Raw genomic sequence first — 144,179 nt, 5'->3', positions numbered from 1 at the left:
CAGCTGCCAACCAGATTCATTCCTCCCAACCAGGTTGTACCCTCTATCTGTCTTCACCCAACCTCACCACTCTGCCCCCGCCACACCTTTTATCTGCAGTTCCATTTACTCCCACCCCCAGTCCTGAAGAAGGGGGATGATTTTTCCACCTCGTGATGCTGCCTGGCTTGTCGTGTTCTTCCAGCCTCCTGCTTGTCTTTAAAGAGTTACAGATATCCCAAACCCTTCTGAGGGAGAAACCTTTCCTTAAATTCCTTCTAAACCTCCTGCTCCTTACCTTAAAACTGTGTCCCTTGATTATTGACTGCTCTACTGAGAAAAAAAGTTTCTCCCTATCTACCCTGTCTATACCCCTCAGAGCTTTGAGCACCTTGATAAGATTGTCCATCAGCCTCTCAGTGCTAAGGATAACAACCCCAGCTTATCCATTCCCTCTTCATAGCTCCAGCCTATGCAACATCCTGGTGAATCTCCAACTGTGGCCTCACTAACTTTATATGGAGCTCCATCAAAACCTTCTTGATCTTGTATTCAATCCCTTGACAAAGGTCATGGTTGGTCTTATGAAGCTTGTGCCCTAGTACAAGATCAATACAAACAGTTGGAAACAAGACCTTTGGCAATTTCATCTTTCGTTAAATACTCTTCTAATTATTTACAGGATGAGGTTTAACGCAGAACCGTGAGTGTGTTGTCAAATGATTTTTTTACATCACTGATGATGTAGGTTGAGTATTCACATTTTTAACATGAACCTTTTACACTACATTTATCTCCATTGATGCTGTGTGGACATTTACAGAACTTTCTGCTTTTATCTCACTCTGTTTCAACTATGTATTTATTTCCAAGCTAATATTCATTTCCAACTGGTCATTAGGATGTGCATTAGAGCACGCAAAGCAATTTCCCTGCAGATTCTGTCTCTCTCTTGTGACATATGTTGGAAGGCATCCAATAAGGGACCGTGAAATCAGGAATCTTCATCTGTTATGTGTTCATAACTGGGATTCTTCAGTCTTACTATAAACTTCTTTTTTAAGCAGCTGTAGAAATAATCCTTGATGATCCTGTGCTGTAACAAGTCTCAAATTGAACAAGCATCAAGGTCTACCCAATGATGAGCCTTGACTTCATTCATTTGACATTAGTCATTCTAAGCTGTTTGTAAATAAAGGCAATTTAGGTTTCAGGTTTCTGCACCCTAACAGTTAATCCAGGGAATCGAAAGGTTAGATGAAGGTACTGCAAATGGTGGATGGGGTGTTTTGGTTGTGGTCAGAGTGGTGCTGGAAAAGCACAGCAGGTCATGCAGCATCCGAGGAGCAGGAAAATCGACTTTCATCAGGTTTTGGTTGTGGTCTTTTTACATTTGGCTAGAAGTTATTCCCATCTTTTATTGCCCAGAGGGTAGTTAAAGTCAACCGCAGTGTTGGTTCACCAGGGTTCTATAGATAGCACCTTCCAAACCCATGTAGAAGGACAAAATGCATGGGAGCAATGTCACCAGAAGTGGCACTCCAAACCACTCACCATCCTGACTCGGAAAATATATTGCCATTCCTTCACTGTCACTGGGTTAAAACCTTGGAGCTCCCTCCCTAATGGCTTTGTAAGTTTGTCTACCCCAACTGCAGTGGTTCAAGAAGGCAGCTCACTACCACCTTCTCCTGGGCAAGTACAGATGGGCAGCGAATGAACGATTGAAAAAATATTTACAGCAGCTGAGCTTCCCACTATGCATCACAAAGTGTCACATTTCCACTTCCATTAGCTCACTAAATTTTGTTCCCGTCTTCACTCAGCTGCCACTGAAATTCATTCCATGCTTTGTTATCAAGAATCTTAACCATTCTAATCTGTCCCTTGAAAATCTCCAAATCCAACCCAACATATACTTCAGGTCAGGGAGAAAGTGAGGGCTGCAGATGCTGGAGAGTCAGTCAAAAAGTGTGGTGCTGGAAATGCACAGCAGGTCAGGCAGCATCCGAGGAACAGGAGAGTCAATGTTTCTGGCATAAGCCCTTGATCAGGATTAATGATTAAGGGCCTATGCCTGAAACATCAACTTTCTTGTTCCTCGGATGCTACCTGACTTGCTGTGCTTTTCCGGTACCACAGTTTTCGACATATATTTGAGTTCACCCAAGTCTCTGCAGCCCATTTCCTTATTCACATTACATCCTGTTTACCCATTACTCGTCTGCCCCTGGTTAAGCAGCAGCTCAAGTTTAAAATCCTTACCCATGATTTTCAAATCCCTCTATGGGATTTTCCACTCACTATATCCATTGTCTACAGCTGTACAACCCTTGAGATACCTGGAATAATCTTATCATCCTCTTGTACATTCTCAAATGTAATCACTTCATCATGAACACTCTTTGACTTGCCTATCCATATTGTGACTGACACCATGCCTATCTGGTACACTGCTGGCCTAGCATCCTACCCTCGACTACTTGGCATCCTACTTAAATGGTGTTGTATCCCCCAGCACGCTATCCTCTTTGCATCCTACCCATCTCGCACTCTATACCTTGGCACCTATCCCTTACATCCCTGGCTGTTACTCTCCCGAAATCTCAACCTAACATTCACCTCAGGAACTTACCTCTTGACAGCAGCTATCAAAGTGGTTGTCTATGATTCTGGATCTTAACATTCAGAATATGGAAGCTTACTGCTGTGAAAAAGGGGGTGTGATTTGTCTTTCACAAATAGTTTTAAATGAGAGGTAACTGTTAGACTGGAAGTACGGCTCTGCATTTTTGAAGGAGCCTGGATTGGAATCTCCTGTCAGAAATGTGAAACTCTTTCATAGAGTAAAAAAGAGTGAATGATCAATCTATGTGAAATTACTACTCCTCGGAAATCTGGCACAATGTCTATGTATACTTAGCATATGATTTACACTGTTGCTTCTCTCTTCCAAGTCTGTTTCAAAAGAATAAACACAAGTGATTTCTTCAAACCCTTTGGAGATGGCTGAGGATTTGTGTTCTTCAAGTTTGCATTTGCACGGTTTGAATCATTGGTTAACTCATCAGGGAATGTCAGCTCCTTGGTTGTTTTCTTCCCGGATATCTGGATAACTAGTCCATCACTGTAATGGTTATTTTCTCATTGATACTAATGTTCCATCTGATTCTCTTCTCTGGAGTAGAAAGTATCTATTTTTTGAAGCTTGTCTAATTTCCAGCAGGTTTCTCATTGTTGCGAGTCAAGTACCTGGCAGTCCAGGATGTGAAAGGCTCTACTTCTTCAATGAAATTCATCTCTTCCTCTTCATAACAACATATCTACTTTCCTTGAACATATCTGTTGTAGCATTATATTTCATTAACTTTAATTGGAACTTATTTTTACAATTTTGGTCGTGTTCAACAATGTTACTAGTAGCTTATTGTATTTTTCTATTTTAAACTGAAACCCTGAGGCGAAGATAGAAAACGTTTTGCATGCCCATGTATCTTCTAGTGCTTCTTTATCGATCACAGCATACTCTTGTTTAGTTTCTGTCAATGAGCTGAATACAGAGTAAATGTAGTCTTCATTCCCATCCTTTTGGATTTGGATTATCACTGACCCTAGTCCAGTTGATGATGCAGCAGCCACTACAATAGTTGATAGGTCCAGATCATAATGAGCTCGAATTTCAAATGCAACAAGCATTTCTTTATTTTTCAAAGGAGTTATGGTGAGTTTTATTCCATGCAATGCTTCATTTTGTCAGAAGAGTTGTTAGAAATGTTTGTTTATTTGTATGAGGAGTAATTAGAATTTGCACACTCTGTTGACCTCTGCAGTTTCCTAGATTTTCTGGGTGATGGGAACTCTTGGTAGTCTGTGTCCTCTCTGTGTCTGCTGTAATGACTCTTCCATGAATAATGTGTCCCAAGCACTTGATAGTGACTTTGAGAACCCACATTCCTCACTTAAAATTAACCCTGCTTCCTGCAAAGTTTTCAATACTGTTCAACCCTGTTATCATATTCAGTTCTGGTTGAACCCATGTGTTAGAATGTCATTCATATGCACATATTGCCTTTTAGTTCCTCTAGGATGTTTGTCACTGCTCTTTAGAATATTTCAGAGGCTGAATTACTACTGTAAAGTAATATGTTAAAGTATATCATCCAAAGGGTGTGATGAACATCATTGAGCATTTAGGTTCTTCATTCCACGGAGCTGCTTGAAACCATCATTCGTATTGAGTTTGGTGAAAACACACTGTTTGCTAGCTTTGCTGAACTTTCATCAATTGATTGGATTTCTCACTCTATAGATTACTTTCAACATGTAAGGTCCACACAGATTTTTAGTGATCCATTCATTTCTAGAAATATTACCATCCCAGAATGCCAGTTTGTTGACTTAGTCACTGATGATTAATTTTTCAGTGCAACACTGTCACAATGTCATATTGTAAACTTTTCAAAAGTGGGCGTGGAACATTTTCAGATCCGATTAGACACGTTGGCTTGTCATCTCCTCTCTATGTTGGTAAAATGACTTTAGCTTCTTCAGATCACTGAAACACCAAAGGAATTCAGTTCCTAACCCATCTTTTCCCCATGTTGTCAACTCTATCAACATTAAAAAGAAGTACTAGATCTGTGCATGCTTTTCTGCTCAGTAAAGAACATTTTTGATTCTGAATCACATGCAAAGTCTTGAAAATTGTTCTACCTTGATACTAGAAGCTTGCAGTTAACTGGCCCTTTGTTTCTCATTGATTACCTCCTGGTCCCTTAGGTCAAATTGAATGTCTGGACTGTTACTTGATTCAGCCATTCTATAGCATAGGAGGACTGATTCACTTGCCCCAATATCAAATTTAAAATGTGCTTGATGTCATTTATTTCTGGGTCAGCACTCGAATACATCCCATTACATTGTCTTATTTTTAATAAGAATGTGGTTTCACTACTGTTTGGCTTTTAATCTCTTGGATACGGTTCTTTCTTATGGGCCTACTGTTATCAAGGTAAAATCTTTTTACTATGACAGATTGTTTTAAAATGTGGATGTTTTGATATGGTACTCCATATATTTGGCAGGACTGATACAGTCTTTCCTGGTCACAGAGAGAAGACTGCAGAATGGTACCTGCAACTACTTCTTTGTGCCTCCTAGGCTTAACTTTGATTGCTTTCACTTTTGTGTCTGATATACTATCTCCAGTGATTTTTGCTTATCTAGCTAATTGCACTGCTTTTGTTACAGTTATATCTTTCCTGGACTGTAAGAAACCCAATCGGATTATTTCCAAAACTCTAACTGTAATCCCATCCCTAATCAGGTCATTTTTAATGTTCCAGTTTCAAAGTTATCTACTAAAATAAATCTAATAAATAAATCCACAATCTTTTCTGGCTCTTGTTTCTGTTTATTAAATTTTGCTCTTTTTCTCTATATTTCATCAAACTCTGAACTAATGCATCAAAACTCCAATAAGCTCGGTGTAATTGGTTGTTTTGTCATCTCGTGCCTGTTTTGCTACAATGTCATCTGCAATCTCACAGAGCAGGATATTGACCTAATCCTTATTTAATTTTCCCGCCAAACCCTAAAATGTACCTGTACCGAGAGAATCATTCTGGCCAATTCCGCCATTTCTCAGATTATCATCGGCATTCCACTTGCTGAAGAGATTCTGGTAGCTGCATGGTTTGTTCCATTACTTAACTTCATTAGGGCTTGCTCCCATCACTGTTTCCTCAGAAGTGTTATCTTCTGCTTCTCTGACATGTGGCTGTTCATTTTGAGATTTTCAAACTGCGCTCGCTTCTGCGCTTGCTCCTGAGGTTTCTCCACTGCTCTGTCTTACTGACAATAAGACTATAAGATAAAGGAGCAGAATTAGGCCATTTAGACCATCGGCTCTGCTCTGCCATTCAACCAAGGCTGAAATGTTTCCCAACTCCATTCTCCTGCCTTCTCCCTGTAACCCTTGATCCCCTTATTAATCAAGAACCTGTCTATTTCAGCCTTAACTATATGCAATGACTTGATCTGCACAGCCCATTGTGGCAAGGAGATCCATAGAATCACCCTTTGGCTGAAGAAATTCCCCCTCACCTCCATTCTAAAGGGTCATCCCTTCTCTCTGAGTCTGTGCCCTCAGATTCTAGTCTTTCCTATGAATGGAAACATCTTCCCCATGGTCACTCTATCCAGGCCTCTCAGTATTCAGCAAGTTGCAATGAGATCCTCCCTCATCTTTCTAAACTTTATTGAGGACTGACTCAGACTCCTTAACTGCTTCTCATATGTCAAGCCTTTTGTTCCCAGGACCATTCTTATAAACTACCTCTGACCCCCTCCAATGCCCACATTTTCTTTCTTAGATGTGATCTGACCACAGCCTTATACAGCTTCACCAAGAGAATCCTAAACTAGGACTCCGAGGAGCAGGAGAATCAACGTCCCTGATGAAGGGCTTATGCCCGGGACATCAATTCTCCTGCTCCTCGGATGCTGCCCGACCTGCTGTGCTTTTCCAGCACCACACTTTCGACTCTATCTTATCTATTCCTTTCATAATTCTATATGTTTCTATAATATCCCTTCTCATCCTTCTAAATTCTAGTGAGTACAATCCCAGGCGGCTCAACCTCTCCTCACTGGGTAACCCCCTCATCTCCGGAATCAACCTGGTGAACCTCCTCTGCACCGCCTCCATAGCCAGTATATCTGTCCTCAAGCAGGGGGAGACCAGAACTGCGCACAACACTCCAGGTGTGGCCTCACCAACACCTTGTACAATTACAGCAGAAAATCCCTGCTCTTAAATTCAATCCCTCTAGCAATGAAAGCTAATATTCTGTTTGCTTTCCTGATAAATCAACTTTTAACGACTCATGTATGAGCACACCTAAGTCCCTCTGCACAACAGCATGTTGCAATCTTTCACCATTTAAATAATGCTCTGACCTACCATTTTTACTTCCAAACTGGATAACCTCACATTTACCAACATTATACTGCCGGATCCTGACCCACTCACTTAACCTATCAAAATCTCTCTGCAGACCCTCCACATCCTCTGCACCATTTGCTTTTCCATGCAATGTAGTGTCATCAACAAACTTAGATACATTACACTCAGTATCCTCTTCCAAATCATTGATATAAATCATGAACAGTTGTGGGACCAACACTGACCCCTGCAGCACCTTGCTCAACACTGATCTCCAACCAGAGAAACACCTATTTATCCTAACTCTCTGCTTTCTATTGGTCGGATTTCTAGTCCTCTATCCATGCTAGTACATTCTCCACAACTCCATGCATTCCTATCTTATATATGCCTCTATTCATCCTACCAAAGTGTATAACCTCACACTTTCCCACATTGAAATCCGTTTGCCACTTCTTTGCCCACTGTCCTAACCTAAGTCCTTCTGCAGCCTCTGCTGTCTCATTGCAACCATCTATTATTGCTGGATTAGTCTTGGAGAAGTAAATGTGCATTGAACCTTTCACTAAAGTCTTACCAGACCACAGGGCTGCTCTCTCATTCAACACAGGGAGAGAGAGGACTGGTGGTGGATTAACCTGAGGGTCACCATGCCTCAGGTAAGGGAAGAGGTCGAATAAGAGAGTTCTTCATGGAACTGCTGCCAGTGAGGAATTGAAACTACACTGTTGGCAACACTCCGCATTCAAATCAACCACCTAGCTAACTGAACTAAATACACTATAATACTTAAGACAGGTTGCTGGAGTCAAAGATATTTTCAAATAAGTGTTTATTTCTGTTCAAATAACAATGCGCACTTAGACTAATATGAGGTCTATTCTGATGCTTGTCACTTCAGAGTTTCTCTATTATCATGTGTCAGGTTCATAACTCCTTAAAGTGGAGTCGCAGGTAAATAGGATAGTGAAGAAGACATTTGGTATGCTTTCCTTTATTGGTTAGAGCATTAAGTATAGGGGTTGGGAGGTCATGTTGTGGCTGTACAGGACGTTGGTTAGGCCACTTTTGGAATATTCTTTGCAATTCAGGTCTCTCTCCTATCGGAAGGATGTTGTGAAATTTGAAAGGGTTCAGAAAAGATTTACAAGGATGCTGCCAGAGTTGGAGGGTTTGAGCTATCGGGAGTGGCTGAATAGGTTGAGGCTATTTTCCCTGGAGCATCAGAGGCTGAAGGGTCATTTTATAGAGGTTTATAATTCATGAGGGGCATGAATATGGTAAATAGACTAGATCTTTCCCCTGGAGTGGGGGAGTTCAGAACTAGTGGGCATAGGTTTTGGGTGAGAGGGGAAGAATTTAAAAGGGACCTAAGGGATAACTTTTCACTCAGAGGTGGTACGTGTATGGAATGCGCTGCCAGAGGAAGTGATAGAGGCTAATACAATTGCACTATATAAAAGGCATCTGAATGGGTATATGAATAGGAAGGATTTAGAGGGATATGGGCCAAGTGCTGGTAAAGGAGACTAGATTAGTTAAGGATATCTGGTTGGCATGGACGAGTTGGACCTGTTGCTGTGCTGTCCATCTTTATGACTCTATGACTGTATGTGATCTATTGCATCACTGCTGGTGTAGCTTCCTATTTATATATTTAAGTGTTAACCCTTTACACTACACTACTCGGCAGCATGGTGGCACAGTGGTTAGCACTGCTGTCTCACAGCACCAGAGACCCAGGTTCAATTCCCGCCTCAGGCGACTGACTGTGTGGAATTTGTGCATTCTCCCCGTGTCTGCGTGGGTTTCCTCCGGGTGCTCTGGTTTCCTCCCACAGTCCAAAAATGTGCAGGTTAGGTGAATTGGCCATGCTAAATTGCCTGTAGTGTTAGGTGAAGGGGTAAACATAGGGTGAATGGGTCTGGGGGGGTTGCGCTTCGGCAGGTCAGTGCGGACTTGTTGGGCCGAAGGGCCTGTTTCCACACTGTAAAGTAACCTAGTCTACAATGGGCAAGAACATTCAGGACAGAAGGGGGACTGAACAAAAAAAAATTGAAAACAATACTGCATCTGAGCCAGAGGTGCAATTCTGTTCCTCTCAGCCTCAAGAAAAATATTTGATCAAAAATGGAATTTTCAGTGGTGGACTTCAGCAACGCTTTTAAGATTTTTACTGAACAGAATTAGCCAGCCTGCTGTAAAGTCCTGAAATTAGTCCCAGACTTATTTGCAAAGGCTCCACAGCCGTGCCGATACTCTACCTGACCATTTTTCTATCATTGTGGTGAGGGATGTACTCTATGTAAGTAATGAGTATGTGTACTCCATCCTCCATATTAATTCTCTGGCATTTAATTTATGCCTGAAAAATAGCCATCAAAACTTGAAACTGTCGAATTCTATGAAGATCTTCAAATTACAGTTTCTGGCATGAAGTAAAGACCTAGGAAGTTACTGAATATTTTCATCAGATGTTCACTCTCGCTCAAGACTTTTACAGATGAGAAATTTCATTCAGCATATGTTAATTCATTAAGTCAGATCTAAGTTGACACCTCCTTGTATTTATTAAACAACTCCTTTTGCCCCATTGTTCTGCCAAAGCTTTGCTGTAGAATTGCACCATTTCCACATTTACATTTATATCTCTGATGTGATTTTTAAGTAGTGTTATATTTGTCAATGGCGTCTAAATGATTGAACTTTCTAAGCCTACCTTTGGGACTTCATTGATGCAAAACTGGTGTAAACTTCTGTACGATTTGAAAATTACTGTGCAGCCTTTAAAAGGACAAGTTAACATGTATCCTACTGCAGCAAACTGGGGAGCAAGCGAACAATAGCGAGTGAGTAATCATGTCCTCTACGAATGTCTTGTTTACACTTTGACAGAATTATGATGGTTCAAGTACAATCTCAACCCAAAGGACAACAATGAATGGTACCAAACTAGAGAAGAACACACAGCTTAGCTCATTCAGTCCTTCAAATGGAGTCATGACAAGCTTACTCCTGGTAGTGGGAGCCACACAGGATTAGTGTCAATGGTGTCTGGGAAGGGATAAAACAGTCACAGCATAATCTGTAATTGTCAGAATTCCAGACAGCATGAGCAGGCAAAGTTACACCGTGAATATCTCAGCCTTCTGGCCTTTTTTCACCTTGGACACCAAGGGCATTCATCACCCTCTTGAAGTAACACTTCAATGAATCTTTCACAGTGTGCACTGGTTAACAAAAGGTCCAACATGACATTTTCTACTATGGTTCCTCTAACAATAAATCCTTACACACACACACACACACACACACCCAGTAAAATCATTTATTCTGCTTTGACAGCCTCACATCCTATTCTATATCTCTTATTTCACTTCTCCCTTGCTAATTGATGCATGCTCCTCAATTGTTAGCTAACGCCTTGCAGAACAAGTCAGTACACATAACCTGCCAAGACACCCCTACCTTTAAACCACTCACCCAGATAACAGACTGAGCACGTAGATATCATCTGGACATTTCTCTGAAACACCACACAGACATAATCTTCTCTCCATTACTTAAGAAGACAACAACTTTGATTCCTACCTTTTTTTGTAGATCTACCACAGAGCCATTCAACACAGGAGGAGGAGGAGGAGGAGGAGGAGGAGGATTATGGCAAGACAGAAGAAGATGTTGGAATTTAATTCGTCAAGCATTGTAGCTGTATTATAATATCATCTCTCAGACTAGAGACTTGGCCCAGATTGTAACTGACATTAGTGATGTAAGTACTCCCCTTTGCTCTCTCCAATTTGCATGCAGCATGAAGCACAATAATCACAAAGAATAATCAGCTCCACAGTGCAATCTAGTGAAAGGAGACAAGTCTACTCATGTTTTTCCACACAGTGAGGGACATACTTGGCTGCACTGTTGTCGGGAGCTGCCAGGCATGAATGGAAAAGAGGAAATTGTGCTGGCTCGTCAGCCTGGGCTAACTCAGTAGAGATTTATTTCCTGGCGGGATTTGTTGATGTGTTATATTTATGTATGTGGATGGTGGGAGTGAATGAATTTCTGTGGAGATTGATTTATCTGACAGCGGAGTCATCAACACCCAGAAATACATCACTTTCCCAAGGTATACATTCTGAACACTATTTTTCCCAAGGTTCCCTTGGCTGTTCCACCAAGGTCAAGGCAGGCAATAGAGAGAATCTCCATACAATTTTTAATCATTCTGTTTTACATCTCAGAGTGTCAGAATCGAATCCTATTGAATTCAACGTCTGATCTATTTAAATCCCCTCTGTAGGACTCATCATAATTTGCATGAATTGGGAATTTGACTCATGGAGATTATAAAAATGCAAATTTCATACTGGTATTTGAGCATACACTTGTGAGGCAGGATTTAACGCACAGTGTTCTCACAGCATAACACAAGCTTTCCAACGCCACTCAATCTTACTAAAGAGCACTTAGTGTTGATGCTAGATGAAAAACAGTGGAGAACAACTCATTCCCAGAAGTTTAACATCATTTACAAACATGTTAAAGTTTAAAAATGTATGAGCATACATCACTTGCAAATAACACAGAGACAACATCACACTAATACGCAGGTAGACTTGCTCACTCGCTCACATGTTTTAATTTATAAAGGATATGGCCTTTTATAGGTTCAAATCAGTCAAGTGGAAATTGGAAACATCTTTTGGCCCACATCTGTTTTCGTTGGAACATGTGCTTCCTCTTTGATTAAAGCACATAGACCAAATAATACCTTATTATAAAATATTACACAAAAGGAAGAAAGTGCAGCTTCTACAGGAAACCATTGAGTGGTTTATCATGTTACAAATTTATATGTGCTGGATCTGTTACTGCTTTAAAAATAATAATAATTTTTATTATTATTACTCTGCCTCCAAATCTGGGTGAGCACAGAGCTCAGGTTTGAAGAAATTTCTTGGGTCGATCTGGATGTAATTCTGCAGCAGTGACTCATCGCGCTGTTTTTCTTATTCTTGGCAGGAGTTTTCATGTGAACAGAAGTGTTTGCATTTTATCTCCACATTCTTTGGCTTCTTTAATGTCTGTGTGGCTATTCCTGCCAACTGTTCAGTGGTCCACAACATGGAGTTCCATACCTTTCAGACTGTGCATAGATGGAAAGAAAAGGACTTTGGTAAGTACTTTTGATGTTTATTTTAGTCACTGACGCTGAAAGGGCTTTGAAACCTCAAGCTATGGTTTTCAGTAGCTGGGAATTGAATGTTCCACAGGTTCTTCCAATTTCTTAACACTAAGCATGAGTATGATTTGAAATGCAAATAGTGTCACTTTTACATTACATGTCAGGGGAAAAGACTGAGACATTATTCATGCTCATTTGATTATGCCTCAGCATATATTTTAGTGTCAATTTCTGCATGTGTAAATGCATGTTGAGTTAAAGTTGAATATTTAATACTTCTTCCATATTTGACTTCTGACCATGAACATTGAATAAGGAAAAAATGTAAATGAATGCCCGACATAGCAGCGGAGGCAAATAGTGAGAGCAAGATACATAGGAAAGGAATTGATTTGTTTAGTAGCTCAGCTAGATGGAATAGTGTTATAAATAAGGCACATCTCTCATATGATATGCATTTGAAACGTATGTTTATTATAACAGTGTCAGCTTTTACACTTTGTATACAGTAATTTGAGGAGTATCTAAATATTGAGTTACTACTGCAATGCAATGTCGGCAGCATCAAATAAATTAAATATAGGGGTGGAATCTTCTGAGGCCCCACATCACTGGCAAAGTCTCACATGCCAGCAAGTGACTTATTAGAATATTGCGGGCAGCACAGTTTTACAGGCAGCCATTTGCTGTGTGTGAAGTGTCATTGACAGCACAATAAGTTTGAAATTTTCACCCAAAATTGTCTATTACAGGCAGTTTTGATCTTACCTATTTTCTCTGCCACCCCCTTCCCTGAAGGAACGAACTGTTTTCTCAAGTACACTCAGTCATGTTCTGGTTAAACTTCAAGAGAGCTCATATAGTCATTATTTATCTTTGAGCCTTGACAGTGAATGATAGTAGGCTTTTTTGGTCATGAAACTCTCAGAACTGAGCTAGATCCTACCTCAGGCAATGTCACCACAGATGTGCTTCACATGGAGATTGTCACATATGACTGGAAATCCAGAAGAGTAATGGCTTCCCAACTCAGGGATGCAGTGGCTAGTTCAGAATCTTTACTGTTGCCTGGGTTGACTTTGCTTGGTTCAGTACAGAGCAGGAATAAGACTGGATTCTTGCAGCTCAGGTTCTTAATTTACTGGATTCATTCACAAAATAATCGAGGGTTCAATTATAGTTGACACGGTTGTTTGAAGTAAAGTACTTTTAATCTGATGTAAATGCACATATGGGAACCCCAGGACTCATTTAAACAATTAAATCTAGTCAGTGGAATCACCCCCATGCAGCGTATCCCACGCAGCACTTCCGCTCAGCTGCCGTGACTGCACATACTTATGATCACATACTGCACGGGTTAACCACATCAGCCAACATGTCAGAATCCCAATAATCTGAACGCAATTCTGCCAATTTAAAAATTATAATTAAGATTTATTTTGGCATAATATGCCAGGTCACTAATATATGTCTTGAACATTTGTGGGAAAATGTTCATGTGGTGTATCAAAAATAGTCAGTACTTTCCTTAAACATTACTAGGCAGCTAGTTTCCCAACTGGCTTTGCTGCATTCCCTTTATTGGACATCCACATGTCAGTAATGTCGCCAGCAGATCTAACGTTCTGCTGTGTCCTACACACAGTACACAAGCCGGTACAACCTGGAAACACATCTAGTGTGGAATAGTGTTTTCTTCAGCTTTCTGATACTATCCATGTGTTAATGAAAGTGATAGCTGTGGGTGTCAATGTCTGCCTCTCAAGATTGATGTTCCTTACTACCTCCTTGTGTTGGAGTCAGAAGATGGCCAGCAATTTCAATTACTACACAAATCTAGTACAGTGACTGCATGTATCCGTATTACTAGGGATACATCTGCACTTATTTCAGTGAATGATAGGGATTGGTACGAATCAATAAAGCATAGGATTCTAATATTAACCTTTGCACCCTACCATTCCTCAGTCAAGTCCAGTAGCACTCACCTCATCACTTGGACAAGCATGGCACCAACCACCTTTGCCTCCAATGGTCTGGTAGCACTACCACACCACCCTACTACGCACACAGCAACACCTTGGAATATGAGGGAAGATCTGTAGCACACAACTTTCATGAAACAAGTTGCATTATGCAAGAATGGACAATATTGAGGAGCCTTGCACAGGTAAACGATTAAGGTTTATTCAATTTCTAAGTTTCAAGACAGAATAACAGCTGGTGGTGTGGTTGATAAAATATATTAAAATGACAAAGTATAAAATTGAATACAATAATTAAATTATAACACATTAAGGATGGTTAGACAGGTGATGTGTTACTGGATACCACTTTTGTCCAGATGAAACAAGCCTGAAATATATAGAGAGGTCTTGATGGAGTAGATGTGGAGGGTGTGTTTCCTAGAAAATCTGGTTAAAATCCTAGGTTTGCAGACTTAAAACAGAGCTTAGGTGAAATGAGTCTTTGGAACTCTCTTTCTGAAAAGGTGGTAGAAGCAGTGCCCTTGAATATTTTTAAGGCAAAGTTAAGTTTTTTTTGAGCAAGGGGATGTGTGGTCATCCTATATGGGTGGGAATATGGAGTTGAGGTTACAATCAGATGATCTTACTAAATAATGGAGCAGGCTTGAGACACTGAATGGCCTACTCTTGTTATTAACTTGTATGTACAGACGTATCATGACTGTATCCTCTCTGACTGATCCTCACAGCACACTAGTTCTAGGACCCAGGCTCGTGCTAAGCCTACTGGTATACATGGACACCTTACCTCACTAGCATACATTTCTTGCCATTAACACACAGACTAGGATTGATTTGCCGTTTAGCCTTACTTTTATGTGTTCTTGTGAGAGAAAGGCACAAAACTTGTCTATCACCCAGAGTGTTGTCTTTTTCCATCATGTTTATGCTCCACAAGGATTGGTTCTGGGTTGCCTTTGGTTCGTCATTTATATAAATGATTTGGATGAGAATAAGGAAGGCAAGGTTAGTAAGTTTGCAGATGACACCAAAATTGGTGGCATAGTAGACAGTGAAGAAGGTTTTCTAAGACTACAAAGGTATCTTGATCAAATGGATCAATGGGCTGAAAAATAGCAGATGGAGTTAAATCTGGATAAATGCAAGGTATTGCATTTTGGTACAACAAACATGGATCAGAATTATACAATTAATGCTCGGGCCTTGCGTGGTGATGTAGAACAGAAAGACCTAGGAGTGCAGGTACATAATTTCTTGAAGTTTATGTCACATATAGACAGAATGGTTAAAAGGCTGTTTGGCACACTTGCCTTCATTGCTCAGTCCTTCGAGTATAGGAGTTGGGAAGTCATGCTGAGGTTGTACAGAACATTGGTGAGGTCTCTTCTGGAATACTGTGTCCAGCTGTGGTCACCCAGTTATAAAAAGGATATTATTAAGCTGGGGAGTATTCAGAAGAGATTTACCAGGACGTTACCAGTATGGAAAGTTTGAGTTATAAAAAAGGCTGGAATAGGCTTGGACTTTTTATTACTGGAGCGTAGGAGGTTGAGAGGTGACCTGATAGAAGTTTATAAAATAATGAGAGGTACAGCTAGAGTTAATAGTAATTGTCTTTTCTCAAGGATGGGGGACTTCAAGACTAGGAGTCATATTTTTGAGATAAGAAGAGAGAGATTTAATAAAGACATGAGGAGCAAGTTTTTTATATCGAGGGTGATTCGCGTGAGGAATGAACTTCCTGAGGAAGTGGTGGATGTGGGAACAATTACAATGTTTAAAAGAATTTAGATAAATACATGAATAGGAAAGGTTTGGAGGGATAAGGGCCAGGAGCAGGCAGGTGGAACTAGTTTAGTTTAGCATTATATTTGGCACAGACTGATCAGACCAAAGGGTCTGTTTCTGTGCTATATGACTTTTTGACTGTAAATGTTTGAATAAGTCTGGACCTCAAGCATGAGGTCGTTTAATAAAATGGCCGTTAGTTTTTCAAAAGCTGTTTGGCATTTTTCAGTCCATACTATCCTTGCTTTTTACTGTAGTAGATATCACAATGATATAGGTATTGTGTTAGAGCGTGGGAGGAACTTACAGTAGAAGTCACACACTATCGAGAACCTCACAATTTCCTCTATTGTTATGGGAATAAGGTAATGTTCTATCGCTCCAACCTTCGTAGTTCTGGACAGTATTTAGCCTTGAACTACTCCATGATAAAGATGGGTCAACTTTTGGGTAACTACCAATAAAATTCTCTTTATTACCTCCATGGGGTCTTCTAGATTCCTGAAAAAGGTTTCGCATAGCCAGACCAGAGGGTCTTCTGTTGGCAATGCCACTCAAACCTCTGCTGGCTGAGCTTGTCTCGCTATAGACCATGTGACAACACAGTCAGCGAAAATGCCAGGTACTTTCTCCTGTAGCTGTTCTGTTTCACTGACCTCAATGAACTTCTCAGAAACCACTGGCAATGCTTTCATCCTGCCAGGTCATTGTCAAGAAACAGATCAACCTCAGGCACAGTAGAGACAACTCCTACAGTCACTGGTCCCAACACAAGGTTGCACTCTTGAAGCAGCTAGTAAAGGGAATGGCCATGCATCCTACTTCAATCTCTTTTACCAGCGCTTGAATTAATCAAGCATGACGGCAAATACGCTTGCCAACTTTTATAGATGCGTCATCGAGAGCATTCTGTCTGGATGTATCACTACCTGGTATGGCAACTGTATCATTCAAGATTGAAGATGGTTAGAGAGAGTAGTGAGCTCAGCCCGGACAATCACAAAGGCCAACCTCCCATCTATAGAAACCATCTACCAAGACCGCTGTCAAGGAAAGGCCGCCAGCATTCTCAAAGATCTAACCCACACTGGCAAAGCTTTTCTACAACATCTACCATTGGGGAGAGGTACAGAAGCCTGAACACAAGCACCAGCCAGTTTTGAAACTACCCTACTGTTGTTCGCCCACACCTGTGTTTTTGCTTTTGCCAATGTTTGCCACTTATTTATTATCTATGCTACTTAACTATGTGATCTGCCAATATTGCTTGCAAGACAAAGCTTTTCACTGTGTCTCTGTACACGTGACAATAAATTCAATTCAATTCAATTCAGTGCATTGTATACCATTTTCTTCCATCTTTTCATGTAGGAGTTCATATTCATAAATACTAATCTCAGTTTGAAACTTGGATTATTAAAATGTGGAGTTTGGCCAACAGTTTATGAATTTAGTAACTGAGATAGATTTGAATTTGACATTGAGTCAAAGAAGGATGGACTCTAGATTCTGTTGGATTGAGCCAAGATGCTCATTGTTCTAATCTGACTCACCTTGTACTTGTCATTGTATGAAACAGAACCTTTGTTCCAACTTATCTGTGCTGACCAGATATCCCAATCTGACCTAGTCCCATTTGCCAGCATTTGGCCCATATCCTTCTAAACCCTTCCTATTCATATATCCATCCAGATGCCTTTCAAATGTTGCAATTATACCCTCCTCCCCCTCTTCCTCTGGCAGGTCATTCCATACATGCACAACCCTCAATTGAAAAACTTACCTTTCAGTTCTTTTTTATATCTTTCCCCTCTCGTCTTAAACTTATGCCCCCTAGGTTTGGACTCATCCACCTTAAGAAAAAGACTGTGGCTATTCACCCAACCATGCCTCTCATGATTTCATAAACCTCCATAAGGTCTCCCCTCATATTCCGATGCTCCAGGAAAAGAGGTCCCAGCCTATTCAGCTCCTCCCTATAACTCAAACCCTCCAGTCCTGTCTTGATATGGCTACAGTTTGCAAGATGCTTTTATTTAAATCCTGGCAGAATCTGAGCAAAGTTTATCTTGCACTTGAAATAGGGCTCAGATTTGGTTGGTGTTCACTCTAAAGCTTATTCGTTTAGAAACTCATCAGGTGCTGATACTGATGTTGGTGTTTATGCTGGGACTACAATCATTTGTGCCCTCCCTGATCAAAGCCAGAGCTTTGGAATTAATGCAAGGACATCTCATTTGCATGGTTCCAGTGGGAAGAGTATTCTTTCGGTCCAGGAAAATAGGTGACTGCTTACCCATGGGAGAGTTGTCCAGGTTCCCATCTGACCTTAGCCACCATTCTTTCTGGGTCACCAAGTGATTAAATAATCCAGAAAGCAGCTGCCCTCTCCAATGCTCCAGGTACCTTGACCAGGTCTGGCTCCAATCAATAGGATACACACTGCTGTTGTGGAAGTCATTACATCTCATCAGCTTGCCACTGCAACATTGGATCCCAAGTAAGACTCAGTGGAAGGACCTTCTGGCCTAGGAAGTCTTGACCCTTACAGGGAAATGTGGAAATTAGCTGAAGCAGTGGAGCTGAGTGTCTGCTGCTGAAAAAGCACAGCAGGTCAGGCAGCATCCAAAAAGCAGGAGAATCAACATTTCAGGATAAGCCTTTCATCAGGTATGAGGCTTGTGGGCCAGGGAGCTGAGAGATAAATGGGACGGGGGTGGGGTTGGGGGGGAAGGTAGCTGAGAAAGCGATAGGTAACCCCACCCATGTCCCATTTATCTCTCAGTCCCCCGGCCCACAAGCCTCATTCCTGATGAAAGGCTTATGCCCGAAACATCGATTCTCCTGCTCCACGGATGCTGCCTGACCTGCTGTGCTTTTCCAACACCGCACTCTCAATTCTGATCTCCAGCATCTGCAGTCCTCACTTTTTCCTCCCTGAAACAATAGAGCTATGACACGACCCAGGTCTGCTCAATCTACAGGGACTCCCATATTTTGCATAGACCAGGACAGTCCCTTCAGTGTAACCAAATAGCCAAACTGTTGGTGCTTCAGTATTGAAAGATTATTGAGCTTCAATACAGAGTATTGAAAGTGAGCAATGAACATAAGGTGCATCAGAAAGTTCATACTCAACCCTTTTTGCGAAACTCACCATTCGTTGGATTCATTTTGACAGGGTGCAGTATGTTAATTGAGGATTTTCTTCTTCCTTCACAAAAATGATTTGGAGATGCCAGTGTTGGACTGGGGTGTACAAAGTTAAAAATCACACAGCACCAGGTTATAGGCACCAGATGAAGGAGCAGCGCTTCAAAAGCTTGTGCTTCCAAATAAACCTGTTGCACTACAACCTGATGTTGTGTGATTTTTAATTTTGTACACAAAAAATAATAGTGACATTTGCATGTATGTGTGACATTAAATAAGTAATGAATAAGGTGAATTAAGTAATCATTCATAAATCAGAGCAAGGGATTATTGCATGTGTTAAGCATTCAATGTATTCAGTAACTTTCATAGTTTCTGTTTGTTCAACATAGCTGGGGTTAAAGTCCTCATTGCTGCACTTGTGTAATCACATGGGATTTTTGTTTATTCAGCAGGACAAGGGTTAAAAGACTAATCACAGTACATCATGCTCACTGTGTGCTGTAATTCAGCAGGACAGAGGTATCCTGCTGTAACACTGGGGGGTGTTAACCATGTGACATTCCTGATATAGAAATTAAATCAATGAGAAGAGGCAGGAATTGTGTTCAATTTTATAATTTTAAATTGATTCCTCTTGTAAAAGGAAGTACACTAAAAAAAGGTACATGCCCTTTTATTTGTGTCTAAAACTTTTGATTAAGGAATTTTAAAACTATAGGACTTGAAGTCTTTAAATCTCCTCTATTTTTAGTTAGCCCAAAATGCTTCCCAGCAACATCTGTTTTGAGGTTATTGAAATTTTCATGTTAGAGGTGTGTGGTCAGTGAACTTGAATTACTGGCTTCCACCTTTCTCCTGGGATCCTTGACAATCACAGTGACATTGCTGAGAAGAATAACATCACACAGACGTCCCTACTGGCGGCACGGTGGCTCACTGCTGCCTCACAATACCAGGGACCCAAGTTTGATTCCAGGTGACTGTGCAAACTCCACACAGACATTCTCCCTGTGACTACGTGGGCTTCCTGCAGGTGCTCTGGTTCCCTCCCAAAGTGCAAAGATGTGCAGGTTAGGTGAATTGACAGTTGCCCATAGTGTTCAGGGATGTGTTGGGTTAGACGCATTAGTCAGGGGTAAATGTAGCGTAATAGGGTAGGGGAAGGGGTTTGGGAGGGTTACTCTTCAGAGGGTTGGCGTGGATCTTTTGGGCCTAATGGCCTTTTTCAACACAGTAGGGATTCTATGATTCTATGGAAAGGGGAATTTGAAAGAAATTTTCCAGGTTGTGTTTTTGAGGGCAAATTTGATTACATGAAAGAAGACCCCAAATCATGCTACTTATTTGTTTAAAAAATGGCATGCTGTATTAAACCCGCAATGTTTATTGGCAATTCACCTGATGGGCTGGACCATCCATCATGCTTCTGATATGGTTCGAAGACAGTTGACACCTCTTAAAGAGAACTGTTGTGGTGCAGAAGTGGCCTCACTCAACGTTATGTTTGAAGAAACAATCTTAGAGATTAGCATTATGCATAATCTCGAGGGTAGGTCAGAGAATTATGTACATGTAGCTTCACCCAGCAGATGAGCACACCAGTGAGAGATTGTTACCCCATCCATCAGTTTGAGCACTCCTTTCCTCCACCACTAATGGGAAGTCACAGCATTGTTGAGCATATACAAGATGCATTTCAGTAAATCACCAATGCTGCTTTGGCAAGATATTGAAAACCCACGATTTCAGTGACATAGGAAAAGAAGCACAGCCTTCACCCGACCTCCTGAAAGCTCCCATCCAAGACACTTCGCTTCCTGACTTTGTTGTTCTTTCACTCTACTGTGACAAAACTCTGGAACCTCCTCCCTAGAACAACTAAGGATGTATTTCCCTTTTGTAGACTGCAATGGTTCAAGAAGATTGTTCAAAACAATACCCTCAGGGGAAATGAAGGATGGGCATTAAAGACAGACCTTGTCAGTAATGCTAATATCTCATGAATCAATAATAAAGAAGTAGGATAGTGCAGATTTGTGCAGAGAGCTCTGGAATCATATCTCTGATAGAGATAAATGTGAAAACTGACAGCAATCTACAGAAACCAACAAAGTGATCTGGACTGCCTGCTAGTGAACTTGTACACAACCTCAGTGAGGTCCAGTTCCAAATGAGTAACGTCTTTATGAAGACATTGAGACCATGCAGCTAAACATGGAATGCTTGGTGATGTTTGTGAAGCTTCAGGGCAACAGAATTTCTGTTAACAGGTCTAACTTTGGTTGCAACTGTGTTCTTGGTTATGGGGGTCTGGATTACAAAGGTGGAGCAAGTGTGTGAGCAGAGGGTTTCGAGAGCCTTTCAGTTCATCTGCATTCTGTTCTTCCACAGAACATGGACAGCTCCCTGAGAGTGAATGTCATATCTTCTCCTGGGCTGACAACATACCAATCTTTCAGCCAGTTGGACACTCAGTTCCGGCCAAAGACAAGTTCAAATATCCGTAGATGAAACGTCAATGGCCGGGTTCCTGTTTTGTTACAAACAAAAACAGAAATTGCTGGAAAAGCTCCACAGGTCTGGCAGCACCTGTGGAGAGAAATCATAGTTAACTTTCGGGTTCAGTGACCCCTCCTCAAAACCCCTTATTGTCGTTCATCTTGGCTATCCCAAGTGTCTTCAGTGGAAAATTAGTGGCTATCCATCTCCCAATATATTAGCAATGAAGAACCACCTGGGTGGAACACAAAAATAAATGAACAAACATTTGGAGAAGATATCAAGAGAAAAGCGGTCACAAAGGATGATGGTTATGGTTGTTGGAGGTTAGTTATTTCAGTACTAAGATTGAATGACAAAAATATAGTTGTATTGGAGGCTGATCAGAAGAGGATTAGTAAGATTGATATCTTCAATGCACAGGTTGTCTTATCAGGAAAGTTTGGACAGGCTGGGCATGATCCTAGAAAAGTGAGAGGTGACTTGAATGTATGAGATCCCCTATTGTCCTGACAAGTTGGATGTGAAAAGGATGTTTCCTGACATGGGGGAAGTCCACAATTATTTTAAAATTAGAGGACCTCTCTTTAGGACAGATAGGGACAATACATTTTCTTTCAGAGTGTTTTGCATCTTTGCAAATCTCTGCCTCAGAAGCCGGTGGAGGCACGGTCATAATTTCAGTTACATCACACTGTAAACGTTTGCTATAAATTCTGTGTCCTACGATCTTATACTCTACAACCACCTGATGAAGGAGCGGTGCTCCGAAAGCTAGTGGAGGACAGATTCTTGTTAGGCAAGATAATCAAAGATTATTGGGGCAAGACATAAACTGATCAGCCATGGTCTTATTGAATGGTGGAGCGGCCTCAAGGACTAAATTGTTTCCTTCTGCTCCTACATTGGATGTTGGCCCATTGATGTGGAGGTGTCATTTAACCAGAAGCCAAGTTGAACCAGACATTTAAATACTGTGGCTACAAGAGCAGATCAGATACTGGGAATTCACCTTCTGTCTTCTCAAAGTCTGTCAACCATCTACAAGTCACAGAATCACGGAATCACAGAATTGCTATAGCACAGAACAAAGCCATTCAGCATTCTGTGCCTGCTTCGGTTCAACTACCCAGAGCCAATCTCCTGCCCTTTCTCCATATCCATGTTCACTATTTCTATCCTAATAATCATCCACTACCCTCTTGAATGCCTTAACTGAACCTACCTCATTCACTGGCAATGCATTCCATACCCTGACTACCCACTGTGTGATAAAGTTTTTGCCTGCATCACCCTTGTTACATTTGGTCATGACTTTAAATCAGGAACATGATGGAAAATTCTCCACTCAACACCACTCAAGAAGTTCAACATCATTCCAACACAAAGCAGCCCACTTGAAAACCATTGGAATATACAAAGTTAAAAATCACACAACACCAGATTATAGTCCAACAGTGTTTTTTGGATGCATTAGCTTTTGGAGTGCCACTCCCTCATCAAGTGGTTGTGGAGTATAAGATCGCAGGAAACTGAATTTATAGCAAACGTTTACAGTGTGATGTAACTGAAATTATATATTGAAAAAGACCTGGATTGTTTATTAAGTCTCTCATCTTTTAGAACGGGCATGTTGGTTTCAGTTCTTTCGTAAGTAAATTCCAGAACTTTCTTGACGTTACATTCTCACGTGAACTTTAACAATAGGAATGAGAATGTAACATTAAGAAAGTTCTGGAATTTACATATGAAAGAATTGAAACCAGCATGCCCATTCTAAAAACCGAGAGACTTAACAAATGAACCAGGTCTTTTTCAATATATAATTTCCGTTACTTCACACTGTAAACTTCTGCTACACTGGGTGGTTCACATAGGGAATGAACTTCCTGAGGAAGTGGTGGATATGAGCATAATTACAATATATAAAAGAAATTTGGATAAGTACATGAATAGGAAAGTTTGGAGGGATATGGACCAGGAGCAGGCAGGTGGGACTAGTTTAATTTGGCATTATATTCGGCATGGACTGGTAGGACTGAAAGGTATGTTTCCATGCTGTATGACTTTGACTTTGTCCTACGATCTTATACTCCACAACCACCTGATAAAGGATGTGCACCCTAGTCCAACACCGGCACCTCCAAATCATGACTGAAATATAACATCACCTGCTGGTTCTCCTTTAATCCATACACCATCCCAGACTGGAAATATATTTCTGTTGCTGGGTCAAAATCCTAGTATGTAACTACATAACCTGGACTAAGAAGGCAGCTCACCAGCTTTTAAAGGCACTAAGGATTTGGCAATGAATGTTAACTTAACTAGTTTTTTTTTTGCTGCTCCTTTAACAAGTTTATGCTGTCCTTGGTTTCTTTTTCAGAGAGGTCATAAACAAGAGTTGCCCAGAGGTCTAAGTTTGAAAGTTTTAAGGTCAGTTTGATTGTAGCTAACAGATACTGCCTCAAGAAGAGACTTTCAAGTTTAAAAAAAAACTTGTATGATGAAAGGGCAGTGGCCAGTTCTCCCAGCTCAGCTTTACTCTGGTTTGGTTTGGTTTGGTTTTAGCAGTCTGGCTGTTCAGTGAAAGCAGTCAGTCGTTGTGAAGCTGCTAGACCCAAAGAAGCAGATCCATGGTGATCCTCTCTCTCTGACATCTCTCCTGTAAGAACCTGAGTTGGATTTTTCCTTTTTATGCAAAAGGACCTTTATGGGGATTGTTGCAAGTATTTGAAGCAACATCATTAAGTTGTGATGATCTGTTGGGTTTTCAGATAAGTTCGGTTATTCTATATTCTGCTCTCTTTTGTTTGTGGTTTTTTTTTCACTAATCTTGCAAATGAATTCTGGTTTGTTTAAAACTAAGTGGTTGGGCCAGCTCCATCGCTCCTAGAATATCCACTATATGCCTGCTTAAAACAACTGGCAAAGTTAGGGTCCGGGCTACATTCTTGAAATGTTCTGAGGGCATCTGGCCTGGTCTGTAACACCAGGGACATCTTCTTTAATAGCTTTTTAAAAACATTTCTGATCAATTGGTTCTCCACAAGTCAGCTCAGTAACAATGTTGTCTAACATCTCCAGAGTATTAGTCCAGGCCTCTCAATTACTACTCCAGTAATAGAACTACTCAGTTACTGTTAGCTTTCCTTCTTACTCAAGGTGAAATGTTAGCACTGAATCAAAATGAAATTTGATCATAATGAAGACAATGTAAAGCAAAGCCAAGGGATCTATTGATCAAAGGGAAACTAGACAAGTTTATGAGAGTAAAGGGAATAATTGCTTATAATGGTAGGGTTAGATGACAAAAGATGGGAGCTGTTGTGAGTGGAGCACAAATATTGGTTTGAGTTGGTTCAGTCTGATGGCCTAGCCTATGTCTAATAGGCAGCAGATCCAATGTGATCTATTTAATAAAAAAAATGAATCAGTGAATTTAGCATTCTTTTCGTACATTACACAGAAGAAAGCATTTTGTCAGAGGTGCATTTAGCTGTACAGATCATCACAGGAAATGCTGCAGAAACCTCAGACTATGATTCAGAATTTATTATGGATTCTCTGTTCGGCATGTAGCAGCACTTTATGTATCTTCTGTTCTCAGGCCTAACTTTCAAGAGAAAGCAAATCATTGTTAATCAACAGGCTGTAGGGGACAATCAAGCCTCAGTCTGTTAAACAGTGCACTGTTCATTCATATATTAAGTAAATAACAACTTACTGGACATTTGACTACTCAGAATTTTCTCAAAGGTTGTGACATTGGGATCACATGTGGGTCTTGTTTCTGTATGAAGGGGCAGTGGGATCACAGCAGGAATCTTCCTGAAGTTGACTTCTTAACAGGAAGCTGATGGTGTAATGGTAATGTCAGGGACTAATAATCCAGAATCCAAAATAATGCTTGGAGGACATGAGTTCAATCCCCACCACGGCAAACAATGAAGTTTGAATTTAATTAAAAGAATTTTGAATTAAAAGCAAGTCTGATGATGACTATGTAACCACTGTCAATTGTTGTAAAATCCATCTGGTTCAATAATATTCTTAGGGGTGGAAATCTGCCATTTTTACCTGGTCTGGCCTACAATGCAACTCCAGATCCACAGCAATATGATAGACTCTTAAATGCTCTCTGGATTATTAGGGATAGGCAATAAATGCTGGCTGAGCCAGCGACACCCGATTCCCATGAACAAGTACAAATTTTTATAAATGCCTGCTATCTAACTAATGAAAACAATTTGGCTCTCCACACTCCTGGCCCAATCAGAATCCCAGTCCTTCCACTGTGGGATTGGGTGGGAAGGCACTCCACCAACAGAAAATGGCAGGGCAATTTCCCTTCTGCAGATTGTGCCAGGGCAGTGTTCCAGCCTGCCTCAGTGACATTTTACCTTCACCCCCACCCCTCACACCTCCTCCTGATCTGTCACCAGTGGGCTAGTAGTCTCTCACTGCTGAAGTCAGTAATGCAAGGAGAATTCATAATATATCATGTGATACCTTCCAGTTGGCAATATGTAGAGTGAGGATTCTCTGGTACAATCCTTGCGATGCTGTCTTTGTGAGAATGTAAAACCTGTTGAAAGGAATAACAAGTAATCCTGAAATAGGTTAGAAACAGTTAAGATAGTAAAACAGCTTTCAAACGAACTGTTGGTCAACTATTCAAACGAAAATAAATTAACATTATATTATCATCACTTGAAGCTTTAACTGATACCCTGAGCTAGTTGATAACAGATGGCAAATTTTATGTGGACATGGTCAGTAAAATCCACTGGAGTGCGTGGAATAATGGGCTAGTGTAACAACTTAACTCTTTGAATGCTCCCAGATCCTTTTCAGCATCAGGATCCATACTGCTTCCTCTCTGCAATTTTACATGCTTAAAGATGATTTGATCAGAACCTATCTTGGTGTTCACAGATTCGGAAAGAAACCTTTAAAAAATTATAACATTAGTTGTGGAACTCATTCTGATCAAAGCCCTTGAGAGGATAGGTCTGATGCCTTAAAACTTCCTCCTGTTATTGTAGAATTGAAGAAACATGGATGATACAACACAGAAGACTATTCAGCCTGACACCTCAACTCTTTAAAGAAAATATTAAATGGATTAGGAGGCTCCAGGTGGGGCACTATGACAAAAAGAAACAAAAGAGTTATTGGAAATTTTTCAAACTTAAATTAAAACATTATTCTGGGGAGACAGTGCACTGCACTCCCTAGAAGGCTCATTGGTCATAAAAGAACCTATCACCTCCATGCTGGCTCTTCAGGAAAACAACTCAATTAATTGGACTAAAAAATCTGAGCAGATGGAGTGTAGGAAAATGGGGGGGAAGAACAGAAAAAAACATAATATTACTTCAATGCAGAGATTGTAGAATGCAGTCGTACAAAAGCATTCTGTGTCTCCTTCTACATGAATCACAAAGAAATAGTCAACATTCAGATACAACAAGGGTTTAGGAAGTCAAATGGAATGTCTTTATTCCAATGAGCAAGGCTTGTTCCAACTGTACTCCTGGAGCATTGTATATAATTTTGGTCTCCTTACTTCAAGAGGGATATAATTAAGCAGTTCAGATGAGGTTCACTAGGTTGATTTGCCCGAAACGCCGATTTTCCTGCTCCTCGGATGCTGCCTGACCTGCTGTGCTTTTCCAGCACCACTCAGATCTAAACTCTGGTTTCCAGCATCTGCGGTCCTCACTTTTGCCTGACTGATTGCTGGGATGAAGGGGTTTGAATTTTATATACAGGAAGATTGGGCCTGTACTGATCGGAGTTTAGAAGAATAAGAGATGATCTTTTTGAAATGTATGAGATTCGGAAGGAGTTTGACAAGATTGATGCAGGGAAGATGTTTCCTTTCCAAGGAGACATAGTTTTAAAATTAGGAATCTTTCAATTAAAACAGAGATTAAGAATTTCTTCAATATAATACCTCCCTTGTTTGTAATTCTCATTCCCTGGTGAGCTGGGTCATTGAATATATTCAAGGTTGAGCTGGAGAGATTATTGATTGACAGCGAGTTAACAACTTTGGGGCAGGCAGAGAAATGAAGTGAAGACACAATCAGATCAACCAAGATTTAAGGAGTCACAAAGCAAGTTCAAGGAGCTGAATGTCCCACTGTTGCTCCTATTTCTCATGCTATTTTGTTTGAATTCCATGGTGTCACTCTCAACACACCACTAAGTTTTTCCCCTTGTGGTATTTATCTAATTTCCTTGGTTCTGTCAAATTTGCTTCCACCACCTTTTTATTCCAAATTACAACAACTTGCTGCATAAAACTTATTTTTTTAATGTTCCCTGGAATTAGAATGTAAAAGATAGAATTCAACAAGACTGTGGCTAATCTGATTGTGATCTTACCTTTTTTTCTGCCTGAACCCTATAATCCTTCACTCCTTTGTCAATCAAAAATCTGTCTATCCCAGCTTTGAAGTATTCAATGACAGTATCTAACATTCTTTCCTATCATCCTAAACCCAGATCCTCTGGTTACCAACCCTTTTGCAACCAGAAACCTTTTCTACTTATTTACTCAAATTGTATAAAACTTTGAGCACTTCACTCACTGCTCCATGTATTAATCTTCTCTGCTTTAAGGACTATAACTCAACATGACTCCAAATGACAGATGTTCACCATCTCTGGTACCACTATAGTAAATCTCCTTCACAACCTTTCTAAGATTTTGATATCTTTCCTAAAGTGTGGTGTCCAAAAGTGAATTGGATTTAGCCAAAGTCAATTAATGTTTTCCAGTGGTTTTGCAAAATTTTGATGCTCTTGCGTTCTCATGATGATCATGCATGTTGTGCCTATTAGCAGGTTCTTGCCTTATTATAGCCTTCCCATGTCTTTCTCTATCCTGTGGCAACCTTTTCATTTGCCATTAATTTCCTTACATTGTCAATTAATCCACCATGGATACTCTCTCCCCTCTCCTTCCTTTCTTGCCTTGAATTCTTCCTTCTATCACATCACTTACAATGTTATTTCTTCCTAAAATGTGCTCTATCCAGGTTCTCTCTCTGTTCCTATCACATTCAACAAATTTCTCTGCTCATTCACTCTCCATACATTTAATTTTTTTTTTGCCTCTCTGTCCAACGGACCCTTTCTATTTTCCTGTAAACTCACACTTGAAAGTGACTTAGCAATTTGTTCTCATTTTTTTGCAGAGCTCGAGTTTCATATCCATACAGAACAATACTCCAAATCAAGGCCTTTATAAGTCACTTCCTGAATAGCTTATTCACGTCTATCTAGCAACCGTCACTTCTTACCAAATTTGGGCGTATATTCTATGCATCTATTAATGAAGCAAAGAGTCCCACGTACAATTTTAATGGCCTTCTCAATTTATGTTGCCACTATTAAACATTTATATACTTAAATCTGCATCTATGTCATTATGTAGTACATTTCAGAATTTCCTGTCATGTTATCTATAAACATTGTATACCCAAGTCCAGATCATTAATATAGATCAAAGAGAACAGTAGTTCTAATATCAGCTTCTAGATAACATGATTGAAAACTTCCCTTCAGTCTATAAAACAACCATTCATGGGGTGGCACGACAGCTCAGTGGTTAGCACTGCTGCCTCATTGCACCAGGGACTCGAGTTTGATTCCTGCTTTGGGTGACTGTCTGTGTAGAGTTTGCATTTTCTCCATGTCTGTGGGTTTCCTCTGGGTGCTCCTGTTTCCTCCCACAATCCAAAGATGTGCAGGTCAGGTGAATTGCCCATAGTGTTAGATACATTGGTGTAGGGTAATGGGTGTGGGTGGGTTACTCTTCAGAGGGTCGGTGTGGACTTGTTTGGCCAAATGTTCCCTGGAATTAGAATGTAAGAGTTAGAAATAAGACTGTGGCTAATCTGATTTTGATCTTAACTTTTCTGCCTGAACCCTATAATCCTTCACTCCTTTGTCAATTGAAAATCTGTCTATCTCTAATTTAATCTAACCTCTACGCTTTGCTTTCTGTTCCTTGGCCAATTTTGCATCCACACTGGCATTGACCCTTTAATTCTCTATGCTTTAATTTCACTAAAGTTTATTATGTGGCATTTGTCAAATGTCTTTTGAAAATCTATATGCATATCAGTCTCTACCAACCCACTCCATTAGTTCATCAGCAAGTTCAGTCAACTTATTTAAACATGATTTGCCTTCAAAAAATCTGTGCTGATTTTTAGTTTTCAGTCCATTCATTTCCAAAACCCAACTACTTTCACTGCAGATTATTATCCCTGAAAGATTCCTCACCGTCAACGGGCTGACCAATTCATGAAAGATATTAAAAGAAAGGAAACAAGATTACATTCCTAAAATGGGAAGTCAATATTGTTTAAATGGAGTCACTAAGATGAAAATAAACATGAAATCAGGGAACGAAAGTTAGTTGAAGGGAAGTGGAATGTCACATGACAGAGGTAGGGGACCGCAGATCCAGATGAGGGAGATCTTCAGATCTGTACAGTCCGAAATATTCCACACAAGACTTAAGGCAGGCGTAAATCAATGAAAAGATTTGAATCTATTTATAGACATGCAAGTAGCCATTAGGTTTGCTTAGCTGCTTAAGTGTCTAAAATGAGGTTGCTGATGAATTAGACTTTACAGCACACTGAACGATTAGTGATAAAATGTTTTGAAAGTTGAATTATAAGAAAAAAACTGAAGAAAATGAAAATCCTTGTCTATATAGGTCATCAAAAGATAGACATTGTCTGTTTATGCTGGCAATATAAGACTTAAATGACAGTTCAAGCCGCCCACACTGGGTGGGGTTCCTCTGGCTGACTCATAAGTATTATCATCGATAAGAATTCCCCACACAGCAGGTGAAAGTTACATAGCCTGCTGAACTTCACAGCTCAGTAAGCCAGTTCAAGAGCAAGGTGGGAGTTTGCAGACTCTGCTGTGATTCTGTCTCAGAGAAACTATTTATTGACAGCAATTAATTCTCCACTTCCATTATCCCACCCCCTTTCCTTCTTGTCCCTTATCCTCTGGCTACACTGCACCAGGGTGGAGTTCTGATTTTTTTAAGAAGCCATGAATGATCTGAGAAGGCTTATTATTTCCAGCCACTAACCATGTCCCTGCCCTAAAAAGGAGGAAGGAGGAGTTTCAGGGGGCTGTCCTTTATAAAACAAAGTCATTTTTTTCTTCAGAAGAAAGTTGAATGCAATTGACCACCAGATGGGATGTTGTAGCAATGAAGTAATGATGTTGAAATATGTTCCTGTTGAACATGAGTCGTCTGAAGGGAAGACCGGCTTGATTGTGAGTAACAATTCAAAACTCTCTTAAAGTCTTCCTACATGTAAGTCCTTTCACTTTAATCTTTCTCATTTTGAGACACGCATGTACAGCTCAGGCTTACTGTGTCTATGAGTAAGTTACTTCTGAAAAATGTTCAGTTAAAAGCAGACTGCTGCTGTCTATAATGTTTGCCTTTGACTCGTTTTGAAGGGGTGTGGGTTTCTGTACAAATAAAATTGCACTTGTTGCTAAATTTAGTTCACAATAGTCCTTTATCCTGGCAAATCTTTTGATCAAAAATTCTTTGTCATGACGTATTTATTATAAGAAATAGCATTGAATGGTCCATTTTGGCACGACAGTGAGACAGATTCTGAAGGCAGCAGTTCATTTGTGCCAAATGAGATGTGTACGTGGCTGATGGGGTAGCTTTAGTATATGTGAAGCAACTACCTTTGTCTTTTCAAACATGGCTGGAGTGAACTGCAAAATTTACAGGAGGGAAATGAGCCTGAAAATATATCTGCCCGCAACAAAGTTTTACCTTTCCTTAATGTCTCCTTTATTTAACTCTTTCCTTGACTAGTCCTGTCTGCATAGACACCTTTATTGCATTGTTGAATTTTCACGTTATTAATCAGTAATCCGCAGAAGCTACCACTAAATTCTGTTTCTCTTTATTGAAAAAGTATCAACATTGTCTTGTTAAAACTTCATATTCTGGTCCACATCATTAATTCACCAGCTGAATGATTACATTTTCATTTTCAAAAAGTTAAGGAAGACAGAAAGCATAGGTTTGTGGTACATTTAAAGGTAAAATTTGCTAAGATTGGCTGGAATTAGAATGACTTCCAGTTCGAGATGATCAAAAAACCAAACACTAGTCATCGTCACTGCTCTAGTTAAATGGAGTAAACTCTTTTTTCAGGTTTAAATGCTTGCAAATTGTATTTTCCTGAGCTTACGAAGTCTACCTAATTAAATTATTTTGACTGCAGTGAAATTGATGAGATTTTGCCGTTAGCATTTAAGGTATTGAAGGAACATCAATTTATTGTGCAATAATGATAAAAGAAATGGTGTCCTTACTCCAACCAGTGTGGTTTTCCTGGAGAAGTTATCAATGACTGAACTCTGAGTGCAATGAAACCAACTCTACCAATGCACTTTTAGAAGCCTTCTGATTGATTTTTGAAAACTTTGTTCTGCTTTGATGATGGTTTTTCCCTCTTTTGTTGGAACTTACAACCTAATATTACTATTATAAATTTATGACCACGGTGAAGAAATTAGTTCTGGAAGAGAGGATTGGATTGATATTCAGTTTCAGCAAGGACTGTAATAAAACAGGATGATATAATGAGATGTTTATTGTAACAAGGTTCTCACTGTAATTTGATTATTTCTATTTTATTTCCACTTAAAAGAAAAACGAGTGAGCGCATGAGACAAGAAGATAGACAGTATGGGAGAAAGAAATAAGCACATTATAAAACTTGAGAAAAGAAAGACAGGAATTCTGACACAAAATGCACTGAAGAAAATCTTGAGGAAAATAATAAAATATTCTCTGAATTTACTTATAATGGGGGTTAAAAGTATCTTTTCCTTCAAAGAGCTTCTTGTTGGCCAAATCCTACAACCTTTCACCCATGATTAGAACATTCTGAGTTGAGCTGCATTTTTGCATGGTCATTTTCTTGTGATTCAAGTTCAGGATAGGAAAAGATTATTGATATAACACCTTGTATCTTCAAGTTTTGCTTTGACTTTTGGAGCTCCATAACTTGTATCTGTAATTATTGATCCCTTTCCTCTCAACATCACTGCTACTTACTGATATAATATTATTAATACGAAAGCTGTCTTTTGGTCCTAAAATCTCAGTGTTTTTTAAATTAAAAATTAAAAATTAAATAAATAGTTCATTTATTTTTAGATAGGCACAGGTTTAAGGCATTCTCATCAAGTATATTCAGTAAAATCAGATGGGCCTGGAGGGGACGTACTCCACCCTCAGGAGAAACTGGTATTTGGACGTTTTTAAAAACATGTCTATCGTGAGTCTCCACTTACTATAGACTTGTATATATGTGTACTGACAGGTTTATGTGAGAGAAGAGCTATGTTCAGTCTGTTGACCTCCAGAAAGGTACAGATTCCAATGTTTAGTAAGTCATTTATTCTTTCTGTAATTATATGAGTGAATTGGCATCTGCGCGCTGTTCCACGTGTACAAAGTTAGACGTACGCAGAACATAATAGTATCGTTACAATAGATATGACTACATAGGGGCCTAGCTGAGTGGAGGTGTATTTTGATAATGTAGTGCCTGTGTCGACCAAATATATTCACTTATGAACTTTATACAATCAAGAGATAAAGGGAGACACAGAGTAATTCCTGAAAAAAAATACACATGCCGTTGTTCATTGTGACCAGTACCAGATGCAATGAAGTAGCTATTAAATAATGTATTTAGATTGTTGCCATTACGTAGACTTCTTTGGGAATGGGGTTCAACCTGGGAGCTTTGACATTATGTTTTCAGAAACTTATTATTAATGCAGATCAGCTTATGGGTCCTGTTCCTCTCTAGTACAGCTAGTTGTTATAAATAATTAACGCTGTTTTGGTGCTACATTTTATACATCAATATTAGGGGTTTCCTGGAGAACAATTGTGTCCTTTTTAAATTATGCAATATGGTTTTGCTTGTACACTCTGCATTTTCCAATGTACTGTCCTTTGGTGGAGGAAAGTAGATTCTCTGCTTCTGATTTCTCCTTAAAAAAAATTCAAAGGGGTTACAAACAAATGGGATTCCAAATATGCTGTCTTGCTAAAGGAACAACTCATTTAAACATATCACAGACAGCCCAATAAACTCATTGCCCTTCTCAAACAAACAAATTCAAATTAATCGCCCTGAAGCGTTTGAGTGTGTCATTAAATCCTTCAAAAATTGATATGGATGTCAGACAATTATCTTCTTTTGTTAATTTCCAAGGTACAACACCCTAAAGTAGATCAGGGAATTATGAAAAGTGCTTTCTTTGCTGTTTATACTTTGAATACCTGATTGACATTGACATTGACATTGAAGAAATGTTACTACCGCATGTGACAATGTTAATCCTAAGAAAGGCCTTCATTCATGGATTTGAAAATATATTTCTGTTCCTTCCAATGCTTGATGACTGAAAAAGCCAGTGTTCCATCTTGTTTTAGTTATTTTTAACTGAATCCTTGCTGGGCCTTTGTTGAATCATATGAAAACAAACCAAAGGCCTGGTGAAATGTGGCATTTGTGTGCTAACTCGCTGTGCCACAGCGTGGCACAATCAGCAGATTTCCCCACCCCTGTATAATGAGTTCCAAATTCAGCACAGTCCACAAAAGATGGGAAAATTTTAATGATTTCAGATGCCTCTCAAAAGCAGTCCAACATCACTATTTGCATATTAGGAATGGGTGTGTTCCCACTCCAAAACAGCAAAGAGCATATGACATGCCTGGAAGCGATGATAGATAAAGGAAATTCTTTGAAAGATTAAACCTGCAGAGGACATGAATTTTCATCACTTTTAATATAACAATGCCTATTTATTCACTAGTCGTTAGGACTTTGTCTAAACCAATTAAGTAAAACTCCAGTCTGAATGAGCCTATAGGGATCACTGGTTGGTGACTTCTGAATGTATGTAATTAGCCTTAACTCAGTAAATAGATTATAGCAAAAGGGAAACGCAGCTGTAATTGTTCCAGTAAAGGAAGCAGACACCCATACCCCACAGGGTTGTAAAATGGCTCCTGTGGAGGAGGTATAGAAGAAGGCGGAATTTAGAGTAAACATGATAGAACTATGAATTTTCAGTGACCAGCCTCCATCTGCAACAAGTTTATACCATTTAAATTCTACGCGTCAGAGCTCCAAAAGGCCACACGATCATGAGGGAAATTATAAGCACAACGATAATGATCCCTGGAGCCACACAACTCACATGTCTAAGTTTCAGATTATTGCAGAAATATGATTACTCCCAAAATGGTAGAAACAAAATCTTACTCCACATCCATGCTTCCGTGACTTATTAACATTTAGCTATTGCAAATCTGAGCTCAGAAATGTTTATCGAGTCCTTACTTGTTTCTAACTTGGTAGTGATATGACCCTCCAGTAATACTTGCCTTTTTAGCACATTGTCAAACGCGTGTTAGATTGGGAGAAACTGTTCCTCTCATGAAAGCAACAGGAACCAAGGGGGCATTGATTTAAAGTGATCTGCAAAAGAAGCAAATGTGAAGTGAGCAAAAATCTTTTCATTCAGCAAGTAGTTAGGGTACAGAATGCATTTCCATGGATGTGTGATGGTAACATGTTCAACTGAATCATTCAAGAGGATATTGGATAATGTTTTGAACAAAATAATATGCAAAGGTGTGTAGAAAAGGCAGAGGATTAACACCAGGTACTGATGTTCATTTAATGAACAAGTACAGACTGAATAGCCTTCTTCTGTGATTCTGTTTAACATAGTTCAAATCCAGCATTGTTCAAAATGTCAAATATAATGTAAAATGCCCTCTTGAAGCCTCACACTCTGGGATAATCCACACTCACAATCTCCATTCACTATTCAATACCTGGAATACTATATGTGTACTCAGTATTGATGTGTGCTCACAGTTCATTTGACTTTGTGAGATAGTTTAAGTTGAGGCATAGCTAATTGACATCCTGCGATACATCCCTCATAATTTATTTTCTCTGGTGAAGTATTTTAAACAAACTGAAATCCAAATTAAGAAAAAGAAACGTAAGTTACAATGCTGAATGGACATTGCTGGTTGGTTGAATGTTTGTAGCAGCTCCACGTTAAGGTACAGAAAGAACCACTCCCTGGTTTAAAAACTGAAGCAATATCAGCATTGACATCAATTTTGTACCAACTTTGAAGGCCAGGGAATGATTTCAGCCAGGATTATTCTGGGTGGATATGGCAGCAAAAAGAGAATACAATCAACATTGCTCCGTAGATCAACAACAAGTGTTCACACCATCACTGAAATAGCATTAACAATCCCAATTTATCTGCAAAATGAGGATACACCTTCCAATTTATATCCACTGTATGGATAGTATGCTGAAGAAAGACTTCTTTTGTCGATTTATGGCTCAATTTAGAAAGTCGTGATGCATCTTACTTACAGATTTATTTTAATTATATATTTTAGATAAATTTTAATGGTCTTCAACTTAAACTTCCAATTTGAGATATTGAAGGGAAAATTTTAACTGCTGATTTGTTGGTAACGCTTGCAGCAACGGGGCGCAACAGGCTTCCATTGCTGAACCTCAATTCAGTGCTATTGGAATCATAGAATTGTTCGAGTCCAGAAGAAGACCATTCAGCCCATTGGTTCTGATTTGGCTATCTGTAAGGAAAACCCAGCTAGTCTCACTTCCAAACCTTTTTCCCATAGTCCTGCAAATCTTTTCCCTTCAGATAATTATTCAATTTTCTTTAAAAGCTATGCTTAAATCTTCCATCGTCACAATCTCAAACAGGGCTTTCCGGATCCTCACCCCTCACTGTGTAAAACTGTTTTGTTCATGTCGCTTTTGATTTATATGCCATTCACTTTATATCAATGGCGTTTGAATCTTGACTCTTCAGATTTTCCTCATCTACTCTGTCAAGTCCCTTCGATTCTGTACGATTTGCAAGGCTTTCACTGGTTCCAACAGAACTGCACCAGAAAAGCCACACAGTCATGATCCAAACCTCGATTCCCTAAAGGAAACCTGCAACACATACACGGCACAGTATTCTTTGATATTTAGGTGAGATTCAATTTTATCAATATTATATAGATAAGAACAGTTACATTTAGCAAATTCAACTATTCTGATTTCTGAAATGCTTGCAAAAAGCCAACAAAATATACCAATTAAAGAAAATAGTTTTTGAGATGGATATGGTTACAGATCAATCATATAATGTAATATAAGGAAACACTAAACACTATGAAAATATTGTCACATTTTTGAATGAGCAGAATGTGATTTATACCAAACTGCATGCAATTCTCTATAAAAATGTCAAATAATATAATAACTTTGAAATTGAAGTTGCAGAAAATTTATTTTGTTTATGAGTTCCAGTTGTCAGTACTTGTGTCTCTGGTATTTCTAAAATGTCTTTTTCCATTATAATTTTAGTTGTATTATTTTAATGGATGCCATTTTTTAACCTTGTGTGTTTATATTGTCTTAATGGATATCGGACTGAATTTAATGTAACTTCATATAAATGGATCCCAGCTTCAAGCCTGCCATGTAACCTCCCTGAACTGGGTGTCAACACATTTTAAAAAGCAATAATAATTCTTATTATAAAAGCTGAATATTTTTCATTGCACTGTTTAGAATTAGAGATTCGGAATTAAACAGTTGTTTCTTCATTGATTCTGTAAGGGCCTGTTCTGTGCTGTATTGTTCTATGTTCTATGTTCTATTAGAATTCCACCAATTATTATTTTTGCAAGTTGTTGTCCTATTTTCCAAGCAAGTTAGGGGCGGAAAGGTTTGCTTCTGATGTGTCCCAGTAGTCTTTTCTATTCAACCGGTCATTTTCGAGTCCTGTCTGAGACAGATAACTCCACATATCTCATAGCACCTTTGTGCTGACCCTTGTACACTTATTGAATGTAAGAGGTACAAGGGAAAAGTTTGTTGTCAGGCATTATACAATTCTTCTCTGTTTTGTTACCAGCTCCTATATTATGTAAATTATAGATGCACTTTAAATGTGCATATTAGTAATATGATTAAAACAACAGTTGGGAAAACCTACTATTTGAAGTACTTCACCGACATGGAGTTGTTCCGAGTGCGTTGCTAATTGGAGTTTTTCCTGGCATTAGATCAGAGAAGGTTTTCATTAGCAAATTACTAAAATAATCGTGTTTTTTAAAATTTGTTTCTGACCTTGAAGCTTTCAAATGTGCTTAATTCATATTGCGCTAACCTGTCTGGTACATACATAGGCAACATGTACATTTTAGAAAGTGATCCAGTGAAACCAAGTGTTCCTTTCACAAGGTAAGAAGAAAGGCAACTTTTAAAAAAATTATTAACCACTCCAAAGTGCTAGATGACAAATATCACATTTAGACTAGGGAGAACAGAACATACTAGGAAGCTGTTGAAAACTCAGTCCTGCCCGGAATGTCTTAACATACATGTCTAATGCATATTTAGTATGAGGGAATCATTCTCGTTCGTATGGTAGCAGCTGTGCAGCTTGTGAAGATATTGGCATACTATTCCATTGAGGTGTACTAGCTGTGAGTGTTCTTTTAGCTGAAAGCACTGAATTGTGGAAGCATCCCATATTTGTTTTCCATGAGATGCATTAATTATGCAAACGTCGGACAAAAAGTATGAATAAAGCAATAAAACTAAATAACTGAGTAGACCATTCAGCAAAAATAATGCACACAATAATGAGGCTGAGTGCTGACCAAAGTGGTAACACATTTGAAGGGACATGCAGAATTAGAAGCCATTTCATTTTTCTGCTTAATCCAGGGCCCAAAAAGTAGCAAAATCAGCTCCATGCAAATACTTTTAGGTAGAAATAAAATACAATGCTTCTAATCAGGAAATGTGTTTAATTAGTGACATAACTTCACATGTAAAAACTATTCTGGCAGAAATAAACAATGTTTAGGAGTAAGAGTAATGCTGAATACTTCTCTGGAATATCTTAACATACTTATTGGTGACTATTTTATATTTATGGCTTCCATTTCTGATCTCACAAGATGGAAGTATCTTCTGTGCATCTACATTATAAAAATGCTTGTAAAAGCTTACTCTAAAATCATAATTCTTAAGAATGAACATGTCAAATAGACAAGTTTATGCATGGGTCATCAGAGACAGTGTCAGGCAGGTCAGTAGGCAGGCAAGAATCAAACTTCATACATTCCCTTAGCCGTACAGTAGAGTGGAGCTGGAGAACTAAATGGTCATGATAACAATGTTCTTTGTATGAATGTTTTAACCAGTAGCAAATTACCAGAGCAAAAATAATGGCAAAAAAAAAACAAGCTGCACAGACAATAATACATGTAAAAAACCCCTTAAACTGAAGGGGTTCAAAAATCAGACACTTTTGTTTTCAAAAATTACCCCTCATTCTTTTTAAATCTTTTCTCCTCTTACCTTAAGAATATGTCCCCTAGTTTCGAACTCCCCCACCTTAAGAATAAGCCCTTTGCTATTCGCCTTATCTATGCCCCTCATGATTTTATAAACCTCTTTAAGATTACCCCTCAACTATCTATGCTCTGGTGTAAGAAGTCCCAGCATACCCAGTGTATTTTTATAACTCAAACTCTCCATTCCTGGCAACAAGCTGCTAAATCTTTTCTGAACACTCTTCAATTTAATAATATGCTTGAACAATATCCTTCCTATCGCAGGGCAACCAGAACTGCACATGGTACTCCAGAAGAGGCCTCACCAACGTTCTGTACAACCTCAACATGACTTCTCAACTCCTATACTCAAAGATTAGAGTAATGAAGGCAAGCGTGTTAAGTGCTTTCTTAACCTGTGACACAAATTTCAAAGAATTGTCTCTGAACCCCTAGGTCTCTCTGTTCTACAACACTACCAAGCATTTAGAGTTTAGAATTTATTGTCATGTGTATTTTTACAATAAAAATACAGTGAAAAGTGTCCTACCATTAATTGTATCAGTCCTGCTCATGTTTGTTTTCCAAAATGCAATAACTCGTATTTATCCAAATTTAACCCCATTGCCCATTGACCCAAATGTTCAAGATCCTTTTGTAAAATAGGTAACCGTTTTTCACTATCCACTTTTGATATTTGAAGCTGAGAAAAAATGGAAAAATCTGGGAGGTGGTCTTTATTGTCTCTGTAGGCAAAACCAGGCACTAGAATTCTAAACATTTTGGTGTCATCTGCAAATTTACTGACCATGCCTCCTATATTCTCATCCAAAGCATTTATATAAACGACAGACAAAAGTACCGATTTTTTTTGGAACACCACTAGTCACAGGCCTCCAGTCCGAAAAGCAACTCTCCTTCGCCACCCTCTGTTTCCTACAGTAAAGCCAATTTTGTATCCAATTGGCAAGCTTACCCTGAAATCTATGTGATCTAACTTTACTAATCAGTCTACCATGTGGAACCTTATCAAAGGCTTTACTAAAGTCCAAGTAAACAACATCTATCACTCTTTCCTCGTCGAAGACCTCCTTTTTGGTCACTTCCTCAAAAAGCTCAAGTTTGTGAGACATAATTTTCCTTGCATGAAACCTTTCTGACTATCCCTAATCATTCCTTGCCTTCTCCAAATTCATGAGGAGAAAGTGAGGACTGCAGATGCTGGAGATCAGAGCTGAAAATGTATTGCTGGAAAAGCGCAGCAGGTCAGGCAGCATCCAAGGAGCAGGAGAATCAACGTTTCGGGCACGAGCCCTTCTTCAGGAATCAGAATCAAGAAGGGCTGATGCCCGAAACGTCGATTCTCCTGCTCCTTGGATGCTGCCTGACCTGCTGCGCTTTTCCAGCAACACATTTTCAGCTCTCCAAATGCATGTAAATCCTATTTTTCAGAATCACCTTCAACAACTTACACACCATCAGTGTTAGACTCACAAGTACCTGTCGTTCATTAAAAAGAGGTAAAAACAGCACAAAACAAGAAAAATCAAAGAAATAGCTGTTCCATTTCAAGATCACATAAATTATCTAAGTTCACAAGATTTGTGAGATGGCTATAGTGACTCATTTAAGGACATTGGTTAGGTTACTCTATCAATGGTGTCTGAAAATTTTATGGGGAATCTCAGAAATTCTTAGTGAATAACAAAGGACCTTGCTTTGCTACATTAATGAGGGAAGTACCTGAAACATGCTCTCTGCCTGTTCATTTTGACGAGTTTAGGAAATAGAGGTATATTGAATGAAAGAATGAATAGGTAGGGGTTAAGTGTTGTTTTTTTTAGAATTCTAGTGCCTGGTTTTGCCTACAGAGACAATAAAGACCACCTCCCGGATTTTTCCATTCTTTTCTCAGCTTCAAACACAAACTCTGCTCTGAGCAAAATTATCGTCTATAATTAATCAGTGGTTTAAAGATCACGACAGAAAGGAGGAGCATTAGGCGCAATTACAAGGCAAATATTCTATCAATTAGCTTTGGTGCAGCTATCATGATTTGTAAATATCATCTGAACTCACACAATATTATTACCTTTGAAAATATATCCTGATAATCAATTTTAATATGTTTACTTTTGTATTTTTGAACTGTGGATATTTCTGCTTTTGTTCTAGCAGTGATCCATCTATGCATATATCCAAAATCAGCGTACTCCTAAATTCTTGTGTTTAAATAAGGGGATTAATTATCTGCATATGTTTGCTTTAAATTTCATAGAAACAGTTACTGCTGATATAGTCAGCCAATAAATATTGTGCATTTATTTATTGACATTGAGTCTATAGGTTAGCTATCTGTTTACATTCTTGCCTCCCCGTTCCATCGCGCATGGATTGCCACACCTGTGAAAACATTCTGGGAATTAAATTCAACTCCAACTGAGAAATAAATCATATAGACATGGACCAACTGCCTGTTGTATGCCCAGATGTTCCTTCCATTGATTCAAAAGGAATCAATGATATATTCTATAAGTGTATGACTAGCAACTGACTAGCAACGTGGTTTGCCTCAATTGTCTCAGTTGATGATTTGCTTGTCTCAATTGACAATGAATTTTGTCCCTAAAGTAGATAGAGGAACATTATCACTTATTACAAAATAAAGAGGAACCTAAGTTTCAAACATCGCTTCACGATGATGATGAATGTTAATAAATATTTTTGAATTAATTGAAAAGGATGTGTAATTTTTTTTATGTAAGAGGCTTATAAGACAACTCTTTTTTAACATTTCAAAAGAAATATATTTCTTAAACAAAATTTTCATTTTAAGTTAGTTATTGGTTGCCTGGGTCAAACCGTGAGGAATGTTAATATAAAATAGTTCGGTATGGCAGCATTTTATTGTTCAAATACTGGAATTTGTGAGTATTAATTCAGCAACTATGTTAAGTAGAAATTATTTTGTCTTTAAATGAGTGAAGTTTCATGGATTGGTTATAAATTTCACTGATAATAGTACCTAAATGAGGTATGACAATACAACACATTTGTTAGAAATTATTTTCATCCCAATTTTAGTGGACTAGTTAATTCAAGTAAAATGAAGAAATGGGCTGTATTTCAATCGTGTAACAGTGGCAGGTTTAAAAGAAGTCTGGTGACCATTTTGTGCTCCCAAGTATTGTGTCATTGGGTATCCATTATGGCCAATTACAAAATGTCTGGACTTTTCCAGAAGGCAGAGTCGAGAGTGTGGTGCGGGAAAAGCATAGCAGGTCAAGCAGCATCAGAGGAGCAGGAGGACACACTCTCAACTGTAATCTCCAGCATTTGCAGACCTCACTTTCACTTTTTCCAGAAGGTATACAGACCCTGCTGAGGCAGACTGAAGGAGGCAATTTCCCTGTGACAACTCAGGGGGAATCATTGAGGCCTCCTTTCACATCCCCTTCCTTGACATTGGTAGGTACCAGAAAGCCATATTGCAGTTGGCCACCATCTGGTGAATGGATTCCACCTGATGATGTTAACTTCTCTTGATGTGGCAGCCTTGATTACACTTCAATTTTCAACTTTTCAACTTTCTAAAGTCTTCAGACCTTGCTGTCTCCTCCTTCAGTGACAACACACACCTTTCCCAGTGGGGCTACCACACACCTAAATCTTCCATTGGCGAGCCCACCATCCTTAATTCTACAGGGCTCCCAAAGTGTGCTTCTTCACTGGCTTTCAACTCAAAATCTTCTTAGAGGGTCCCAACACAGAAACTCCTGGTTGTCGCCAAAATTCTGCGTGCCATTGGGTTGGAGGCTCTGGAGCTAAAATCCAACTCAATGTTTCTGTTCATATAGTGTAATGAGGAATTCCAGCCAAACACATCAACTATTCAGTAGTCCAATGAAGAGTGCAGGATGGCATGTCAGGGACCAGGCACATTTTGTAAAATGAGGTATCAACCTAGTGAAAGCTACACCACAGGACTACTTGCATGACAAATAGGAGAAACAACATGCAATAGCTGGGCCTAAACAATCCAACATCCATGGACCAGATCTAAGATTTGCAGTCCTGCCAACCCAGTCATGAATAGCAGTGGACAGTTAAACAACTAACAGGGGCTGGAGGTTCCACAAATATTCCCACACTCATCAGTCAGATAGCCAAGCATGTCAAGGATGAAGTATTTGCATCCATTTTCGGTCAGATGTGGTGAATAGATGATCCATTTTGACCTTATCCTGAGGCACCAAATCAGTTCACTCCATGTGTTATCAAAAAAGACACTGAAAACTGCAAAAGCTGTGGACCCTGACATTCTGGCAATAGCACTGATGGAATACTCCCCACTTGCCTGGATGAGTGCAGCTCATCAACTGCTTGTTTGAATTGAATTGAATTAGCTTTATTGTCACATGTACTCAAATGAGTACAGTGAAAAACTTATGTATCCATCTATGGTGCCACCTAAGGTGCAAGGTACCTGAATACAGATTCTTCAGTATAAGTTCTTAGGGAAAACAAAATTTGAAAAGTAAAGAAATAAAATGTCCAACATTACAGATCATAGGAATAAATTAGAAAATAGTGAAATAAAAAGTTCAGAACAACAGTCCTTTCAACCTAGATTACACTGGCACCTAGCCTCTAGTCCGCATTACTCACCATATCTAACATTCACTCCCTTCACCACTGACAGTACTGCATAGCATCTATCAGAAGTATTATAATGACTCACCAAAGTTCCATAGATGACACCTTCCAAATTCTCAACCTCTACCATTTATAAAGGCACAGGCAGCAGATACATGCGAACATCACAATTAGGAAGTTCCTTGCCAAGCCACACATCATCCTGACTATGAACTCTATTGCCATTCCTAAACTGTCACTGGATTAATATCATGTAATGCCCTTCCTAACAGCACTGTGTGTCACTATATCCCAAGGACGACAGCAGTTAAACAAGCCAACTCAACACCACCTTCTCCAGGATAATTATAAACAGGCAATAAATGCCGTCCTAGCCAACAACACCTAATTCCCATGAACAAATAAAAAAAAATCATCTGGTAGTATCCCACAGTGTAATTTAGAGTTTTTGGAGAATGTTCAGTTGATTTTTGATGAGCGTCACTTACTTTTGGCCATCATTGCTGTGATTTTTTTTAAGGCTACTGATGATTTATGTCATTTCTTGCACTTTGTTACAATATTTTTGATGGCACTTATTGTTTTGTCATATGTTTCATTTGCTTCTGGTGATTTGCTGCTTTACATTTGTGAGTCAAAGCTTTTTAAAAAGAAAATTTGCATGAAATCCATTTTAAGGAGGGGATAACCCTCTTTATCTGATTAGAATTGCAGATAAAGATGTGCTTCATTAGAAGGGTACCTATGGATGAAGATTCCTAACAGTGAGACTCCTTCTTGTAAAGAAATTCCTTTTTTTAAAATTCTCCCTTTAAAAGGATTCATGATGCCAGAACTCTGTATTTAATATGCCCACTGAGAGATTTATAGACATTTGGCCAGAAACAACCCCCTATAAATACAACTTCACAGCACATTAGTGATTCCATATCCACAATAACAGCTGAAATGAAGAGGGCCTGAAAAGGGGCAAAGCAGATTTTAAAAGAGCAGGATCTTTGTGGGAAAGCTGGATTGCATTAAAGTAGAAACTGTTTGATCAGAGTGTGCGATAGTTTTTGAACACAACCTCTGTGTCTGCCATATCACTATCAAACAGTATGTTACTCTTAATCCCAGACTTTTGATGATAAAAATGAATTCTCTGACTCACTGAAGCATATCAACCATCTCCCAATAAACAGGAAAGCTTGTATATTTCAGAAAATACTGACAAGACAATATTTCAAATATTAACATTTCCCTTTTCTGGCACTGGCCCTTTTCAATAATGTTTTATTTACTGTTGAAATCATGCTTTAAATGTTTTTTTACTTTGTGAGATCCTGATCCTATTGACAGCCCTCATTTATTAACATTGCACCAATTAATGAGCTTGACTTATTTTAGCAGAGAAAGAGGCTTCATTAGTCATTATTTCAAAAGGAGAGATGAGAAAGGTATTTCCTCTCTCCTGTCCATTGTTTTGGGTCTCTTGAGACTTAGTCACAAGCTATCTGATTTCCAAATCACTGCCAATGGTGCATTGATCTTCCTGTTCAGAGATGCCTGATGTCTGACTATTTTTGTTCTTAGTTTCAGGGTGTGGCTTCCACTGGCAAGGATGGCATGTATTGCTCACCCCTAGTTGCCTTTGTTTGAAACAACTGAGTAGGTTAGGCAAGTTCAGAGTTAAATTCATTAATATGGGATGGGGGCTATATATAGACTTGACTAGATAAGGATAGCAGGACTGTTTCCTTTTTGAGATTTGGGGTAGCACTACAATTCTGATTTTTGTGTTACTTTTCCTTCTGAGATTTTTAAAAACTGAATTTAAGTTCTTAAAGCGCCCGGATTGAAATACTTGTGTCATCAAATCCACACTTCTGGATTGCTATACGAGCAACATTAACAGTACATTGGTATACTGCAGTTATTTACATTGGACAACATATATTTTACTGATAAGGGAAACATGTAGGTCGCATTAATACAAAGTCGGTAACATCATTTTTGTCTGACTGGTGGCAAAACTAGGCAAAGAACTGTTCAGTCTATGTTCTCATAGCCGACATTTTGCGTCTCTGGAAACTATATTTAATTCAGAATTTCTGTGACATCAAATGTATTCACCAAGGCATTGATGAATGAAAAACCAAACAAAGAATCTGACAGCTGTACACAACTAGCTTCCTGTGATTTGTCAACAATGTGTAAATTCAAAGAAATTTCTTTTAACAAAGCTTAACAATATATTTATTGAGTTATTTCAAGTTTCTGAAAATTAATATCCCCAAAATTGTTGATTAACTGAAGAAATAGGTAAAAGGGGTGAGGTTGAGAAAGTTGCACCTTCCCGGTAACCTCAGCTGGTACAGGAATTGAAACATGCTGTTGGTGTCACTCTGCATAGCAAACCAGTTATCCAGCTAGCAGAACTAACCAACACCTAACAAAAGCAATATTCTCCTCCTGAATCCAGGTAATGGGTTTCAACAAATGGCTTAGTTTCATTTTGGTACCTCATGCTTTGGCATAGATTGTCGCCATGGTGGATATCCCAACAACAAATGGTCCTGGTTAAGTTGGCATGTGATGACATCCATACTGAAAAAGTGATGATTGAGACATTGCAATGTTACGTGCATCAAGTGAGCATCTATCAGATGCATATAACTAACAGTCAGCAAGATACTAACAAGAGGAAAATACAGCAGATACTGGAAATCTGAAATAAAACCAAACATGCTGGAAATGCTCCCAAGGACTAGCATCATCACTGATGAGAGAAACAGGGTTAACTATTATGGTTGTTGATTTTTTTTATCAGCATGCTAACACATTTCTCTTTCCATTGATACAGCCTGACCTGATAAGTATTTTCAGTCATTACTGTTTTCATTTCATGTGACTTATAAATAAAGTCATTCAAAAGACCAAAATCAGTCACCATCAAATTTGTATGCATAGGGTCACATCTTCTAGCCCTGAAAAAAACCCACCCTGTACACTCTGTTGGCCCGCAAACTGTACATCCATCCCATGTGCGACTTTACATTGTACTTTTTTGACTTTTTGTACTGGGGATTGGTTTGCAAGTCATAAACCTGTGTGAGGGCTGTGAGTGCAAGGTGATTCAATTTGTTCACCTCAGCTTTCCTAAATAGCACCCTGTTCCAAACAATATTTAAAGTTCAGCCCTCTGCTTCCTCACCCATTATCATACAACCCCTTTGTCACCTCATGCCAACTCTCTCACCCCAATATATTCTCCATGTTCCTTCAGAAAGCCATGCCATCCATTCTACCTCTATGGTCTCATGTATCCTGCATAGCCATCCACACAGTATCTACAGACCTCAGATTCCATGTAATATCAGTAAAAATATTTTACATTCCTTAGGGAAGAAATAAACTTCTCACCATCTAATAAAACCGCCCATATCAATCATTCTACTGGAAAAATGCATTGTGGTATGTGAAACATTTTGCAATAGTTGTAATCCTGTTAGCTTGTGAAAACAAACCAGAAACCATATTAAAGCACAATCTGTTAATACAGCTTCTTGAAACTGTCATTCATTCTCCAAACATTGGATCACCTACTGTGCTCAAACCCATTAGAACTTAAAGTTCAGTCAAGCATTGATAATGACCACAGCTGTCCAAACAACAGGCTTCTCTCTGAGAAGGAAGGAACATCAGGTGTTCTTTCCAATTTGAAAGCCAAATGTCTGTCAATAACATAGAGAACAGATAATTAGGGTTTTCTTTCATATGTATATTTTTAACTTGCAAAACTAGTTTTGCTTTCAGCCAGAGCCATTTAAATCACTGAAGGCAGCACAGGTTGATAGGATATTTTTTAATATTTTCCACTGCATTTATCCTTTGGAAAAGCATATTAATAGGATCTTCAAGTATACAAAGCTGGTCAATGTAATGGTCAGCATAACACCTGATAGGAACAGGAAGATATGAAGGTGTTTCCAATATGTCTCAAATTCCATGGCAGGTGTTTCATTTCCTTTCCAAGTCTAGGATGCTCTTAATGGGCTTCCAACCTCTTACACCACCAGATGAAAATTGTACGCAGGAGGAAATCCAGTTCTCGTTGCTCATTTTAAATGGAGAACTTGACCTCAGCAGACTTGGGTGTGCATTTTGTGTACTTGGCATTCCTGACACTTGAAAAGGCCAGAGGAAAATGGTGCAGGTTTGGGAGTGCAGAGAAAGTCAGATTTATTATAAAAATAACTGAATGTGGCCATTATTGCAGTAGCATGAATTTCTAACCCCTGATAAAACCTCTTTTATAATCTCATGTAGATAGGATGAATGAAGGGTATGTGGCACTGACAATGAGGAAAGGCTGAAGAGGTGAAACATCTTCTCAAAATGAGACCAGCTCTCTAATCACTAGGATCATTTTTGCCAAAGCTTTGAGTTATACATTGTTTACTTCGAAAATCACTTTGTCCCACATTGACAGCATTAATACCTATTCTAATGTGGAAAGTGAGCTGACAGCACCTTATTATACACAATGAGGGGTGTTGTCTCCTTCATGGTCTGGTGAGAATTATGGTATGCATTGTGACAAAATAGGATGAGAATTAAAAGAAAATCAGAGGGTGGAAACTTCCTATTCTCTTAACAACTTGGGCTATGTCATTGCTAAGAGAAGACTGAAAGTGGTAGTTTTTCTTCTGGTGCTCATCTGAACTGGCACACAAGAAACTGACTAAAGGAAAAAGACACCATTTTGTAATGTGGAAAGAGGGTGCTGATTAGCTGGGCCATAATTGGCCTGGAGATGCAGTAAGAACTGATAACCATTTATCATAACTCTCAGACCAAGCCAGAGACTCTGGTTAGGGCATTGCCATCTGGATGCAGCAAAGTTTGAGCGTCTCCATGACAACTTTTATGAGAACATGTGCAACAATCTCCATGCTAATTATGGTCTAGTCAAACAGAACCCTCTTCTCATTCTGCATAAAATCGTGTTTGTTTCTATTTCAAGCCTATTTCTTGTGTGCCAGCTCTGATGAGTGTAAGATGAAAATCTTCAACTTCTAGTCTTCTTTTAGCAATGTTTAAGTTCTGTGCTACCACACATTAATGTTGAGATTTGGGCTAGGGTGAAAAATTTGGAAACATCAGGTGAGATGTCAAATGAGGACTTTCTCAATGTGAAGAATAAAAGCTGCATTTTCATAGCAAGATTCTCCATAGTAAGAAGACTACTTGTATGGAATATTACTCATTATCACCTAATTAATATGCAGTTTCCCATCCTAGGGATTCCTGTCCTGAAGGTCAGAGCGGGTACCTGGTCAGTCCAGCATGCCACCTTCTCTTCTCCACCTTTATCTTGGACATCTGGCTCTAACATTTCAGGGTAGACCCCAGGGGCAGTGGTCACATGCACCCCATGTCCATGAGCATTGCCGTCGAACACATACAAGTCCCAACACATCATTATGGCACATCTCAGAATCACTTTAGTACACATCTGCACTTCAACGTTGGACCACACCAGCAGGTCTCATTGCAATGACGTTGCAAGGATACTTTGTGAACTGGGATAGGCATTCAGCTCATGGATTAAACTAGGCTGCATCTCAGGGCTGTTTTCCCACCTCTTAGCACTTACTGGATATCTGACTATGTGGATGCTCACAGTGCCTTGCTTTGCCCTGCTTTGCCTTTTGGCAATTTGCTCCCTTAGCCACACCTTAAAGACACCCTTTAGCACAGAGACAAATCCAGGCAGCTTGTCTTTTCTCAGCAGTCATCACTCAATGGGGTAGATGTATTGCTTTTTGCCATATCAATGTTACACGTGCACTATGTGCCAGCTATGTACATTCCAAAGATACTGCATGTGTTTCAACAAGGCAGTCATGTCTTCATGTCTAAGGGGAGTAGTCCTCAGTGAAGTCCAGGTAGACACCATATATGCAGGATCTCCCAGCATGGTTAGTAAAGGGCAGCCTCCAATATTGGTCCAGGGGAGTGGATACAGTCAGTTGACCACATGAAGTGGTTAAGGTCAGGGAATCTGTACCTGTACAGGCTGGGGAATGAGCTGCAGTGAGCCCTGTGAGCCCAGTGCAACAAGTCTGAGGAGTTCTACAAAGATAGTTGGGGAGCCACATAGATAACAAAACTTCATCCACAGAACCCCTATTAGAAAACCACCAGGCTGACACTGTCTTGCCAGCTCAGGCACCACGTCAGCCGTACAACAGTCTACTTTGGAGCTGACAGACACCTACAATTTGCATGTTTCTGCCAGGTTTCTTTGTGGACAGGGACAACTATGCATCTCATGCATTTACACAGGATGCTTTAGCTCAAACATTAATACACTCATCTTATGGGGCTGCGCTTTCATTCCTAGTGCTCATGAATTTCATGTTGATTTGCAGGCCGCCAGGCTTTGTGAGATGTATGGAGAGTGACAAAGTTGGAGTGAGTGCTAGCCTTTGTGTGTTAAGTGGCAGAGAGGAGATAATGATACTTATCCATTCAGTGCGCAGAAGATCATTTACTTCTTGCTGCACTGCTGGGCTTTCCGTTTCACTCAAGTTATAGCACTGACATGTACTGCAGTCACTACTCAGTACAGGCTGCATCTATTTGCATTGTCTCCTTTAGTGGCAGACGGAGAAAACAGCTGTCCTTCTTACCACTGCCCCAACAAGTAGCAGCTGCACATCTCTGTCCTGGAGATGGGGAGGTTAGCTTGTTCTTCCTCCGAGACATTTTCAGGATTGAGCACCACAGTTTTGAGGATTTGCATTTGCAGTGTCCGAAGTGAGCTTTAAATAACAGAGAAGCGAGACGATCTTGCCAGTGTCGAACAATTCTGCCTTGCTCATTCCATGATTCCCTGAGAACTATATGGGGATATCTACAGAAAAGGGACTGCTGTGATTCACGAAGTCAGCTCACCACCACCAGCTCAAAGGCAACTGGTGGTGGGCAATAAATGCTGGCCCAGCAAACAGTGCCCAAATCTCATGAACGAATGAAAGAAAAGAAAACACACAGTTGCATAACTGATAAGGTCAAAATCACATGAGAAATCTCATCCATGGTTTTGCTGTATAGGATGTCTTTCACTCACCACTACACGTTAACAGCACGTGGGAAAATTCAGCTCGAGAAATTTGCTTGGATTAATTTGGTAAAAAGGCTTTTGTTTCGTGATTCCATTTACAGGGCAAATGTTGAGGGAATGCTTCCCCTTGTGAGGTAATCAAGGAACTAGGAACTGAGGACAAGTTTTTCTCTCAGAATGTCATTAACCTTTGGAATTCTTTACCCAAGAAGCAGGGGAGGCTGAATCATTGAATACATTCAAGACAGAACCATGGTTTATAGGAGAGTCAAGTGTTAGTGGGAACTGGTAGGGGAATGGGAGTGAGACATCAGGTTAACCATGATCTTATTGATTGGTGGAGCAGGCTTGAGAGGCTGAATGGCCTACCTTGCTCTTTTTCTTACAGATTGCCAAAGGAGTGTAAAACTTTGTTTAAATTAGCACAAAATCTAAAACAAAAATCCATGCATTTGCGTTTCAATCCAATTTTGAACTATAATTCTTAAAATATAATTTCACTTTGTTGAAATATGTATTTTGAGTTAAGCCTAACTATCACCAAATTGCTCCTACCTCTGCTGTTGTATGCTTCGCCACTACCTCATCACCATTGCTACTGAAACTGCCATCTGCACTTCTGCTATCTTCAGATTCAACTGCTATTACACTTTTCTGTCTAATTTCCCAAGCCACAGACAACACAAATGTCAATTCATCCAAAGTTTCATTTGAGTATGATACCCAATGCCAATCCCACCTGCCTGTTGACCTTGATGTAAATGATTTCAGAACCAGATGGGTTTGTGATAACAACCAACAGTGGTTACATTACACAATTAGGCCAGCTCATTATTCCAGATTTTTATTCAGTTCAAATTTCATTCTCTGGCTGAGAGGGATTTGAACCCATGTGCCCAGAGCAGTACAGTGAAATCATCACTATACCACTGCCACCCTGCTCTCCTCTGAAATGTTTTCATCTTGATGCATATGCGCCCAACTTTAAAAATCTCCTCAAAACCCATTTCTTTTACCACTTCTTGAAGCACCTCACCTAATCCGTTTCTTAAATACTCATTGACATTCATTTCTCTCTGCTCTCAAATAAAGTTGGAAATATTATCACATTAAAGGCAATATTAAAATGAAAATTGTTGTCATAATTGGGTACTATTAAACAAATGACTCTGATCATCATTCAGAAACTGAAACACTTGTATCAGAATGAGATTTATCTTACTTTGCTTATGATCTGAATCTCATTGATTCTACATTTTAACTTACATGCAGTAACCTTTATCCTGCTGGATAAATAAAAAGCTGAGGCTTCTAAGCACACAGAATGCTGACTGATGCTTAATCCCGTCCCTAGCAAATAAACAGGAAACCTAGTCATTATACAACAAACACAGTGAATGGTATATAAAGTTTGACTCTACTGAATGGTTAAGACCTGGAATTAGTTAAGTAAAAGATATGTAGCTGACCCTTTACTCTTTCCCTTACTTAATAAGGAGGAACATAGTTTGCAGAATAAATACAGTGACTCATGTTTAACTTTTACCCTTCAGAATAAATGGGGACTTTCTAGAGTTAGTATAAGTAATGCTGTAAATTGTGCATTCATACAGACCTAGTAATGCAGGAAGTTCATATAATATCACAATAAAGGTGTTAAGACATGAATTATCTTATATCGAGGTGTATCCAATAATATTGTAAATATATTAGTTAAAGGAGCAAGAAATATTTAAAAGGGCCAAAATACTATGCGTTATAAATTGATTTTATTGCCAATTAAATTAGAAATGAGAGACACACAGCACTTTGTGCTTGCAGGAAGAAGGATAAAGTTGGTTTTCAGTCAACACAGATTTCCATTTCAAATTTGTTCCAGAGAAAATCTAAACTTGAAACTATGAAGAGTAAATGCGTCTATTTTATTCCTCTGGCTGTTAATAAAACAAAAAACAAATTAGTTGAAAAATCCATAATGATGTGAAGAGAGTATTTGAGAAAAGTCCAGTCTGAAGTGAACAAAGTGTATGAGGGAAATAAGTAATGAAAATAAGATGTGAAGATGTGAAGATGTCTTTGAGAACTGCAAAACTATTGGGTCTGGTTTTCAGTTATGTACTGTGCCTTTATTTTTCTGTACCATGTATTGAGTGGATCAAAAATTTCTTTTTAAATCTTGGTACCAACACTCCACCTGAGGCCTGCCTGAGGTAACTTTTGGGTAGGCTTCAATCTAGACAGTGAAATGGCCTTTCCTGAAACTGATAGGAGTCCCAATAAGCTATATCCAAAAATGGGAGATGACAGAGAATAATTGCTATTTTTCACTAAAATATAGCAAAATATATGCAGGAATTACATCTTGTGTCATGTTTTGATTTTCATAGTGAGCTCAGTTTCCATCTTAGAAAGAAGGCCCACAGTTGATGGAAATGTTTTACTCTACTGTGTTCTGCACCTTTTTCCTTATTTATAATCATTGGAAATTTGAGACCTATATATCTTTCCAGGTGAATTGGCTTCAGTCTCTTGCTGAAGCAGCCTATGTTTTTATTGAGCTGAATCATATTGCTTTGTGTCTACTTAGATAATACTAAAGGATGTGATCATTGTATCCATTTACATTTTGTCCAGGTATTCATGTGTTTTGCACAGCTTTGTTCAATTTCACTGAAGCCAGTTGGTCATTTAATTATTTTCCTTCATAAGGTCTGTCTGTTCTCTGGAAATATCAGCATTTGTTGTCCATAACTAATTATCTTTAAGATGTAATAGTGAGGCACATTCCTAAATACAGTATGGCCATCATTGGAGAAGTGAATGAACTCTGTGCTGGGCAAGAAATGCAGAACAAACACCATATTACTACCGGAGGAATAAAATTCTAAATCTGCCATATCTCACATAACTGTAACAGTTAATGCAATGAACTAGTCATATCAAAGATTATTCCAACAGTAAACCAGTGTGCTCAGTTTCCTATAGCAACTATTAACAGAGGAACCATTTGAACTGATACAGACAGGCTGTATTCATGGCAACTTTGTTTTATTGCATTCTGCAACTTACATCGAACCTCCTGAACTTCTACCACTGCTTGTGTAAGTGAGAGGGACAGGGCAGTGCTAAAAGCTTTTCAGTTATAATTTCAATTAAATTCTCCTGACATGGGCAAGAATTAGATGAATACATCTTTGAAGGTTATAGAGTTGAAGAACATTATGAAAATAGGGAGGAACGAGGCCAATGGAACGGTTTTGAAAACAGCAGTGAGAATGTTAAAATTGAGGCATTACTTATTTGGGACGCAGTGTAGAAAAGCAAGCACAGGGGTAATAGGAGAACCATGTTTTATGCAAGTTAGGATATAGGAATAGCGTCTTGGGTGATATCAAGTTAACAGATAGTACAGTGTGAAATTAGCCAACAGCATGTTATGATAGTCAGATGTCGATCAAATAAAGGTGCAAGTAGGCGTTTTCAGCAGTAAAAGAGCTGAGGCTGGAGTGCAGATGCAGTGATCTGACAGCAGTGAAGTTAGATGGTCTTAGGTGTATGGTTGAAAGCTCATCTCAGCATCAAAAATGACACTAAAGATACAGATAGTCTGGTTCAGCCCTAGCCTGTTACCAGGGATAAAGATGGTGTCAAGGAATCAGAGTTCATGGCAGGGACTGAAAGCAATGATTTCAGTATTCCCAGTATTTAATAAGAAGCCATTTCTGCTGCTCCAGTACTAGCTATCATATAAGCAGTGTGCCAATTGAGAGACAGTGAGGAGTTAGGGGAGGTGCCATTGGAGCAAAGTACATGAGTTGATGTAGATGTGGAAACTGATGTGATGTTTTTGGATATCACCATGGGATTGCATCCGGATGAAAACAAGTAAAGACTCATAAGGATTGATTCTTGGCAGACACCAGAGGTAGAAAGGCAATAATTGTTTCAAGATATCTTCAGATTGTTATCCAAGCAGCAGGTGACATGTTGATATTAAAATCAGTCCAGGGTAGACTGTTGATGCTACTGGGACTATAGTGCCATTGACTGCAACCACAAAACAGCAATGTTTGATTTAATTCATTCTCAATTTATGAAAATCCACTTCATTTGCACCCATCACTAAATATTTGTGCCTATGAATAATTAATAAGTTTCTGGGGAGAGCCTTTCTGTCCATTGCATAAAGGAATCATCGATTCCCTACTGCTTCCAGGAAAAATAAGAAGGCAAATTGAATGATTGGCTCCTCAAAATATGGGGTTGCTCTCTCAAAACATGGCCCATGACATTGCTACAAAATGTTCATGTTTCCCAACAAAAAAGCATGCAGTGCAAAACTCTAGGGAAACAAGAGCATCATTGAGCAAACAACTGATGTACTCAAACAATGCTTGAGCTGTTTGCATCACTGTGGGAACGTTCTACAATAAAGTCCTGAAAAGATTGGCTGAATGCTCGGGTGGTGTGTTACATACTGTACAATATAACCATTAGAAAGGCGAACAAGTGTTGTTTCCCAGATCCTACGTGTTATAGTTCTGACAAGTGGTTACAACAGACGTGCTAACACGTTCTTGCTCTTGACAGATTCTATTTGGATATGCTGTTATGTTACTTTCATTCCTCTGCAGCACCATTATAGCAGAAACCATTAACTTCATATATTGACAGTGATATGTTGTGAATTGGTTGAAAATAATAGTATAGGTATTGTGGAAATGTGCTTCTGGGCTTGTCTCTTGTACAATTTTCTTCGTATCTGTGGTATTCTTGCTCATGTTCAACTTCATGATGCCCAGTGAATGTTCTGAGTGCCAGCCAGTTGTTAAGTGGCTGTAAATGGGAGATGTACATCGAGACCCCGTGGCATCCCCATTGGCTCATTCTCTGAAGGAACTGCCTGGGAACTTGAATTTTCCACTGGGATTTCCACTATACCTCAACCCTACAAAAGTCTCCATAACGATTAGAGAATTGAGATGGTTCAGATGAAATGAAGTGAAATATTTACATAGGAAAGGTTACACTATTAAATATATTGTCAAACTCCTAAGTAACTATTAAACAGACCCCACACTTAGCTTACTCACATCTTCCAGATTCCTTACACACCTCAGATTCTGACCTGACAATCCTTGGGGAGCCAATAACTACAGCCCTCCTGCCAGTACCAACTCCAATCGACACCAGAACTCCTCCCTCTTCCTTCCCCTCGCCCCCTACCCAGACCCAACTCAACACCCTGTGCCCCCTCACCAGCCCTGTGCTGCTGTCACTTCTTCCCTGCTGCCCGGCTACCAGACCTGACCACTCATTCCCTTCTGCCTGATGGACTGGAGTTGATCTGGATCCCCTCTCCCTCTGCACCCAATCCCCACAGCCAAACCTGAAACACAGCACCCCCCCTACCCCCAGACCTGACATCTACTTTGCCCACCTCCCAATTTCTCCAGCCCACCCCAACTTTATAGAAACACTTACCTGACTCTTGCACCCCTTCCCTAAGTGACACCCTACCCACTTGGCACCCTACTCACCAGGCAACTACATCCCAGACCCATCTGGCACCTAACCCTCCCAACACACTATCAGACGCTTACTTTATGTACAGATGGTTTGCCCACAGCTCTCAAAATAGCTGTCTGGACCTTGAAATGTCAGAATGCAGCAGCAGAATGCAATGAAAAGATGGCGTGGTTTGCCTCCTTCTGATAGCTCGACGCCACGAAAGGACTGGAAGAATAGAAGTACAGCTCTGGATTTCTGAATGAGCACTGAACAGAATCTCATCTCAGAAATACAGAACTGCCTTCTTTCATAAAATAAGGCACAGGTGGCGATCTGCATGAGGTTGCAAATGACCTTGTGAATCAGTGCATCATTTCATTCAGTGTGTAGCAGACCCAAGTGCTGTCTGTCACGAGCAATCGGACCCATTTATCCATTGCTTTTTTTTCCTGTTAGTGTCTCACACTGTAGACAAGGGAAGGTCAGTGATCCAAGAAGCAATACTGGTTTAGCATTTCTGACCTTCAGTCCGAGAATAGTCAGATCAGAAATGATTCTATGGTTGATAGTGTGGTGCTGGAAAAGCACAGCAGGTCAGACAGCATCCGAGGAGCGGGAGAATCAATGTTTCAGGCATAAGCCCTTCATCATGATTCCATGATTCTATGGACCCACTCTTCTGTTTGCTCACCACTGCAGAATTTTGTATTTGCCACTTTATTTTATTCTTTCAGGGGAGGTGGGTGTTGCTGGCAAGTCCAAGATTTGTTTTCCATCCCCTTGAACTGAATGGCTTACTGGGCCATTTCAACAGACAGTTAAGAGTCAACCACATTATTGTCAATCTGGAGTAAGAACAGGCCAAGCCAGATATCCCTCGCAAAAGAATATTAGTTTTTACAAGAACTTATGCAAGTTTCATTACTGACTTTAGCTTTCAATTCCAATGTTTTTGTCATTAATCAATTTTAAATTCTATCATGTGCCGTCATGTCCCTAGCATTGATATGTGGATTACTAGTCCCATTACACCACTGTCTCCCCCAGGAAGGTTCCAGATATAAGGGCAAACAATGTGCTAATCTGTTTCATTGAGGGAAGCCATTTGTAGTGTGAACATTGGAGCCCTATAACACACATAGGGCCCTAATTGTGATTTTGAGGTATACACAGGAGAAAAATGAAAAATAAAACAACGCAAAGAACAAGTTTTTAATTTAACATTTAGAGGCTAGGGAACACTTAGGTGCTCTTTCAGGCCTCATAGAACAACATGACCCTTTACTGACTGTCCAGTTCGAACTGGGCTTGGACTGTCAGCTGGCTCCGGTTTGATGCTGGACACTTCGAGCAAGCCCCTAATCCATCTTCCATCAAACACGCACCATCACCAATCGCCCAGAACAGTCTGTCTGCCTCAGGGGAACAGTTCGGTACATGTGGAGCTTGTCAGCTGCATGCAATTGAGACCCAGACCTTGAAACAGCTTGAAGTAACTTGCTTACAGAAGCTTGACCGAGTGAATTCATTCCCAGCTACACTTGTGAGTCATTATAATCAGTCATCAATTGAACTCAAATACAGCAGTCCAGGTTTTCCTTTTTTTCATTCTACTATACTGGTCCACAAGCATATTTATTACTTGTGTACATTGCCAGTATTACACTGGATCAATCAGTATGAAGTAAAAGGACATACTCAAAATCTCACCTGACCTGTGTAACATGGCGCCATGTGTCTATGGCATTGTTCATGAAAAGCATGCAACATATGCCCTTACCAATTCTAAATAGCCAATATGAATGAATTGTCAGCAGTTGGCATGTATTGATAGACTCTGAGTACATTTCTAACAATGCCTTTCTGGAGATAACACTTTGGTGTGTAAAATCAAACAGGCAACAGGAGGTCTGAGTTCTCCACTTTTTATCTTTGATTTTACTTGACATGGTACCTCAGACTTGAGCAGAACTTTTTATTTAGTAAAATCAGATTCCAAATTGTGTTTCACCATCTTGGGCTCAGCTCAGTATGCAGCATAGCACCAATCTACATAAAATCAGCATCCTACTTATGTGGGCATTTTTTTCATTCATTAATGGAACATGGGAATCATCGGCTGACCCAGCATTTACTTCACACGGTTAATTGTCCTCAAGAAGGGATGGTGAGCTGCCTTCATGAACTACTGCAAGTGTTGGAGGTGTAAGGATACCCACAGTGCTGTTAGCAAGGGAGTTTGAAGATCTTCATGCCATGACAGTGAAGAAATGGTGATACAAATCAGGATGGTGTGTGCCTTAAAGGGGAAACATGCAGGTGATAGTGTTGCCAATTCTCTGCTGTCCTCATCCTTCCAGAGGTCACAGGTTTGGAAGGTGCTGTCAGAGGATCTTGCATGAATTTCTGCTGAACATTTTGAAATTGATACACAATGTTGCTTCTGTGTGTCAGCAGCAGAGGGAGTGAATATTGAAAATGATCATTGGGTTTGGCAATCATACAGGCTGTTTTGTCTGAAATGGTGTAGACCTTCTTGAGTATTGTTGGAATTGCATCCATCCTGGCATGTGAGGACTATTCCATCATTCCTTGTAGATAGTGGCCAGGCACTGGGAAGCAGAAAGCAAGTTACACACTGCAACATTTCTAGCATCTGACCTGATCTTTTAACCATAAGGGTTTATATAATTGGCTGGCACATAGATGGTGCAAATTCTACTTGCCACTTATCCCAAGACTGAATGAAGGGCTTTTGCCCGAAACGTCGATTTCGCTGCTCGTTGGATGCTGCCTGAACTGCTGTGCTCTTCCAGCACCACTTATCCAGTATATGAATGTTGTCCAAGTCTTGCTCCAAATGGACACAGACATCTTCAGTATCTGAGGAGTGGTGAACTTGCCACTTATCATCCCAAGACTGGATGTTGTTCAAGTCTTGCTCCAAATGGACACAGACATCTTCAGTATCTGAGGAGTGGTGAATGGAACAGATAAAGATATTTGGGACTAGGATACTCCCCTGATGACCTCTTGCAGACATATCCTGAGCTGGGATGATTGGCCTCCAACAACCATAAACCTAACACAACCAGCAGAGACTTTTCCCCATGATTCCCATTGACTCCAGTTTTCCCAGAGATCCTTGAAGCCACACTCAGTTAATATTGCTTTAATTCAGAGCAGTCGCCTCATTTCTGGAATTCAGCTCTTTTGTCCATGTTTGGACTAAGGTTATAATGTGATCAGGAGCTTAGTGAACCTAAACTCATGTCAGTGAGCAGTTTATTGCTGGGAACTTTCTGTTAGACAGCACTGTTTCTGATCGCTTCCACCACTTTGCTGATTATGGAGAGTAATTGCTGATTGGTGGCATTTGGCCAGCTTGGATTTGTCCTTTTTTGTGGACAGGATGTACTCTGTCAATTTTCCACATTGCTGGGTGGATACCAGTATTATAGCTGCACTGGCATGTGTTGGCAAGGGGCATGGCTAGTTCTGGAGCAGTTGCCTACAGTACTATTGTTGGAATGTTGTCAAGGCACATAGATTTTGCAGTGTCCAGTATCTTCAGTTGTTTCTTGACATCACGTGGAGTTATGTTTCTGAAAAAGGGTATTTGTTGGAGTCAGAAGGACTTGATATTGCAGTAGTAACATTTTCTTGAGATTTCCTTCACAAATCAGTTGGTTTGGCTAGTGGCCTTCTACTAACATACTTGGTTTCACAGTTTTTCACTTCAGTTCTCCTGCTTGTTATTACAGATTGTTTCAGGTGAAACTTCCTTTTTAATAGCTCCCATAACTCAGTTGACTGGATGGCTGGTCTTTGCACTACAGAGTAAGGCTACCAGTGTGGGTTCAATCCCTGCACTGGCTGACAATGAAGGTCTCTCCTTTTTGACCTCTCCCCTCACCTGAGACATGATGACCCTCAGGTTAAACCACCTCCAGCACCTCTGCCTCATAAGAGAATAGGATAATTGAAACTTTATCTTTAGACGTGTTTCCTCAATGTGTAAAATTTGAAATATTTATCTTTGTGTTTAAACCCTGTAATGGTCATGCTTCTCCCTGTATTTATTGCCTTCCCCAGTACAACACTCACTTTTACCTATCATAGAACTTTCCATTCAACTAGCATCCTATGTCTCTTGTTTATTTTTTTCCCTGTTATTGGTAACCAGGAAGTCGGTCCCTAATCCTATAACTCTCTGTTGACCTTTGCCCTTTAAAGTTTTGCTCAAAATTTACCATTTTGATTTACATTTTGAGCATTCATTCTAATATCTCCTTGCGTGGCTTGGCATCCATTTACCCCCCTCACATTTCTGTGAACTACCTTGTGACATTTTCTGCATGAAAGGATATATAAAAATGCAAGTTAATGTCATCAACTCTTGGCCTACCATACTGTAGCAGAGTAGGTTGAAAGGCGTATGCAACATTATTTTGCTCTTTTATATAGCGTCATTGCATCCTGAAGTGGAGACTGAAATGCTCCATCTATAAAAACCCACATCATTGCACACAGGGAAACAGAGTACAAGCAATAACAATTTGCACTTTTACAGCACCTTCATATAAAGAAATGTCACAGACATTTTACAAGGGACACTGAGCTGGACGAATTTAAGTAGGGGCGATTCCACATCAAGCTTTTATTTTCTTTTCAAAATCATCAAAGTGATGGGGGGGGGGGGGCAAATAACTTTTTCTATAAATGTCATGGTTGGTCTGAGAGGCAAGAAAATAAATGACCCAAGAGGCAAGAAAATAAATTACACTCTTAACTTTTCACTTTTGCTCATAGGTAACTAAATACAAAATGGTGCCTTTAGATAAAAATAGTGATTTTACTGGAAGTGAAGCTTCACTGCAGTTTCGGCTACACTGAATTTCCAAAATTGGGGCTGTTGTGAAGTGTCAAGAATCTACCCAACAGCTTTTAAGTATGTATACATACTGTATTTACTTCAAAAATAGACCTTGAGGTAATTTATTTCATGTGAAAAATCAATAAAGTGTGTTAGCTACTAATTGCTAACAGATAGAAAAAGATGTGCATTGTCTGCATCTGGAGCTTTGTAAAAATCAGCACGCTCATAAATTATCAAACAGCAGGAAATGCCTCCCTTTTTTTCCCCTCAAAGAGAACTTGAAACTTTTTCTCCCTTCCTGCACTTGCTTGCTAATGGCATGAATAAAATTTTTAATTAGTGAGGATCTCTGAAAGGCTCAGCCTCAATGACAAATTATTTACGGGATCCTTTTATTCAACAGTTGACAGGGACTGGATTTAAAGGAAGCTTGATTATCAAAAATGCTTGGGGCTACCTGAAGGTGAGAAAGCTAACCCTCCCCTGGGCAGCGTTGCTGCTCTCATTTGAAGAGAAGGGAAATATAATTATCCTTTGACAGTTGGTGATAAACTAGAAGAATGAACATATCATTTACATCACATGACAGCAAAAAGAGCTCTCTTCTTTGAGACCCAATAATCACAGAAGCAATGTTGACAGTCAGTTGATGAAGGATTAATACTTGTTTCCTTATACCACTGGAGAGCACAGGAGGAGTGAGTATGTTATCTCTTTGGGAGGATATTACTCCAGCTGTAGGTTGAAAAATGATTTAATGTACACTTTGGCCTTTGTAAACTCCTCGAATGGAAGCAGCAAAGTCTTTGACTAGAGGGTGACAGAATTCACAAAATGCCAAAGCTAATTAAAAGCCTAAACAAGGAACGTGAAATAATACCATGGCACATCAAACACAATATTTTAAGTGATTTATTGCTGTCATTAAAATATTGCAAAATGTAATCTGAGACAATTTGGTTTAGCATTATTTTATCCGTTCCCACAGTGTGATTTCAGGATCTAAATTAGTAAAGATAGTTATGTCTGTCCAAACACAATTTTTGATATATCAGCCAACTATTCATCCTTGCTCCTGGTTCTAGATAAAATGCAATACGCTACAGTTTTTTAATGTTATAATATTCTTCAATAAGTTTGATCCAAAGTGAAGAGAGAACACATGGTTGGGTATTTGTTTGTTTTGCAGCTGTGATTGTGAGTAGAACTGCTCTTAACACAAATATGCTGACAATCCACAACCTTTATTGGCTCATGAGCTAACAAAGCAAGCTTTTACTGCCCATTTTAATTGCCCTCCAGAATGTGGCAGCAAGCTGTCTTCTTGAATTCTTGCAGTTCTTGAGGTGTAGGTACAGTCACAGTGCTGTCATGAAGGGAGGTTTCAGGAAATTGACCCAGTGACAATGAAGGAATGGTGATATATTGACAAGTTGAACGGTGTGTGGCCTGGTGAGGAGTGTCCGGATGTTTGTATTCAGCTGCCCTTGACCACCTGGATAGTGCAGTTTGCAGATTTGAGAGATATTGGTGAGTTGTTGCAATGCATGCAGGTTGTGGATGCAGCCATCATGTGTCAAAGCATGGGCCATTGAATGTTGAAAGAAAAAATGAAGGTGCAGCAGATGAAAATTAGATTTAGTGGGCCTAATTGGTAATGAAAATTTGCTCAGATAAGTTGAGCCAACAATTTAAAACAGCATGTTTACTTTTTTCACTGTTTTCAATGAATTGTACAGTGTGCCTATGAATCTAATGGGACCTGAGGTAAAATATTTCAAACTCATTGGATGTCAAATTCTCAAAAAGAACTTACTTTCCTTAGTTTTAGTTGAATTCTTGTTCTGAGGTGTGAAAGAACAATGGTTTAATCCACTACCCAGCCCCATGAATATTCAGTCTAAGTTGGCAGTGATATTCTTTAGTGATTCCATTACAACTGAGTGTAACATTTCGTGTCAGTTTGGAATACTTCCAATAAATGTGCCTTTGGTTCGAAGTCAGAAATGATTCAAGCAGTACCTCATGCTTACTTTTATCACGCAACTATTGGCTACTACACAGATGGGGAAAAGCTATGACATTGAATCTTTTGCTCATCTCCCACCCAGCTTTCACCTCCCATGTTCAGAATACTAAAACTTGCAGTTCAGTATCATTGTTCTGTGCTGGTCTGTGTACAGATAAACATAAGAGATTTACAATCAGTGATGATAGATGTTTTCAGATGGGCTTTCTATCCATGCACCCAGCTCTTCAATCAACAATGGTACAGATTATAAACCCCTTTAGAATGGTTGAAAAATGACATTTAGACTGTAATACTGAAAGCCAAAATAGAGGCTTCAAAGACGGCAACAGTCTAGCTGATCATCAATGTTGATAACATCCGCACAAAATATAGGACCTCTAAGATGCTTTAGAAGTTGGCAAGTACATAGTAGACTACACAAACAAAAATTTGCATTACTGCACTTATAAATAGAGTCGACAGAGTTCTCTAGTTCTCTCAAAGAACTTGTATCAAAGCAGTATCTCAAACCTGAAATAAGACAGCTGACTTAGCGGCAGCCTGAGTGAGTAAACTGAAGCAAGCAGCAGTTAATTATTAATATAATACATCTCAACAAATGTTCTCCTAATCTGGAAAAAATAAAAAAGACTCTTTGTCCAGTCAAATCACATGATTAGGCCCTGCATCCTAAATCAGTATTACGTTCCTTCTAACTGTGTACTACAGTGCAATTGTAAATTCAATCATACCACAAAATCACCATAGATCAAATCAGCAAGAATACTTTAAAATGAAGATTTACTGTCTAAGCACATGCTGCAATTAATACCTAGTACATCATTGGCAGGATCAGATGACCAGAATAAATCATCGTGCTTTCCTGGCTGGGTTTGATGTCACTTAAATCCTTTGACTGGATCAATATTTTATAAATTATTGATGTGCCATTTTCCCATTTAATGTTTTAAATCAATTAGGGACATTGCTGATAATTTTATGTTGTTTTTGTTCCTACTTTGTAACATATTACGTTGTGCATCTACATGTGGCTGTTGGGTCCAAAGCATTGACCCCATATTTTTCTGACACTTGATTCAAGCACTGAATATATTTAGTGAAGCTGTCAATAAAAATGTCAATTTAAGCTCATTGGTTGGAAGGGGTGATGGGATGATCTAATTAAAGAACATGTACTTTCAAGTCTGGTTAGCTCTGAGCTGGCATTAACAGGATGAATTAGAAGGAGTGCAGCTTAGAAATATGTACTAACATGACTGCCTTTCATCTTCCAGTTGATCAGTGGGATGAACAGCCGGGATGTCGAAATTTGGGTGCCACAGTTTAAACTGGCTAATTTTCCATGTTGAGACTGAAATAAGCTGTATGACAGACTGGTCGATTATTTTGCATTAATGGTAAGTACTTCTACAATCAAGTTGAATTCAGTACTATTAATTCCGGAAACTGGAAAATATTTTGAGTGTTGAAGCATGACTCTAATATTTGCAAACTGCACATTTCTGGTATGGATTTGGAGGGATCGTCTCCTGCCTGTTAGCAAACAAACACCCAAATGGTGAACTTCTTTGTGGATTTTATGAGGAGTATGTTTGGTGAAATTCACTGGTTACTTGGTGTGGGTTCAAACCCAGTACTGGGCATGTTTGGTAATGTGGACTGACTGTTCAGTGCAGCATGCAGGGAGTTTCATACTGTTTAAAGATGTCCATTTTTTCAGATGAAGTGTTAAACCATGTCTTTAACTGTTTATTCACATAGCTGTGATAGATTCTATGACATTGTTCAGAGCAGGCAATTGATGAGTATCTGGTCAGTATTTTTCTGTCAACCAGCTGGCCAGTCATTGAGTGACTGTTAATAGGACCTTGAAGTAGCTCCCTTACTTGCCTGCAACTGTGGCTGCACTCACTATTAATTGAGAGTAAAGCACTTAAGCATTTCCTGAGGATGTAATGAGGTGCCATGTGAATGCAAGTTAATATTTTTCCAAATTAGACTTTGATTACTTCAAAAGTTAAAGATGATAAATAAAGTTAAAAACATGGGAATCCAAGCGATGACAAAAAAGGGAAATAGAAGTTGCTTTTATGTTGCTGTCTACATCTCAGAGGAATGGCCTAAGTACACTGCTCTCTCTTTCGTGCCTTGAATAGTGTGGACAGTCCCCATATAAATCATTGTAGACAGCTGAGTTGCAGCATGTAGTACATAGATACACAAATTGATTGTGACTACTAGGCTAGTGCGCCCTGAATAGTCAAATTATGGCTGCAGTGTTTACAGAGAAGCAGAAAGGCTGTATGAGATGGCAGGGAGGGCCTCCTTAACACCTTAAAGCTCCAGTGCCTGCCCAGCAGCTCATCTTATTCACAGCCTAACCAGTGGGTGGAGGGAATTGCAGCTTCATGGGCTGCAGCCAAGGATTATTCTTGGGTACCATCCTTGACATGCAGGAGGAGATGAGGAGAAGGTGGCAAAGTAGGGTCACAGGAATTAATTGGAGCTGATAGGAAGTCTCCAATTGATGGGGTGAGATTGATAATTGGGACTGGATCGGGGCTGCTGAGATGAGTGCTGGAAAGAGAGGTGCATCTGCTGTTGGTGGTCAGTGTATGGAAGGCTTGAAATCAGTGTGGGAGGAGAGGTCAGGAATTGGTGCTACAATGAGATTGATCTGAATGCCGGCAAGAGATATCAACTGCCATGTTGGGGAATAGGCTACTCTTGGGACTGCAGGGAGTGGGGAGGGGGAGCAGCCTACATTTGGAGGGAGAGGGGGAGACTGTCAACCGTGATGGAGGGATAGGCATGACGGGGAAAATAGGCCTGTCATTGTGGGGGGGGGGGGGGGGGGGGGAGGGGGGAGAGGGGTAGTGGTGGGCAATGTTTGAGTTTAGCAGCAGGTGAGGCCTGAGATCAGGGTCTGAAGGTGAGGTTAATGAGAGGCTTGAGATCAGGAGGGACTGGAGAGCTGGAGGTGTGCCTGGAGTAAGGAAGCTGCTGATTGAGAATTCCATAAGGAGGCTGGTGGTCAGGAGTGGAAGAGGCTGAAATATTCCATTCAGGAGCTGGGAAGAGTGATGCTACTCCACCTGGAAGACAATGTGCTCAGTTTCCTGACTACTAAGAAACGTACCTTGTGGCATCCAGGTGCCACAAGAAGCCAATATATCCACCATTATAGGAATGGTGACAGGTGTCCAACTTGGAGGAGTTAACAGCAGGGTCTCCAGTATGAAATGGCTATATTTAGACCATGATGTTTCCTGAAGGGAATTGCACTGTAGAAAACCATGAACTCGAATAGCCTTTACTACCATTCTTTTTGGCGAAACTTGCATTTATATGATGATGTTTACTCTCTATCCCTGGCAAAGTTAACAAAAAGCGCATAAGCAACTTCAAGGAAACTCCAGGCCTATGTTGAAAACAAAGTGGGACTTCCTGATTGTAGTGCTGGATAAGTACAACCGGTCAGGTAGCATCCAAGGGGCAGGAGAATCGACGTTTCAGGCATAAGGCCTTCATCAGGAATCATGCCCAAAATGTCGACTCTCCTGCTGTTTGGATGCTGCCTGACCTGCTGTGTTTATCCAGCACCACAGTCTTGACTCTGATTGCCAGCATCTGCAGTCCTCACCTTCTCCTAGGGACTTCCTGATTGCAAGTTTTATGAAATGACTGCAGGAGAACTATGTCTCAGGAACTGCTGGCCACAGAAGACTCTATAAAATCAACTAGAGGGTACTGCAATAGCAACAGATTGTATTTATGTAGCACCTTCAACATAAGGTTTTCAAGGTGTTTCACAGGAATATGCACCAGAGTATTATCAAACAACATTTGACACTGAACCACATGATGATGCATCATGGTAAAGTCACTGCACCACTAACTTTTCCAGCACCACTATTCCAGAATCCCACTGACTCAAAAGCTCAGGCTTAAGATCTGGGATAAGAGTTCAAATCCCATCACATTAAATGATGAAATTAATAAAATCTGAAATGTCAAGCTGGTTTTACTAATGGCGATCATAAAACTAACATTGATCTTCTTCATAAACCTATATGGTTCATTAAAGTCCTTTTGTCTGATCTTGATCCGGCCTATATGTGATTCCAGATTTGCTGTATTGACTTATAACCATTCTCTGAAATATCCAAGTAAGCCATTCACCTTAATGACGATGAGAGACAGACAATAAAAGCAATGCCCACATCTGATGAAAGCATAGATTTTAAAAAGTTGATTAGCACAGGTAACCGAAAACTCGAGTCACAAATGTAATTTTTAATTAGGGTCTTGAAGGACTGAAGATCTAAGATGACTTTCAATAGTTTATAAAGTTTTTCAGAAAACTTATATAATCAAGCAGACAAATACAATTCAGAACTGCCAAATGAATATATGCATGATGACTAAAAATATGAGTGACATAATAAAAGTGATAGAATTAGCACATAAAATTTAAGTAACAATAGACAGAATTTTTGATATCACTATAATGTTAATAGTCAATTACAAGATAAGTAGTGGAATACACAACCAGTAAGGGTGTGTTAAATGACTGTGGAGAGTCTGTTGAGGCTTTGTAATGGATTGGTGAGAGAAATCTTGCTGAGTACTCTGAGCAATTTTAGTTATTGTGCTTCAGTGAAGATATAGATGCATTACAGAGGGAGCAATGTGAGAGATCAAACACCAAGAATAATCTGAGGTATAATAGGAGGGAGAGTTGAAAAGATTAGACAAACTCAAATTCTAGAGGCTACAGCAGATCAATGGAAAATCCAAATAAGACAAATGAAGAAGGAATGAGATGGATAACCTAAGCCTAATGAACGAAACTTAAGTGTAACCCATATATTGGAAAGAATGTGTACTCAAGGGTTGATAAATGTTTGGAATAATCAACTAGGCAAAGCATTGGAGTCTTTTGTGTTTGGGGGTTCAAATGCGGATTTGGCTGATTGGTAGAAGTATGAATATCAATGATTACTGTTACTGACCTGAGTTTATTCTCTTCCAAATTTGGTAAATTAAAACAAAAAGTTGGACTTCTGGAAGCCTTTATCCTAGAACCAGAGAACGACAGAATCACAGAATGACACAAGACAGAGGGAAGGCATTTAATCCATTGGTAGAGCTATTCAACTTGTCCCACTTACCTGTACTTTTCCCATAGCCCTGACAATTTTTCCCGCATATGTTTATCCAAATCTCATTTGGAAGTAATGATTGAACCTGCTTCCACCACCATTTCAGGCTGTGCATTCCAGATCAAAAATACCTGTGGAGTAGAAAGAAATGTTTTCGATGCCATTTCTGTGTTTTTTCACCAATAACCTTAAACCTGTGTCCAATAGTTACTGACCATACTGCTGCTGGAGAAATTTTACGTTCAATTACTTCAGTGAGGTGTTAGTAACTGCTTTTGATATCATGACAGTATTGGACCCCAGTGTGGCATTGAGTAGCTCTAACAAAACTGCAGGCAATTCATATTGGGTGGAAATCACTTCACTGTTCTGAGTCACACAAACAGAAAAGAAGATGGTCGCGGTTGTTGGATATAAATCATCTCAGTCCCAGGATGTCTCTGCAGGAGTTCCTCAGCGTAATTCCTCGGCCCAACCACCTTTAGTGCTTAATCAATGACCTGCACACGAACATAAGTAGAGAAGTAGCTATATTCACTGATGATTACACAATATTCATCACCATTCAGACTCCTCGGATACAGAAGCAGTCCACGACCATATGAAACAAGATATGGATGAAAATCAAGCTTGGGCTGTTGAGTGATAACTTACACACCATTCTCTGACAAGAGAGAATCTAACCATCAACTCTTGGCATTACCATCACGTATTCATTAAAATTGACCAGAAACTGAATTTGATCAGTCATATAAACAATGTGGCTGCAAGAGCTGGTCAGAGGCTGAGAATTCTGTGGTATGTAGCTTACTTTTGACCCTCTACAAAGCCTGTCCACCATCTACAAGGAGAAGTGAGGAGAGTGCTGGAATAGTCTTCACTTAACACTCTAACAACACATTAGAAGCTCGACATCACTCAGAACAAAACAGCTTACTTTAATTGGCATCACATCCTCATACATTCCTTCCCTCCATCACTGAAGCACAGTGGCAGCAACAAACACCATCTACAAGGTGCTCAGCAGTAACCATCAAGGCTCTTTGGATAGCATCTTCCAAACAGCAACCTATCCCTCCTAGAAGGACAAAGATAGTTGATACACAAGAACACTATTGCAAGCTGGTTCCCCTCCAAGTTGCACACTAACCTGACTTGAAACTATATCGTCATTCCTTCACTGTCACTGGGTCAAAATCCTGCAATCCCCTTCCGAAAGCATTGTGCATGTCCCAACACCCCCCGTGGTTCAAGGAGGTAGCTCACCATCACCTCCTCAGAGGCAATTAAGGATGAGAACCAAATGTTGGCCTAGTCAGCAACACAAATAATAAAAATGTTCATGAATTTGAACAATTCCTTAAAAAAAGTCTCATTTTAACTTTCTCTGTTTCCCCACTCTTTGCACATAGTTGAAATCTTTCATCCCTGGTATAATACAATTAAGACACTGCCTGAGAACTTAATGCTCTTCCTAAAATTTGGTTCCTTGAATTAAACACAACATTTAAGATTAAGTCGGGTACAAACGTTTACCAATATGTTCCTTGTTTTTGCTTATTTTGTAAGCCATTTGGGAGGAAGTTAGAGGTTTCATGTCCAGGTTAGTGGCCTTAGGGAGAGAGCCGTAGGATGAGGCTACCAAGTCACAAGGCCTCAAAGGCAAGCAACTGGAACAAGGAGATATGATGGCACATTTATCTTAAATCCACCAAGTCCGCATCTGGAGGGAATAAGTTGCTGGGTCAGAAAACCTGGTCAACAACAGTTAAAGCTGAAAAGTAAAATGACATTGAGGTTCAAAGCCTTATTTTCATATTTAAAATGGTAGCCACCTACTTGGATCAAGTTGGTGACCCACCATGTTCTAATCTCAGTAACAATTGGAAATATGTGCACTGAAAGTGGGTATGGGCTGGAGAATAAATATCTGATCATTTAGTCCTCCATACCCAACACAAACCTGTAAATATTTTAATGATACAATTCAGCCCATACCACGAGTAATCCAAAAGGAAAAAACAGTAAAATGTGCAAATTACACATACTGAGCTGACTCACCTTGTATTCCTCAAAATGGAGGTCCATCATAACCAATACATTAATTTGCAAGTATTGCTTTATTTTACTGTTTTTCTTTCTGTCTGGGAAAGCTTAGGAATTTGGATATTTCTCAACAACCTATTAATATGCCATACCACCTTCAAAGGTTTGGCTACATAATTGACCTGGTCTCTCTGCTTCTGCAGCTCTTTAAAAGTATTTTGTTTCAACTTTTCACCTCTCCCCATTGTCCTGACCAAAATAGATCACATCAGAGTTACTTGTGCTAAATTTCATCTGCCATGTGTCTGCTCATTTTATGATGTGCACATATCTTTCTCGGTACATCACTTGCACCTTATTGGTGTTTACCTTTCTGAGTTTCATGTTTTCTGCAAACATTGAAACAATGACCTATCCAATTCATGGTCATTAATCAAGACCAAAAAAAAGCAAAGGTCTCAATACCTAACCACTGGTGCAAACATTCTTGGTGCTTTAATACCACAGGCTTCAGTTTTTCTAACAAGTCATTAACTATTAGATTAGATTACATTACAGTGTGGAAATAGGCCCTTCGGCCAACAAGTCACACCAACCCGCCGAAGCGCAACCCACCCATACCCCTAACCTAACACTACGGGCAATTTAGCATGGCCAATTCACCTGACCTGCACATCTTTGGACTGTGGGAGGAAACTCACACAGACACGGAGAGAACGTGCAAACTCCACACAGTCAGTCGCCTGAGGCGGGAAATGAACCCGGGTCTCTGGCGCTGTGAGGCAGCAGTGCTAACCACTATGCCACCGTGCCGCCCACTATATATAAGAAACAATGGAGAGCATGAAAATGCTGAAATTAAATATTAATGTTCCCTTATGTTTGCATATTGTTCTTTCTTGCCAACTGGATCCACTATAGACACAAAATAGTGTCATCCAGTTAAACATGCAAGGATGCCAATAAATGTAGGCCTAGCCAGCAATGCCCACATCTTTCTGAAGAATAAATAAAAATAACGTTACTTAACACTAACCTCAAATGTGCATTTCTTGAGATGTGGTATTTCCATATCTCTGTCACTCATTTTTTTGCATTCACAAGTACAAAAATGTATCAGTTTGTACTATTATTCAGATCACCATTGCTGTTTCATGCCCAAAAGTTGCATTTTCCTAAATTCATTGAAGTTTGTAAGGACTCCACATCAAAAGAAAAAGATTCTGCTCTTCAACATGAGCTGGATTCAAATCCAGGAACGTAAGTGCCATAGTGCAGTAACTCACTGCACTGTGTGTATCAATTTTCATAAAATACCATCTAGATTTGATCACATTTGCTCCTGAATATGGATAATTAACTTGCACCATTTAAAATAATTCACTAGATGTACTATTTTGGCAATAAAGCACAATGTAGTCAAATGCATACCATGCAATTTTCTCTGTCCCAGATGTTTTACACTTCAAAGAAGGATTTCATCGTGAGGCATCTTTACCCTCTGAGAGCTAGATCTCTATTTTGTTGTCACACAATTGGAGCCCCTTTTGCAAAATGGTAGACCTAGGAACATATTGGTAAGCTAAAACTATGGGTTCAAATTGGTTTTTGATTTGACATTTAAGGGTAAATTTCATTGCACAACACCCAGCAGCCAGTTGCCTGGTTGGCTTAGTACCTATTCTACATTTTGCCCGGGTGCTTTTGAGGGCAGACTTCAGTCTGCAGCTGCAATAGGCACACGCCCTTTGGGGATAGTTATTGACATGGGAGGAGGAACAGTTGCCATCCCTTGACTCACTTTCTTGAGAAATAAAAGTAAGGTTCACTTTTACAATGTTTACAGACTTGCTCTTTAAGCATTCAGAATGTTCTGTGAATGCCTCTTTCGAGCTGCCCTTCTTCTTAAATCCTCGTCTCAACACAATTTTACTCCAGTTGTGTGCTGTTAAGAAGTTACCATCCATCTTATTTAAGCCTGTGGTATTTCTCAACAATGCAAAGACAAGGAGAGAAGAACATTCTCTTCCTCTTTTACATTACAGCTTAATTTCAGTCCAGAGTTGAATCAAGAAGCAGACATTTGGGGATTGTGGGGGTGGTGATGGAGCGTTGTACTCTCCTTTTCCTTGTTACTTTTGCCTCCTCCTCTTCAACAGACAATAGTTTATGGAAAAAGTGGAGAGCTTTTTGTGTGTCATTCATCACCATTTCAGACCTACTTAGCTTTATAAATTGAAGTCATAGCAGAAGTAGGTCCATCTTGGAAATACCCTATGTTATCTTTGGATTCTCTCAAAAACTAAACAAAAAGTCATCCAGAAAAACTACCTTCCAGGCTAAACATACACGGACAGAAGTCGAGTTTGCCAGAATTGCTGACTTCATTGCTGCTTCTAATTTCCTCTGAAAAATATTTGTCTTGCCACAGTGATTTTTTTATTGATTAAAGAAGTACTCTTTACTTTCTCCAACTCTTCTTGAGAAATACCACTGATAAGAAGCTCACATTTGATGAAACCTTGATCATCACAAAAATAAATGGTTCTGACTTGTTTGAATTGCAGTGAAAGATTGTGGTCTTTGTCAGGCAGGAAATCTGGAGCACTGAAAGCTCTTTGTTACCATGGAGATGGGAAAAACACATTACAAGTCTGATTCTTCTTCCAAGACTGATGAATTTACCTGATGCTGTTTAACTCTTCCAACAGTCAAGACTTGATATTATCTGTCCATAATACAATAAATGGTCACTTCACTTTGTGTGCCTTATGCGCCCAGTTGGACTTGGTATAATCATTTCCCCAAGCTAACTTCACATGGTCCATCTTCAGAAACCTTTTCAAAAGCCTTCCACTGATTTAAACCAAAGAAAATGCTGGATAAAAAAGACCAAGACCCTTCCAGATCAACTTCCATCATCCTTGTAATCACATGACGATACAGTTTTTGACCAATTAGAGCAACTAATCTTAAAAGCTTGGATCACTGCCTAAATATCCAATATTTGGAATGACAACGAGTACTATCACTCACACTCAATATCTATCAGAAAATCATATTGTCTAGGAGTTTTTAATTGTTAGCAAGATACCTAGAGGCTAATCAAGTATTAAAGAGAGCAATTATCAGAAAAATTTACTTCTAGTTCTCCAGTTTAGTTTTTCAGTGAAAAGAGTTAGAATTCTGTTTACATAATGCATTGATTTTCAAATCAGTGCTACAGGTTCATACACCTCCCCTTTTAGTTTGCTAAATGGAAGTTCTTTTTAAAAAATAAAAATCACTTCCTTTCTCAGTTGACAAGTGAAAGCTTACAGCTCTGCACTTCATCTCCTCCACATTTGGAGAGTCAATGGGCAAAATGTCCTTCCTGCTTGATGGCCTGTGGGGAGGGGGATATTTAATCATGCGGTGACAGTTGGGACCTTATAATTTCCCCATCTCCATCCTGACTAAGTCCATGGCCTCCCTGCCATGGACCACCCTTCCACTTTGCAAGAAATTATTGCCCATTTGAGACCCTTTTCCCATAGCCAACAGTAGTCAACTGATAATGGATTTGGCAGGGGAAGGGGGCTCACAATACAAGGGTACACAACAAGTAACCCCACAAACCCACACCCACCACTATTAATTACTGATGCATTCTCCTGACAATGCTTCTCCAAATCAGAGTCCATTTGCTAATCAATCAGAACTATCCTTTTTTATTTCATTTCAATCCTATCCTTCCATCATAAATGTTGTTTTCCCTTTACTTTGGTATTTCTTGGAAATTGTCCTGATGAGTGGAAAATGAAAAGCTTTGACAAAACGTATATTTTTCAGCAATATTATTGAGATCCAGCCAAGACATTTTCCCAGAGTTTAAAACCAGTGGCAAAGGGGCAGTGACCTTGTGGAAAGTTACCAACAAAGATGTAGAAGGCTTAGAGAATGGATTTTCTCTTTCCCAATGTGCCTTTGAATTGGGCACTACCTGTAGCATCCAGCAATAGTGCAAGCAGCATTCAGATTGAAATCAGCCAGTTAGACAGGATAATTCTCACAGACAACAAAACAAGAGGTTGGAAGTACGGATCATAATTTGTATTTTAATCCTCTCACAGAGAATAAATTTGTGACAAGACTATAAAATGGAAGCCAAAATTACAATAAAAATGCTTTAAAGTATATTTTTCAATAAATCATGGAATTTTTACATATTCCTCTGAGAGAATGAGAATCCACATTTACAAAATTAAGTTTACAGGACCAAGGAGTTGTTCCTCAATAATAACGTTTAAAGTGCTATTAAGAATTCAGTCACATCCTTTCAACAAGGTTTATTTTCTTCAATGAATAATGTGAAAAGGTTGAAGTTTATGCCAATTCATTGATTCTGCTGGTAGTATCTACAGACGCTGTAACAACAGGAGATGTGGAGGAGTAGAGAGTTCTATTATCAGAGCTTGATAAAATGCTGGAGTGGAGAAGAAGCAGCATATTCAGCAACAGGCATTCAGCATCATGACTGACAAGTCAACTCTTTCATTGAGCACTAAGTTGCTGCACTTCCAAAACCTGATATCAGAAAAGCAGCTACTTCAGCGCTCAGGCAATGAGCTGTCTCTTGATTATGTCGAGTTGAGCATCTCCAGATTTGTGTTTTGTTCTAGGAAGTAAAAAGAATTAACCTGGTAAAGATTCTCACCCACTCCAATGCTTCGCATTCTTTGTGAGGCAGTATCTTTATCCCACTCGCTGCCTTCCAATTGCAACATCAGGAATTGAGTTGAAAGGGGTTATGCATTCGTGCGTTCCTACAGTTACTGGGACTCTACAATCAAGAAACCAGCACTGACGAAGACATCTGGCATTAACAGCTTTTAAAGTTGTTTCCAAAAATAAACATTCTTTTAAAAATGATCTTTTTTTTGAAAATCTTTGCAAAGGCTGAAATGTATTCACAATTGTTGTGTGTACCAAGTAATGACCATTTTTGGCTGTGTTGACTGAGAGTTTTAACATGCCAATTTTTCCTCAAAAGGATCATTTCAAATCTATTCACTGCATGTCTGATAATATCGTGATACTTTATTTTTAACTGATGACATTATTGCTTCAGGAAACTCTCCCCTCATCACCCACCCATTACTAAAAAGTTCTGATTCTGTGGTTATTGAATCATGTTTCCTCTCTGATACAAATTGACGATAATGTCTGTCAAGCTCTTCCTGTCTGGCTTAAACAGTAACGCAATTGCTTTTTGTCTTCAGCTTATTGCATCAGTCAGGGGCAATGTTCATAAAAGGCTGCATCCTGCAGAAATGACAGTTCCATGACTTCATTCATCATTTTACTGCTTTTAGCCTCAGTCCAAGCTTATTCTGTAAACCATACCTCATTGCTGACAGCATTGGTAAAGATTGCAGTTGCAGGGTTTTGTACTGTATTTAAGTGAAATAGGAAGTTTACAAACCTCACATATTTAAATTATTATGCAGTGTCCTGGTAACAATAACATTTATAATTATAACATTTGTCATTTACAATTTGTCTTTCATTTCTGATACACTTCGCATAAGTATTATAAAACAGAATTTGAGCCATTGCCATGAAGTAATCAATATTGGGGTAGATAACTAGACCCTGGATCAAATAGGAGTTATTGAGCATCTTTTAAAAGACAAAATGAGGTGGGCAGAGTCAAGAAAGGAAATTCTGTGTGTAGAATCTTTGAAAGTGCTGCAAGATGGCCTGGTTATAGTCAGGAATGTGCAGGAGGATAGGATTGGAGGAGCTCAGATATCGTGAAATTATAGGAGATTACAAAGATAAGGTGGAGCAAAGTCATGAGGGAAATTATGTTCTTCTGAGGCACTCTGGTGTATTATTGCTTTCTGCTCTTTGTATCGGGCAATCTTTTATTCTAAGTTCTTTCCAAGACTTGATCTTCAGTTCACCTTCTTGCTTCCCCCTTGTTCCTGCAACTTTCATTCAGTTATTTTCCATGCTCACAGACTTGCAAAGCATTAACTACAATCTTGGGCCAAATGCCCTATGACTACTGACAACTAATTTAAATCATATAGGCACTGAGGAAGCATTGAACTGTGACAACCTCAGGACTTTCCAAAGTATAGTACAGTGAATCAAGTCATTTTTTGAAGTTTACTGCCCTGTGGCATTTTTGCAGTGCTGGAGAACAGATATTTTGAATTTTCAAGAGAGTCGTGGTGGATCTAAACGTAAGGTAAGAGAAGTTGGCTGGACTGTTAAGGAATATGTCTGCTTCAGTAATATATTGTTGTAGTTCCTCATGGACTGATGCATAATTTGGAAAAGGATCATGGGTAGTAGACAGTGGGAGCAGAAAGATGGAGCAGTATTTAAAAGGAGGAGGAAGCATCTGGAATCCATCTGCCATGGACAAGTTAGGTGTGAGCAGATAACTAGACCTCAGTTCTTCTAAGATGTAATCCCAATATCACAACTACTGTAAATTTTACCATCTTTCAATTCATTTGCTACATAGCATCACAGCATCCTCTTGGCCAAAAGTGTAAAATAAAACTTTCCAACGCGTAACCATTCCAACTACTTTTTCAATAAAAACCTCCAGTCGCACATACAAAACCATTGAAATTCCCCAGCATTGTGCTAAGCCTACTGCAGTAGCAAGGTTAGCAGACGGCTGCTGATTTTCACTGGGTGGCTGCGGATGACCAAGAGCAGGATAAACAAACAACACTGGCTTTGCACTGTGTGGGACAAGTGGCAGCAGCAGTTTGGCTGAGGGGCAACTGTAATTGGTGGAATATCAGTGGTGGCAGAATGCATGCATTCATCCTGAGAGAGAGATCAACTCTGTTTGTGCACAATGGAGCCCCTGCCATACCACCAGCATTGGTCACTCACCAATCCTTCTGTAATATGCTGGAACACAGGCTGCTTAGCTGATGTGAAAACCAACGAGTCACTTTGAGCACTGGTACCTGACAGGCAGCAGTTTGAAACTGCATGGCAACTGGTACACAGCACATGTCTGAGATTCCATTACAGCACTGAGACACTTTGGCTTCTGAAGTGAAAACTGACACATTGGTCACAAGACACATCATCACAGCGGAGTCTGCAAATGCTATCGTAGAGTTAGCCATCAGGTCCACCTCGAAAGGCTGGACTCCAAGCAGAGTGTGAAGCTCTGCACTGCGTTTGAACCACCCATGCTCATTTCATTGACAGTGATGTAGGATGTCCAGTAGGCATCTTAATAGGAATGACCATTCGCATCTTCCCATGTGTCCCTCCCCATTAAAGTCCTCACCTGCGTCTCCTGGAGCAGAATCCATCTGCAACCTTGCACACAGTTATCACACAAATTAGTCTTTCCCAGCCGTTCACGTACTCAATGACAAGTGATCACAACATGACCCTCGCCTGTATCAGAGCTGAGGGCTGTCAGCTGAAGTGACACTACCTCATCGTCACATGTCAGCTGTTCCTCATGGCTTTCTCAGGAGGCTGCAGTTGCTGTCTAGCCAGCTGCCATTAGACAGCTGAAAGCAGAAATACAGAAGGGTAGGGGTTGGGTGAGGGGTTGAGATGGCAGATGGTAACAATCAAACTACACTTCATGCCAGACAGCAGGATGTGGGGTGAAATGGGAGTTGAGAAGAGACATAAAGCAAAAACAGTCACCCTGCATGTGTTCAGCATTGCTGTATATATTGTTGTCTGTCCCAGCTGGCTGCATGCTACACAGCACCATCTCCACATAGCTTCACCTATGTGGAATCACTAGGAATTGGATATGAAGCAGGTGGCAGTATTGCTTGTGTGAATGTGAGGTGGAGTATCTGAATGATAGACCTGAGTTCCAATTGCAGAGATTGATGATGGGTGTGTAATGGTGTGTAATGGAGCTGTTCTGTGCATTGGGGAGCTGCAAGAAAGTTTAGTGAACAGTGCATTCACTGACCTCACTTGCAGCTGTTTCCTCCCTATTAGTCACTTCTCTATCTTTACTAACATACTACCTCCAACACATGAGCTCTTATCTTATGAGTTAATCTTTTGTGAGGGACCTTGTTGAATGCCTCTGGAAGTCCAAATACAACATATCTGCTGGTTCCCTTCTCTCTACTCTGGTTGAGATTTCCTTGAAAAACACCTGATAAATTAGTCAAGCATGATTTCCTTTTCATGAAACCATGCTGAATCTGCTTAATCAGATTATTATTCTGCTATTACCTACTTAAGATCTGATTCCAACAATAGGTATTAGACTAATCAGCCCATAGGTGCCCGCTATTTGCCTCTCCCTCTTTTTGAATAGGATGTCACGTTGGCAGTTTCACAAGCCTCCAACACTTCTCCAGAATCCAAGGATTTTTTGGAAACTTACAGGCAAAGCATTCATTATCTATGTAGCTATGTCTTTTAGGATCTTATGATGCAAGCCATATGGCAAGGAGTCCTATCTGCCTTTAGCCCAATTAGGTTGTCCAATACTACTTCTCAATGATGGTGATGGTATTTAGTTCCTCAGTGTGGTGCTGGAAAAGCACAGCAGGTCAGGAAGTATCCGAAGAGCAGGAGAATTGACATTTCGGGCATAAGCCCTTGATTCCCAATGAAGGGTTTATGCCCGAAATGTTGATTGTCCTGCTCCTCAGATGCTGCCTGACCCACTGTGCTTTTCCAGACAGCACCATACTCTTGACCCTGATGTTCAGCATCTGCAATCTTCACTTTCTCCTACTTAGTTTCTCCCCTATATCTTTTAGAATTAATGGGATGTTTGAAGTATCTTCCACCATAATGAATGATTCAAGTTTAACTCATCTGCCATTCTTTTGTTTCCTGAAACCATCTCCCCAGTTTCATTTTCTAAGTGGCCTATATTTACTTTGCCTTCTCTCTTCCTTTATACATAATGTAAAGAAGCTTTTATTGTAGTTCTTTATATTCCTCTCTAGTTTCACCTTGTACTTTATTTTCTCTGACTTTATATCTTCTAGTCCTTCTTTGCTGGATTCTGAATTGTTCCAGTCTTCAGGGCTATCATTATTTTTGGCTCCTTAAATCCTTTGTCTTTCAATTTAATATTCTCCCTAACTTCTTTAGCTAGCCATAGTTGGGTCATGGCTTATCCCATGCTTAGAATTTTTCTTCCTTGCTGGAATGTATTTTTGCTGAGAGCCATTGATTACCTCTTTAAATCTCTGCCACAGCTTGCTTACTGTCAGTCCTGCTCATCTATCTGTCCAGTTCACTGCAGCCAACTTTAACCTCATTTCATTGTAATTCCCTCTATTAAGTTAGACACAGTTGTTTCTGACCCAAGTTTCTCACTCTCAAACTTAAATTAAACTTTATCATGTTATGATCACTATTTCCTATATACTTTTAGGTTATTAAAACCTACCTCATTGAACTCCTTACAGCACTGGTGCCATGTCCTCAGGGTCAGACTCTAGTTACTGATGCTCCTGGTCACCTTTCCACCCACATTTCCTTTTCAAGATTGCCTTGACAGCCTCCTGGCTGTATGTAGAAACATCCCTTGCCCTCTCACCGCCTGTACTAATGCTTCCTGAAATCCTGAGAACCCTCCCGGTTTCCTATTGCTCTATTTCTTTTACTTTTGCTTTTTACCAATTTCAGAGACATTCTGTAGCAATTTTGGCTCAGTGATGCTGCATTATTTTCTTTGATATTAACATACTAATAATAAACAAGGATTGGTGAAACAAATAATGTGGGTTCTTATTTGAAGATGAGACTGTATACAGATAATATTCACTATGAGCTGAGTATGGTACATCTAATTTCTATCACCACTATTCATGGAGCTAATAATGGGACTAATACCATATTCTGCTGAGTCAATTGATGATAGACTATATTTTAAGGTATTTCCTCTTAAAGTTTTATGTACATTAAATTAAAGCATTATGCTGACTTCAAAACCAAATGATTGCCCTTAAAATAAATCCAGCTACTTAGAAAAAAAGGAAAAATAACTTGTGCCTGAATTAACTTTAACACAGGAGCAATAAATGTACAATCCTCCAAAATGCATTGGTAGTTTGCTTCTCCATCCAGCTTTGGTTACGATGAACTTTGTCAGAGATTCTATACATTTTCAGAATGTTAGTTATGGTTGCTTTGTTTATGTGGCCTTCATCACAATAAGGTTATTTAAAGTTTCTCTTTGTGGTGTTGTTCTGATTTTGCATCTGTTTCATCACAATATCATGATACTTGGTATTTACACTTGAAGTAAGCTTGGCTCTGGGAATATCCCAAGGATTTCTGAGAAATTCCGGATGTTGTACTCAAAATTTCTTACCTGCTGCTCTTGGGCAGCTTTCATTTTTCCCTGTTGTCCATGGAGTACATCATGCTCTCCCAAGGAGTATCAATGACTGATGATGGAGAGTTTTGCCCACACTTGACTGCCACTGTTTTTGATGGTGCTCCTTGTGGTTCATGGTCCTAAAATGTCTTAATACACACTTGCATCTCAATAGATCTGCAAGCAAGTAACTCATCAAATCCACAATGTAACTTGAGTAATCAGGGTGAGTTTATAGAATAAAATTCTGTGTAATGGATCCCAGGTTTGGAATCTCCAACTCATGGCACACATTGGGTTTGGTGTTGGTTTGTTGTGTCATCGTCATCATCATTAGATGATCCTTGATCTTTGGGTATATAATCTGATGATGTCAAGGGCTCATATTCTTTACTGTTCACCATATTGTTCATTTGTGTGTAAATGATCCAGTTACCTTCATCGTCTTGTGTAGCTTGGCTAGAAAATTTGTGGATATTGTCTTGATGCCATTTGGTATGCACTGTTGGTGGTTTAGAATGATACAGATTCCTTTTACAGAATGAGTCTTGATATGTGTTTCACTTTCACACCAGCTCCTTTCTTCTTGCTCCATGTGAAAGATTGAGGGTTGAACATTCTGCTCAGTCACATCTTCAAAATCCATGCTCCCACGAAATGCCACCATGTAGATATCTACTTTAAAAACACTCAGAAATCTTCAAACAGCATAGCTGCTTACAAGTTACATTTATCTCTTTGATGTAAACATCCAGATCATATGAAATGATATATGAAAAGATAGTGGGGGTTCTTTATTTAGTATTTTATTAGTAGCCTTCTGATTAACAGAGTGGACTGGATCAGAGTCCGTAAGCTGACCCCAGTGAAATACTATAAACCCTTGGACATGAAGTCTGTTCTGCTTGCAAAGCTCAATGTGCCTAATGCATTCTATTGCTTGTAAGGTCTTCTTTAGACTGCAATCATTCTGATATGGCTTCATCTAGTATTTTCACTATTATCCAGTACTGTATGAGTTTTTTTTAAAAGTTGCATACCAGCAAATATTCACAAATAATATAAATTGTTTGTAAAATGACTTTCCCTAGCTCTTGACCATGCTGATGACATTTTGCTTAATCTGGGATGGGGGTTTCGTTAAACTGAAATAGGATTAAAAACCTTTAATTACTCCATTGTATATTCCAGTTTCTTCTATTATGCCTTGTCTGGCAGCATTGGTGCTGGTACTGGTGTTGATCATGAATAATAGTACACTAACCAGGTCTTAAATCATTTTTTATCAAGACTTGAAGTAGCATGGCATCTGCTAAACCTATTAGTGCTAATTTACCCAACACACAGCCTGATCTGGGCCCTCTAAAGGATCAAACAAAGGCATGGTGGTTTCCATCATCACTGTATTTGCTATCTGAGCTAGGGTCACCAAAATGCTTACTTTCATTTTTAACATTGCATGGGTTACCTCATCTCCCGTTATCCCTTTCTAAAGAAAATCTGATCTACTAGAGATTATTACTCACTGTGGCCTATTGGCTTTTTTTTGGTCACATTGTGAGCCAGTTTCATTGTTATGTGCTTTCTACAATGGTGTTGCAGCTTTGTGTGGGCTTTCCCTCTCTGCAGTTTGGTGACTGGGTGGGTCTTGAAACCTGTCACTTATTGCTTCCTGTCACTGCTGAGGTTCCTCAGAAACACAGATGCTTTACAGAGCTGAAAGAAGTTATTCAGCCCATTGTGCCTGCATCAGCTCTGCAAAGCCCCTTCAGACTTCCTCACCACTGGGGTCAGATTGTTGGGCTGGTGTCATCTTTGTCTACAACACCATGTTATCTCTGGGTTTCATGTCAAGTGCCCCTTATCTTGCATTCCAGGAATCAGGTCACCACCACTACTATGCGGTAAGATCAGATCCATACTCCTGTAAGTGAACATTAATAGACTTGATTTAGCATAGTTATGTACAATGGATAGTAAGGCATCTTCTGGAACTCTAATTTCATCTGATTCAAAGTCACAATGACATAGCACCTTATACTATTCTTAGAGGTATAGTTAATCCTTTAATTCACAGACAAGTTGAATCTTACCTCCAAATATTTGTGCTGTAGTACCCAAAACTGAATACAATCCTCCAGACAAAGGTCTGACCAGTTTGTTTGAACTGCATTTCATGAGCCTAACAGGCCAGTCTCCTTCAGTGAGTGATCGCTTCAAATTTTGGGTGACAAAAAAACATTCTAAGTTCATACAGTCATAGAGTCACAGAGATGTACAGCACAGAAACAGACCCTTCAGTCCAACTCATCCATGTCAACTAGGTATCCCAACCCAATCTAGTCCCATCTGCCAGCACCTGGCTCATATCCCTCTAAACTCTTCCTCTTCATATACCCATCCAGATGCCTTTTAAATGTTGCAATTGTACTAGCCTCCACCACTTCCTCTGGCAGCCCATTCCACACATGCAGTACCATCTGCGTGAAAAAGTTTCCCCTCTCACCCTAAACCTATGCCCTCTAGGTCTGGACTCCCCCACCCCAGAGAAAAGACCATGTCCATTTATCCTATCCACGTCCCTCATGATTTTATAAACGTCTATGAGGTCACCCCTCAGCTTCCGACGCTCCAGGGAAAACAGCCCCAGCCTATTCAGCCTCTCCCTGTAGCTCAAATCCTCCAACCCTGGCAACATTCTTGTCAATCCTTTCTGAATCCTTTTCAAGTTTCACAACATCCTTCTGTCATTTTGTTCTCATTTTTAATCAAGCAATCAGGTCTGGCATATTATTAACTCCTCCACTGGTAAATTATATGTCAAAATTCCTGCCCTGCCACACATTAATTTTTTTAAATATGTCTTATCATTACAAATTCAAGGGCACAGTAAAAAACTATGGAAAGAATTGACTGCAAATCTCATATGGAAAGCATCTCAAACCTGCACAGGTATCAAAAAGGATCCATTCGATCCCCACAAATCCAGTGCTTTCTATGTCATCTGATCCAGCTACGTGGCCCAGGGGAAAATCATTCTTAAGTTATTGACAATTGAATATTACAAAGTCTTGGGGCTGTGGTACAAAAGTGGAAACAAAAAGGGGTGTATGAATCTTTTAGTGGCATTCTACAAACCATTCTAACACTGCTGAAGAAAAATCAAATATCAAATTGAACCAAATTAATAAACTCAATGCATATCAACTTTTACTTAAATCTTTTAGCCCCCATTCCTCACCTGCCTCATGCAGCTTTCTGTCATGCTGTTCTCTTTCATACTGTTGATGCTTTGCTAAGATTTTAAAGCGATGATGGCAGTGACTCTGGGAGGCCGTCTGAGCTGCCGAGACTAACTCTGCTCTCAAATTGTTGCCAGGTTTTTCCATCCAAAGTTTTCTTTTTCTTAGATCTTAAAGAAGGTTCGACGAAAGCCATTCCCTAAAGACTCTAAACTCAAACAGTGGACAAAGCAGACTCCACGGCATTTCAAGTGTAGTGTTCTCACATAGTATGACCACTAGATGCCACTGCCTTGAGAAATAAAGAACGAACAGAAGCCACCATTGTCTATTTTGACAAGAGTTCTCCTCTTTCCTCCCCATGCCCTGATGTCTATGGTTGTTAACTTTGTTTGAAGTAGACAGCCAGAGCTTTAATTTACTCAGCTGTGCACACACTGCAAATGACAGCCTTTCCAATGGTAACTGCAACCTCTCTCTGCATTGAATTAATAGTTAACAAAAGTATATTTGGCAGATTAATGGTGATAGAATTTAAACATTAATGACTCTACTGTCAACAATACTGATTTAAAACAAATCCCATCCCCTTTTCCGTGTACTTTAGAAGAGATTTACTATGAAGGAGATCAGCAGAATGACAGAGGAACAAACCCATATCCAAGCAAAGTCCTGCTGTAACATGCCTCCCTTAATCCTCACATCCTTTCCCCAACATTAATCGCAAACACTGAAGGTTCATGTTGGGTATGAAATAAATGAATATGAGAACAGGCTGCTGACTGATCATTAGATATGAAAACAGGTTATAAGCAAGGTGTGATCCATTCAGGAGAAGGATCCACTTAACTGGTGAGCTCCGATGCAGATGTAAATTCAACCATGACAGCAACAATAATGGAGTGAGGCATGAGAGGAGTGGAGACAGAGAGGAAAGTAGAAAGTATTGACTTTGCTGCAGATGAATTGATTCCCATGAAAGCAGATTCCTATAAAGCATACCACTCCTGTGCTTACTGAAGTAGAAATTAGCTCCTCTTGCTTTCAATATTCACAAAGCTTTCTTTAGTTGTCAGTGCCAGCACATGGCAGAAAGAACGGTGCTTATTATTTACACAAAGCATATGTTATTTTCAGATCCCACATGATGAAAGAATAAAATGTAAATTAGACGAAAAGCGTGGAGACTGAATTTCCATAAGCCATAATCAGCAGCATCCCCAGAATCCTCGAGGTGACAATCAATAAAGTGAGTACTGTATGTTTTTCATTTATATGACGTGCGACTATATGGGGCAGTCCAGAGTCAGGGGTCACAGTTTAAGGATATGGGGTAAAACATTTAGGACTGAGATGAGGAGAAATTTCTTCACCCAGAGAATGGTGGCTGTGCCTGTGGAATTTGTTACCATTGAAACCAGTCAAGTCCAAAACACTGATGATTTCAAATAGAGTTAGGATATAGCATATAGGGCTAAATGGATCAAAGGATATGGTGGGAAAACAGGAAGAGACTGTTAAATTGGATAATCAACCATAATGAACAGCTCAAAGGGGCCAAATGGCCTATTCTTCCTCCTATTTTCTATGTTCTTATGCTTTTCTAACCAGCTTACTTCATCAGGTCCTTACAAACCAGTGATCTCCAGCACCCAGCAGGACAGGGCAGCTGTCAACTGGAAGGGATACCAGCACCTTCAAGTTCCCCTCCAAGTCACGCTGAGTTTCCTTGTTGTTGAGTCAAAAGCCTAGAGCTCCCTTCTTAAGATCAATGTGAATGTACCAACACCAGGTGGGTTGCAGTGGTTCAGGAAAGCAGCTCATCAGTCCCTTCACTGGGGCTAGAATGGACAATAAATGTTAGCCTGGCCAGCCACTCTTGGAAGATTATTTTTATTAAAACTCACTGTATAATTAATGTTCTCATCATGAATATAAATAGATTACATTTACTTATAGGTGGAGACTCCGCCTGGATTGATGGGATGAAATACTTTTTTTTTGCCTCAGCCCTGTTTTAATTGATAAAAGGTCTGAAATCAAAATAAATCCATAATCTGACACTACAATGACAACCTTATACAGCTTAATTCTACACTGTACAGCAAAGGAACACAGGGAGCTTTGTCATAATGTTAAAGTTTGCTATCCCTAAACTTGGGGCATTTGACTTTGACATAGTGCCTGTAGATTCCATTCTTCTGCGATATCACCTTGAGTACAAAATTCAACAGCAACCAACAAAAATATATTTGTTTTATGCTGGCACAAAGTAACAAAGACAAATAGTGAGGAAGCCATTTTGGAAGCTAAGAAGTGAGTACAATATAGCAAAAAGGACAGGAACACACTCCCTGGAATTTGTACTGTGGGTTAATTGTTTGTTAGATTAAAATGCTTTCCTCAGTTGCTTTAGTAGCAAATATTAATCTATTTCAGATAACAGAGAGAACTTCAAGTGAATGTGTCAAGCATTCATATGTAGCTGCCCTACAGGGTATTTCTGTGCTATTACACACTGAAGAAATGTTGAGAAACAGTGAAGATCACTGGTTGTGAGAAACACTTTGCCACTTCCATATCAGTCATGGCAAAAAAAGTCAACTTTACATTTTTATTTTGTTTTACTTTTTCTCTGCTGAGTTTCCATCAAGTTTGTTTCACAACTCACATGCTGATATGTTCTGCTATGGAACGTTCTGGAGGCCATCTGAGGATAGGGCCAGTGGAAATTGTTTCTGACAGCTGATGTTTCTAACAATTTTGCCAAGAACATTCACGAGCCATTGGCTTAAGTAGGAATACCATAAATGAATAGAAGATGCTGCAATGTTGGATACTTTACCAGCTACAGGATCACAGTTTTCATATGTTTATAGCCTACAGCTGGAATATAAAATATGAAGGAGCATCATACGCTGTGGCTAAGAATTAAAGAAATTCCCATCCATTGGTGATACTGCATCTGGATAGAACCTCTTCTTGACCTTGCCTTGATCCTGATTGACTTTTCTCAGCCATTAGGTTAAGAGGGCTGTCTGCCAGTGTGGTCTTTGCTACAGAATGACAGCCTGCTGCTGCAGGACTGGAGATGGTGGAATTTGAATTCAATAAAATGAAGAATCTGGAATTAAGAATCTTCTGATAACTATGAAACAGTTGCCAATTGTTGGCAAAAACCTGTCTGGCTCACGAATGACCTTCAGGGAAGGGAATTTATTGTCTTTACTTGGTTTGGCCTACATGTGATTCCAGACCCACAGCAGTATGGTTGTCTCTTATCTGCCATCTGAAATGGCCTAGTAAGCCACTCGGTTCAAGGACAGCTAGAGATGGGCAATAAAACATCTGACCAGCCAGCGATATCCATGTTCACAAGTGAATTTAAATTAAAAATGGTCAGGCAAAGGCACTGCTCCAGTACATAGAATGAAGGTGGAGCTGCTGGGAGGGGTGATGAGCTAACCCAAAGATTACATAAGAATAATGTTCACCAAAGAATTAATAAGGCCACTTGTCTCAGCCTCTCCAAGATGGAAGTTATGCTGCGACCTGTTTCTTCATTTCATGGGATTAATCAGAGCAGTGGTAAAAGACAAAGATGTAGGGAAATGTACAAGGTCACATCATCTACCAGCCCACCAACTCTGTTAGGCAGCATGCAGCAAAGGAGCAGCCGACTGGGAGAAGGGAAGTGAATTGAGATTGTGATGATAACAGGACAAAAACCATAATTTCTCATTTTTTGCAACAATAAGGATTTGATTTTGTTTAAAATGGTAGGTGAATTCAGGGCAATTTACATTGTGTTACACATTGTGAAACATGCAGATTGAATTCTAGTTAAGGACTGACAACCTTGAAAATACTGTTATAATCATAACTGGAGACAAGTATTTGCCTGTTTTTCATAATTATCTTGATATCTCTAAGATATATAACATTGTTCTGCATTATCCGCAAGTTAGCATCATCGATGGGGTTTTCAACAACATTTATTTCATTCCCTTAATCGTTTACTTTAATCTTTAAAGTCACTGAAGATGATTGGGGAAAACCATGTGCATCATATGTATCATATATACTGCCATGGCCATTTTCTGTCTTTGGTTTTACAATCTGATTAGCCAATGGAAGACCATGCAGATTTTGAATAAGATCATTCATACAAATGTAAAACATTTTATTAGATGGATACATAGCTCAGCATTAGTATGTGATAATGTCAAGATTACAGTGGTGCTGGAAAAGCACAGCTGGTCAAGCAGCATCCTCGGAGCAGGAAAATTGACGTTTCGGGCAAAAGCCCTTCATGAGGGATCAGAAATGTGATAATGTGAAATGCACCCAGAAGAGTTGTACCCCATTTACAAGAAAGTGTTTTCTAGCGAGGAAAAAAGCAACAATTGCATCCTTTTGTCCTATCTATCAATATAAAGTCCAGTGGTTCAGAAATTTTCAGTGTATATTTGCACTGTTAGTAGAAATCCAATGCATTAAACTTCAATGCTTGAATGTCGAGGGGAAAAGGACCCAGGAAAGTCAGTCTATACATATTTTACCAGCAGCTTTTCAGGGATTGCAGTGAGGAACTCTGTGATTGTATTACCCAGATTGCTTTCCTGTTGCCTCTGGACACTACAATCTGATAATGGTACAAGTGACAATGAAGCTGTCGGATTGCCACCAAAGCACAGCTCATTCTTATCCATCAGTGAAAGAAATGCATCACTATGGCTTGATCTGGTCCGTATTTGACTCCTGTGACAAACCAACGTGGTTGACTCTGAACTGTTCAATAACATGGTCTGGTCTTTCTGAAGGAAGTCACAGGTAGGCAATAAAAGATGAGATTTCAGCCATATTATCTTACACAAGTTAATTAATGTAAACAAAAAGATCCTCCTACATTCCAAATGATTCCTTTTTTTAATGCCTAGAGCTGCCAATGTTATTACAGTCTTGACACTATATTTATTTTCCAAACTGCCCTATGTTACCTAAAAAGCACACATAATTACAGCCTTCTTGTGATCTTTGGTGCCACATTTATATAACATACAACTCAATCCTTTTCCATAACATCAAGAAAAGTTGATACTTTGAGAAGACAAAACCTTGCAGTGTAAGAGATAACAGAATGCAGTGGAATACAGAGCTTTGCCAGCTGTGGCAAACTGACATAGCGGTAACAACAGAGGTTTCACAGCTGCCGTTCTGGGAAGTGACTAACCCTGAAAACTCCTGTTTCCAAGTAAGCAATGTCTGATCAAATACTCATACAGTTTCTCAAAAGTCTTTTTTGGTTACATTCTATCTATTCTTTCACAAACATGGATGCATACACTTATTTCACTCATTACTGAACCTTGGCCTTGTGAGATAATAATATGGCTTTTATTCACTAATGAGATATGAACATCGCTACTGGGCCAAAAATGTATTGTCCATTCATAATTGTCCTGAAGAAGAAGGTGGTATTGAACCATTTCTCTGAACTACTGCAATTCTTGGGAAGGGGTGGGGAGGGGAGGACTGGCAGTGCTGCTGCTGCCGATAGTAGGTTTACCCTCGTGCTGATTGGAATGAGCAATAGTGAAGGTACAGCAATATAATTCTAAGTTGGGATGGTGTATGGCTTGGAAGGGTAGGGTTGAATGAGTCAATGTTGAAGGTGGTAGGTAGGGTGCTAATCAAGAAATTTGCTTTGTTCTGGAGAGTGTTAAACTTTTGACTGTTGGAACTGAACCCATCCAGGAAAATGGAGAATATCCCAGGAAAGATATGTTCGCAATCAGTTGCCCAGAGAAAGAGAGAGAGAGAGATAGATTTATGGAATAAACTTGCAAGTCCAATGATTCAGATAGCTGCTATGAAAACTGATTAAACCTGTCATATTCATGTACAGGCTTCTCACTAACAGACAACTTGGCATTCTGAAGCCCTAAGGCCCCATGAGGAGAGTATCATTAAAATGTTCATGTGCTTCTTAATGTAAAACTGCCTGAAGACTAACATGATTAAATCTGTCGAAATCCAAATTAGGACATTCCACTTCAGTAACATCAAAAGAGGAATGTGAGGAGATTTGAGGAGAAATGTACAATAGCTTACAATTGAGCACATAACCAAGACTGACAGCCATGGACCGTCAATAGGTTTCTTTCTTTTCACCTCTTCACATACATCTCTGAGAAGTGATATTCTATTTATCGATACCTTATACAGAAATAAAATATATAAAATAATGATGTAAAGATGACATTGTTTTTAATTTAAAATTTAATGACTGTTCTCCAGTAAAGCAAATTTGAACATCTCATGCTTACAACAGGGAGTCAAACAGGAAAGAGGGGTAGGTCAGAGGTAGGAATACAACACTCTAGATCAAGATTTTCAACATTTTCTCCATTTTCATCACAGCTCCCAACTGGAGGTGGGGAGGCATCTTGGACTTAACTGTGGAGAAGGCTGTGCATTTAAGTGTCTATGCCCTTTGGAACTGTTGAACTTATTTAGACTTGTCAAGATGTGTCTCATGTAAAAGCTTCAGAAAAGATTTATGAGGATGCTGCTAAAGTTGGAGGGTTAGAGATATAAGGTGACGCTGAATAGGCTGGGGCTGTTTTCCCTAGAGCATCAGAGGCTGAAGGGTGACCTTATAAAGATTTACAAAATCATGAGGGACATGGATAGGGTAAATAGATAAGGTCTTTTCTCTGGGATGGAGGGGAGTCCAGAACTAGAGGGCGTATGATTAAGGTGAGTGAGGAAAGATTTAAAAGGGTCCTTAGGGGCAACTTTTTCACACAGATGGTAATGCATGTATGGAATAAGCTGCCTGAGAAAGTCGTGGAGGCTGGTACAATTACGACTTTTAAAAGGCATCTGAATGGTTATATAAATCGGAAAGGTTCAAAGGAATGGCCTAGTGCTGGCAAATGAGACTAGATTTTTTTAGCATGTCTGGTTGACATGGATGAGTTGGACTGAAAGGTCTGTTTTCATGCTGTACATCTCTATGACTCTAAGAGTAGACCTGACAAGAAGTGTCAAAACCTGTCTTAATGAACAAGATTGCTTTTGTCAATAAAGTATGGTCTGCAATATAAAGCATAAGCAACAGAACTATTTTTTTTCTCCTGTATATGTGAATACTCAATGAGTTGGCATGATAAGTGAAGGAGGAAAGGGATAAAGTGGGCACTTGTTGCTATTGGGGTGTGAGGGGACAGCGAGGATAGGTTAAGGGCATTAGGTTGTATGGAACATCATGGATGGGACATGGAGAGTGAGGGGGATAAAGGGGTGAGAGGATGAGGAATGATTCAATGTTTGTTTTTAAATGTTGAACCTAGTGTTGGTGCCTCCAGCCAGACTTTTACCCCAGCCCACCTCAGGAACTGGCAACTTATTTTGTTCTTAGGTTGCCCAGCCTGACCCTAAGCTAGCTCAGACCACCAGACTGAAAATGGGAAATCTGGGTGACCATTTCAAATATTAGCTTCAAGGGACTGGAATGTTTCCTGTCCCTGTGCTCTAACCCAGGGACAAGAATCAGGGTCTTGTATTTCCAGCTAAAACCACTGGATGTCCTGTAGTATTTTATACACAATAAAGTGCAGGCATTGTTGTAAGGTAAAAACATAAGCCTGGAAAAATAAAAGGCTCTGCCTTTATCTTCAATCCTTCTTTGATTTTGGAACTGTAATGTTGCACTACAAATGTTATGTAAGGGGTCCCTTGAGTTCCAAACGTTTGTACATACAAACGCAATCCCATACAGGAATGTAATTTTAAATATCCAATATATGAACACTTCCTGTGCTTACAGCTGCTTTCCATTGTGCGGCATTGTGTTCGAATTGTGTATAATTTGACTTGTGAACAGACTGCAGAATGGAACTTGTTTGTAACCCAGAGACTGTCTATACCCTAATTTAAAATAAAGATTAAATCTGGCAGCTACAGGCCAATTAGCCTAATAGGATCATGAGGTATCCAGATGGTGAGATTTAGGTCTAGGTCTTGGGATGGCTGATTACAAGAGAAGGATCGTGGTTGCAAGGGAGGGTCTGACAGTGGCTTTGATGGGCAGCAGACTGATCATGGTGGGAGATTAAAATTACGACACATAGTCTCATTATAAAAAAATGTGATCAGATTGCTCATCTACTCCTGATCCTACATTCATTCAAACTGAAAGTGGGAGAGTACAAGGCAGATTCACTTCCTGTTCCAGATTAATTTGATCTTTGACGTAAACCTGTTTTTTGAGTTGAGACTCAGATGAGAAAAACTGAGGAAAAATGAGTTGACATTTGGACAAGCATAGGCTAATAGACAAACTCAACATGACTTTGTGAAATGCAAATTGTGTTTAACTAACGTATCCAGTTCTGTATGAAGTAATTTGGTGGACTAATGATGATAGAGCAATTGATGTATATTTGAACTTTCAAAAGTCATTCATCAATATGCTAACTATAAATATGACAGCAAAAGTAAAGCTCTTAGGATTAAAGGATAGTGACAGTGTGAATTACTAGATTTATAATAATGTTATTGTTTGCAGATGGCACAAAACTCAGAAATTTGTAAATATTGAGGCCTGAAGAGATTACAGTTGCAACGATAAAATGAGCAGACGCATGGTGGATGAAATATAATGCCAAGTATGATTTGATTGCTGATTGGGATGAAATAATGTAAACCAAATTAAATCATTTTTAAAAGAGACTAAAACCTCCCTTCAAAATAAAACCAGGGAAAAATAACTTCTTAAAGCTACAGCATTGCCACAGGACCAAGTATCATCCAAGTCTGGACAGACAAATAAACTCCTCACTTTTCATTCCTGAACTTGGTTTTATAACAGTGTTTTTTGAGCTTAATTTTCATTCAATATGTACTGGACCCTATATATCTTGGATTATCACAATTAAGGGGTTAGTTTTATTATAAACGGATGCAAGTAAAATATAAAACATATTTGAAAAGTGTAAATCTCATCCTAAATGCAGCAACATACACACATATAACACACTAGCATGCAGAACAAAATATGTTATAGAATGGGGGAGGTGTAATTGGAAAGAAATTAAAATCTATAAGTAGAAATAATCTTATGTTTCAATGTTTCTTTGGTAGAGTTGAAGTTCCAGTGGGGTTGCAGCCAATTTAAGCTTGTTCTTGTTCTTCTGGAGATGGTTCTTTCAAACTGCACTCAGTTCTTTTCCAGAGTGGGTGTTATGGCACTTGAAGTTCCTTTTATTTATAAATTCACTGTCTAAGTTATGTATTCCAACTTGTTACAGAGCTTTGAGAAACTGTCGGGATAAGGAGCTGTTGTTATTTAACACAGTATGTACTTCTTTTCTGTTACAAATAGAAAAACTCATAATCAGCTTTTCATAAAGGGCAGTGTTGGTCAAGTGATGGCTGACTATTGGAACAAAATGGGGACAAACCATGCTAATGAAGGAGATTATCTCCCATTGTTAATGAAACCAAAATGCCATTAAACAAATGGGAGAGTCTTCAGAACCCCTTTTATTAATATTTTTGAATTGTATTGTATTAAGAGTTTCGGGAGATTTACTTTGTTTCTAGCAGCTTCTACAGACAATGTTGCTTATGGCCCTTAAGATATCTCAAGATAGTTTGCGTAATGGCAAGCATAAACTTCTTCAGGGGAACAGCTCAGGCCTATCTATCGTTAATCCATGTCAAATGTTTTTAGAAAATTGTTTGCTCTTATAGATTAGGTGACCCTTGCAGCCATTTTAAAACACAATGTTCGAGCTCATTTGTTTTCATTCATAATAAAGTCTTGGTTGTAAGTCAATCAATGGAATTAAGGATTAATATTCTGTATACTATATTTTCACAATTGGGTGTATTCAAATTTTCGAACATGACAAGATAATTTGAGAAGGCCATTAACGAAAGCAAATGGGATTCATTAATAGAATAGGGGGCTAAACTAAAGGAGTTATGCGAAACTGTTGAAAACTTTAACTGGAGTATTGTGTGGAATTCTAAGAGCCACAACTTAGAGAGATGTTTGGGGTCTTAGAAAGATTGCAGAAGAGATTTATTCAAGTGGTACTAGAGATGGGGGACTTAGAGAGATTTGAGAATCTGGATTGCTCTCCTTAAAGCAAGTAATAGTGAAATAAATAGATGAATTATTTCCACTGGCAACAGAAAAGTTAGCAAAAGAGCCAGATTTAAGAGGGTTGGCAACAGAATCTGAGATGACAACATGAGACATCTTTTTACACAGTGAATTTTTATGCACTCCCAGAGGGTGTTGGAAGCAGCATCAATGGTAATTTTCAAATGAGATTTGTTAAAATACTTAAAGAGAAAAAAATTGCAGTATAACTGCAACCACCAAAGAACGAACAAACACAAAGGACCAAGTGGCCTTCTTTTATATATCAATCTTTGATTTGTACCAGTATAGGATCCTGTCCTGCCCCACCAACCATCTTTGTGGTCTCCCTGTGTGAGATTGCCATTTCACTAACCAATAATACTGAATGGCACAGTTTGTTTTACTGTGGGTTAATGCCCATTTAATTATGTTTGCCTGTACTAATTTCTCTAAGCTTCCATAACTGATGGAAAAAGCTTTCACACCGTAAATGTGCTTGATTCACTCAGGTGAAAGACAAGTATTCTAAAAGATAAAGGAAGACTTATATTTTTATATTGAATGAGCTTTTTTAAAAGTGTAGACATTGCTGTAATGTGGGAAACATAGCACCCAATTTATACCAGCAAACTCCCACAAACAGCTATCTAATCATGATCAGATAACCTGATTTTATGATACTGGTTGAGGGATAAATATTGGCCAGGGCCCATGAGATAACTCTCCTTCAACCCATACAAGCAGGCAAATGGGGCCTCAGTTTAACATCACATCTTACAGCTAATGCTGTTCAGTACTGAACTGGAATTTTGTGCTCATGTCCTAAAAATAGACTTGAGCCCAGGACCTTGTGATAGAGGTAAGAGTGCTAGTCACTGAACCACAGCTGGCATAAATAATATTCATATTCATTTTGTTTTACAGATAGATATCCAGTCTGTAACAGGACTTGGACATGGGAAAACTTTATCCATTTCACTGCTGGAGTAACTGACATTGTGGCCTTGTACGAGATGGTTACATTTTGAAGAGGTAACATGTATTAACTTCCTTTAGTCTCTGATATACATTCTTTTCATCCCTCTGGAAGCTACATATTTTACTTCAATGACCAACAGATGTTTTTTTCCTTTAATTACTTTACTCGAAGAGATCAGTTTTACTTCTGTTGAAGCTTTTAAACATGTTTAATTTCTAATATCACAACCTATTTTTGTTGTTTTTGTTTTTGTTCAACAGCAGCCCAGTTACTTTCAATATTTTTCTCACACTTTGGATTCAAAAATGTTGGCTGTTTAGTGAAGGGACTGAACTTCGCACCATCACCCAGAATAACAATTAATAACTCACCTGGATCAGCTACATCTTAAAAAAAAAACTATTGTTGGGTCTCAGCTTGGCTTTAGGTACAAATCAGCGATTCCTGAGGGCTGTGAGATATTGCCTGCTGTGGCTGGTTGGGTTCCTGGCAGAGTGATTTGATTTAATAATGTAAAATCACATTGCCAGGGATTACCAACCTGTCACCAGCTATTACCGACCGTTCCTAGAAGAAAAATGCATCTTGCCACTGGGGACAGTTGGAAATGGTAAACCCTGTCCACCTCATTGCAAACATGGGAACTGCTGGAGCAGAAACCCTCAGAGTTTGACATCTGCCACTCCATTGACAGCACGATGCATCAGAGCAGCTTCTGTTGGTCACACACGAAGAGTGAATGTTGCCCTAACCAGTGTGATGTTCCCCTTGTTAGAAAGTATTTGAGCAGACAGAGAAAGCATTTTGACCCCCAATAATAGTGTAGAATGCATTTGCCCACTCAGTAAACATCTACCAGAGTTATTAGAACTGAAGAGCTATTTTAATAGATGGCCAATATTGTGCATTATATACTATTATTGAACTCAAATTATGCTTGAGAATTTTGTTTTGAATTCACCTTTTATCAAAATCAATTTATTTGGGCAGGCCATTTGTTAATGTGAAAAGTCTATTTACAGTTCTAATTGTTCTATGATTCCACAGCACAACAATTATCACCCACTCTGAAGGAGTGGTGAACATGGTGAGAGTTTATGAGGGTAACTCCACAACAAAGCTACTCTACCGATCTGGAATCCCACCCACTGCCAGTACAAATTGGATGTGCATTGCTCATAATTTTCCAACCAGTAGAGTTATCCTCTGTAAATCAAGGAAAATAATAACTCAAAAAATATTCAGTTGCTCACTGTACATTCTTCCTTTCTCTTTAAGATAAGAAGCTGAGAATGAGTTTGATTCCAGTGTAAGGTATTACCTTCCATTGAAAAAGAGTAAAAATTCAGTTTTTTGTTTTGATACAAGGGAGTGAGTCCCTAGCGTGCAATGATTTCTGGCTACTCAGCATCAGCTGCTTCAGATTATGAAGTGCATACCCACGTGGAAATACAAAGGGAGCCCTGGAGGAGGGATTTTCTTTTTCCATGAGCCTTGTGCGGTGAAGGACTTAGCTAACTCTGTGAACAGATTTTTGAATGCTTTCATGTTCACAGTGGCTAAGTTCCGCACCTCAGGGGGTCAAACTCAAAAGGATTTCCGGGCTACCATTTGCAGTTCATATGTCACTGCAGGCTTATGTCAATCAGTCCACAGGTCGTGTTAGTACTAATTATCTTTTTTGTGTTGGGTGATTCAGTGTAACATTTCCCAGAATGAGTTCAATGGGATGATTAAAACCGCATGCTAGACAGAAGGAGACACTATCCAAATATTCAATATGCTTTATTTTCTCAGATCTCACCTCTCCAAAGGTTTCAAAAGCATCAGGTGCACATGCCTTTGATCGGATTTATATCATTCTTTTAATCACATGCTTTCTTTATGTTACACAGCCCTGGAAACATCATGAATTATTTGTTAACACATGTTCCCCCTTTGTACTACAATGCAAGTTGTGACTATTCTGGATTTTGGAACTCTTGTGACCAGCACATGGAGAAGAGTTAGTTTGCTGGATTCAAACTCAGGCCATGGACGTGTTGGCATGTTCCAACAAAATGGTAATGCTATGGTATCTACACCACACCTCCCCCAACTCATCCAGTATAATAATTTCCTATCAATTATCTATTGTATCTTAATAAGTAGACATTTTTAAATTGGTAATCACGTTTTTGTGCTTTCACCAGCAATCAATAACTGAAATTATTTACCAATATAGTCAAAATAGAATGCCATTTGGACATTCGTGAGCATGTGTGGGCTTTCAATATAATGATTGTACATGGAAGAGGAGGTCCAGATTTCTGACATGGTATCTTATGATGTTTTAAGTAAGATTCAGAAATAAATGCTTTTTCATAACTTCCCTGTGAATTGTAAGCGATGGGCTATGACACATGAGGCGGAATGTGCTTAGCAACAGTGAAAAGTTTGAAGGCAAAGTGCAAGCCAGGAAGCTGGGGAAAATTCCCTGTGGGCCGATACCCATTGCATTCCTGCTTTCAGCAGCAGCCAATTAAAGTTACTAAAACTCCAATTAGGAGTGATTTTGCAGCCTAGCCAGTCTTTTGCCAGCAGCACTGTGGCATCGTGGTGATGTGGGAGGGCACAATGAAGGAGTGTCCCTTCAAAGGCTGAGGGCAGGCCCTAATTGGAGGCTCCACGCTCTAGTGACAGAGCCTAGGGAGGAGAAGCTCTGCCTATGACCCAAACTACTCATCATTCAGCAGCAGTTCCTCTCTACTCTGAAGGCCTGAGTTTCATTCATCAGAATGTTTTATGTGCTCTCATGTTTCCTATGGAGGTCTCCAACCTGCTTCAGTGACACCCACCTCTCTTGGCTATTAATCCAGGTGTTCTATTTGGTTCTGTAGCATACTGACCTGAATGGCACAGTGAAATGCTCCATACTGGGCACAGCTGGCAAATGCAGACTTGGGATCTCAACTTGCTCTTGACAATGGGGTCCCAAAGCCTCAGGAAAGTTCAACTAATAGCACAGATTAGCGATGGGAGTATGAGATAAATCAGCATGCGGCAATCGAGAGCCAAAATGGTACCTTGAACTCTTAGATCTAAAGAAGGAAGGGAAGTAAATAATTCTGCAGTATTGAGATCCTGTAAAAGAATTAAGTGGAGTGAAAGTCAATAAATTTTAACATCTGATAGAGTTGGGAGGACATGTTAGAGATGGAGCTACAGAGGTGTAAGAGGAGGAAATTTATAATCACTGACAAAGCAGGTCAAGAGGGAATATAATGAGGAGAGAGTTTGGGGGATTTGACATCAATGAGAGTATTCCTTGGTCTCATACCCAATCCAGTAGTGTATGAGAGGGATGAGAGGAAACTCCCAGCATTTGTAATCAGTGCTGAATGGATACGGGCTTTAGATGGTACCTAAAGTTGTGCGGGGAAAAGATGTATTGAGTATGAAAGAAGGAACAAAGCATCTTGTGGGCAACTTCAGCCATACAGAGGGTCATTGTTCCACTTGCCATTAAACAATAGACTAAGAAGAGTAGAACTCTCAAATTTGAGAGGTTATAGTTGTTTCATTTGTGGACTGAAGTTGCAGGATTAAAAGAATGTTGTAGAGTGTGAATTGACAGCAATGTGTTGGTGAGCAATCTTCGAATCAACAAGAATGGCAATTGAAATGGAATGGGAACACAGTTGATGTGAGAACAAGTGACTACAAAACACACAAAATTGTAGTGGGAACAAGATGTATTTGTATGGAAGGAGAAGTAAAGTATCTTGTGGGCAACTCCAGCAATAAAGGAGGGTGACAAGAAAATAAAATCAGAATTTCGTCTTATAAGGGCAGGTCCAGGCATCTTTAAATTGTGTTATTTTTAATCCTGAGAAACATTGTAAAAAAAAATTCTCTTAAATACACTTGTATTACATTCGATCTGGCTCCAAAGAGTCTGGAAAATTCCTCGTCACCTATTTAAATAGACATCAAGTAAAGCAGGAGTACGTCAGGATAAATGTATGAAAAAAAAACATGTGAATGCAAAAAGAACGAACCATGCTCAGACATCATTAAATGCCATAAAACATCTTAAAAGTTTGTACCGGCCTGAGAACAGGACTTACCTGAAACAACTTTGCACTCACAGAATACTATTATGTGAACTTTAACCTTGCTTCACCATGTAAGCTACTTCAATAACGGTACATCACTATTAAATTACCTTTACAACTCTTTCAATGCTGGGTCCCACAGGATAATTATGTTTGATATTAAAGGAATGTTCCATTTCTGGGTCTGCTAAAAATATACATTCATTTGATGAAATAAAAAAAAACAAAGTGCTGGAAAATCTCAGAAAAGGGAAGGCATTGATCTAGAGTGGATGTTCACAATAGAATAAAGGTCAGCACTGACAGAAAGCAAACACCTGAAAACAAGGGTGGCAAAGTGGCTCAGTGGTTAGCACTACTGCTTCAAAACAACAGGGACCTGGGTTCAGTTCCAGCTTTGGTGACTGTCTGTGTGGAGTTTGCATGTTCTGCCTCTGTCTTTGTGGGTTTCCTCCCACAGTGCAGGTTAAAAGGGTTAGCTATGGGAATGGATGGAGAGTCAATGGACAAAATGGTTGCTTTCTGCACTGTAAGGAAACTATGATTTTAAGGTACAGATACTGGACATAAAAATGGTGGGCAGAGTTCATGATCCGATAGGTTCGATGTACCAAACCCATCCTTGCTGGGTTCCATAGGCTGAAATTTATGCCTTTTTGGCTACATCTCAGTTGCATTGAGATTTTTGGAGGAATATCCACTGAATTGCCCTTCATTAGCAACCTCTTGATACAGTAGCTACAAAGCCACTCTGCTCATAGTATGTAGCTGGCATAGTTGTAACTCCTACACATATACAAACCCAGTCTCTCAGACCGTTCACTGTTTAACCCCCAGCCTGGCAGTTTATCAGCCTATAGCCACATCCTGTGGAAACACCTTCCTCAGGTCAACATTAGCCTTGACCCAATGCCCATATAAGATCCACTGATTGTCATTGCCCACTTGTGGACCATCACAGACAGTCAAATGGACAAATATAAACATGAACTTTTATTTGCAAACTAAGCTAAAAGGGAACACAAACAAATTCAAGAGAGGCCAAAACAAAAACAGAAGTTGCTGAAGAAACTCAGTAATAGAGACTGATGTTTGCTCCGACAATGCAAACCACGTTTTAACATCATCACCAAAGAATATTGAATATTCCATGATGGTCAGATGCATCCAACTCTCATCCACCGGAACCAGTCAGTGAGGTCCTGTCTGGCTTGTACTGCTCAACACATCCACAAGGAGGGATGAACTATATTGGAAGGCCAAACAATGGAACCACATCTTCATAAGCCCCATCACTTGCTCCACCATGGTCCTGGCTGAGGAATGGATGCCATAATATTTGTGCTCCACTTCAGTCAGGGGGTTTTCCAGTGGTGTCATCATCCATATTTACAGCCTTGGTCTCTCAGTAACCAGCTTTGTAAACACCCTGCACCTTGAAACACACAGGTCCACAAGAGTGCTCCAGGATGTTGGAATTATGGCAGTTGCCAGGGTAACAGGCTCACACCGCCAGGAAGTGGGTAGTGATTACAGATCACCTGGACATTAAACTAATAGAACGCGTTCCTGTTGATGAATCCCACAGTGTTGTGATACAGTCAATGGCACTCTGTAAACTGGGAGAAGCCATCCATGTTTCAGAATCCTAATGCCTGAGCTCCAGCACTAACCTCTTTATTGGGAAGCTAAATGAACTGATGTGATGTTACCCAGATGGCATCAGTCACTGTTCAGATGTATTTGTGGATGTATCTCTCAGAGATCCCACACAGCTCCCTGGAAGGAATCAGTTGCATAGAGATTCAAAGCTGCCCTCACCTTCACAGGCATTGGGAGAGGATGGCCTGTCACTGTGGTAGCCTTCAGGTTCCACTGCAGCATCCAGCATCCAAAGTTCTGTTACAGTGTCCCCTGACTTACAGAGCTCGCATCAGCACTACGCTTCCCTTCTTCCCTGCAAATAGAGTTGGAGCCAATAAAACTCTGGGCTTCTTGTATACTGCACACATTCTGAGGGGCCTTACCTTTGCAAACTCTGTTTGAGCTTCTAATCCTCCACACCAGTCTGATGGTGCTAGGTTTACCATCAGCCCTGGTCTTCCTACATCCATCTTCACACTTGTAGGTAAGCAGCCACAGTAACCAATATGCGAACAGTGGCAGGGCCTGGTGAAAATAGTAAAAGAAGGACCTCTGAAGAGGTTCTCAGAATGTAGAGAAGTTATAGATGGCACACCGTGCAGATAAGGGCCGAGACAGTGAGACATGCTGTACCCTGAGAATAGAACCATTTCTCTATCACCCGCCCGCATTCAGACTCAGCTTGTACAGCAGCTTGGTGAGGGTGCCAATCAACGTCACTAAGAAGGAAATGCCTGCAACAATCTGACACCCTTTGTATCAAATGCTCAATATCTCACTGCATTCAGTCCAGATTATTGTCATATTTATGTGACAGATGATGTGTTAACATCGTGTCGCTCACACAGTAGCATGAATACTGGTTCCCCTTCAGCCAGCATTGGCCTTTTGTAACATTCTTGCTGCAAACATTAAAATCTTAAGGTGCCAAAGTTCAATTTGCAAGAACCAATGGCTTGTTGAAGACCACCTTTGAGCTGCATCTGACCCCTAAGCACCTTCACTCTACATGCGTACAATGTTTGGTGAGTTTAGTAAAATAGGAAACTGAATATTAATAAGGAGAGTGGGCTGTCAACATGGTGTTTAACAAGCCAGAGTCCCCTTTAATATGCAACTTGCTGCTGCCTAGTGAGGAACTCAACATAATAGTTAAGAAAACATGAAATATTGAACAAGATGATCCCAATCCGGAGATGGGTCTTGCCAGACTTCTCTGATAGTGCCACATGTCTTGCCATAGCCTACTTCACTCAGATTTCAACCCATGTTTTTGCTTTCAGACAAAATTGACCTTTATTCTGCTCTTACCACTTACTCAGGATGTATGGTTTATATTTTCTCTACAATCATTACCACTTTTGTTCAGTGACACCTTTGATTTCTAATCTCCCTCAACCTCTAACCTATCTCTGACCATCCCATGCCTTCTAGTTGCTCCTCTTGATTCTACAGAATAAAAAATGTTATTTTCCATGTGTTTTCGGTTCCAAAGAAGAATTACATTAGATTCCAAGCATTAACTCTTTTTCTATTTCAACAGATGTTAGCACAACCGCAGTTTCTCCAGCTCTTTCTGTCTTTATTTTAGATCACCAGTGATTGCAGTATTTAACTTTTGCTCTATTTGGTAAATTCAGGGATACAGGAGGGCTGAGCTTCACCACATAATTGTATTTTTTAAGTGAAATGTTTAGTTATTATCACATTTGATTTTCACGAGTATTTACAGCACACACACAGGGCAATCCGCTAAATAGATTCATTTGTGCTTCATGCAAACTTGTCAGTCCCTTTCATATTCATGATCAACTGTGCCATGAACAACAGAAATTCATTTCTTCAGTAATTCTGTAAAACCTAACCTGAAACACATTTCAATTGTTCCACAAGCTTGCTAGAAATCTTATGTCCATAGTTCATAATTATTCCATTGGAAATCTCACTCAAGATTATCAAGCCATTCCAAAAACTGAAGTCACTGATGTTATAAAGTGAGAAATCTTTCTCATAAATTTAATATTTTCAAAAAGCTGCTTGCTTATGTTTGTAAAAGTGAAGAAGGCAAGCAAGATATCATGTGCACAACTAATAGTATGAGCTTCCTAATGCATGATTTTGACTTGAATCCCATTCATGTTGTTTGTTTTCACAGCCTTTTGCACCACAAGATTTGTCAGACTAATGATTTGTTGCACTCTACTTGATGAGAAGCCATTTTCTCACTCACTGACAGTTAAGGCTTGTAAAATTCTCAGGCAACTTGTTGGAAGTGGGAAAGTAATCCACACCTGAGAGCTAACAATCCCCATGTTGATGAAGATGAAATGTCCCCAAAATATGAAAGCATATTTATGTTGTCATTTGTTGTGACTAGTTTTGAGCTTTTAAAATGTTTTTTTAGAGGCAAGGTGGGGATGTGGTGGAGGTGTTATTTTCTGCTCTCTGGGTTGTTACCTATAGCTCTCAATTGTGGTAGCAACGAAGTAGAACTTGATGATGTAACTGGAGATAAGGTACTGCCGAATACGTCTACCCCGAGCTTGCTGACCACTCCAACCACACAGCACAGGGCTTACCTTACTTGCATTTCACAAAGGAAGAATCATTCAGAAACTCTAAGTCTCTTTTGACATGCATTTTCACAGTACATTATTCCTGGGGTATTATAAGTATCCTTTGATTGATAGGATGACAGTCATTACTTAGGCTCACACTGGGCACTTAGAGGCTGCACAAGCTGTTATTTATTTATAACTGTAATAAGAGATTTTTTGATTTAATAATGGATTGCATACTTCTGAAATATACTTTGAAACCAGCTTCTGTAATTTGTTTTTATCTCTGTGAGTGCTTGTTTTGTTTGGAGTATCTGAACATGAAATATAATAAAATTCTAAATATTGAAAACACCGCAACAAAGATGACTGACAGATCCCAGCAAATGTGCATTACTAATAGTTATGTCTCTTAATAATAGTAAGTACTATGTGGCAGTTGAATTGGATATCATCCCTGCTTAAGTCAAATGCTCCAAACCACTCCTTTTGTAGCTCTATAGACAAATGGATTTTTCTCAATCCATTGTCAGAGGAATAAAACATTTCAAGAAGGATTTGTACCCAGTGAAAACAATTATTAAAAGTTCTGAAGTGCTCATAGCTGTCTTGTCTAGGAAGGTTATGATAGAAATTTTTCAAATTAGAAGGAGTCCAGGCCTCTAGTCAAATTGGACCCAGAGTGCTGATTCGAGAAGTCCAGTCCCCAAATCCACCATTCTCATTGGGGGGGAAGAGAGTATTGGGGTGGGAGGTATTTCATACATCTACACTTCTTGAAGGCTACAGTACTTTCAAATGTGGAACTGCCTTGACTCAGAGCCAACTTTCATCATCAAGGTTTCTGAAAAATGATCTGTGGTCTTTAGCTATTTGAGGAAAAATTCTCAACCTACCAGAGGTCTTGAGGAAGTGAGGTGATCCTTTGGGGCACTCAGGTATCTCTCAAGTTTGGAGAGGTCTGGGTAGCCTTTGGAGTGGCTAAGGTAACTCTGTAGGGTTATTATCAGTAGACAATGATGTGTATAAAGACTATCTTGTTTAAATCCCTTTATATTTTCAAGAAAACAATGCCTACTGTGTTAGAAAAAAAGTAGCTTGCAATTTCGTTAAATATTTATTGATACAAGCCTGCAAATTATGATTTGAGCTTTAATACTTCTTTACTGCTTTCACAATGTATCTTATATCAGTGGTGGGGGGGTGGGGGGGCCTGTAAATACACATGTTGATTGCAGGCTCTGTATAATTATAATGGAATAAAATGTCTTTGCCCTGAGGCTATGAGCATACATATTTGCTTTTACAAAGGATTAAAAACTTTCGGGATGATGTCTTCAACAGGCACTTTGAATTTTACTTTATAGCACTGTGCGTGTCCTGTGATCTGCCCAGGGCAGATATTTGGTGAGTTGACATTGGAGGATGTGAGAGCAAAGTGTAGTGGGTGAGGCATCATGGGTTGACATGAGTTGACACTAAGTTAGCAAAGGGACTATATTGGGCTATGAAGGTGAGTGGGGGTCATGAGTTGGTGCTAATTCAACACAGAATCTGAGATACTATTTAGGGGTATGGGGTCAGTACAGAGATATGAATTGGCATGGATGGAGCATGGAAACTGTGAGGAATGAGGGCTAGAGGACGATACTGTTTCAATTATAATGGGGATAAAATCCCAGAGAACTGAGGTGCCATTTTTAAGTTGCCTACCTCAGTGCTTGGGATCTGCTTGGTTGCCTGTGCCTCACTTTTAAGGGTGGCAGGATTAATTCCAGTTGGTGTCTGTCCCCAGAATGAAAGCCAATCATTTGGAGAAGTTTCTTACCAGTCAGAATTAAGAAATTGGAAATTTTTCTGACTCTGTGCACCTCACTCTGGATCAGAAGTTGGGCCATGTGTCTCAGTGCTTGCTTCTGAGGTATTTATAAAAATATTAACACAAGAGATTTGTTTTTAAACTGAAGTAATTTTCAGTAATTATGTGTAAAATATCTTTGTATCTGACAATAGGAAGAAGGGGTCCTTTCCTCATTGTTCACACTCTGTTAATGAACGCAAGAACATTACTTTAAAAAAACACAATAGACCATAATCCAAATATAAAGAAAAGTAAGCTGAAGACTTTGCCACTTACATGTGAGCACACCATGATTGGTAAGATTGCTGATTGGTGCTATATACTCAATTATGTAACAAAGCTGTCAGTTAATTTTTTGTCCCACTGAAATCTAATCTAATCTAATTTAATCTTATCCAGGAACTCCTTTCCAAATAGCACAAGGCACATGATATGGACTGCAGCAGTTCAAGGCGGCTTCACAAAATATTACCAAGGGCAACCAAAGATGGGTAGCAGCTGCTCACCTTACAGCCAGTACTTACATCCCAACTATAAAAATTTAACCTCCATAAGAGAAATAGCTGAGGAATTATCTTTTGCAAAATTATTATTTAAATATTAACCTCTATTTAAATAGCTGGCAGAAATTAGACAGAAATGTAAAATATTATTGCATTGCATCGATCACAGGTTGATCACAGGTGGAATAAGATAGCTAGATTACAAATATTGGTACAGGTTAAAAAAAACAGATAACTATTTTAAAGAATTTGTCCTTCAGTAGAAGCATACCGTGAACTCAATCATTTATCAAAACATAATCACACATTTGATTTTGTACCAATATTATAACACAATGTCACTATTAATCCAAGGTGCAATATAGAATTAGATGTTATGGAAGAACATATATGTATTTCGTGGAGTTATTGTTCTTACTTAGTCTTCTATATGATTGTCCATTGTTACAAAATAGTTTCAAAGTGTAATATTTCTACTTTCTACACATTTCAAATGAAACTATCCTTTAACTTTTTTTTGATTTTGCAGAACGTTTCTCGATGGGAAGTAAGGACTGGCTATCCTTCAATAACACCGGAGCAAGCAGGGTATGGGCTTGAAGTGGAAGGGAACATCAACAACATTAGATCATTTTTAAACAGGGCTGCCAAATCTATTGCATGACTGATATGTCTAATAAGCTTGAGTCTACTTAATGCTGAGCTTTATTAAAGATGATTACTATAAAAGAAGATTACCAGTAAAGGAAACTTGTTAAACTGTCTTTACACTGGTATATTTTCTTGGATATTTTCCCAGTGCTTTTCCCCAACATTAGCTTCAAAACCAAATATCAAAGACAATGTTATATTACTCACTGGGTGCTACTCTGTATTCAGCTAATAGTACATTTCTGACCTTCTACACCTCAATTAGTAAATCAATTTACCAGATGACGATAGTCCTCTAAATTAACTTCCATTAGTTGCAGATAAGCACAGTCAATACAGAGAAGATCCTCGTTGGCAACTTATGATGCACTCCAGAAACTGCACCACAGTTAAGTGTTGAATTGATGGCACATAATGATGCAGCACTATTAAAACAAAATAAATATAAAGCACCTTATGATATGGATAATGTTATAGTGGTGCCTGGACCCATCCCTTTATCTAGGTAAAAACAATGACCCAGATGCTGGAAACCAGAGTCTAGATTAGAGTGGTGCTGGAAAAGCACAGCAGTTCAGGCAGCATCCGAGGAGCAGTAAAATCGACGTTTCGGGCAAAAGCCCTTAATCAGGAATACAGGCAGAGTGCCTGAAGGGTGGAGAGATAAGTGGGAGGAGGGTCGGGGTGGGGAGAAAGTAGCATAGAGTACAATAGGTGAGTGGGGGAGGGGATGAAGATGATAGGTCAGGGGCGGGGGACGGTGGAGCGGATTGGTAGAAAAGAAAATAGGCAGGTAGGACAAGTCATGGGGACAGTTACTGAGCTGGAAGTTTGGAACTGGGGTGAGGTGGGGGAAGGGGAAATGAGGAAACTGTTGAAGTCCACATTGATGCTCTGGTGTTGAAGTGTTCCGAGGCGGAAGATGAGGCGCTCTTCCTCCAGGTGTCTGGTGGTGAGGGAGCGGCGGGGAAGGAGGCCCAGGACCTCCATGTCCTCGCCAGAGTGGGAGGGGGAGTTGAAATGTTGGGCCACAGGGCGGTGTGGTTGATTGGTGCAGGTGTCCCAGAGATGTTCCCTAAAGCGCTCTGCTAGGAGGCGCCCAGTCTCCCCAATGTAGAGGAGACTGCATCGGGAGCAATGTTTACAATAAATGATATTGGTGGATGTGCAGGTAAAACTTTGATAGATATGAAAGGCTCCTTTAGGGCCTTGGATGGAGGTGAGGGAGGATTGTACTCTATGCTACTCTCTCCCCACACCCACCCTCCTCTCATTTATCTCTCCACCCTTCAGGCATTCTGCCTGTATTCCTGATTAAGGGCTTTTGCCCAAAACGTCGATTTTACTGCTCCTCGGATGCTGCCTGAACTGCTGTGCTTTTCCAGCACCACTCTAATCTGGACCCCCCCATCCATTTATCTGCAAATGTTTTTCTAATTCAAATTATTCCACACAACTAAACCCTCCAGTTCTCAATCAAGGTTGGATGGTGTTGGCATGAAGAAGGACATAGCCCCTATGATTGTAGTGCGAATAGTTTACTTTTTTAAATTACTTGTTCATGGGATGTGTGCATTGCTGGCAAGGCTGGAATTTATTGCTCATCACTATTGTCCTTCCTAAGGTATAAATGAGCCATCTTTTTGAACCAGTGCAGTGTATTTGGTGTAATCATATTTATAGGCCTGTAAGGATGACATTCCGGAATATTGGCCCAATGACAAGGAAGAAACTATACATTTTCAAGTCAGGGTAATGTGATGCTTGATTAGGAACCTTATGTTTCCAGGCAGCTGAAGTTGCAGATCAAGAAAATGCTGGTGACTTCGCTTTGCAAATGCTGCTTGAATTATCTCGGTTACTGATCTGAAACACTATCAACAGCTGGAGCAACCGGGCTCAATCTTCTGTGCCTACTGAGCTGATAACAGTTGATGTAGACTGCACTGGCTCAGTTCAGCAGGAACAGAAGTTGTTCCCCTTTGACAACACTTACAGAGATTCATGATCAGCTCAATCTTCCCTCTGAAGGAGGAGTAACACAGATTCAAATTAATGAAGGAAGTATTTGGTCTTTGGTCTTTTATGACTACCAGTCTTTGTGATTTGTAAGTACGGTTACTCTTATTTCCATCATCTCACTTACAACAATATTCCAAAATACTCACTGAACCTTGTAGTTGAATTAATTTTCAAAAATATAGTAAGTTATAAGACATAGTAGTTAGTGCATGCAATATGTAGTTAGAATCTCTAACACCACTCAATCAAACCTATAAGTTCCCCAAAACCGTTGCACCTTATGTATTCTCTTTCAGAAATACCCATGACTAGAGGGCATAGGATTAGAGTGAGAGTGGAAAGATATAAAAGGGACCTATGGAGCAACTTTTTCACGCAGAGGGTGGTACGTGTATGGAATGAGCTGCCAGAGGAAGTGGTAGACGCTAGTACAATTGCAACATTTAAAAGGCATTTGGAAATGTATATGAATAGGGCGGGTTTGGAGGGATATGGGCTGGATGCTGGCAGGTGGGACTAGATTGGGTTGGGATATCTGGTTGGCATGGACGGGTTGAACCAAAGGGTCTTTTTCTGTGCTGTACATCTCTATGACTCTATGATAATAATGAAGTGTAATCCTAAAGATCTATCGAGTACATTCTATCTAATTGCATTTGCAGCAGTACAGCACATGCACCAGAGACAGAAGGCAATAAAGTCCAAATTAGCATATGCAATTCCTTAATTGGTAAATTACCATTCTCAACAAAATATTTCATCATAAATACACCCCAAACTGGTAGGGAGAGTTACTCCATAACAGCTGTTGTGCACTTCCTAGTGGCCACCATCTCAAACGTAGATGCTGAATACTGTGAGAAAGTTATGGTCAAAAGACTTCCATTTATGGATGTTCAGAAATGCCATCGAATTAAATTTGAAGATTAATTCTTATGTCAGTAAACATTGATGCAGTTAAAGGGAAATCATGTGGAAAGAACGTGTCTTTTCTTTAACTGTTTGCTTATTTAGAATTGGGTATGTTTGTTAAATGTAGTACTTTAGGCATAAGTACAAGGGCAATTGTTTGTCAACAACAAGACAAACTTCTGAAACTTCTAAGAGTCAATGCATGACTTAATAAGCCAATATTCAAATGGACAAAATTCTATATTTCCCCCTAACATATTATTGGAAAGTTTACGTCACTGTCTTTTTTTTTAAATTCATATGAATAGCTCTTCTGGGGATATCATTGGATAGTGTGAGGAAGCTTGTCTATAGAATCATAAAAATGCACATCCAACTGGCCAATTATATCTCTTCTAATTCAAAAAAACTCTATTTTCATACTGTAGCCCACAGGTCCTGTTATTGCTAATGTATATTCACGCATAGCACACGTTCAGTTAAGAAGTAGCTTTCAACTTCTACTATCCTTTTTGGCAGTGAATCAGTACCTTACTCTCTTGTTAAAATAAATACCCCTCAACTCTCTAATCCTTCAGCCAATTACTTTAAATCTCTGTCTCCCGATTATTATCAGTCAACAAATAAAACTAGGTTTACGTAAATACTCTGTCAAGCACTTTGTACAGTGTTACGTACTTCTTTTAAAACTCCTCTCAGACACCTCTGTTTCAAAGAAAACAACTCCAGCCTATGCAATCTTTCCTCATAGCTAACATTTTTGAATCCTGGCAACATTTTCAGAAATCTCCTCTGTACCCTTCGTACTGCAATTACACCTTATAATGTACACAGTACTTATACTGTGGTCAAACCTGTGTTTTGTGAATTCTAGTGTTACCTCAATGTACTCATGTTCTGAGTCCCAGCCAATAAACAAAAAAAACTTCCTTAACCACTTGTCCTCTTGTGTTAAGAGATCCGCAGGCATGCATTTCAAAGTCTTTCTTCTCCTCTACACTTCTCAGTATCCTACAATTTATTGTGTATTCATAGGAGTTGCTTGTTCTCCAAAAGTGCATTATTTTACAGTTCTCTGGATTGAATTCCCATCAGCTTATTTGCCCAATGGGCTGATACTCGTTTGCAATCTCCATCTTTTTTCCTTACTATCAACTACAAAATCAACTCTTGTATATCAGCGTATCTTTAAACATGTCCCTCACACTCAAGGCTAAATTTGCCTTCAAGCTGAAACCCAGTTGAACATAGCCTTTCAATTGCAGGAACATCTGTCAATCTAATGTTTAGTTCATGATATCCTTGGTGAAATAGCCAGAAGGAAGAGAAGATACTGATAACAGTTTGATCGAGGATGTATTTTGAGGATTTTAAACATGATGGTGCGAATGCATTATGTATCATTTTGCAAAATCTCAGTGTTAATGGGGAACTCTGTTTATCCACGGCAAATAGTCGAGGGTGAGGTACATGATGCAGAACCTTTTCTTATAACTGAAATATAAGGTCAACAGTCAAGGCTTTCACTGAGTGTGCTAGCATAATACTAAACCTAGGATCAATTTAACAGTTAATGTACTCTAAATTCTAAAGATTTAAGGTTTGAAATTGAAGCCAAGAATTGATCACAGAATCCAGGAATTGTCTTTCTCCGACTCTGTCAAGAATCTTTTCCCAGACGTTTGGAGGGACACTGTCACTGTCCCTTGTGATATCTGACAATGTATTACACAATGGCAGCAGTGTTTTTCCATTAGATTTTCTACAAGGAGAATAATTGTGTTAGCAATGACTCTTGAAGAAGTAATTACTGAAGAGGAGATTCAGCTAAATAATTTCCTGACTTCCTTCATCCTTTACATGTAGCTGCTGATTTGATCTAGGAGTTGCTTAGTATGTAAAATGGTGAGTCCCCTGCTTTCTAGTCACTGTAGTAGTTTACCTCCATTTATTGACCATGTCCGAACTCCCACCACCTTTCATTCATCCATCACGGCTGTACTCACTGACTAACATTGAATTCCGGTTGAGCAATGTCTCAATTTTTAATTTGTCATCTTTGTTCTCAACTCCTTCCATGGCCTCACCCTGCCCCTTATTTCTCAGGTCTGCTCCAGCCCTTCAAGCCTCTGTGACATCTGAACTTCTCCAATGTGGAGCATTTCCAGTATTAATCACTTCATTATTATGCCATGTCTTCACCTAACCAATCCATGAGCTTTGAAATTCTCTCTGCCCCTCTACTCTGCTTTATTCCTTGATGACATTGCTTTAAACCTACTTCTTTCACGAAGGTTTGGTCAATTGGCCTATTATTAAAGTGGCTCAATGTCAAATGTAATTTGATAAGCACTTTGGGAATGTTGTTATCATGTTGTCATTGATGTATAAAAGCAAGTTATTATTGTTGTATTTGCTGTAAATGTGGAGATCTCGTTTACGCATTAAATGCACTTGATGCTTTTCTGTGCATGCACTTGTGAAGGATTTAGAGGGCAGTCATACCTCTTTGATTCACGTGACATCTTGTGCCTGGATTTTCCTTTGTATACCTATTTACTTTCATAGAACATAGAACAGCACAGCACAGCCCAGCACAGGACCTTTGGCTGTCAATGTTGTGCCGACCTTTTATTTCACTCTAAGATCAAACTAACCACATACCCTTAATTGTACTATCTTCCATGTGCCTATTCAAGAGTTGCTTAAATGTCCCTAATGTATCTGACTCAACTACCATCGCTGTCAGTGCATTCCACGGACCCACCACTCTCTGTGTAAAGAACCTACCTCTGAGGTCTCCCCTAAACCTTCCTCCAATCACCTTAAAATTACTCCCCTTTGTGATAGCCATTTCTGCACTCGGAAGAAGTCTCTGGCTATCCATTCTATCTATGCCTCTCATCTTCTTGTACACCTCTATCAAGTCACCACTGATCCTTCTTCGCTCCAATGAGAAAAGCCCTAGCTTCCTCAACCTTACCTCATAAGGCATACCCTCTAATCCAGGTAACATCCTATAAATCTTCTCTGCACCCTCTGTAAAGTATCCACATGCTTCCTATAATGAGGCAACCAGAACTGAACACAATATTCCAAACGTGGTTTAACCAGGGCTATATAGGTCTGCAGCATAACCTTGCAATTCTTAAACTCATTCTACCTGCTAATGAAAACCAACACACCATACACTTTTTTAACAACTCTATCAACTTGGGTGGCAACTTTGAGGATCGATGAACATGGACCCCAAAGATCCCTCTGTTCCTCTACATTGCCAAGAATCCTGCCTTTTACCTTGCATTATGCATTCAAATTTGACCTTCCAAAATGAATCACTTCACACATTTCCAGGTTGAAATCCAACTGCCACTTAATCAGCCCAGTTCTGCATCCTGTCAATGTCCTGTTGCAACCTACAATAGCCCTGCACACTATCCACAACTCCACCAATCTTTGTGTCAGCTACAAACTTACTAATCTACGCTTCCACTTCCTCATCCAAGTCATTTATTAAAGTCAAAAAGAGCAAAGGTCCCAGAACCAATCCCCATGGGACATCGGCACGGTGGCACAGTGGTTAGCACTGCTGCCTCACAGAGCAAGAGATCCGGGTTCAATTCCCGCCTCAGGCGACTCTCTGTGTGGAGTTTGCACATTCTCCCTGTGTCTGCGTGGGTTTACTCCAGGTGCTCCGGTTTCCTCCCACAATCCAAAAATGTGCAGGTTAGGTGAATTTGGGTGGTATAGGCTTCGGTGGGTCGGTGTGGACTTGTTGGGCCGAAGGGCCTGTTTCCACACTGTAAGTAATCTAATCTAATCACTTGTCACCAAGCTCTAGGCTGAATACTTTCCATCTACTATCACTCTCTGTCTTCTATGGGCCAGCCAATTCTGTATCCGGACAGCCAGATTTCCCTGGATCCCATGCCTCCTTACTTTCTGAATGAGCCTATCATGGGGAACCTTATCACCACGTTGCTAAAACCGATGTACACCATATCCACTGCTCTACCTTAATCAATTGTTTTGTTACTTCCTCAAAGAATTCAATAAGATTTGTGAGGTATGATCTGCTCCTCACAAAGCCATGCTGACTATCTCTAATAAAGCTATAGTTTTCCAAGTAATCATAAATCCTGTCTCTCAAAATACTCTCCAAACATTTGCCCACCACAGATGTAAAACTGACTTGTCTGTAGTTCCCAGGATTACCCCATTCCCTTTCCTGAACAAGGGAATAACATTTGCCACCCTCCAATCATCTGGACCTACTCCAGTGGACAGTGAGGATTCAAAATCATCACCAACGATGCAGTAATCTCTTCCCTCATCTCCTGTAGCAACCTTGAGTATATCCCATCTGGCCCAGGGGACTTATTTATCATTATGATTTTAAAAATTTTCAGCACATTCTCCTTCAGCCTGTTTGAGCATGTCAGTCTTTTTTATGCTCTCCTCATGAATGTCAAGGTCCCTGTCAATAATGAATACTGAAGGAAAATATTCAGTCAGGACCTTCCCAACCTCCTATGACTCCAGGCACAAGTTCCCTCCACTATCCCTGATCAGCCCTACTCTCACTCTGGCCATTCTCTGTTCTTCACATAAGTGTAGAATACATAAGGGTTTTCCTTAATTCTACCTGCTAAAGCTTTCTCATGCCCCTTTCTAGCTCTCCTAAGTCCATTCTTCGGTTCCTTCCTGGCTAACTTGTAACCCTCTAGAGTCCTGTCTGTTCCTTGCCTCCTCAATCTTAAAAAGCTTCTTCTTCCTCTTGACTAGATGTTCCACACCCCCTGTCTCCCATGATTTTTTCAACCGACCATCCCTTCCTTGCCTCAGTGGGACAAACCTGAACAACCTCCACATTTCTGTCGTGCATTTCCCTGAGAACATCTGTTCCTAATTTAGGTGCCCCAGTTCCGGCCTAACAGCATTGTAATTCCCCCTCTCCCAATTAAACACTTTCCCATACTGTCTGCTCCTATCCCTCTCCATGAGGTTAGTAAAGGCTATGGAGTTGTGATCACTATCACCGAAATGGTCTCCCACCAAGAGACTGGAAACCTGATATGGTTCGTTGCCAAGCATCAATTCCAATATGGCCTACTCTCAAGTCTGCATACCTACATATTGAGTCAGGAACCCTTCCTAGACACACCTGACAAAAACTGCTCCATCCAAAGTATTTAAACTAAGGAGGTTCCAATCAATATTAGGGAAGTTTAAGTCACCCATGACAACAACCCTGTTACTTCTGCACCTTTCCAAAATCTGCCTCCCAATCTGCCCCTTCATGTCTCTGTTGCTACTGGTGGGGGGGGGGGGGGGGAGGTCTGTAGAAAACTCCCAATAAAGTGACTACTTCTTTCCTGTTTTTGACTTCCACCTATACTGACTCTGTAGATACTATCCCTGATTAGCAATGCCACTCCCCCACCTCTTTTACCTACCTTCCTATTCCTTTTGAAACATCTAAACCCTGGAACATCCAACAACCATTCCTGCCTCTGTGATAATGGCCACAACATCATAGTTCCACATACTGATTCATGGTTAAAGTTCGTCACTCTTATTCCTGATACTTGCGTTAAAATAGACACACTAGTTTAAACTCTCTCGAAGACCTCTAGCAAACCTCCCACCCAGAATATTGGTACCCTTCCAGTTCAGGTGCAACCCGCCCTTCTTGTAGAGGTACCACTTCCCCCAAGAGGTATCCCAATGATCCACATATCTGAAGCCCTGCTCATCTGCACTTGCTCTCTGTTCCTAGCCTCATTTGCACTTGGCACTGGTAGTAATCCTGAGATTATTACTCAACTCTTCCTGCCTTCTAGCTTTCAAGATAATGCCTTAGATTCACATTTCAGGTCCTCATTCCTTTCCCTAACTATGTCATTGGTACTGATGTGTACCACCACAACGTCTACCCCTTAAGAATCCTGTAGATTTGATCCGAGACATCCCTGACAGTGGCACCATATCATCCAGGAATCTCGTTTGCGACCACAAAATGTCCTGTCTGTCCCTCTCACCAATGAATCTCCTATCACTATCGTTCTCCTATTCTTCCCGTTCCCTTGTGAGCCACAGAGCCAGGTTCAGTGCCAGAAACCTGACCGCTGAAGCTTTCCCCTGGTAGGTCATTCCCCACCCCACCCCCAACAGTATCCAAAACGGCATACTTATTATTGAGGGGAACAGAGGCAGAGGCTCCCTGCACTGTCTGCCTATTCCCTTTTCCTCTCCTGACAGTCACCCAGCTACCTGTATCCTGTAACTTAGGTGTGACTACTTCCCTATAACTCCTCCTTATCACCCCCTCAGCCTCCCACTTTCAAGCAGTTCCTGAGGTTATCCTGGAGGAAATTGGATGGACAGCTCCAATGCTGTATATTCACCTCGCTTTCCTCCTCACTTACGGTGCATTTCATCAACTACTCACATTGTCAATAATTGCAGGACACTGTCCATTCCTGTCTACCGCACTTTCCAGTTCTGCAGCCTCTATTAACCTATTGAAAACGTTTTCAAGAAAACAGCTCAGATACTCCAGAAATAAAGATTAAGAAAACACAAAGCAGTTTCAGCAGTATAATAAAAGGTTACAACTTTGTAAAATGAGTTTTAAAAAATATGAATTTTGAATACAATTAAAAATTTTGAAGGCAATTAAGTATATTAATGGTTTTTTTTAAACTGCATTTGACTACTCATACAACAGCAGAAATCAGGAGGATTGAGCTAGTTATTCAGTATCATGCATTTAGGCCGTTTCTCATTTCAAACCCAAAGCAGAGAAAAAAAAATTAAGGGTTTCTGCATTTCATTTCTTAATTGGTGTAATGGGACTAAAATACTGACTGACCAGGAATTAATATGCGTGAAGGCATTCTCACCCATGAACTACTGAGAGCCTGTAAGTCACTTTTCATCAGGTGGCCTGATGTATTTCATTCCAATCAGGCACTTAACTAGATTATGTTAGTCTTCCAAGTCAATTAAGCCCCAGTAGAGCTGAAATCCTTATCAGAGCCCAGATGCCTCTGGAGAAGGAGCAGCGGTGTCGACCAACACCCTCAAGGTTTTCAGGGAGAGGTTGCCACCGCAGGGAGTGGAATGTTTTAGTTCCCCCTCCAACTCTATTTTGATTTAACCCCTTCCCCCCCTTCACTTTTTTGATCACGCAGCATTGCCTTGTGATGTGAAGGACACTGCTTGTCACTGGCCTTCTTGGGTGTTTCCTTTCTTCCTGGTGGTGGAAACTGAATAGAGATTCGTGCACCGGTTGTCTTTCACTGTGTCTCACTCCTGCACATTCACAACATGGGGGCTGGGGAAAAGTCTTTTATAACCAGGAGATTGGAATCCCCTCAGGTCAGGTGACTGACTCCAGCCAGTGGACTGTGCACAAGTAAATGAAGGGAATATCAGTCAAAAACATAATAGAGCTGAAATTCTGTCTATGAGATCTGCTGTTCAATCAGAGGCTGACTGCTCCCCACCAAGAGTGGTGAACACTGCATTTATCACATGGGAACCTAGCATGATGCTCTCCATTGGATCTCCACACAGAGGTGACTTCGTGTGTGTGGGTTGCCAAGAGTGAAACCATGAGTGAGGATGGAAAACTCAGTAAAAAGGACAAGACCTGGGTTGTCTGAGTGTCTGTGAATGTGCTTACCATCCCCGTTCATTCCCCAATCACCACCAGAAAGCCAGAATATGACAGGGGTCACTCTGTATACCTAGTTCCTTACCTACATCTGGTCGAATACTAGCAGAAGCCAGATGAGGCCTTTAAGTGGTTGTTAAGGGATCGCTTAAGGACCCCAGTTGACCTTTTCACTTTGAATTTGAGCAGATTTGATCATATAGCCCTTCCAACCACTGAATCTGCCCATGGGAGATAAATACATTTTGTCTTCTATGTGGGTATATAACCTTTTCCCTCCATTTTAAATTATGAATAAAGGGACACTTCCAAGAGGCTGACTCATCAAGCATATTCAAGGTTGAACTAGACAGATTTTTAATCAGTAACAGATTCAAGGGTCATGGGGATAAGGCAAGAAAGTGGAGCTGCAGATTATCAGAGCATCCATGATCTCATTAAATGATGGAGCAGCATTGATGGGCTGAGTGGCCCACTTCATGACATATGGCATATGGTCTAAAGAGATATGAAGGCTACTATTGCATTTCTTGCACGTAGGTGATAAAATCCTGATAATATTTGAGGCGTCAATGACCAGTGACCATTGGGAATGGTGTGTATTTGTAATGCTTGAATGACCTTGGTCTGAGACAAAAATACTGCAGATGCTGGATTCCAAAATAGACAGGCAGGAGGCTGGAAGCACACAGCAAGCCAGGCAGCATCAGGAGGTGGAGAAGTTGGCGTTTCAGGTGTAACTCTTCTTCAGGACTTGGTCCTACTTTGAATAATTGTGAATGGTTGACTTAATGCCACAGCCACTGTCTTTTTGATAAGGATGATCTCATTTCCTTCCCTTCCCTTTCTTCCATCTGTGTCAAAAAGCCAACTCCATTCACCAAATTACAGATAGTTTATTCAGCAGGCGTGAATTTAAATGTGTGACCTTGATGCCCTCAGATATTACAGTGTAACACGGCTCTAGATACAGAACTACATGATGGATGCAGAAGCACAGCTTGGCCCTTTCAATTCTTGCAGATCCACAAAACCTTCCTCCTTTCTCAAGACACACTTCCTTTCCAGAGTGCCGATAACACCAGCTATCTTCCACAAGCACCTTACAAAAGGGGCAATGAAGTACATTTGGCTTAATTTCAGCACAGTTTGACAGAAAGGCTGAAACCTACACATTTAAAAATTCTCCGTTGAGAGCAATTTTTAATAATTTTAGGTAAATCCATTCCTGAGAAAGATTTGCGTGAGGGGCACTAGCAGCAACTGCAGTGATACCAGGGATTCTGGTTGTATAATATAGTTATGAAAATTGATTCATAGAGTTATACAGCACAGAAACAGACTCATCAGTCCTACTCATCCGTGCTGACCAGATGTCTTAAACTGATCTAGTTCCATTTGCCAGCATGTGGTCCACATCCTTCTAAAACCTTCCCATTTATGACTCTATGACTCGATTCACGGACACATCCAGATGTCTTTTAAGTGTTGCAATTGTACCAGCCGCCACCACTTCCTCTGGCAGCTCGTTCAAGACACACACCACCCTCTGTGTGAAAAATTTGCCTGTTAGGTCTTTTTAAAATCTTACCCCTCTCAACATAAACTTATGCCATCTGATTTTAGACTGTCCTACCCTGGGAAAAAGACGTTGGCTATTCATCCTATCCATGCCCCTCATGATTTTATTCACCTCTTTCAGGTCAACCCTCAGCTTCCAATACTCCGGGTAGAAAAGCCTCAGCCTACTCAGCTTCTCCCAATACCTCAAACTATCCAACCCAAGCAACATCCTTGTAAATCTTTTCTGAACCATTTCAAATTTAATAACATCTTTCCTATAACAGTGAGCCCAGAACTGAACACAGTATTCTAAAAGTGGCTTCATCAATATCCTGTCAAGCCATAACATGACATCCCAGCTCCTTTACTCAATGCAGTGACCAATAAAGGCAAGTATGCAAACGTCTTCTTCACTACCCTGTCTACTACGACTCTACCTTCAAGGAACAATGTATCTGCACTCCTAGGTCTCTTTGTTCAGCGACACTCCCCAGTGTCCTACCATTAATTGTACAAGTCCTGCACTGATTTGCCTCACCAAAATGCAACACCATACACTTATCCAAATTAAACTCCATCTGCTGAAGTGAAAATTAATGCCAATTCATAGCTTTCACAAAACTTTTCTTCACTTGAATCTCTAAATATTATTATTTAATCAATCTTAGATCTCAAAAAGCACCTCGGTTTCTGTGTACTCTATCACAACATCTTACTTCAATTTTATGTGTTTTTGATTAATTCTGTGCTCACTGCAGCCAAGAAATCGCCAGTGAAGAATAAAACATTTTACAATTGTTTATTCCTTGTATCACTATCAAACATGACAATCAAGCATGAACTATATATGTAAGGCAGAGTAAAGTCCACGCAAATGGTTTGGAGACAGAGTATGTTCAAACCATTTTCTTAATCTTGGTCATCTCAAAGAAATTTTAATTCCCCTAACTATCCTTCTTGTCCCTCTCATGTTCAGTCAATTTATGTTAAACATCAATCTATTTGGATATGTTATGACACCCCTCAGCAGTAGATGGGACTTGAACCCAGAGATAGGGACACTATCCACTGCATCGGACCAGCCCTTTGTAGAGAGCATTCCAACATATTAAATATCACAAAGTCAGCCCTACAACCAATCTGCTTCATTGACAAACTCTAATTTCCAATTGATTTGATTAATTGATATGAACCACTGCCCTCTAAAAAATTTGACACATTGACCATTTAATTTCTCTGAGCAGTGCAATGTGTAACCCTAGCAGTTCCATTTGTTTCATAGCAGCAATCTAAGACTTGCATTACTTTGCAGAAAGTCAAAGTAGACATTCAATGTTGGGGGCAAATTATATTTAATGTGACGGAGGTGCTGGCTGGAAACGCTACCAGCTTCCTGTAGATAATACATTTCGGTGCTACTGAGCATCTGCAGTGCAGGGAACAGGTGTTTGTGGATTTTACATCAATCAAGCAGGCTGCTTTGTTAGAACAAAGAGAATAAAGAAAATTTACAGCCCAGGAACAGGCCCTTCGGCCCTCCAAGCCTGAGCCGATCCAAATGTACTGTCTAAACCTGTCGGTCAATTCCTAAGCATCTGGATCCCTCTGCTCCCCACCTACTCATGCATCTGTCCAGACGCATCTTAAATGAATCTACCGTGCCTGCCTCTACCACCTCTGCTGGCAACACGTTCCAAATGCCCACCACCCTCTGTGTGAAGTACTTGCCACGTGTATCCCCCTTAAACTTTCCACCTCTCAGCTTGAAAGCATGACCTCTCGTTATTGAATCCATCACCATGGGAAAAAGCTTGACTCTGGATGGTGTCACGATTCCTGAGTAATCTTGGAACTGCACCCATCTTGGAAAGTGGGGACTATTCTTGTAGTCCTGACCAGTGCCTTGTAGATGGCTTTGGGGAGTCAAGAGGTAAGTTACTCACCACAGTATCCCTACCTCTGACCTGCTCTTGTAGCCATTGTGTGTATGTGGTGAGTCCAGTTGTGTTTCTGGTCAATGGTTGCCCCAGAGTGTTGATATTGGAAGATTCAGTGATGGCAGCACCTTTGAATGTCAATGGCTCTGTACCTCAACCCTAACTGAGATCTCAAGTAAAAGCAAAACATTGCAGATGTTGGAAACACAGAATAAAAACAGAAAATAATGGAGAAGCTCAGCTAGGTCTAGCAGCATCTCTGGAGAGAGAAACAGACTAACTGGGTGGCATCTTATGGCAGTCTCAGCAAGGTGGGCTATGATGAGACTTGGGGAAGAATCAGTTGAGAATCTAGCAGGGCCCAGGTCGATGTTGGGAGCATTTCACTGCATCTTTTATATTTTTGCTCACTGAGGAGAAAAGTTTCTTTCTAGGCAGCGGTGAGTTACCAGTTAAAAGGAATTATTGCTTGTTAAATGCCCTATTAACAGCCAAACATGCCTCAATAATATTCAGCTTTCTATCTTACCAAACATTCCAAAACAAGCTGGATGGTGAGAATTCTCAACATGGAAGTCAGAGCATGTACCTGCTGACTTAGTTCTCGACTTGCTCCAAAGGACCTCCGTGTTGAATGTCATGCATCAAAAATGCAGGGCAGTCTACAAAAACAACCCGTGTCCGTGGACATTGACATCTGACATGTGCCACCATCTAAAAACCTTCATGGCGCATTTATGATCCACTTATAGAGTGCTTCTGCACTTTGGTCCTCCAACTCCTAGATTGGATCAGGCTGCATCTCCAGTCTGTCTGTTTGCTGTTATACTGTTCACTCACTCAGAGCCTAGCTGGATGCTTATAGCCTTGTCTTGCTTTTTTGTGCCTAGCCCCTCAAACAGAGATACCAAACTAGAAAGAATGCTATATTGCAATGTTGTTGAGTTCAGACACAGAGTCAGGAAGCTTGTCATGATTGTCAGCAATCTTCAGTCAAGTCATGGCTAATAGCATTTATTCGGGGAGTCCCAGCTCAGTCAATCAAGGGCAGTCTCCAATACCAGTCCAGTGCTTGGACAGAATAAGTCAGCCACTCAGAGTTGATCTGAGACAGGACTTTCTCTGTTTAAGAAATGAGGAACCAAATGTCCATGAGTCCAACACCCATCTTGGTTCTTTCAGATCTACTTTGAGCAGCTTTCCTCCTCGATTGAGAGAAAGACTGGTATTACAGGAGATGAAAGTGGGTAGCACAGCTGTTACTGTTGGTGTAAGTGGGTGAGTGAGTAGGCAGCACAAAGAGTATGCAGGGCTAATGGTGTTAGGATTTGGGTGGTTGAGAGCACGTAGAATTGATTTAGCAGCCAATAGACAGAGTGTGGTAGAACATGAGCCTTGGTGAGAGGTGGATATAGTGTGAGGTTTCAAGAGATGATAGTGACACTTACACTGGTAGAGTGGAGAAGGACAGAAACCTTCTTCCTACATTTCTGTGTTTTCCCCTAGATGGCTGAGACTGCATTGAGCTGGGTGGCAACTTGAGACCAAGCTGGCATGGTCTGGTGTCAAGGCCTCCAATGCACATCCTTGGGAAGAGGACCTCTTGTGTCTACATCATCCCACCCAGCACAACTTCTAAGTCTCTGTTCATAAAGCAGTGCAAGAATTTCCCCTTGTCTGCCATGTCAGGAACCATGCAGGGCAGCTCCAAACTGACAGTGTTGCCTGGGTGCACGATGGGCTTTTAAAGATTGCACAGGCACCGAGAAAAGCAGGTCTTTCAGTGGATATCTGGTGAGAGATGGGGTTGTTACAGAATGATCTGTGGCTAGATTAGGATAGAATTAGACGTGAGGGTTGCCATAGAAGTGGAGAAGACACTTAATTAGGCGACTTTGCTAAGATATAATAGAGTCATAGAGATGTACAGCACAGAAACAGACCCATTGGTCCAACTTGCCCACGCTGACCAGATACCTCAACACAATCTAGTCCCACCTGTCATCACTCGGCCCATATCCCCCCAAACCCTTCCTGTTCATATACCCATCCGGATGCCTTTTAAATATTGCAATTCTACTAGCCTCCACCACTTCCTCTGGCAACCCACACACGCACCACCCTCTGTGTGAAAAGGTTGCCCCTTAGGTCTCTTTTATATCTTTACTCTCTCACTCTAAACCTATGCCCTCTAGTTCTGGACTCCCCCACCCCAGGGAAAACACCTTGTTTAGTTATCCTATCCATGCCCCTCATAATTTTGTAAACCTCTATAATGTCACCCCTCAGCCTCTGATGCTCCGGAGAAAACAGCCCTAGGCCCATTCAACCTCTCCCTGTAGCTCAAATCCTCCAACCCTGGCAACTTCCTTGTAAATCTTTTCTGAACCCTTTCAAGTTTGACAACATCCTTCCAATAGGAAGGAAACCAGAATTGCTTGCAATATTCCAAAAGTGGCCTAACGAATGTCATTTACAGCCGCAATGTGACCTTCCAACTCCTGTACTCAATATTCTGACCAATAAAGGAAAGCATACCAAACACCTTCTTCACTATACTATCTACCTGCGACTCAACTTTTATGGAGCTATGAACCTGTACTCCATGGTCTCTTTGTTCAGCAACACTCTCAAGGACCTTACCATTAGGATTTGCTTTCCCAAAATGCAGCACCTCACATTTATCTGAATTAAACTCCATCTGCCACTCCTCAGTCCATTGGCCCATTTGATCCAGATCCTGTTGTAATCTGAGGTAGCCTTGTTTGCTGTCCCCTACACCTCCAATTTTGGTGTCATCTGCAAACTTATTAACTAAACCTCTTCTGCTCACATCCCTCTTCTGCTCACATCCAAATCATTTATATAAATGACAAAAAGTAGTGGACCCAGCACTGATCCTTGTTACAAGCCTCCAGTCTGAGAAACAACCTTCCACCTCCACCCTCGGTCTTCTATCTTTGAGTCAGTTCTGTATCCAAATGGCTACTTCTCCCTGTATTCCATGAGATCTAACCTTGCTAATCAGTCTCCCATGGGGATCCTTGTCAAATGCCTTACTGAAGTCCATATAGATCACATCTACTGCTCTGCCCTCATCAATCTGCTTTGTTACTTCCTCAAAAAACTCAATCAAGTTTGTGAGACATGATTTCCCATGCACAAAGCCATGTTGACTATCCCTAATCAGTCCTTGCTTTTCCAAATACATGTACATCCTGTCCGTCAGGATTCCCTCCAACAACTTGCCCACCACCGACGTTAGGCTCACTGGTCTATAGTTCCTTGGCTTGTCCTTACCACCCTTCTTAAACAGTGGCATCACTTTAGCCAACCTCCAGTCTTCCAGCACCTCACCTATGACTGTCGATGATACAAATATCTCAGCAAGAAGCCCAGCAATCACTTCTCTAGCTTCCCATAGAGTTCTAGTATACTTGATCAGGTCCTGTGGATTTATCCACTTTTATGCATTTCAAGATATACAGTATTTCCTCCTCTGTAATATGGACATTTTTCAAGATGTCACCATCTTAGAACTTTAATTTTTAGATCTGATCTATCCTTTTCCATCACTATTTTAAAACTAATAGGATTATGGTCACTGGCCCCAAAGTCCTGCCCCACTGACACCTCAGTCACCTGCCCTGCCTTATATCCCAAGAATAAGTCAAGTGTTGCACCTTTTCTAGTAGGTACATCCACATACTGATTCAGAAAATTTTCTTGTGCATGCTTAACAAATTCATTTCCATCTGTGCTAGTCTTCAGCTAATTCAGATCACTTTACATAATATCAAGAAATGGTTAGAGACACTGGTTATCGCAAAGGGTCTGGATCCACAACATTCCAGCAAAGGAAGAGAAGACTTGTGCACCAGAAACTACTGCACCCAAAACCAAGCTGTTCCAGTACAACTGCAATGCTGGTATCTATCTGACAATGTTGAAAATTGCCCAGGTATATCCTGTACACATAAAGCATAACAAATCCAACCCAGTCAATTACCGCCCCATCAGTCTACTCTCAAACATCAGTAACGTGATGGAAGGTGTAATCAACAATACTACCAAGCAGCATCAACTCAGCAATAATTTGCTCAGTGAGGCCCAGATGGGTGCTGCCAGGGCCACTCAGCTCCTGACCTCATTACAGCCTTGATTCAAACATGGACCAAAAGCTGAATTCCAGAGGTGAATGATTGCCCTTGATACCAGGACCACTTTTGATTGAATGTGACATTTGACCAAGTAGCTCTGTTGTTTAAAAGACATTTGGATAAGTACGTGAATGGGAAAGATTTGATAGGATATGGCGCAAGGAGTAGGCAGATGGGACTACTTTAGTTTGGGATTATGTTCTGCATAGACTAGTCGGACCGAATGGTCTGTTTCCATGCTGTATGCCTCTAATAACTCTAATAAACTCTAACACTATGACAGTCCCAGTCTATGTTTGGCAAGTTAAAATCTCCAACCATAACCACCCTATTATTCTTACAAATCTCCTTACAAGTTGGTTTCTCAATTTCCCGCTGACTATTAGGGGGCTATAATACAATCCCAATAAGATAATCATCCCTTTCTTATTTCTCAGTTCCACCCAAATAACTTCCTTAGATGTATTTCCAGGAATATCCTCCCTCAGCACAGCTGTAATGCTATCCCTAATCAAAAACGCCACTCTCCCTTCTGTCTTGCATCCCTTTCTGTCCTTCCTGTAGCATTTGTATCCTGGAACATTAAGCTGCCAGTTCTGTCCATCTCTGAGCCATGTTTCTGTTATTGCTATGATATCCCAGTCCCATGTTCCTAACCATGCCCTGAGCTCATCTGCCTTCCCTTTTAGGCCTCTTGCATTGAAATAAATGCAATTTAATTTATCAGTCCTACCTTGTTCTCTGCTTTGTCCCCTCCTGCCCTGACTGTTTGACTCACTTGTTTTCTCAACTGGACCAGTCTCAGATTGATCTCTTTCCTCACTATCTCCCTGCCCCACCACCACCCCTGACCCCCACCTTACTAGTTTAAATCATCCTGAGCAGCTCTAGCAAATTTCCCTGCCAGTACATTAGTACCCTTCAATTCAGGTGCAATCCGTCCTTCTTGCACGAGTCACTTCTACTCCAGAAGAGATTCCAATGATCCAAAAATGTGAATTCTTCTCTCATACACTAGCTTCTCAGCCATGCATTCATCTACTCTATCCTTCTATTCCTACCCTCACTAACACCGGGAGTAATCTAGATATTACTACTCTCGAAGACCTCTTTATAAAATTCCCATCCAACTCTCTATATTCTCCCTTCAGAATCTGATCCTTTCCCTTCCTATATAATTGGTTCCAATGTGTACAATGACCTCCTGCTGGTCCCTCTCCCCCTTGAGAACATTCTACACTCTGTCTGAGACATCCTTGATCCTGGCAACAGGGAGACAACACACCATTCTGATATTTCACTGCTGGCCACAGAAATGCCTGTCTGTGCCTCAGACTAGCGAGTCCCCTGACACAATCAATCTCTTGGAACTCAAGGTACCCTTCATTGCATTAGAGTCAGTCTCGATACTAGAAACTTGGCTGTTCATGTTACATTCCCCTGAGAATCCATCACCCCCTTCCTTTTCCAATTTAGCATATTTGTTTGAAATGGGGATAGCCACGGAACAGTGCTGCACTAACTGCCTACCTCTCTTAGCTTTCCTGGAGTTAACCCATCTATGTGACTGTATCTGCGACTTTTCTTCCTTCCTATAACTGCTATCCGTCACACCCCCATTGCTCTTGTAAATTCCTCATTGCCTCTAACTGTCACTCCAACCGATATTTTCAATCTGATAGGATTCACAACCAATGATTTTTTTTGCAGGTCTTATCCTCTGCAACATGTAAACTCTCCCTGAACTCCCACATTCGACAAGAAGAGCATATCAGTCTACCAGCTGCAGACCCAGAAAATAGCACCACCTTATTCCTCTAAAAAACACTGTTCAAAGCTAATTTAATACTTGTGTGTTATATTTTTAAGTTTAATAAAGAGTCTTAACTCAATAAAACATACAACCAAGAAAGAACCCACTCTACTCACTACTACAGACTTATAGCAAGACCACACTTAAAGCTATTTATTTATTTCTGTGCTGTGACCTCTCCCAGATAGGTTCCTCCAAGATCAGTTGTGAATTTCACTGTTTGTTAATTTTCCCAGATGCACCCCAATGTCCGGCGATACATGAATTCAACAGCAAAGGCAGTAACTGTGCAGGTTCACTGCCCTGTCAGTTAGCAGTGTGTTCTTTCTCCTGCACAGACCATGTGCTTTCTTTATCTGTACCTCTCCTTTTTAAAAGTGCTGTTGTTTTGATTTTTTTTCTCTAAAGATCCAAAACAATGAACAGCATATAAAACAGTAATTGCTGCTATTGGAGTTGGAAGAAATCACCTCCAACATCTAAAATAGCTCAAAAAAGGAGCAGCTTGTTCCAGCCAGAAATATTTCCCATTCTCCATCTTGGATTACCCAGAACCTGCTCGGCCTTGCAGCAAAAGAAAATCCAAAGAACTCAACAGAACTCACAATTTGCCAAAAAAAAACATAAGATACAACTCAACATTTGAGTGCAAAGATTTCAGAGTTCTAAAGAAGGGTTGTTGGACTCAAAACCTCAGTTGAGACCCTTTCGTTGGCAATGAATGTCCACTGAAGGAACTCATTTAACCTCTCCTGGTTTTCAAGCACAGTGGGTGGCACAGTCACAATGCAGAAACCCCTTTGGTCTCCCCAGAGGGCTCCCTGATTCAAAGGCATTCAGTACCTGAGTAAAAGACACAATAATTCTCTGTGAGCCCCAGTTATCCCACCCCCTCAAACCAACCTATGATCCCCAACTTGTCCTCCCTCAAATGTGACCCATGACCCTCTCTGATCCTGGGTTTCTGCTGGATGTGTTGCTCACAGCTACCACCATCCCCCTGGTGACACTGATGGAGATAAGGAGCTTCCAGCTTCTGACTGCCCAACAGCCCTGCCAGCCACCAATCGCCAGACGGGCATGTGATGTGGTAGGCCTTTCCAAACTTAGGAATGTAAAACAGACCTGCATCACTTGGATTTTATCCCATTCTAGATTCCTTTAACTGAGTCATGGCTCTGCAATATTGCCTGGGAATCAAATATATTCTTATGCTCAAAAGTAAGATTACCTTTATCATCAGTGAGTTTTGATGGAAAATAAAATGATGACAACAGAGGAAAGGTAACTGTAAATAACGTCTAGCAGCTCAAGCCAAACCCAACCATGGCACTAACAGTAGAAATCTAAGAAGTGATAATCCGCTTATGGCACGCAAAATCTTCATTTTAGAGCACAAGCTGTTAGCTATCATGTGTTGTCAGAGCTAAAGAGAGTATAATTAGTAGAATTCCCAGAGGCATCTAGAAACTGCTGTGCCATGTCTCAAAAGCATTGGTTGGTTTAGGGGGAAATGACCAAAAGACTTCCCACTGCCCTTCACCAATGTGAATTCAGGTCAAATTTTAGATGAGATATAAATCCAGCATGTACTAAAATAGTGGCCCAAACAGCTAATTGACCTGATTTCCACTCTCTCACTCTTCTGGAATAGCTAAAAGGTCCCCAATTACTTCAGTCACTGCGGAGCTAATACCAACAGAAACATGAAAATAGATGCAAGTGTAAAATAATCCACCAACTAAATACTTAAATAAAATAATTGGGAAGTACCCTTCCTTGTAAAATGTCATTCAGATCTACGGAGGGGAAATCCCAACTGTTGGACTTGAAACATTAACTATTTCTCTCTCCACAGATGCTGCCAGGTCCTGCTGTGCATTTTTCAGGTTTCTAGCATCCACGGTATTTTATTTTTATAACACTAAAAGTACTTTGGTATTTAGCTATTCCTTTCAGAGACTCTCATAACTACACTCACAAGGGTTAAAAATGATGTTCAGAGGGAAAATTAGCATTTCATTCACATTTTTATGTAAATTAATCAAATTAATTTTTAAATTATTGTTAAAACATACTGTGACACCAGATGACATTCACAATTCACACTGGCAGCTTTGCTGTAAAAAGCAATCACAGCTAGTGAAACAGCTTTTCTGATTTTTTTCCTAAGAAATGGAAATTAATATCATAAAGATGTTCTTTACAAGTAGCTAATAACTCAGTTACATGTGGTACATCACAAAGCTTCATTTCCCCTCTCAAACACCAATGTTCACCACTTCCATCACTCCCCCAATCCCTCCCTCAATGGCTTCAGATATGCATAGAGCTTCGAGTTCTTCAACGTTGAATCTTTGACTATTATTTTCATTCTTCCATAATCAGTTTAAGGCAATAGCTGGCCGCACCAAGCTTTCAGCTCAGCTGGAATGGCAACAGCAACAGAGGGTGCTGCCGAGGAAATCAAATCAAGCTGGAAATGGTTCGGAACATGCAGCTGCAGTCTGATTAATCCAGCCAACACTGAAAATATTGGCCCGGGTAGAACAGGAGCTTGAAATTATCATCTTCCCCTTTTGCATCGGCAAATTGATGATGAGAGAAGCAGTTCCATGCAATGACATACTCTCCACATTCCCTTCCAAACATCTTTTAGTGTTTTTACAGTTATTATATAAGCCCTGTTTTCTACTTGGCAATTAGAGATACATCCTTCACTACATGAGGGCAAAGAAAGCCTCTCAAACATTTTATCTTTCAGCTCATTCACTATTCTGCCTCTATCACAAATGTTCTGTTGATTTATCTGTCCCTTATGTTATCTGGGTATAAAGGAAATCTATTTTTATCACAACCTTAGTTTCTTCAATAGTGAATTATGCTTGCTTTCTGAGCCATTTGTTCTCACACTCTCCGAGGGCTAGTAACCCCCAAAGTCAATACTAATGTTCTTGCAATTTACAGCCCGTTTCTTGCCATTACAACATTCACAGCCAAATGCTTAAAGCTTCTGTTTTACTTGTAAGCTGAAGCATTTTGAATAACTGCCCCACTCACACCAGTCACATTCCCCTCACTGTGTGATTAATTATGTGCTGATTTATACTTATAGCTATGTTGCTGTACATTTTTAAATATAAATTTCTAAACATACATATACACACAGATATGGAGGGCTGAGTTCTGATGAAGGTTCATTGGACTTGAAACATTGATTCTGATTTTTCTCCACAAATGCTGCCAAATCTGCTGAGATTCTCCAGCAATTTCTGTTTTTATTTTAGATATTAGATTAGATTACTTACAGTGTGGAAACAGGCCCTTCAGTCCAACAAGTCCACACCGACCCACCGAAGAGCAACCCACCCAGACCCATTCTCCAAATTTACCCCCTCACCTAACACTACGGGCAATTTAGCATGGCCAATTCACCTAACCTGCACTTTTTTTTGGACTGTGGGAGGAAACCAGAGCAACCGGACAAAACCCATGCAGACACAGGGACAATGTACAAACTCCACACAGGCAGTTGCTTGAGATGGGAATTGAACTCGGGTCTCTGGCACTGTGAGGCAGCAGTGCTAACCGCTGTGTCACCGTGCCGCCCACTGGTGGGGCTTGTATTGCACAAATATCTTGCTTGTGGACTAATTTGACAATAAATGAGAATATGAATTTGATGAGGGCAGAGCAGTGGATATGATCTATACGGACTTCAGTAAGGCGTTTGACAAGGTTCCCCATGGGAGACTGATTAGCAAGGTTAAATCTCACAGAATACAAGGAGAACTAGCCATTTGGAAACAGAACTGGCTCAAAGATAGAAGACAGAGGCTGGTGGTTGAGGGTTGTTTTTCAGACTGGAGGCCTGTGACCACTGGAGTGCCACAAGGATCGGTGCTGGGCCCTCCACTTTTTGTCATTTACATAAATGATTTGGATGCGAGCATAACAGGTACAGTTAGTAAGTTTGCAGATGACACCAAAATTGGAGGTGTAGTGGACAGTGAAGAGGGTTACCTCAGATTACAACAGGATCTTGAACAGATGGGTCAATGGGCTGAGAAGTGGCAGATGGAGTTTAATTCAGATAAATGCGAGGTGCTGCATTTTGGGAAAGCAAATCTTAGCAGGACTTAGACACTTAATGGTAAGGTCCTAAGGAGTGTTGCTGAACAAAGAGACCTTAGAGTGCAGGTTCATAGCTCCTTGAAAGTGGAGTCACAGTTAGATAGGATAGTGAAGAAGGCGTTTAGTGTGCTTTCCTTTATTCGTCAGAGTATTGAGTACAGGAGTTGGGAAGTCATGTTGCGGCTGTTCAGGACATTGGTTAGGCCACTGTTGGAATATTGCATGCAATTCTGGTCTCCTTCCTATCAGAACGATGTTATGAAACTTAAAAGGGTTCAGAAAAGATTTACAAGGATGCTGCCAGGTTTGGAGGATTTGAGCTACAGGGAGAGGCTGAACAGGTTGGAGCTGTTTTCCCTGGAGCGTCGGAAGCTGAGGGCTGACCTTATAGAGGTTTACAAAATTATGTGGGGCATGGATAGGGTAAATAGGCAAAGTTTTTTCCCTGGGATCAGGGAGTGCAGAGCTAGAGGGCATAGGTTTAGGATGAGAGGAGAAAGATATCAAAGAGACCTATGGGGCAACCTTTTCACACAGAGGGTGGTACGTGTATGGAATGAGCTGCCAGAGGAAGTGGTGGAAGCTGGTACAATTGCAACATTTAAGAGGCATTTAGATGGGTATATGACTAGGAAAGGTTTGGAGGGATATGGGCCGGGTGCTGGCAGGTTGGACTAGATTGGGTTGGGATATCTGGTCGGCATGGACGGGTTGGACCGAAGGGTCTGTTTCCATGCTGTACATCCGTATGGCTCTATGACTGTATTTGGAGTAGAGATAGTGAAGCAATCCAACACAGATGCATTGGTGCTTTAAGTGAATAATGGATTGCTATTTACCATATGCTATCGTCCAAAAAATAAACAAATCTGCAAAATTGTCTGAATTGTCTTAGTCTGCGTCTCAAACAGCAAAAGGTTTTTCAAATTTTTAATATCTCAAAAAGCTGCAGAAATTGTTTTTACAGGTAAGTAGTCACTGGACTAATGTAAAAAACAGCACTTCAGATAATGGCAAATCTAACTAATAGTTCTAAAGATCATTAAAGGAGGCTGAAACCAACAGTCATATTTAAAAGCTTTTGATGAAGAGCTAAATATTGGTGAAACTTCATGTTTTGAAACCAGATACAAAGAACATGGAGTCAGCATGTCTGATCTGGGCATATTATAAAACACAGCCACAGAAATTAAATTAATTGAAATGGTGTAAAGTTTATTTGGAATTTGAAAGACACTGGTGGGAGCTGACCACAGTTTGATTGACGTCAATATTTGTCAAGTTTGTCATCTTTTGAAATCTAGAGAAACTAACTCCAAAAGCACTTTTTTAAAAAATGTTGAATCAGGTTTACTCTGTTTTAAATTCAACAGGCAACAACTTGCAAGGGGTCAATAACTGAAGGATTGCATTCTTGATGGCCCTGTAAAACATCACAAGGAAAAAAAGCTTTAAGAAAGGTGCACAAACAACATCAAGGTGGGCTGTAACATTATGATTTGAACAAAGAATTTGTTCAGTGATCAAGTTAGCTTAAGGTGGACTTTGATAGATCATGACCAGCCTACCCACTGAAATAAAATCATAAAGACCATTTAAAAGAATGGTTAGATACATCAGCCTTTTCTTTTCTTCACTTGCAAGACTTCAATGACACTGGCTGGCCAGCATTAATTGTCCATCTCTAGTTGTCCTTGAGAAGGTGATGGTGACTATCCTTCTTGAGGTGCTGCAGTCCATGTACTGTAGATCGGCTCACAATGCCCTGAGAAAGGGGATTCCAGCATTTCAACCTAACAATAATGAAGAAATGATGATAAATTTCCAAGTCAAGGTAGTGAGCAGCTTGAAAAGGAACTTGCAAGGATGGTGGTGTTCCCATACATCTGCTGCTCATTTTCCTTCTAGCTAGAAGTAGTTGTGGGCTTAGAAGGTGGTGATGAGCTGTTTTCTTGAACTACTTCAGTCCATTGTAGGTAGACCCACAATGCTGTCTATGGATTTTTGGTGAATCGCTGCAGTGCATCTTATGGACAGTACATACTGCTGCTACTGAGCATTAGAGGTGGAGGGAGTCAATGCTTGGTTGCTTTGTCCTGCATGGTGTTAAGCTTCCTGAATGTTGGTGGAGCTGCACTCATCCAGGCAAGTGGGGAGTACTCCATCACATTCATGACTTATGCCTTGTAGATGATAGATAGGTCTTGGGGAGTCAGGAGGTGAGTTATTCGCCGCAGCATTCCTAGCCTCTGTCCTGCCCATTGTGTTTATGTGGGGACATTTGAGTTTCTGGTTCAAGGTAACACCCAGAGCATTGGTAATAGGGGATTCAGTGATGGAAACACCATTGAATATCAAGATGTAGTGGTTAGACTGTCTCGTATTGGAGATGGTCATTGCCCACCATTTGTGTGATATGAATATTACTTGCCACTTATCAGTGCAGGCCTGGATATTTGCGATTTTGGAGAAGATTTGTAGCTCAGGATGTGGATCAGGTTGTAAGTTTGCTCACTGAGCTGGTAGGTTTCTTCTCAGACATTTCGTCACCATGCTAGGTAACATCACCAGTAAGCCTCCGATGAAGTGCTGGTGTTCTGTCCCGCTTGCTATTTCTCTGTCTTGATCTGTTGTGGTGCGTGATATCACTTCAGGTTCTTTTTCTGAGAGGTTGGTAAATGGGGTCCAAATTCATATGTTTGTTAATGGAGTAATGGTTTGAATGCTAGGCCTCTCGGAATTCCCGTGCGTGTCTTTGTTTAGCCTGTCCCTGGAAGGATGCATTGTCCCAGTCGAACTGGTGTCCCTCTTCATCTGTGTATGGATATTAGTGACATTAGTGCAACAAACATTACATTGGACAGACGGGCAGGAAACTAGCCACCAGGATACATGAGCACCAACTAGCCACCAAAAGGCATGACCAACTATTACCACCCACTTCAAATTCAATAACAAGTCAAATGAACATCCATGGGATCACTAATATCAGGGCTCATAGTGGAAATAGTAATACAGAGACTTGAACAAGCTTCCCTCCCATCTATCCAACCCAAACGTTGGGTCCGCTTTGTAGATGACACCTTTGTCATCATAAAACGGAACAAATTAGAAGAAACATACAACACCATCAACAATATCCTGACAGGCATAAAGTTCACAAAAGAGGAGGAGAACAACAACAGACTCCCATTCCTAGATGTGACAGTTGAACGTACAGTTAACAGAGATCTTCACGCTAGTATCTACAGAAAAACAACAAACACAGACCAAATACTTAACTTCAGAAGCAATCATCCCAACACCCACAAACAGAACAGCATCAAGACATTATATCAATGAGCTACATCACACTGCAGCAGCCAAGAACTACAACAAGCAGAAGAAAAATATCAACACAATGTTTTCAAGAAAAACAGGTACCCAATACACACAATCTGCCGATTCCTCAGAAACAAACCCAAACAAGCAGACACAACATAACCAAAAACTATAGCCACATTACCTTACATCAAAGACATAGCAGAAATGACTTACAGACTACTCTTGGTATTATGGTAGCCCATAAACCTATCAACATAGTTAAACAGCGACTAATTAATCTGAACAATCCGTTAGATACTACCTGCAAAACTAACATCATTTACAAGATACCATGCAAGAACTGTAACAAACATTACATCAGACAAACTAGCAGGAAATTTGCCACCAAGATACATGAACACCAATTGGCCACAAAAAGACATGACCCACTATCACTAGTTTCTATATATACAGACAAAGAAGGACACCACTTTGACTGGGACAACACACACATCCTAGCTCAGGTGAACCAAAGACACGCATGAGAATTCATAGAGGCATGGCACTCTAACCAGAACTCCATCAATAAAGACATCAAGTTAGATCCTATCTACCTTCCCGGAAAGAGGAACAGGAAATTACATCACCCACCTTAAGAAACAAAGACCGATAAATAGAGAAGCAGGACATACCACCAGCGCTTCACCGGAGATTCACTGATGATGTTACCTAGTATGGTGACAAAACATCTGAAAACGATCTTTCAAGCTCAGCGAGCTCATTTACATGCGGAATGAAACAAGGTCTCATGATAGAGCATTCTCTTACAGCCTCAAGGTGAAACTGCAGCAAGATCACCTTGACAAAGTGAATGGTTTTCATACCCCTCAGCAAACTCCATCAATACTCTGTAACTGCACAATGAGACCAAGAATATTATATTGTGGAAGCAAGTGAAAGACAAATATGGAAGATTCTGTCATTACAAGAAGCTTTGAGCAGCTCACAGGATCCTATCAAGCAGATGTTTGGCTGAATTGGCAGTGAAGGTTTTTGGCCTGGCTGTGAAGTCAAGCAGTAAGCAGGTCAGTACGCTATCCAACATAACAGTTAGCTGTGCAGATGATATTCCAGCCAGACAAATGATCGACAAAAGAAAAAGCTATGTATGGGACAATAATAAAATCACTTGATGTTTCCTTCAATCTATGAAAAATACCATTGTTGAGTGAGCAAAATTTAATAAGGGCACCACAACAATGATACTTTTATCAACGTTCTGTACAAACCTTCAGAAAGCTGTGACAATGGCAGCTCAAAAGTTGATCGAATCAATGACAGAATTGTTGCCGGAATCATTATGGCCAGAAATTGTGAAGAGAAATCACTAAAAAAAACTGTATTCTCTTCTATAATTTTCATTTTAAATTTCTGTTTCTTTTAAAAATTGATAATCTTGCTGGACAAGGGAACAAATAATTTCCTAGAAATAGCTGTACATCAGGAATTGAAATGAAGGGAAAATCTCAAGAAAATTGCAATAATCAAGGAACAGCACTGAATAAATTGTTAGAACTATGAGTTGACAAGTCCCTAAGAACTGATGAATTTCATTCTAGGGTCTTAAAAAACATAGCTAGTGAGATAGTTCATGCATTGGTTTTCATTTTCCAAAATTCATTAGATTTTGGGGAGGTTCCTTTAGATTGGAAAGTAACTATTAAAGTAAACTATCCTTTATTCAGGGTGTGAGACAGAAAGCAGGAAACTACAGTCCAATTATCTCAATATCTGTCTTTGGGAATATATTAGAAGTAATGATTAAAGACATTATCACAGGGCATTTAAATAAGTTCAAGGTAATCAGTTCGAGCCAACATGATTTCATCAAAGGGAAATCATGTTTAACTAATTTTTCGAGTTCTTTGAAGAAGTAAGTTGCACTGTAGATAAAGGGAAACTAATGGATACATTGTACATAGATTTCCAGAAGGCATTTGAGAAGGCGCCACACCAAAAGTTATTGTGGAAATCAAAAGTTTATGTATTGGTTGTAACTTATTGTACCAAGAAACCTCGTTGATTTTTTTCCTACAAAAGCATTGAATTAGAGTCCCTACAGTGTGGAAACAGGCCCTTCGGCCCAACAAGTCCACACCAAGCCTCCGAAGAGTAACCCACCCAGACCCATTCCACCCTGCTTAATAACTTACACTATGGGCAATTTAGCATGGCCAATGCACCAAAAGTATGCATCTTTTGGATTGTGGGAGGAAACCTGAGCACCCAGAGGAAATCCACACAGAACGATGAATGAGAATGGTGGGCGGCACGGTGGCACAGTGGTTAGCCACACTGACTGTGTGGAGTTTGCACGTTCTCCCTGTATCTGCGTGGGTTTCCTCCGAGTGTTCCAGTTTCCTCCCACAGTCCAAAGATGTGCAGGTCAGGTGAATTGGCCATGCTAAATTGCCCGTAGTGTTAGGTAAGGGGTAAATGTAGGGGCATGGGTGGGTTGCGCTTTGGCGGGTCGGTGTGGACTTGTTGGGCCAAAGGGCCTGTTTCCACACTGTAATCTAATCTAATGTGCAAACTCTAGACGACAGTTGCCTGAGGGTGGAATCGAACCCTGGTCCCTGGCGCTGTGAGGGAGCAATGCTTACCACTGAGCTACTGTGCTGCCTGTTGATTGACGTTTGGTTGACTAATAGGAAGCAGAGACTAGGAATAAATCATAATTGCATAACTTCTTCACAACCACAATAAATGATTCTGAAAAGGGGTTACACAACCCAAAATTCTGCTTTCTCTTCACAAATGCTGCCAGACCTGCTGAGATTTTACAGCAATTTCCAATTTCACACTCGGATAAATTGATGATTTCAGGCTGGCAGGATGTCACATATGGTGTGCTGCAGGGGCTGGAGACTTAAGTCTTTACAATTTATACAAATAATTTGGATGGAGTGACCAAAGGTATGGTAGCTAAATTCACTGATGACATAAAGATAAGAAGGAAAGTGAGGAGCCTATGGAGAGATATAGAAGAATTAAGTGAATGGGCAAAGATCTGCAAATGGAGTACAATGTGGTTAAGTGCAAAACTGTCCATTTTGACAGGAAGAATAAAGATAAGATGGCACAGTGGTTAGCACTGCTGCTTCATAGTGCCAGGGACCCGCGTTCGATTCTAGCCTTGGACAACTCTCTGTACAGCGAGTCTGCGCATTCACCCTCTGTCTGCATGGGTTTCGTCCAGATGCTCCAGTTTCCTTCAGCAATCCATATATGCACAGTTTAGATGGATTGGCCATTGTGTTCATGGATGTGTTAGGCTAGGCAGATTAGCCATGGGAAATGTGGGGTTACAGGATATCGTTAGGGGGCTGGATCTGGGTGGAATGCTCTTTGGAGGGCTGGTGAGACTTGATGGGTTCCTTCCGCACTATGGGGATTCTGTGATTCTACACCACCTTACCTAAATGATGACAGGTTACAGAGTTCTGAGAAGTAGAGAGATCTGGGTGTCTGAATGCATTAAATGTAGATGGTTAGTGTGTGGATAAGCCTTTCTTCAGGAATTCCTGAAGAAGGGCTCCTGCCTGAAACGTCGATTCTCCTGTTCCTTGGATGCTGCCTGACCTGCTGCGCTTTTCCAGCAACACATTTTCAGTTCTGATCTCCAGCATCTGCAGTCCTCACTTTCTCCTAGTGTGTGGATAAAGCAAGTTATCAGGAAAGCTCATACAATGTTATGTTTTATTGCAAGAGGAATTGAATGCAAGACTAGAGAGGTTATAAGGGGCATTTATAACAGCACACCTCAAATACTGTGAACAGTACTAATCACTATACTTATGGATGGATGTTGATGTGTTGGAAGCTGTTCAGAGAATGTTTACTGGACTAAAATCTGGAATGAGTGGATTACCTTATGTGAAAAGGCTAGACAGGCTAGGCCTGTGTTATCTGGAGTTTAGTAGAGTCATGGGTGACATAATTGAAACACAAAAGATCATGAGAGGACTTAATCAGGTAAATCTGGAAAGGATGTTTTCTCTTGTGAGACAATCTGGAACATTCTAGTTAAAGCTGGCCCAATGGCTTGGAGATGAGCTATCAGCTTCAAGCCAGCTCTGAACAAAGAAAAACATCAAAACCCATTATGTTAAATCAGGTGTTCATGCTTTTAGTCACCTCTACACCTTGCAATGGAAACTATGATAGGGAGGTAAAGTTACACGGTTAATGACATTTCAGTCGACCTCTAGAGATGGGTCATCAGCATGTGAAATGCCTTTTTGTCACAAGAATACAATCGAAGTTTATTGAATGGCTCACATGCATAATTACAACATTCTAAATTAGTTGCAGTTTGACGCCCAGACAGAAAGAGAGAGATAACAGGACTTGGCAGATTGGATCTGATCCTCCACCCCTATCTCCAAGTTGCTGGACAGAAAGAAGCCTACACTTTATCTTCCATTAGGAAAACTAATGGACCCAGTTCACTAAGGAAATTATTATTGGATTTTGACCTCTGGGAAATCATAAGTCATGTTACCTGATGTTTTTTTCAGTACTCTGGAATTATCCAAAATGTAAGTTATAACTTTTTGATGATTAGATTACTTACAGTGTGGAAACAGGCCCTTCGGCCCAACAAGTCCACACCGCCCCGCCGAAGCGCAACCCACCCATACCCCTACATTTACCCCTTACCTAACACTACGGGCAATTTAGCATGGCCAATTCACCTAACCTGCACATCTTTGGACTGTGGGAGGAAACCAGAGGACCCGGAGGAAACCCACGCAGACATGGGGAGGACGTGCAAACTCCACACAGTTAGTCGCCTGAGGCGGGAAATGAACCCGGGTCTCTGGCGCTGTGAGGCAGCAGTGCTAACCACTGTGCCACTGTTCCGCCCTCTACTCTGCCATCGTGCCACCCACTTATCTGCTCTCCGGTACTGCCCTTCCTTAATTCCCTGAGTTCTTATCTGTGTGAATGGAATTGCAAGGCAATTCTCCTGCTCCACTTTGAATGTTTTGTTAATAAAGACTATCTTTGATTTAGTCTTAAAGGTATTTCCTGTGGGTACAAGACCTCAGGAAGGATATATTGGCCTTGGAGAAAGCACAACGTGGGTTTACAAGAATGATACCCGAACATCAGGGGTTAAGTTATAGAACATAGAACATTACAGCACAGTACAGGCCCTTCGGCCCTCGATGTTGCACCAATCTGTCATACCAATCTGAGGCCCATCTAACCTACACTATTCCATGTACGTCCATATGCTTATCCAATGACAACTTAAATGTACTTAAAGTTGGCGAATCTACTACTGTTGCAGGCAAAGCATTCCATACCCTTACTACTCTCTGAATAAAAAAACTACCTCTGACATCTGTCCTATATCTATCACCCCTCAATTTAAAGCTATGCCCCCTTGTGCTCGCCATCACCATACTTGGAAAAAGGCTCTCCCTGTCCACCCTATCTAACCCTCTGATTATCTTATATGTCTCTATTAAGTCACCTCTCAACCTTCTTCTCTCTAATGAAAACAACCTCAAGTCCCTCAGCCTTTCCTCGTAAGACCTTTCCTCCATACCAAGCAACATCCTAGTAAATCTCCTCTGCACCCTTTCCAAAACTGCCACGTCCTTCTTATAATGCGGTGACCAGAACTGTACACAATACTCCAAGTGCGGCCACACCAGAGTTTTGTACAGCTGCAGCATAACCTCATGGCTCCGGAACCTGATCCCTCTATTAATAAAAGCTAAAACACTGTATGCCTTCTTAACAACCCTGTCAACCTGGGTGGCAACTTTCAAGGATTTATGAGGAGAGAGTACACAAATTAAGTCTGTTTTCTCTAGAAGTTAGATGATAAAGGGGTGACCTGATTAAATTCTTTAAGATGTTAACAGGAAAAGATGGGGAGATGAATTATTTCCACTCTTTGGGGATTCTAAGGGGGCATAACCTGAGAATTAGGAGAGATCATTCAGAAGAGATGTTAGGAGGCACTTCTACATACAAAGGGTGGCAGATATGTGGAACCTGCTTCCACAAATGTTAGTGAATGCTGATCAGTTGTTAATTTTAAATCTGAGATAGATACATTTTTGTTAAGCAAAGATATGGGCCAAAGGCAGGTATATTGTTAGTGACACAGATCAGCCATGATGTCATTGAATGGTGGAATAGGCCTGAAGGTCTGATCTGCCTATGCCTGTTCCTATGTTTCCAGTGATATTTCAAAAATTTTGAACCCAAAATCTGGGGTTTGGCGAATATGCTTCGGTCTACCTCTATAAGAGATGGGAGCAAAAAAGGAACAAAATGATAAACAATACCTCACTGTCTCAGGTTTGAAAGAGGAAAATAAATGATAATTTAAATTCAAACCCATTTCCCCTTTCATGGCACAGTGGCTTAGTGGTTATCACTGCTGCCTCACAGCGCCAAAGACCTGGGTTCAATTCCTGCCTCAGGCAACTGTCTGTGTGGGGTTTGCACATTTTCCCCGTGTCTGCATGGGTTTCCTCCCACAGTCCAAAAATGTGCAGGTTAGGTGAATTGACCATACTAAACTGCCTGTAGTGTTAGGTGAAGGGGAATGGGTCTGGGTGGGTTGCTCTTCGGAGGGTCGGTGTGGACTTGTTGGGCCGAAGGGCCTGTTTCCACACTGTAAGTAATCTGTGACAACCTTAAATATAATATTATCAGTCCATTTGCATTTAATAAAGATTAATAAAGACAATTCAACTTAGCAAACAAACTGAGGTCAGGAGGCAATGTTGATCATGATATAGGATTCCAAAATCATCCAATTCAGTTGAGCATGTTAAGCTTAAAAAAAAGGAGTCATTGTTCACCAAAAGTTATGAAAAGAAGTTGGGGATGTGTGGTGGGTGTGCATCAATTACCCAAGCTAATTGCTATCGGTAGAGATGAAAAAAGACATGTGAATATTGTCCCAATTGTCACCATGTGAATTTTGATAGGGATTGCCATTTTTGCCAGGCGAAGGGTCATTTCCAAGGTATGGTTCGCTACAGGAAGCTTTTATTCAATAAGCCAAAAGAGAAGCTCTCAAAAGATTGCAAGGTCTGTGAAACAGAAGGTGTCAAAAGGTGTGGAGTGATGTTTCTGTGGAAAAAAATCAAAGAACCAAGTGGATGTTACTGGAGTTGATTTCCTCATAGGGAAATGGGAGACGTTTTAAGTTAGATCCACATGTTACAGTGTCAGTTCTTTCTGTTGCTGAACTATGGTTGGGTTCACTTCAGCTGTCATGCATAAAATTGGATGGGCCAAGAAGTATAGAATTCAAGGTTATAAGACAACCAAATTCATTCCTTTAATAGAGAGAAAATCGCTGAAATTTTATGTGTCATCATAAGCCAGAGTTGTTCATGTAAGAAAGCTTTCTCACTTTAAACCTGATCTGTCAGGCAGGTAACTATCACTGGAAAACCAAGACAATCAATTCAAGTGTTTCAGAGCTGAATCTGTGTAGCTATTCACAAGACTAGGAAAACTGAAAGCAGCATCTCACATCACTGTACATCCTGAAATAAAAAGCCAGTCTATTTGTTTATGTCCAGAAAATTTCCACAATCACTCTCGTCACAGGGAAAGAAGGAAACTTGCTTCTAGGTTGAAAACCTTGCCGATTAAAAAAAACTATCGCAGCTTTGAATATTGTTAATGGCCCAGACTTGACAGCCCTCTGTGGCAAAGAGAGAAGAAATTCCTCCTCATCTCCCTGTTAAATGTGTGAACCCTTATTCTAAGATTATGCCCAAGAGTCTCCCACAAAGGGAAACCACCTCTCCACATCCACCCTGTCAAGTCCCCTGAGAATCTTGTATACAATAGACAGCCTCCATATCCACAGTCAAAACTAGTGAGTCTTCTCTGGACTGCCTCCAATATACTACTGTGATTTCCCTTAGATAAGGGAAATGTTCTCCTATGCTGTGCATGGATAGCAAATCAAAATAGAGTTGAATCTTCAGAAAGCAAATAATGTCTTTTTATGATTTGGAGGTGCCAGTGTTTCTGGAATGTAAAAAGTTAAAAATCACTCAGCACCAGGTTATAGTCCAACAGGTTTATTTGGAAGCACCAGCTTTCGGAGTGCCGTTCCTTCATCAGGTGGTTATGGAGTACAGTATAAGATCATAGGACACAGAATTTATCGCAAAAATTTACAGTGTGATGTAACTGAAATTATATGTTGAAAAAGACCTGGATTGTTTGTTAAGTGTCTAATCTTTTAGAATGGGCATGTTGGTTTCAGTTCTTTCATATGTAAATTCCAGAACTTTCTTAAAGTTACATTCTCAAGTGAACCTTAACAATAGGTGCCACATCAGCCCAGATAATGCATTGAAAGTGTGAGGTGCCCTGTGTGAGGCTGTCTGTGCCCCAATATTCAGACTGATACTATTTCTAAAAAAGGGATTTACAGAGTCTTACATGAATTCATGCAGTTTTGAGCAAAATAAAATATAATTCTGCAAGTACAAATTCACCTCACAAGCTTAGATGTATGCGTGGTCATGTGGGTGTGCGCGTGCAGGGAGGTATAAGTGTCTGTGAGAGACTGTGAGTATATGTATGTGTGTGAGTGTAAGTGTAAAGGGGTATAAGTCTGTGAGGAGGTGCGTGTGTGAGTGTGGGAGTGTATGTGTGAGCATATGAGAGAGAGCTTGTGTATGAGAGAGGCTCTGCGTGAGTGTATGGGTCTGTAGGAGTGTGTGTGTGTGCGTGTGCATGTGTGTGTCTGTGTGTGAGTGTTGTGCATGCACGCATGTGTAAAATGCAGTGGGGTCACCTGTAGTGTGACATGAACCCAAGGTCCCAGTTGAGGCCATCCCCATGGGTACCAAACTTGGCGATCATTCTCTGCTCGGCCACTTTGCATTGTTGCCTATCCTGAAGTCCGCCTTGGAAGATGGTAGGCAAATACCTCATGAAGAAGAGTCTATGTATATTATTTGGAACATTTTCTTTCAACTGATTACACTTCAGCAACACAATAGTGCAACAAATCTTCCAAAGCACAATGTCATGCATCCTTGAAGGATTGGATGGAGTCATATATAACATGGATACTGTTCTAACCAAGGATCCACTCAGGTAGAACATCAACAGTGCACTACAATGCCTACAAAAAAGCAGGAATTTCCATTAACAATGAATGCTCTTGATGTGAATACAATATCTCCAAGGAATGTGTAATTCTCAAAGCCAACTTCACATTCCTAGGGGATATTGTTGTATTCACGTTGAGAGTCAGTGTTGATCCACAGAAGACATGAGTAATCAATGAGTTTCTAAATGATCAGAACATGACTGAGTTCCAGGGAATCAAAATCAGAAAGTTCTTGCTCAGGTAAGTGTCATGAACAAGTCACTACAACAGCTGGTAGGTAAGGCAAAAAGTTATTAATAGTAGCAGACCACTACTACAGATGAATAGCAGTCAAGCAACTGCAATGTTACATGTTTGAAGCAGTGAATATATCACTAAACACATTCTTTGCAAGATAAGGAATCTGATATCTTAAACAATGGACCACAATTTGTCAATTATTACTTTAAAGAGTTCATGATATTATGTGGATCCATTCTTACCACCTATGATACCCACCAACCAATGATAAAACAGAAAAAAATCAGTGCATACAATGAAAGCATTGCTGGAATAGAACAATAGTGTATAACTTGTAGTTCTGAGCTATCATCCAATTCCAGCCAAAACTAGTTTCGCTCCATGTGAACTTTTGATGACTAACATGACTGAGGACTCTTCAACATACACTCATGTCATATTTACAAGATAATCACTTGGTAAAAGTGAAGGAGGAGGATGAATTTCATTCCAGTCAGATGTAGAACTATGCCAAGTATCACAAAGCACATAACCTACTAGATCTCTGATCAAGAAAGACAGTTTGTACTCACATCATTATGGACAAGTGGAGGAACATGTTTTGTCCTACTTCATTAAGACTGAAAATTGTGAAGGGGAACAGAATAAATATGCACTAGTATATACACATGGGCAACTCTCTACATACTCAGATAACCTTCAGTACAATCAAACAGA

General features: G+C 40.1%; 1 long non-coding RNA gene across 1 annotated transcript; it reads left to right on the top strand.

Moving 5' to 3' along the window:
• Positions 1-30,768: 30,768 nt before the first annotated feature.
• LOC140479476 (uncharacterized) lies at positions 30,769-106,589 on the top strand. Its single transcript, XR_011961055.1, has 6 exons — positions 30,769-30,874; positions 64,535-64,657; positions 85,199-85,310; positions 95,148-95,255; positions 97,098-97,265; positions 106,395-106,589. It is a non-coding gene; the product is annotated as an uncharacterized lncRNA (long non-coding RNA).
• The last annotated feature ends 37,590 nt before the right edge of the window (positions 106,590-144,179 follow it).

Source organism: Chiloscyllium punctatum, chromosome 7 (assembly GCF_047496795.1).
Source record: "Chiloscyllium punctatum isolate Juve2018m chromosome 7, sChiPun1.3, whole genome shotgun sequence".
Classification (NCBI taxonomy): Eukaryota; Metazoa; Chordata; class Chondrichthyes; order Orectolobiformes; family Hemiscylliidae; genus Chiloscyllium; species Chiloscyllium punctatum.
Note: the sequence above shows the minus strand (reverse complement) of the source record. Positions and strands in the feature narration are given on the sequence as shown.